Source organism: Corvus hawaiiensis, chromosome 5 (assembly GCF_020740725.1).
Source record: "Corvus hawaiiensis isolate bCorHaw1 chromosome 5, bCorHaw1.pri.cur, whole genome shotgun sequence".
Lineage (NCBI taxonomy): Eukaryota > Metazoa > Chordata > Aves > Passeriformes > Corvidae > Corvus > Corvus hawaiiensis.
The window spans coordinates 75,056,990-75,196,784 of record NC_063217.1 but is presented as its reverse complement, the minus strand read 5'-3'; the positions used below and the strand labels follow the sequence as shown (position 1 = coordinate 75,196,784).

The 139,795-nt window shown below is 47.5% G+C and overlaps 5 protein-coding genes and 1 long non-coding RNA gene across 13 annotated transcripts; 3 read left to right on the top strand and 3 right to left on the bottom strand.

The window, feature by feature from the left end:
- Window positions 1-36,001: 36,001 nt before the first annotated feature.
- USO1 (USO1 vesicle transport factor) lies at window positions 36,002-61,838 on the bottom strand. 6 transcript variants are annotated; one of them, XM_048303857.1, is made up of 26 exons: window positions 61,726-61,838; window positions 61,399-61,485; window positions 61,215-61,279; window positions 56,850-56,929; window positions 55,866-55,877; window positions 53,247-53,347; window positions 52,220-52,322; window positions 52,009-52,064; window positions 51,642-51,762; window positions 50,193-50,371; window positions 49,613-49,753; window positions 48,731-48,819; window positions 48,074-48,228; window positions 47,595-47,806; window positions 46,751-46,771; window positions 44,910-45,020; window positions 44,150-44,268; window positions 43,763-43,944; window positions 42,767-42,888; window positions 41,731-41,869; window positions 40,822-40,985; window positions 40,191-40,280; window positions 39,363-39,449; window positions 37,971-38,069; window positions 37,292-37,507; window positions 36,002-36,905 (listed from the first exon to the last, which is right to left on the bottom strand). In XM_048303857.1, exons 1-26 carry the CDS (start codon window positions 61,789-61,791, stop codon window positions 36,828-36,830), a joined length of 2,895 nt encoding a protein of 964 aa, XP_048159814.1. In that variant the 5' UTR covers window positions 61,792-61,838; the 3' UTR covers window positions 36,002-36,827. The 6 variants fall into 6 exon arrangements, with proteins under 6 accessions (XP_048159814.1, XP_048159815.1, XP_048159817.1 ...); XM_048303858.1 differs by having other exon boundaries at window positions 47,595-47,800; XM_048303860.1 differs by lacking the exon at window positions 46,751-46,771.
- Window positions 48,205-63,707, top strand: LOC125326070. Of its 2 annotated transcripts, none has more exons than XR_007203672.1 (3): window positions 48,205-48,286; window positions 51,186-51,317; window positions 63,506-63,707. It is a non-coding gene; the product is annotated as an uncharacterized LOC125326070 (long non-coding RNA). The 2 variants fall into 2 exon arrangements; XR_007203673.1 differs by lacking the exon at window positions 63,506-63,707 and adding an exon at window positions 61,053-61,405.
- Window positions 63,708-64,077: 370 nt separating this feature from the next.
- G3BP2 (G3BP stress granule assembly factor 2) lies at window positions 64,078-85,571 on the top strand. 2 transcript variants are annotated; one of them, XM_048303727.1, is made up of 12 exons: window positions 64,079-64,197; window positions 71,345-71,463; window positions 73,616-73,697; window positions 74,745-74,918; window positions 75,799-75,889; window positions 76,787-76,889; window positions 78,416-78,596; window positions 79,566-79,664; window positions 83,480-83,582; window positions 83,846-83,974; window positions 84,165-84,283; window positions 85,044-85,571. In XM_048303727.1, exons 2-12 carry the CDS (start codon window positions 71,369-71,371, stop codon window positions 85,314-85,316), a joined length of 1,449 nt encoding a protein of 482 aa, XP_048159684.1. In that variant the 5' UTR covers window positions 64,079-64,197; window positions 71,345-71,368; the 3' UTR covers window positions 85,317-85,571. The 2 variants fall into 2 exon arrangements, with proteins under 2 accessions (XP_048159685.1, XP_048159684.1); XM_048303728.1 differs by lacking the exon at window positions 79,566-79,664 and having other exon boundaries at window positions 64,078-64,197.
- A 5,619-nt stretch (window positions 85,572-91,190) lies between these two features.
- LOC125326001 (elastin-like) lies at window positions 91,191-94,203 on the top strand. Its single transcript, XM_048303729.1, has 5 exons — window positions 91,191-91,496; window positions 91,685-91,832; window positions 92,343-92,514; window positions 93,554-93,794; window positions 93,958-94,203. The coding sequence occupies exons 1-5, from the start codon at window positions 91,206-91,208 to the stop codon at window positions 93,979-93,981; spliced, it is 876 nt and encodes a 291-aa protein (XP_048159686.1). The 5' UTR covers window positions 91,191-91,205; the 3' UTR covers window positions 93,982-94,203.
- A 4,111-nt stretch (window positions 94,204-98,314) lies between these two features.
- Window positions 98,315-101,337, bottom strand: LOC125326204 (elastin-like). Its single transcript, XM_048304227.1, has 5 exons — window positions 101,032-101,337; window positions 100,696-100,843; window positions 100,014-100,185; window positions 98,734-98,974; window positions 98,315-98,560 (listed from the first exon to the last, which is right to left on the bottom strand). The coding sequence occupies exons 1-5, from the start codon at window positions 101,320-101,322 to the stop codon at window positions 98,537-98,539; spliced, it is 876 nt and encodes a 291-aa protein (XP_048160184.1). The 5' UTR covers window positions 101,323-101,337; the 3' UTR covers window positions 98,315-98,536.
- Window positions 101,338-111,384: 10,047 nt separating this feature from the next.
- Window positions 111,385-122,172, bottom strand: ALB (albumin). The gene is made up of 15 exons (XM_048304226.1): window positions 122,027-122,172; window positions 121,226-121,286; window positions 120,275-120,407; window positions 119,204-119,418; window positions 118,470-118,602; window positions 118,200-118,297; window positions 117,325-117,454; window positions 116,213-116,427; window positions 115,955-116,087; window positions 114,604-114,701; window positions 114,306-114,444; window positions 113,429-113,652; window positions 112,775-112,907; window positions 111,801-111,857; window positions 111,385-111,570 (listed from the first exon to the last, which is right to left on the bottom strand). Exons 1-14 carry the CDS (start codon window positions 122,109-122,111, stop codon window positions 111,807-111,809), a joined length of 1,848 nt encoding a protein of 615 aa, XP_048160183.1. The 5' UTR covers window positions 122,112-122,172; the 3' UTR covers window positions 111,385-111,570; window positions 111,801-111,806.
- Between the last annotated feature and the right edge of the window lie 17,623 nt (window positions 122,173-139,795).

The window sequence follows — 139,795 nt, the reverse complement described above, 5'->3', positions numbered from 1 at the left end:
CTGTTTCTCTTTCTGCTGTGGTAAAGAACAGCATTGGTTTCCAGCACTGCCTCAGACAAAATGCTTGAGGGTCTTAAAAGGTTTTCTTGGTTTTGGCATGCTACTTCCTTCTGTCTGGAGGATTTAGTTTTGCCCTGGGGCAAGCAATCTCCCTGTGCTCTTTCCTCCCTCTCTTACCACTTCCTAAAGCCAGGCCCATCTCTGCAAACCCATGGGACAGTGATGGAATGGAGAAGAGTTAATGTCACTGACGTAAAACCAACGTGTATTTCAGTGTTTGTTTAGTACTTCACAAACTATAAACCACTCTGGGGGGGTGCTGTAAATAGAGATAAATTAGTAACTTCACGGAGATCCTTGTTGGTTTTGGTGGGTCTGTGAGAACCCTCTTCCTCACAGGAAGCCATGTTGCCACACAGCAGATAGCAGCTCTCCCCTGGACTAGACATGGTGTTTTGTGTACCGTGGATCATTTCTGGTAATGACCACTTCAGTGCAGAGACAGTGGTCAAATGTTTATTAGTTTGTGGATCCAGAACCAAGCACATTCAGATGACATGGTCACATGCCTTTCTGGCGATCTGCAGTACTTGAAATCCAAGATACAGTGATGCACTAAATTGAAAAATAAAGAAGGATCCAGTGAACAAAAACTTGCAACCCCTAGGAAACACTTCGGGGGCTGAGCCCATCTATTTGGGACAATATATTCTCTCTATTTGCTGTAAATCCATAGTCCTGCCAAGCTTTCTGGTACCTTGAAATCTGTTTTCTGGAGAAAAACATCACATCCTAGACCTCATTGTTGACTCTTAACTGTAGTGAAATATAGTTGCACCCACCCTATGGCTGAAAGGCAAAGAAAAGGAACCATCTCTTCAAGCCCAGGACTAATGCAGAAAACTTCTGTGTCCCAGAAGATGGTATATAGGTTAAAGAAAGGAAAATGGGAAGGCAGGAAAAGAATTAGGAAAAAAGAGAAAACAGAAACAATAGCATTGCATTCACACCAGTATGTCCACTAGACTTTGATGATCCGTCTTGGAATTCTTTCAGGTAGTTTTGGAACCAGTTTATACTTTTGACTTTCACTTTGGGTGGTGGCAGTGAGTTCCACAGGCAAACAGTGCACAAAAAAGGTGAAAAGGAGTGCTGGCTCCAGTGAGCTCATTCAGGCAACAGCCCCGGAACACATCACTGGGTGAAAAGGCTCTTCCATTTCACACCTGCAGTCTCATAAACACAATTATTTTTTGCCTACTTCTTGTGTTACAGGACAAACTGAAAAATCATTCCCTGTTCACATTGTTTGCTTCACTGCAGATCTCCAGCATGTTCCCCTTCAGTTGTCTTCTTTTCAAGTGAGAAGGCCTCATCTGTTCTTCTCTCTTGCTACTACAGCCATTTTAAATGTGTCACCTTAGAGTTCCGTAGTTCTGAAGGGAAAAAAGAGCTGTGGGATGAGTAAGACTGAGAGTTCAAGACAGTACCACATTATTAAAGTACACTGTGGCACAACTGTGTTTTCTTAATACCTTTTATTATCCTCCTGGCCTTTTTGGCCTCTGCAGGACACTGTGTAGGAGGAGGGAGACTTATGCTGCATCCAGGCTGGGCAGTTCTAGGAAGGTCTTTGGGGTTTGCTGCCACAGTCTGATGAAACTATAAAGGAAGAATAGGCAAAGCTTTGGCAGCTTGGACAGCAGCAATGTCTAAGGGTGGAGAGAATTCTGTCCTAGGAAGACATTTGGGTGAGACTCACAAAGGGAAGGAGTTAAAAACGAAATGAAGCCTTTTTGGTTTGGGCTAAGGTAGGGGCTGAACACAAGAACTTGAATGGGAATCAAAAGCTCAAGGGAATCTCAGGCTCCTCCAGAGGCCTTGAGTAAAAGCTGCCATCCCAAATTGTCCTATCTAGACTAGTGCTGCCAGAACGAGGCTTGGGCCAAAGAGAAGGAGTCAGGAGTCTCAAAGCACAAGTTACATTTGCATTTCTTTGCTTGTAAATGTAGTCTATTTGATAGGGAATTTCTAGGACAATAAGCATGGCTGTCTTACAGCACAGTGTAACTAAACCCTCATCCGCAGAAGTCACAAGTAGAGCCCTCAAAAAACCCTTAGGTTTGGTGTAAACTTGATATAACATGGTATCTTAGACTAAATATTTTGAACTGCATTTATTTGCTAATCATCCTTCAGAATTCAGGGGTCAAGCAGTTTAATATCTTTCTGAAACCCTGTGGGCTACCAAGGTATTTCCTTTTTCTTTCTTTCTTTAAAATGAAAAGTGGGAGTCTCATATAAGTGCAGGATTTGCAGCTGTAAAAGGTAAGGATTGCTCTAAGAGCACTGTCACCATAGCCACTACAGACTACAGACTGTTTTCTGGGAAGTGCTGGACTAGGCCCTTCCTTAGCCTTCTGGGAAACACAAGTTGTTGATTCCTCTTTTGGTTTTGTTTCACAAGACTTTTCTTTTGTGTCTGAAGCCTGTGTTTTCCATCCTGGAAACTGGTGACAATGTTAACCTGAGATCTGTGGAGCAGCAATAGGCTCCAAGCAGGTAAACAGACACCCCAATCTATGTTCATTAGCTCTGTCTTCTCTGGCACAACGATGGATTTTTTCCTAAGGGCCAGCATCCCTTTCAGCTGCAACATTGACGTACTTTAAACAAGTATCATTCCTGTCATTATGATATGACCCTTCAGCTCAATACCCAGGTCAAGCATGCATCTGTCTAGGGCTCCTTCTCTGGAGCAAAGGAAGCTGTGGCTCCATCTCCATCCCAGGGAGATGTCACCCTCTGGGAAGAACAGCTGAAGCTTCCCTAGTCATTCAGACAGCTTTCATACCGTCCCTTACCCCTCCCCAGCCCCACAGGACGAGGAGTTTGTTTCCAGTTCATCTCCGTAGCAGACAGATTTTGGGGAGCACGAGATGGGATGAATTCTGTTGTCACACATGCTCAGCGCCGTCTACAAATGCGTGAGTGAGAAACTCAGAACAAAACAAAGGGCCTGTAGCTGGTCTCTCTGCAGACAGACAGACCTGCAGTCTTGCAGAACAAAACTCTTCTCCCTGTTCTCTCAGTCAAACCCGAGCTTCCTCACTCAGCTCAAACTTTCCTTTGTACAGTCAGAGTGACCTCTCACCCGGGGCTTGCCTGCCCAATTTGTAAGCCCTTTAATAATGGTAATCCATTATCCTGCTTTGCACATCAAAACACACACAGGCTCCTCCCAAACAAGAGAACTTGGCAGATGAGCCGTGGGTAAAAAGTACAGTAATTTATACAAATTATGCTGTTCAAAGGTGTCATTTCTCTTTCTCCTTAGCAGAAGGAAAACATTTCTTCCCATCCAACTGTTACAGAAGCAGTGTTTATAATTAATCACTGGAGTAGTAGGTTTATCCAGGCACAAGACCACTCTGCTGTGGATGTATCATGTGCTAAGGGTGCAGCTGGCAAAGTCTCAGTGTGTCCCAGTGCCTCTGCAAGGCCAGGGCCGGGATGGGGGGGGGCTGGGTCAACATTCCCAGTGGTTGTCTGCACTGTATCATAGCCCTTTGTCAGTGCTGCGTTCTGTTGCTCTCCAAAGGGAGCTTGTGCTTCCTGTGATTACGGAGCATCTCACACAAGAAGTCTCTAATTTGAGCTGAGGATTGTCTAAGTGTCTGTGGCAAATTCTTCATGGAGAAAATGAAATAATTGTAATGTGTTCCAGCTTCTCTTAGAGATGATGACTTCTGGTATCATTGTGGAGGGGGCCAGTGAGTTTGTATGCTTTGCAGTCCCTCATGAGCCACAAATAATGTTTATGAGAGCTCCTTCACTCCTGGGAGTGGAGGAGATGCAGACAGAGCACACAGTGGATGTGCTGTACCCTGCCCGGGAGTGGGAAGGATTGTCACTGCAAACACATGGGCCCTGCTGCACCGTCCCTCTTCACGGCAGCTGGCCACTTCCACTGACAGCTCGTCATTGCCACAGAGAACCTGTTGGCATCTTTTAGATCTATGTAAATTCTGGTGTTAATGAACTCAGCAGGTTCCTCTTGAAAACCCTTATTGGGTGACTTTCACACTGCCCCCACAGAGCCCTGTTCCTTGAAGTCAATGGGAGATCTGGGTGTGGTGAAAAGTCAAGATCAGACCTGTAAATCAGATGATAAAGAGAAGTGAATCAGTAGGAAATGCTTATGGAGAGCAACATATTTCTCTCTTGTCAATTAAAAGCACAGGGAATGGCCCAAAAAGAGCTTCCCTCTGGCATGTAAGGGACTGTATTTCAACAGCATAATGATCTAATAGAGCTTTCTGTTTGGTTGAGGACATAAAAGCACACTTGTGCTAAATACATTGTTCAGGCCACCTAATAAAATCAATTTCTGAAGAAGGATATGCAAATCTGTGTGGTTCTTCCAAGGATTTACCGAGACCACTTGTGCGGTATTCACATTTCCTGTGGCAGAGCCCAGTCCCCAGCAAACTGATGTGCCGTGTGCTATGGCCCAGAAATGTTTGCTGTGGCTATTCAGGCTCAGCCCTAGGGAACATATTCTGGTGTGTCCAAATCTCCTAGGTACTCTGAAAGCCTCCCTTATTCACTGGCTCCTCCTGAAACATCTGTGAAATTATGTGCCACTTCTGTCCTTTTGGTTGCTGAGTTTATTTAATTAATGTTATTCCAACTTTCTTCCTGACTTTCTTCTTCCTTCATTGTTTCATAAGCCAGTGGTACCTAGCCTTCTGTGGGTCATAAGTCATCAAAAGGTTGCCTCTGACATCATTGCAAATAAAATAAAAATGCATGGAAACAGGCCCGTGCACGTGGAGAGCCCAAGTGGAGAGACAGAAAGGGCAAACGAGTGTGCCAGTTTTCACTGCTGGCAGCTGCAGTGCTCCTGGTGCCGCGCTCAGGTGAGCTGCCCTGGCACAAGGTGCATCTCCAGCTTTGTCCACAGAGGATGAGGTGGGCTTCCGTAAAAACACAGATTGGGAAATGCAGTTGCCAGCGCTGGACTCACCACTCCCATTGTCTGTGCTCACAGCTTTTCCTGTGGTACTCCCTTGCCCCTGTATCGTGGCTCTGCTTCTGCCACCACCCCATCCTGGGACTTTCTGTGCTTCTGGGGCAGTGTTTGGGAGCTGAGTGCCTTTTTGTGAGCTGTTCCATCTTGTTGCTTCAAACACGAACAACAGCGGAGCTAATAAAAGAACTTTTGAGTGCTCTGCAGATGGAAGATGTCATACTGGGAAAATCAATCCACAGATCTGCTCTTTGATGGAATCTAGCTGCAGGCAGATGCTTTCATGTGAAGCAGCATCTTCCCAGACAGATTATTTCCCTGCTCACATTGTGTACAGACGTGCAACTCCTGGCATAAGCAGCTTGGCGCTGCAGCACTTTTCTAAACGCGACTAGAGTTCCTTTCTCATGCAGCCCCCTTCCCTTTAGGGGTGTTTTGGGTGGACGAAAGAGAAAACAGACTGGCAGTGACCATCTGACTGGGTAAATGTAGTCCCAGGAATAACAAGTGGCAAAGCCCCAGGGGATTACAGGAGAGCTACAGTCACTCCTCCAGCCGGCCCCAGCACAGCGCACAATAAGGTAAAGGAGATGAGAGAGCAAATATCTGGCATGTCCAGTTGCTCAGAAGAAAAGGCAGGAAGTTGGTCTGTCAGCATTTCCATCTCATTTCCTCAATATTTTTAAAGTGGGAAAAAAAAGTACAGCCACCTGCATTGCAAGGAGCAAAATGATAAGGATCAGCTGGGATCTCTGTTCAGACAGCTGCGCAGAAATGGTCTGGAGTTCTCAGCAGACAACAAGACACATCGGAACATGTTGTGATACTTTGTTCTATTACTCAGTATTGCATATGTACCTAGAAACAGCATAAAACTCCCAACAGGCCAAGTGTCCCACATGCCAAACTCCAAAGAACATCCATAAACAGAGAAAAGGCTCCCTTTATCCATACGCTTCTCATATCGCACAGTGAAACCACGATAAGCCCAGCCTGTGAACTTGTTACATTTTTATGAGCCTACATTTGGGGCAGGTGTTTCTTTTTAGTGAGATTTTGTTCAGTATCCAGCAGCTAAAACTAAAAATAGTAAATTGCCACCTAATCTAACCTTGCGTGACTCAGCTACTTTCTCCCAGGTCTATTTGGTTTTTATCTCAATGTCAGTTATTGATTATTAACAGCCTTCTACAAGACAACTTCTAGCCCGGTCCAGGGCGAGCACGGGAAAATGCAGTGGAGTGTGAGGGCTTGTGAACTTTGAGACCTGAGCTGACACGACCTCCTGGAGCACCTCCCCACCCCTTCTGCTTTTGTAACCCCCTCTCTTCCACCCATAGTTGCCCTAAACACACCTTGTGGCAATACAAGAAATCATTTACTTACATGGCAAGGCAACACTGGAATAGTGCCAGCGTGTTCTGCCTTTGGTAGGAAAAGCAAGTGGGTTTTGTCCTTTAAAAAAAAAAGTTATTTCTTGCTTTTTTTTTTTTTTTTTTTTGGCTTTTCTATCTTATTTTACAACTCATCACATGTTTTTTCTGCCTCCTTTTTAGCCCACGGCCCTGGAAGCTGGTTTCTACCAGGAGGGGCCACTGTGCATTTCCCGTCGCCTGAGCTCTGGCTCTGCTACACATCATGCGCTAGAGGGATGGCTAAAGAAGGACAGAGAGAGTGAAATTTCACTCAAAGCAGTTTCATTCAGCCACCCCCAGATTTCCCTGTAAGTCTTGCTAAAATTTACTATTTGGCAGCTCTGGTTGTGGGGCACAGCACTGTCTATCTATCTAATTGTCAGATAGTCTGTCCATTTTTTCTACACAGCACTTTGGTGACTTCCTCATAACAGTTTGGTCTCTTAATTGTTCTGCTGTTCATTCTTCCAAAGTGCAGAAAGGTTATTCCGCTTCAGATCTCAGAGTTAATGGCAGACAAAAGGAAGTGGGTGTGAAGTAGCTTATATGTGCACTGTGAAAACCTGGTGCCCTTTCTATTTATAGCCCTGCTTGAACTTTCATTCATTTAGTTGCTATTTTGGTATGACAAACATTCCGTCTCCTGGGGAAAGTGCATTAGCAGTGCAGGTGAGCAGGAGGGAAAACACATCGGTCATGCAGGCAAATGCTGAATGGCCTAGAAACCACTGCCGTTCCCAGAAAGCATATAGAACCAAAGTGATACTGAAGGGAAGCTCACTTATTCAGCTAAGAGGCGCAGCAGTGCTTTGAGGTAAACCCAAACCTTTTATTGACTTTGTATCTTTTTTTCCATTTTAAATCAAATGAATGGTTAATGTATCTGTTCTCAGTGGCATAGGTTTGATGAAATGAACACCCTCGGTCACTTATCCCATGCTGTGCTTTCTGGGTAGAGAGCCGGCTGACAAGTGCTAAAAAACCTCAGGGGGTCTTTCTGGTGCTGGCCAAGGGGCTTTCCTTAGCTGGTCAGTGTCTCACATCTGTCTGTTACGGAAATTGTTTGTTCTCACCTCCTTTTCTCTTTGCTATCTAATACGAGTTGTACCCACCAATATAGATCTTGTGCACTCTCAAATGAACCCCTTTGTGGATTTCACTGAAGTTAACCTGCTGAACAGGTAAAGAGCCTGGCCATTGGCTTCAATCAAAGCAAATTGATGAAGGAAAGTTCTGGACATGGCTGGGTATAGTCTATACTTCAAGGTCTTCCATGAGGCACATGTGCAGGGAGGCAGAAGGAAGGTTCATTATGAATTGTGAGTGTGTGGTGTGACAACTTCAATAATACTGCAGAGCAAGCTGGGAGAGGGACGTGTGATCTCACCGGAGCTTAAGGCGAGCATTTCCAGAGAACCATTTGCTAGCCCGAACCCCACGGAATTAATGAGAAACCAAGAGACTTGGCATGAGTCACTTACTGTGTGACAAGTTACAGATAGAGGTATTTAGAATGAGGGCATTCGGCAAACAGATCCAGATACCTGAAGATCCTTTTCTTCCAGCAAGAATTAAGGGTCTTGCTATCTTTGAGGACTGGGCTCTTCTCCCACAATTGGGAGACAACCAGACATGTTCTAATGTAACTTCATGCCTCAAGTCACATGAAGCTCCCATATATTTTTTGCGTGACAGTTGTTGTGGAGCTGTTAGAAGTGCTAAAAAAGAAAAGACTAAAAAAAAAGAAATAGAAGACTGCTTTCCTAATTTGTTACATTTACTGTCTCTCTCTTGGAGAACAGAGAAGTCAGTAGGAAAACATATGCCTTAGGAACTTCCTGGATGGGAATGAAGGGTTTGATTCATTGCTGATAAAGAAAAGCAGAAGTCGTCAGCCAGTTCACCCATCGAGGGACTTCTTAGGGCTTTTGGGATAGGTACCGGCATCTGTTGTAAGCATCTTCCCTTCCTATGGGAGAGGCACCACGTGCTGTGTTTTTCCCTCACCTAGTCCTACCTACTCATACTCATGGGTCTTTGTTTACCAATACTGCCTCTACAGGGTTGGATCGACCACTTTAGCCAATGCTGTAGCCAGTGCTGCAGGTCTCCCTCCAGCTCGGGGGAAGTATTTACCTGAAATGTGAGCCCCCGCTCTGCAACCAGATACCTCTGGTCTTTATTTCAGTCAGGGATTTGCAGGACACGTGCTGGGCCTGTTGTATCAGCACCAGGCTGCTTGGCTTTGGAGTCTCTCCAGAACTTCTCTGGGTGTCACTGGCATGAGGATTTAGGTGCCCTTTCACCCAGCACTTATCCCCAACTCCTACTCACCATCCGTTTCCTTTCATCTCACTCCTGCCAACTGGTCTCTGCATCTCAGCTGGGCCAAGGAAGAATCCACATCAAGAAACTCCCCTCACCCCTCCTACCTTACCCCAAGGTTTGGGATACAGCTGCCAAAATTTTCTACTCAGTGAACTAAATAACTGTTATTGATAACACATATTTTCTTCCTGTTAGGGAGGCAAACTGCGAATTCTTGGCCTAGTCCTGATAGGTACTGAGGACACAGATGGAAGTGGTATTTACTTCAAGCTGTTAGGTATTTAATAAAAAAAGAAGTTGAATACACTCAGTGATTTTGACCCAGAGGAGCTGCTTTCTATTTAGTACAGAGAAGATATCCCAGTCATTCCACGGGACAGAATGGATGTGCTCAGTTCCCATGACCACTGGAAACAGTGGAGCCACGAGTCTCATTTTGAAGAAAACAGAGAACCCGTTACTTTGACCTCCCTCTAATTGCTCGTGAGTTTATCTGAAGAGGTGGAAGGTTTTCCACTAGATGGAATAACAGAAAAGACTTTCCTTAATCCTTCTCTGCATTTGGTTTGCAGAAGCAAAGAACTTTGCAAGCTGGTTGTTCAACAGGCATGGTGCTTTCCCTCCATTCTGGGGTTAAGATCTGAGGGCAGCAGCAAGCGTTGAGGAGAGTCCTGTGACTGTGAAGGAAGATGTGTGTATTGATACTGACATCTCCTCTGGCTTGAGCAATCCTGGACGTGGGGCGAGGTCATTCACACTTTCATGTGCTAGCCAGCAAGTTGAATTTTCACACCCTTATCTATTATACTGGCTAAGGCGTAGCTCTGTTTTCTCTTCTATCTGCATAACCAGGTGTTGAGCAACTGGAATGTCATTCCAGAAATTCTGACTGGCTTGGGTGTGTGCTCCTTGCAGGAATTACTTCTGGGAATCACTTTGGAGGGCCAAACAATATGGTTTTCAAAAATTATGTTACTGTACCATGTGCATTTAAATGAATTACATAATTCAGCCAAGCACGATCCCTCTATTGCAGAGCAGCAGACTCCTCTGCCTGCTATTTCAGAGGGTGATCCAGCTCCTGGGAGCTGTGTGCTATTTACATAGTTATAATGTTTATTTATATTGCCTATATGTGGCAGCAGGGAACTAAGATTTATTTCTGTTGTTTCAAAGTTGTGGCAGCACTCTTCATCCTCTCACAGACCCACATTTTCATGATTCAGCCCCATCATTCATTTCACTCCGCTACAATCAAGACACATTCCCAAATGGAAGTGACACTCCAGCAGGCACAGAAGTTGGGAGGAAGTAACCTTCAACACAGCTAAACGTAATTTTCTATGTCTCTGGGCAAAACCCTGGCCCTCCAGAGCAAAAAGATGATCAGAGTGAGAACGGGAAGGCTTGGCGGGGAGGGAGCCACCTCCTGATGAGCCCTGGTCTCAGGGGGACACGTGTGGGGAAAACCCCTGCCAAGGACCACAGTCAGGGCAGGCTCTGGCCAGAGTGGAGGGCAGGATAGACCACACATCCCTCTGGGCACCACAGTGGCAGACAGGGGGAAGGTAGGGAGCATCCTTGAGCAGGGTGCTCAACAGCAGGGTGCTCAACAGCAGCCAAGTCTGTGTTGTGTGTTGTTGCTGCATCAAGTGAAGTTGGCACTGACAGCTCAAGGGTCAGGACACAGAGAAGTGTCTCCTGAGGGAATTACCTGCCACACTTTTGCTGGCAGGGAGCAGGCAGTAGAAAGCTGTTTGCTGTAGAAACTAAGGGCTAAGTCCTGCTTGTACCTACAGAGCTCCATTGGCTGTTACCTGATGGCCCTAGGATACAGCTGGCCTTGGATTTTAGATATGGTCCGAAGGTTGTTTATCTAAAGACAGTCAAGGGCATTTAAGTGAGGCTATGGCAGAAGAAGAGAAACAGGGCCTTAAGAAGGCACAGTTAATATTCTCATAGCAAGCCAGCTACGGATGAGACAGCTGCTCTGAGTCATGGGAATTGACCAGAGCTGCAGATTATGAGTGAAGTCAATTCTGCACCTGTGTGCAGCACACCAGGCTGTAGCAGTTTTTGTAAAGGCCGAGATTTCCATTGTATCTCGGTGCTTCAGGGCTCCCTGAGGGTTCGAAGACATCGCGCCATCCCTGATGCTTGATCTCCCTTTCTGTTAGGTGCAGTGACTGACCAGGGCCCTTCTGGACATCTCCTGAGGTTTTGCAGAGAGAGCAATGACAAGGAGCTCACACCTCCTTCCAGACCGTGGCCACTCACACAGCATTTAAGCAGGAATTGTGCTAGAATTGGTGACACGACTTTTTGATATCTGGAAATTTTTCCTCTCCAGAGCATTTATAATCAAAGATAAATTCAGCTGTGATGGTAAGGAAAGCTGCCCATTAGAAACTTTGCCTGGCAATTGTACTTCATGTAGCTGGGCTTTGTTCTTAGCTCACTGTACAACCACATTTCAGCTGTGCGTTATGCAACTGCTATTAGCATTAATGAGTTACAAGGCTCATATACTGATACTGTTCCTAGAAACAGGCTACCCGGGGATGCACTCCTTTGGATTCGTTTGGGTAGTTACATGGAGCAGAGGGGCCCTTTGTACTTTGGTCCTCTATTGGATACCTGGATCCAAACCCAGACATGAGTCTTGTCTTCAGCTCTGCATTTCAAAAAGGAAAAAAAAAAGCTGCCTCTGGGGTCAAATTTGGATTCCAGTTAGGAATAATGTCTCCCAAATGCTTGTGAGTTTGATATCAAGCCTGATATAAGGATTGAGGGGACAAGTTAACGAGCGACTATTTAAAACATACTAACTAAAAATCAAAATAGAATTCACCCCCAGACCATGAAGATAACCTACCATGGAAATCTCATTAAATTCTTATTTCGAGTAAGATGAAAATAACTGTTGAATGCTAACATTTCTGGTACTGGTGTATAGAAAATACACTTAGAAGAAGGCAGGAAGATCTGCAAGGACTGTGAGTGCAGCTTTACCCATCTCTAATAGATCACTGAAGTCAAGAAATTGGCATTGGTTTCTAGTGAGTGAATTTCTTACTTGTTTTTGGGGTAGCAAAGTAAACGCCAGTTTTCTGGGGCTGACAGGAATGAAGTTTGGGTCTCAGGTTTGTGTTGTCTCTCCAAAGGCTGTGCTTGCTCTTACCAGGAGCTATTTGCATGTCCAGACTAGGCGGTGGTGCAGCCATGGACTTAGTGCACAAATTGGTACTGACTTTGCTGGTGCAAAATGCAAGCACCCTCAATTACCTGTCAAAAATCCTGGCCAAGGCTTGAGATTTGTGATCTGCTTGGATGTGGCACTTCCTATCATGTTCCCTGGCAGCTATACAGGGCTTCCTTGGGAGCCTGGAGGAAGACAGGGAGAAGATGGTAGGTGCAGTTGAAAGGCAGCCGGATCAAAGGCAGGTGATTAGCATCAGGACAGGGTGTCTGAGTGCAGCCTTCCCCTGGGTCGCACCCAGAGCTGGGTCACTCCTTTGTTTGCACGAAGCCTCGCGGGTAAGGGGCAGCCTGTGCATGGGGCACGCATCAAACAGGCACAGGCGGGAGCCCAGGCCAGCCACGTGGCTGGGACCAGCAAGATGCCACTGGAGATTCCCAGGATGCTCTTGGCCACACACGAGACCTGAACGACTGGCGGGAGGTGGGCAGGTAACCAGGGAATAAAAGCCGGGGTTCTCAAGCACGTAAACAGTAGAAACCACAGAACAGCCATGCTTGCTCTGGGAAATGGCACCGCACTTTTGGGACCAACAGCTGGCCAGATGCTCGGGCTTGAAAGGCAGTGACTCAAAGCCATTAACAGCCTCGGATTCATCATCTTGCACCGAAAAGCCACGACATCCTCAAAGCTGTCAGAGAGAGGTGTTGAGGAGAAAATCGCCCTGTTGTATCTCTGTTGTCTGTGTGCCAGGCTGCAGTGCTGAGCCTAATGCTGATCTGTGGATATGGATCAGGAAGTAAAGTAAAGTAAACTATTATTCCAGAGTAAACTGGGAACAAGGAAGAAGTCTGCAGACTTCATTCATGCGTTCTCACGGTGTTTTGCAAGCCTGAGCATTCCTGTTCTGTAGCCAGGTGGCAGAAGCACATTTAGCTGTGTACACATAACTTGGTCTGTGCCACCCTGTGCTGTTTTGGGATGTCTGTAGAGATTTAAGGACGAGGGAATGGCCAGGGAAGTCTTTCAAGCACCACAGCAGGTTAGGCACTCAGGGGTTCACAAAGGGCTGTCTGCCACATTACGCTGTAGGGGGTGGTGCTTAGAGGAGACTCCCTGAGTACATCCACTGCTTCTTGCCTGTTCCCCTTGGGCTAGGAGAAACATCTTCCAAAAGCCATGCTGTAAATATGGCCCCCCAGGTCTGCCTTTCTCCAATTACCTGCTTTAGGCCCTGCAGTGAAGGTAGTCTTTTCCAGGTAGATATTTAGCTGTTACTATAAACGGGTTGTCAGCCTTAGCCACATTCTGTTGCTATTGGTGTCACCGACTGCTCCACTTTAGGGGGGCCAGGGCTGGACCACTGCAAGGATGGAGGGAACTCTACCCACCTCTGCCAAAGCTTATCACCAAAGCATTTAGTGGACACCCAACGATCTCCATACCTGACACTCACTGTGAGGAGCCTATTCTGAGTTGCAGCTTTGAGTTTTTCAACCTGTGGTGGCAATATGGGGATCCCAGGAAAGTCCCACCACCCCTGTTAACTTCAGGCAGCTCTTCACAGAAGTCTCTTCCCTAAACCTTGCCCACTGCTTGAATTTATAGTCCAGCAGTATCACCACTTTGGGGCCCGAGCAAAGGCCCTCACTTAAATAGCAAATGCCCTATGACTAAGCAATCAGCTGCAATTTTGGAGTGAAGGTGTTTTAAAGATTAGGACGTGTTTGACTACACGGAACAAAGACAAATGTCTCCTCACTCCTGGACTTAGCACTTACAGAGCTGCATGTGGCAAATTCTTTTGCTTTGTGTCTCTTGTTTTCTCTTTCACGGTAATAACTGGTCATGGGCTTGTGGGTTTCCTTGTTTGTTTTTAAAGGCAGTGGATAGAGTTGGCAAAGGTTTTCAGTTTAGGAGGTGTGAGCCTATTGGTTTAGCTCTGAATAAGGGGATTATAGAGTCAGAAACATGGGGAAACCCTATTCTGGTAGATCTTGTACACATTCCTTCAGACTTGTTTTGGCATCTCTCCAAAACCAATGGTAATTTATGTAAGATGCTGTGAGAGAATGGCAGGAGTGTGAGTATACATCTGCCTTTGGGTAAGAGGGGAAAATATGCTTGCTGTTTCATTGAAGCTTGCTCAGGGGGAGAAAAAAGGGCAGGCAGGCGTAATGCCAGATACTAAGGCAGGTGTTGTCAGGATCCACTGAGGAAACCAGGATGCTTTCTCGTATTAGCAGTGGCTCCGTCTCTCATTTTCAGGTGAACAGTTCAAAGAAATTCAGCTTGACAGTGCCTGAAACTGTAAGAGCTTTGGGAAAGCGGTCCAGTATCATGGCTGAAATGTTCCTACAATGCTTAGGAACACTTTTGGTTGCAGGGATGCAAAGGCCGAGGCTAGGAGCAGCTAGGCCATTCCAGCTGTACCACACGAAGAGGCTTCTGCTCCTATCACTCAGCCCTGTCCCACTCAGGTGGAGGATGCTGGTCCTCACCAAGCTGTCCCCTTGGGGCTGGTCCCGGCTCTTGGCTCTAGGAGGAGGCAGGCTGAAATCAGCAATTTCATTCACGGTCAGGAGCCTGTCTCACCTCTTCTGTGGCCAGATTCCACTCCCCTAGTTTCTCCTTCCACCTTCCTCGAGGAGCGAATGTTGACTTGCATAGTGAAAGTGTTCCCCTCTTTGTGGGCTTGTTAGTTATATCCCACATAAAGCTCTGCTAGGTTCTGTTTACTGCCCAAACTGTCCCTGTCCCAAAACACAGCTCTCATGGGTTCCATCTGCATCCCTGTACCAAATTTCCCCCCTAAAAAATAGGGAAAGACTAAAGACTATACTGCTCCCTCTTCTTGCTTACCCTATGAATGAGCAGTGATTCTGCTGATCCAAACCTCTTCCAAATTGCCAAACCCATTCATTTTGTCTTTTTAATTGCATTGTTTGTGCATAAAGATCCTTTGGAGCACACTGGAGTCAGAGATGCTGGCAGTACCTCCTGGGCTGTGAACTGCAGCCAGCCCACCTCTTGTTGTCCAGGAGGTGTGTGTTCTCTGTGCCCAGAGATCCCCCAGCACCTTCCACAGGGTGACAGATCTCTGCAAAGCCAAAGTGAAGAGTGCCACCTATTGAGTCCCCAGAGCTGGCTCTGGGGACACCTGACTGTGCCTTTGAGGTTTCCTAGCTGGCACACTGCTGGAGGGAAGGATCTTAGTCAGGATCCCTGAAGTTTTCACAAGCAGCATCAATTTCTTGCACTGTATTTATATTTAGATGCATTGAGTTTGGATAGCAGGACTTCGGGATGAGTTTGCTCCATGCAGTGTTTTCTTTTAAGGAAGAATCACCTTCCAAAGCACCCCAAGGATGTTCCTCTATATTACCTGTTCATAGCACGGGGCTCCCCCAGGAGCTATTGAAAACTGCTGCTGCCGGGAACAGCTAAATTAAGTTTGGTGCCTGTCCATTCAGTGGGAAAATATGGGGTGGGTGAACACAGTGTTAATTTCTACAGATAATTCAACACTTCGGAGTCCACTGAAATAAAAAAGACCTCAAGGGCTGGACTGACTGTGTTTAGCAGCAGAAATTTAGCAACAGAAGTCTCTAATAGGAGTGGTACTAGAGGCCAGATTTACTAGAATCACATTCTTAAAGCAATTAAGATCCGATTGTATAATGAATGAATTGGAGATCACCACAAAGCTGCGAGTTTCCCACCCTTGATTCAAGTTGCAAAGACCTGGGATCATCTCGTTTAGGCATCTGTTGCAAGTACAATTTATCGTGCTGTTGCTGGGAGGATTATGATAAGGGAACAAAGCTTCAGAGTTAATTCATTAGTGGAAGTCGGCAGTGGGTGGGGAGGTTCGGAGGCCACAGGGTTCTCCGTCTACCTTTTGCAGGGATCTTGTTGCCCTGGAATGTGCTCGTGGCTGCTGCTGTGAGGTGGGATCAGCTTTGATGTGCAGTCACAGGCCTGCTCACAGCCAGTGGGTGTGTTAGCACTCCCCTGTCAGGCTTGATGGCAGGAGCAATTAAACCCCATTTCTGTAGGAGAGAGCCTCGAAACAAGAGAAGCCAACACCCCAAAAACCACATGACATGGCCTGCGCTGGGCTTGTGGGGTGGCTGGAAGGGTCTTATTCTGCAGCTCACATTCACTGGGGGACAACACAGCATTGCTCTTTGTATTAAGGTAATGCGTTCAGAAAAAGATTGTTTTCCTTATTTTATCCAGTGCCTGTTTTTAATCAATAATTGAGTAAGCCCAGATGGGTTTTAGATTTAGATGAATGGGAAGTTTAGTCTGACTGCCTGCTGACACAGGCGAGACTGCAGAGCTCTGAGTGCCAGCACTGAATGGGAATGATAGCGAGGTACTGCCTTCAAAAACTTCAAACACATCCCTTTATCACAGTGTGATTCAAGGCATCACTCTGCAAGTTGCTACAGGTGCAAGTTATCATCTGAATACCAAGCACATTCCAATAATTGCCTCTGAAACCAGGAGAATACATTTCTCAATATTGGTCACTATTACATCCTTCCCCTTTTGAAAAGATGTGAGAACTTCTTTTCTTAGCAGAGATGATAGTCCTGGGATCCTCTGCAAGCTCAGGGAACTAGCAGCAGTGTCCAGCAAGAAGAGCTGAGCAGTTAAATATGTGCCTAGTTTTTTAGAAGAAGAAACATGGAGTATTCGCAAAAGCTCCAGCAGTCCAGTGAGGAGTCTGGAGTTCCAGAGGCAGAGGGGACCCACGGGAGCTGCTTCCTCATGCGTGCATATGGACTGGTTTGCTCCCTGCTCCCTTCCAGGATGGTCTCCTTGGATTCAAACCTGAACTGACCAGAGAGGGAACTATGTTGGATGGAACTGCAAGAAGACTGCAAGCTCACCTCAGAGAGCCTGCAGGCTCCAGCTCTAGACACCAATCCAGAGGAAACCTGGGATCGTGAGTTCCTGGGGAGCAAGTCCTTTAAACAGGCAGTGAGGGGACAGACAGACAGACAGAGGAGAGCAGATAAGAAAACTGTAGGATGAAGCCTTTCTAAAGCTCAAGCCCATCCTTCCTTCATTCTTGCTCTGATCCCAGTGTTTATGCAAACAGTCTGATAAGCCTCAAGAAGCTGAACTGGTTGGCTGTTGCCATAAGCAGCTGTCAGCGCGCTGTCTGAGGGCACCACTGCTCCGGCAGCGGGGAAGGTCAGCGTGAAGCCACGGGCTGCTGTCACACTCCCGGCCTGTGTCAGCAGCACAAACCAGAGTTAAAGCCAGTGGAACTTTTCTGGTCACCTGTTTTATTTACAAGGCTCAGGCAGCTCATCTCAGCTGCAAAGCAGTGCTGAAAGAGGTCAAGAGAGCATTTAGCTACAGCTTTATGTTATGGACCACATCAGGCATGTAAAAAATGAGTGACTCAAAATATTGCCAAACTAGCAAGACCTGGGAATTCTTAGTTTAATATGCTGGAAAAGTTTGCATGGATTGTGAATCTGTATAGTTAATGCAATGCCAAATATTTTTATCTCCTGACCCACTTAAAATTTAGTGATGCCTGGAATAAAGCTGCCTGCTCATCTCAGCAAAGCTGCTTCAAACATGGCCAACGAGTCCTGGGCATCCAAGGCCTGCGAAGCCCTGGCCAGCATCCTCCGGCTCTAGAAGTAGACTGATGTGAGGCACTTCACCAAGCAGCATTAGCTCTCCGGTTCTTGTCTGCGGGATGTACTGGAGCCTTGCTTATTCCCTGTAACATACGTGGAAAACCTTGAATTCCTTGAGCTTGCCACTAGAGGCAAATTTTCTGCATCAAGGCTCTGTCTGTTCTCCTTCTCCTTCCGATTTATGAATAGCAGAAATCAGCAGCATTCAAACTATGCATTTGGTGGGCGTAGAAGAATGACTCATTAGCTTAATGGAGAGTTATCTGGGCAATAAATGCATGAATAAGGATTGTGACAATGAGTCACTGTTTGATTGTATGCCTCGGTGGAACAGATGCAGGTACCATTTTGCTAGGGATTGGTGTAGGGCAGAGTTCAAGATAGGTTCAGGGGAGGTAGGATGCTTTTTTCAGAGCTTAACTAAGCACCTTTAGCTGTGAGAAAGTTGCTAAGCTTCACTGGATTCACACTTCTCAAACAGGGTCAATCTCACTGGATGGAAAGGTCTTGGAGCTACTTAGCTAGGTGTGCCCTGCAGTGACTATCTGCAGGATCTCACAAAGAAAGCCCAACCTTGTCCAAAGCATGTCCAAAACAACCAACTTCCATCAGACGCTCAGTGTTCAACCCTGCCCTGTGTCCATGTCCCCCTCACACGTTGCCAGCTTGTAGTGATGCCGTGAAGATTTTTTTCCTTTTCTTTTATACCCGTTACGCATTTTTTGCAGCTTCTGTATTCTTAACATTCTTGGACTTGTTTGTCAAGCTGAGAGACTACACATTTTAGAAGCTTCGTAGCCAGGGATCAGTGTGCCCCAGACCCCAAGGTCCTCTCCAGAACACATTCTGTAAACCAAGATAGAACCATCCAGGGGAAGGCTCCTTGGGGAGGGGAGCTCACTCGAGCCTCTCACTGGGGAATCTTTGATAGATATGCTAATTAGTAAAACCTATAATGTTATACCAGATCTTTTGGGGTGTGCATTCTGCGGGGTGCATTTCAGTGCATATGACCTGGACGTGTGCACCTAAGGATCCTTAAAATAAAGGTAAAATCCCTTTCCCCCTTCTAACTGTGTTTGATTCTTGATTTTAAGACCAGGAAAAGGCATCAGTAGTGTGAGCTTCAAAGTCTGGCACGAGGCTGAGAGTGGTCATGTTTTGGTGTTGCCATAAGCCTGTCAGCACTGCCAGGACTTGTAGCCTCTGCCACAGGTGCCCTCGTGCGTTCCTAGGCTGTGCCCCTCCTGCCTGTCGCACCGCTGCACCTAAAGCTTGTATGTGGTCCCAGAGCTTAGGGAACGGTGCATGTGCTCCCTGAAGGGATCCTGGGAAGGGATCTTCATCTGGGAGTTAGAGCTGACATTTGGTTCAGGAGGACCTTTTGTGACTCACCTTGAACAGCTGTTAACTCCACATCACAGCCTGGGTAGGGCTTTTGGAGCGACCCACAGTTTTGATGTCTGTTCTGAGGAAGAGGTCTGGGGAGGAGGACTGTGCATGCCTGCCAAGGTACCTCAGTTGAAATGTTTAGCAGTCATAAGATCCTAAGTCATTAGTTGCTCTTTAAAGCTCTGGCCTGGAATTTCTGATGGATGGTAGATGCCAGAAAGTGAAATTGCTCTTATGATCAAATGAATCCTCCCAGTGTGTGAGTGAGTTACAAAACTTCGTTGGCACCATTACACAACAAACAATTGCAGCTGGTTTGGGGAGAAGAGTCTCCACCCTGAAGTATGGTCTGTACCACTGCTCTGCTCACGTTTTCCTAGGGACTGAACGGGATTTGCAGATGCTTCTCTATGTGAGGCTGTGCAGTAGTAGGGGCTGCAGCTGACCTGGCTGAGTTCACGGGCCTCCTGAAAAGAGGGCAACCAGACCTGGTGATGCAGATGTGGACGTAGCACTTCACTCCTGTAAGGTTACGGTATTTCTTCCCTCAAGCTTATAGCATGACTATAACCCATGTGTGGCCAGTACCAGGGGGGCTGGGGTGTCTCCTACACTGGTAGAGTTATCCAGGATCACTGTGCTCCCCGCATTAACCCCGTATCATTTATGGAGATCCTTCCCATCATTCTCATCGGAGCAGCGACGTCATCTTGGAGGATGATCTTCCCCCAAAGCTCCGACCTACTTCAATCCCAGCAAGGAATAAACAGGCAGCACAATCCCCATGCGACTCTGAGCACAGGTGTTTGATGTGGCTCGCTTCCTCAGGGCCAGCCAGATTCCCACCCGCCACAGCATTGGAGTAACAGGACAAACAAGCAGTACCTACATGGCAGCCCTGCCAGGTGTTTTGACACCAGGGAGTCGGGGGAGTTCGCAGTGGAAAAACAAACAGCACTGATCAAAAAATATACTCTTCCCCTCTGTCTAACAGCTCTGGAAAAGGCAACGGACTGTCAGCCCAGAGGGCCACGAGAGTATTAGGCCTTGGTAATTGCATGAAATCATATGGCCTCCTCATGACAGGACACAGAAGTCTAAGGGCACATTGCTCAACCCTCTTGGCGTCTTTCTAGATCTGCCTCCTTTTCTAGGGCAGACCTGCCAAGGAAATGGCCAGGCTAATATGGCCTGTTGGAGTGAATGCCTTCAATCCAACCTCGAAATGCAGGTCAGCATCTACATACAGCAGTGCTGTAAGTTGTGGTGTTAGTGTAAATATCTAATGAGTAAACTCTGCATACAGACAGTCTGATTTTTCCCCTCTGTGCCACATCCATGCAACACCCAGTGAGATCAGGAAACACTTTTATTTAGAGGACTTAGTATTTTAAGCTTTGTGTGGGAATACAAGACAGGAAAGTAATTCAGTGCATCAAGTCCAGGCACTGGCATGGCAAACACCTTATACAATCCAGTTAATTCATTTATGATGCTCCAGTTTAAACCCACTTCGTTTTTCTGCCCCTTCAGCTTCCCTGGCTGAAGGATCACAGCAGGATGTCTGTGTGCGTTCCTGCTGAGTGCCTGCGCACCTCTTACTCTCCATTGGACTGGGTTTGGACACAAGTTTGGTCCTTAACACATTTCACATCACCTTCCTGGTTTATTAGGGACTCAGAAGCTCAGAAGATTTGAGCTTAAGAGTTTGGAAATCCCTTCTGAAAAAAAACAAACAAATGAAACAAAACTATTCAGGCCACAACAACCTGTAAAATTTGACACTCCTGCTTATGAGAGATTCCATTCCAGTTTTTCATTCTGGTTTTGTATTAGCCTTACACTTCAAAAAATTAAAAAATACTCATAGCAAAAAATGAAAATCCTTAATTTCTACCAAGCCAATTGTTGGTGAAGGTGAAACAGTTTCTGGCTGTTGTGGTGCTTTCCCATGAGGCAGTGACAGAAACTAAAAAGCATTTCGTCTCTGGGTGTCAGCAGCCACCAGCAAGAACCTGTGAAGTAATATATCAATTAATGTAAAATGAGTTTTTCCTTGTTCCCTGGAATTGTGAGCCTGAAAGCTCAGTAAATGTGGTTCTGATTTACAGTTTTGCATATAAGAGTAATGATTCCCCTGTAATAGTCCTGTTCTCCTCTCCCAGATTTTATTTTCTAGCTGCTTTATGTCTGTCTTTCGTGATGGTCCCTTGTCCCTTTTGTTTGGCAGAGCATGATCATTGTCTGTAAAGTGCTTGGTCCAGAAAAACACGAAGGACTTGAAGCGCTCTTTTTTTTTTTTTTTTTTTTGCAATTATTTGGGAAGGTTTCTTTCTTTTTGTTTTTTTTTGGTGGTGGTGGTTTTTTACCTGTCTTTATGTACCACAAGAGAAGTTGTGGTTTGTCATTGTAGGATCTTGTTGTTTCTCACTCCTCAAAGAAACAGTGATAAGATCAGGAGACTGCTAGGGAACAACAGCATTTGATGTCTGCCACAGGGCTGGTTGAGTGTCAGGGTACAGCTCTCCTGAAGTCCGTACAGAGGTCCCCACTCCTCTCCATGAGGATCAGGCCAAGTTTTTTGTTCTTTTCTAAAACACCGGGACCAAGGAGTGTTTAATGTGAGGAACAAGCAGTGCATGGACAAGTCATTTGTTTGTGCACACAGCTGCAAGTCAGACACATGATGGCAGAGGTAATTACGGGTTCAGATCCAGTTGCCATTCAAGTGGGCATTTTCCACTCAGGTTAAGACTTCCTGTGTGATCCAGTGTGAGTCCAGCAGACAGAATCCCATCCACAAGCCCATTTCATTCACTCCTCTGCCCTTTCTCATGTGCCAGGAGAGAGGCCAGGAGAAGGAGTGGGAGAGGGAGAGCCACTGCTTGTGCTGCGAGCATGTCCCAAAATCTGTAGCCAACCCCACCAACTTCAGGCTTCTCTTGGCGTCAGTCAGGCCCCTCTCCACTGAGGTTGGTGCGCACACATCAGCCCTACAGTAGCAGATGTAAAACAAAAGTCAGGGCCCGAGTTTGAGGATCAGGGCCCTTCCCAGAGAAAAAAAAAAGAAAGAGCTCTCCCAGTGCTACGCCCTTCCTTTCCAACCTCTCCCCTAAATCCAGGTTACCCAATTCCAGTATGATTTACTTCACAGCTGCCACTTTGAAATGCTTTCCTCCTGTCATACTTGTCTACCCCTCACTATTAACCACTCTGTCACATGCCTTGCGTTGCATGACTTAATCATTTGAGACTTTGGACTCGATTTACATATATAAACAAATAAAAAAATACACACCTGCAGTTGCTGTGGCCAGCTGGCAACTGCCTGAGCACTAGCTGCATTCCTGGATCATGACATTGAGCAGGGACACAGATGGGACTTGCATGAAGTGCTCCTCGCAGAGAGCCACTGGCAGCAACCAGTGCCTTTTCTCCCTGTGGGCCTGCTCCCACAAAGATCCAAATCCAGCCAGGTCTGCTCCTTCTTGTGCAAGAAGCTTGCATCTGCTCCAGCACATGGCTGAGGAAATCCAGCCAGTAGTGAGGGAGTGGTTGGGAGTCTCCATGCAGGAACTGAGATGCAGCTGTATCCCGGTCGTACACACAGGTAGCACACAGGGCCTGGTCCTGAAACCTCTCTCTCTCCATCTGATAGCTTGCAATGGGAAAGGAGAATTGGAAGGGTGGGATGAGGGAACAAGCCCATTTATGTCAAACCCTGACTTTCTTTAAATAATTAGCAAACCTCCCTTTGTATTCTGCATGTGAGCAAAAGCCTTGGCTCTGTTGTCTTTATAGTGTGAGCCAGGTGCAGTCGTGGCCCTAGCATAGGCTTTGTCCCTAGCATGTAACTTGCTGGAGCGTGGCACCCCAGCTGCAGGCTCACATACAGCTTGTTACCACCATGGGCACTGTCAAACATCGTGATAGTTTAGTTTCATGTGAAAATGTCAAAGCTTGGCTCCTGTCTTGAAAATTTTGGCAGAAGTAGTTCCTGATATTACAGACCTCAGCTGAAGGTGGCTCAGAGAAACCCAAAAATCTCCGGATAGCTATTGCCCTGACAGAATCCAGACATTTCTTCCTTTAAGACCTAAGGGAAAGAAAAACGTAGTTAAAGCCCTGCTGTGTCTAAAGGGCACATTAAACACTCAGCCCTTTCTGTTGAGGGATTTTGGGTAGGACATGTGAGGAATTAAGGTTAATAAATGATCAAACATAGTTTTAACAGTTAGCATTTCTTGGCATTGTGTGAAAAGCGTTGGTAGCTCCTGTGGCAGGAATGAGAGTGCCCATATGTTTTAAGTCAGGCATGTGTTTAAATACTTGAGTCAGTTAAAACTCCAGGGCAGCACAAGTTTCATTAATAGTAATCCAGTGTTTCCCCACAGGATACTCTAATTGTTCCTCAGCAGGATCTCAGGGACAGAAGATTAACCTTTTAAGAAGCTCAAATGATAACATTCAAAGCACTGCCCAAAATGATAATGAATTGCCTGTCTCTTGTAGACTTTGATGATAGCAACCGAAACACATGCATGTTGGGTAGCTGGTTTGGGGGGCAGACTTCCTCTGGATTACAAGAAATTTTTGGATAACAATTTATCACGGTTCAGTACGTCATGACACCTCGCTTTTCCAATTGAATATTCATAAGACCCTTGGGAACTTTGAAACCCAATAATTAAGCTTCTCTGCTCTATTGGGAAATAAGCAGGTAGGAGCAGCACAGCATCTCAGCATAAGCAAGGAAAAACCCAGATGATTGATTTGATTTGGGAAATCCCGTGTTTAGATGGCCTTGGTGCCTAGTCCCAGGAGGCAGCTCGAAACTTTATCCAGCGTGGGCCTCCTTGCCACGTGATAATCGTGCAGGAGTCACTGCCTGTGGAATTAAAGCAGCAAATTAAAGCGACAGAGATCACCCAGAGAGATCAAGACTGTCTCAGAGACACCTGAGGAACACTTGATAAGTCAGGATTTGTTCTCTTCAGCTAACCCATGGCCACCCTGGCCTTCTCTCCACACTCTGCCACTTGTGACTCAAACACCTTTAGCCAGGAACCATGCAGGAAAGACGTCTGGAGCCAGTGTGCAACCACACAAGAGACCAGTGTGTGGAATCAATGGAGCACTCACTGATCAATGGCACCAAGAGAACACCTGGTGTGGTAACAGCTGGAGCTTAGCATCTTAGCAAAGTAATTAACTCTTTCCAAAATTCAGGATAAACACATGATGGAAGCTGATAGGAGCATACGTGACAGAAAGCAGATGAGGAGACTGATGCAGCCTAGGTGAAGGGTGATTGTGGGATATACTCAGAGGGGTTGGCAAACGGTACCCTTTATGGGTGGGCAAGGCCAGGAGCAGTTGAATCAGAAGCCCGTCTCTGGAGCACCTGGGCTGCATCCAACGGAGGAGCAGCTGCCTGCTGGGGTGCTCATAATGGGAGGGGCAGCCCCTGGAAGCAGCACCAGCAGCACCTCGGCATGTTAGCACAAAGCACCCGGGCACCTGGCTCTGTTGACTCACTGTGACAGCAAACGTGCCCTTCTGCGATGAGAACCCCTGTGGGGATCGGGCCCCAAAGCCCAGTGGCTGCTGTCCCCACGGCCACCCTGCCGGCTCCCATCCCTGCCAGGCAGGAGGCAGGAGCCTGGAGGGAGCCGGGCGCTGCACGGGGCTTTGCCTGGGCCAGTGCCACAGCACTGGGAGCAGAGATGTTATCCCAGGGCGGGTTAAAGCCGGACAGAAGTCAGCATTAAAGACAGATCCAAAGATAAAAAAGCTTAGATTTCCATTGAGTTACCTCGCCACATCATTCGCAAAGACACTTTGATCTTGAGTCATCTGTTGCTATAATTACTGAGTGATGGTTGATGCAAACACACTTCCCACTGCGGCTGGGTCACTACAGTGAGGACTCTCCTGCTTGAGCACTGACCCAGTCCCGTGTTGCCATTCCCTTCTCTGCTCAGAGGGCTTCACACTGAGGATTTCCTTTTCTTTGGAGATCGGAACTTGTTGCCTGGCAGTCACTTAGCTCTCTGGCATGTGTATGGAGCAGTCACCACGGAAAGAGGCCCCGGTACAAGATCAGGCTGTAGAGAGAGCTCATCATCGGCAGACAAGCTGCTGAGCCATGCCTGGGGGTAGCTGAGGATCAGACAGTTGGGGTGCTTATCTGTGGGTGATCGCTGCACCGTTTGATGTTCCCTGGCTGCTGTTTGAACAAGCCCATTCGGGAGCTGTTCCAGAAAAGCCACTCCACTTTACGGTTTTAGCAGAGTAAGGCAGGATCTGATCCTTGATGTAAACACGCCTTCAATAAAACAGGTGCATTTTATCTCCCGCAGTTCCCTGCCTCCAGCAGCCAGGTCAGTCCTGTGTCCTTCCCGCTTCTCCCTCTGCTCCCTCTGCCTGTGCATGGCATTGCTAGGGACAGGCCAGAGCTTGCCATAGGTTCCTTTGATGCTGCCTGTGCAGGCTGCAGAGGATGAGTCGATGCTGGGGACAAAATACTGCTTCATGGAAAAGGGAGAAGGAAAATCAGTGGGAGCAGGGATGACAACAGAAGAAGCTGCTAACCTCTTGGGGACAAGAGAGAAAGGAGTGACTTTAAAGATGGTGTATCCCCTGAACTTTCTTGCAGACATTATTCCAGGGGCAGCTGGATGCTGCTGACTCCCTCCAGTCTGGTGGGTGACGTCCCACCCATTTTAAGTTAGAAGCTGCCTTGGTCCTACGTGAGCTTGCTACCCTTTCTTTCTTTTCACGCCAGTAGCAGGAATGACCTCAGAGGCCCTGAGTCACAGACAGCCACATTAGCCCAAACCTGTGCCCTCTGGTCTTTAAAAAGCCCTTCCTAGAGCAGGTCTCTCACCCATATTTAAAGGCCAGTTTAACCAAGTAAGCTGTTGCCAGTTGGAAAGGACTTTTTATTGTTTTACCAGTTTGCACTTTGCCATATCAGTGATTTCCATTTTCATTTACTTCTCATCCGTGGAGTTTCACTTCCTTGGGGCAGTTACAGTTAGCTTCCATATCTTAGCAATTTCCACACAGTGATTTGACATAAACAAACAACGTAACAAGTAGCACACAGGAAATGAGAGGAGAAAATATTTATGGGAAATGGAATTTCTGAGGAACAGGCCACTTAGTGAAGTTTGTCTCAGATGCTCTGCTTGGCGCTTCTTTTGCTTATATGTCACATCACTTCTTAGGCAGGAGATGGGGCAATTTCCCTGGATATGTAACTGTAAGTTCTTTATAAGAGAACTACAGAAGGGGGTCAAATGGGAATGCTGACTTTGAAAGGCCAGATTTCAGAAGGTGAAGATCCAAGTGGGAAATTCCAAGTTAAGCTTTGCTGTTGCAGTGCTGATACAGTTTTTAAGAAGGGGAGCCTTTTCCGGGTCTCTTTTGCAATGGATCAAAATCGGACTAGCTCGTTTCAGTAGGTCATGGTCCACCTGCAGCTTGTCCCAGGCTTCCAGACATCCTTGACATCCTCAGCCCTGAGCACGAGTGGTGCCCAGGCCAGGTGCATCTGCTCATCAGCCAGCCTTTTGGCTTCCCAACCACGCTCTTGTGCGGGGGGTATTCTCCCTCTTTCTTCCCTTCAGGTTTCCTTTCCATAGGGACTGCTCCCCTTCCCTTATCCTACCTCCAAAGGATACCTATAATTTTCATTAATTTCTTCGTGTTGAAATTTGCTTTCACAGTTATGTTTATTACCGTCTCATATCTTATATGCAATACATCATTACTGCCTTTTGACAAAAAAAGTATTGTCACCATTGTCAAGTGGAAACACACTAATGTTATGACAACAAAGCAATTGCATTGTTGAAACAGCAAGTTCATGTTCCTTAGGATTCCTGTTCCGTGGGAAATTTCCAGCTCTGGAGTTTTGCTCCTACCCAACCATGGAAAAAGCTACAAAGTACTGCTGATTGAAAAGAGGCTCAAGTGACTATTAATACAAATCATTCCCTAGATAATGGGAGGTGCTTTCTGGAAGAAAGAAACACCTGAGACCTTTCATACCTGAGAAAAACTCAGCATTAGCATCACTGAACTACTGAGGGACTCCAAGCCACATCTGACCTCTGTCCCAACAGCCTGGTTGCCTGCTCCTGGGTAGGAAAGCAAGTGGAAAAGTACTGCCAAGGTGGACTTCCCTCACCTCCTCTTCAAGAGCCAATGACACAGCATAGCATGCCTGGTATCCTGCATTTCCCAAGCATCCTCTGTGCTAGGGAGGGACCTCTGCGATGTCTGCAATAGATGGAGCTGATAACGTCTGCCCACAGCACCTACCAGGAGTAGGTCACATGAGGCATGGCTCAAGATGGCAGCACCAGGAATTCTGTCACGTCTCGTTGATCCGCCTCAATTGCAGAAAGGATCAAAGCATCTATAAATAGTTTAAGTAACCTGTCCCCTTGTGAAGGACTGGAAGGAATACTGGGTTTTAGGTCACAAAATAAGCAATTATGTGCCAAGAGGAAATTGCCCAAATATTTGCAACGCGTTGTTGCTTTTCTTAAATTCACCTTCATGGTCTGTCAGTTTCAAAGGGTCAGTCATGTTGCCAAAAGACACATGTTTCTGAATGACACTGTGTGTCCAGTTAAACCAGGACGTGCCCTGCAGTCTGAGCCTGACGCTGGGGAATGTGGTGGGTGTGGGGACAGCAGGCCAGGAGCCCCTGAGCGTCCTCCCCTAACGCCTGACTTTCCTTGCATGTAGTTGCTGCTCTGCTCTGAGAAGCAGCACAGCTTTCTCAGGCTGCCGAGGAGCCAAGCCTTGTGCTGCTTGTAGTAGTGCTGCTTCTGAAACGAGTAATACTGACTGGGAGAGAGGTGATAAGCAGCCCACTCTGAGCCCCCTCCCCGGAGCCTTCTTGTATTTCACGAGGCTTTTCTGGTAGGAAGCAAAGGCAAGAGAAGCCCACCCGTGGGGAGAGTCCTGATGGCAGGAAGGAAGTGATTAGCCGGCGACATTCAGAGCTCCCACTCGTAGCCAGCCCTTCCCTACCAAAAGGAAGTGCTCCTGCTTTGAAGTTTATTTGGAAAGCTTTAAAAATACTTACTAATTGAGGAACACTTTGCAATGTAAATATGCTCCCTTGGTACACTAAGAATTAGATAACAAGCTCATACCTCTTTTAGGAACACAGCTTGTCACTGCCACAGCCTCCCTCAGAGGCTTTGGATTCTCCCTTTCCCTATATTCACAGTGACTGGTTTCTGTGCCGAAAAAATGCCATGTGGAAGTGTGTATGCTGGGTGTGTCTCTGACCAGTTTAATGTCCCATCTCTAGCAATAGTTAAAGAACTCCAAAATTCACCCAGCACAGTCCATCTTTGCGAGCAGACAATTAAAATGACTTCCCATTTCTCAATAACAGCATACCTGTGAATCCAAAGGAGTTACTGGCCAGTGTGGAGACATGGTCCTTCCATGTTGTGTTGGAGGGCCTAACCCAAGGGTCTTGGTACTGATCTGGAGCTGGGAGCCGTGGCAGTGCCTCCATGAGGACACGGAGGTCAAGTAATACAGCAAACTGTAGTGGAGCCAGGTGCCAGGTGGGAGAAGGTCAGTAAACCACAAAATGTAACTGATGGATTGTTTCTGCGCGATAAATATGTGTAGAGTTGGCTGGAGCCAGTGTGAGCTAACGAGGGCATGTTGGGGCAGGGGAGGGGTGGGAATAGGGAAATGAAAAATTGACTACCTGAAGGGGTGAGTGGAGGTTCAGAAAAGGTGTGCTGCTCAAGCAGAGATTCAGGCCTGGTGAAATGGCATGCCAGGGAGAAAAGTATGGGACTGTTGTCCCAGCCAGCATCCTCCTTGTGAGTATTGTCCATATTTAGGACTGTTTTGTCTTATCCATAAAATACACTCCTCTAGGTGCTGCCCTGTAATCTTTTCAGCTTTTGGATTGCTGTGCAGGAATAGTAAAGGTGGGAGCAAACACATTTTATGTAAGCAGCAATCCTTGAGGCATCCCGGTCTGATTCTACCAATAAATTTAGCCTTCCTTGCAGCTCGTGGACTTAATTCCCTTTCCACATCCCTCAGCCAGACCCGACTGCCCTGAGACTGTGACCCAGCTGTATAGAGAGAGACTGACTGGCAGGAGTGCACCTTTGACACTTGCGTCATGATGAAGTGACTCAAGGAGGTCAGGAGCAGGTCTTCAGCACTCAGAGAACCTTCTCTTCGGAGGAAACCGGTCGCAGGAGATAGCGAGGGCTGGTTTTTCACTCATTTGATAATGCCACTGTAGAACTAAGAATGAACGTCATTCACATTCAGTCATTTGCAAATAATCGATCTAAAGTAAATCATCCAGTTACTTTTCCTTCAGGTGTAGACAACTTCCAGCTCCCAGCTGGGTGGGGGATTTCCTGTCTGCGTTTGGTTTGTACCTTTTCCAAGGCCTGCGGTTTGCCAGCTGGTTCGTGCCTCCCATTAACACCTGCTGCATGTTTAACTCATTTCTAATTTTACGACCGGGGGAGCGAGGCCTGCCACTGGCAGAATCCATCCTGGCAGCTGAGTCTGTGCCTTCTTCTGCCTGCTGTGAGCCAGAGGGTTTGCTCAGTTTTGTTTTGCCAAAACTTACCTTGAGAGTATAGAAAGGGAAACCAAATAGAAAGAAAGGGAGCAACACGGAAGCACAGCTTCCAAGTTATCTCTGTTCATCTGCCAACGGGCTGTGCGGAGCCGTGCATTCCTCCATGGAGTCGTCTTGGCCCCTTGGTCTCTTTGTCTGACACCTTTTGAGAGAGAAGCCATTGGAAATGGGGGTTTCCATCGCTCTCTATCTTTCCTGAGAAGTCTAGGACTTGGGGGGTTCTTTGGGGACCTAGATAGGTGCAAGATGTACACGCGCACCCCCCTGGAATTCTGCCCGGAAAACCACAGAGATGCAGGGAGAACCTGAGCGTGGGCTCCTCTCGCAGATCCAGGTTACAGGCACCAGATGTGAGCAGACAGTTGAGGCAGCTGCAGGGCTTCAGCCAGCTCACACACATTGCTGAATGCCGGGCACAGCAGGCACTTGGAAGCACGTCTTTGCCAGCATCCTCCAAGGAAAGCAGTACTGCTTTCCACTGCTGGCAGAGGGGACTGCACGTGAGGAGGGGCTTTGGGAAAAAGCTGCTTTCAATCCTGTAATCTTCTCAGAGATGGACAGATGTGCTACATTGTCTGTCCTGTTATCCTGACACTCATTTGGGACATTCTTCAGGGAAATACAGAAAAAAAAAAAAAATCTGCAAGTAACAGATATTTGTAGACAGGTTAAACAGCATGTAACTGAGAGGAAAATATTTTGGCTAATGTCCTGTTGCATTCCCAAGCAACAGGGAAGAAGGAATAACAGTCACATTATCTGCTGAATCAGGAGTCTGCTCCTCTGATGAGGAGCTGGGAGTGCCACCAGGAACGTTCAAATAGGAGTTGAAGGTTGAAGAAAATTTCTGCATAGCCACTGCGTTGTAAAAGCTGCATTGCAAGGGTAAGAGCAGAAATGGGGGGGAAATTTCTCACTTGTTCTTTTCTGCTCTCTGTTGAGGTCAAAGCAGGAGATTTCTAGGGCAAAGGGCAGAGTGACTCAAGTGTACATGCAACTTTGCCAGGAAACTGTCTCAAGTCCCACAGTACTGACATCAGAGCGCTTCACCCCAAGCGCCAGGCCCAGCTCAGGCCCCCACACGCTCTGTGCGCAGAGCAGGGGCACTCGACTTCAGGTGTCCAGGTCAGGGATTGTCGGGATGATGCAACAAGCCTCTGAGTGCACAACCAGTACTCAGCTTTGGGTAAAGGGCATCTGACACAGCTGCACTAAGTCCAGGCACTGCTGTGGACTTGCGGAGCACCCGGTAAACAAGGGCAAGTGGCAGCCCCTGTGGCTGCCTGTTTCCCTCACACGGGAAGGGGAACGTCTTGCTGGATGCTGCCAGCAAGAGCAGGGAGTAATGGGGTACCTGCAGTTGAGGCTGCTCAGAGTAGAAGCCTTGTATCACTTGCCCAACAATTGCCCCCTTCGTTCCCAGTGAAGCACATAGCATGTAAGATAACATCAGCTGCAGACAGCTGATGACAAGGTAAGTGTAGGTGCCTAAGAGGTTTTTAGAAAAACAACAGAGAAAGTTTGTTCTTAACCAAGCGGATTTCCTGGAGCGATGAGTGAGCCTGGCATGTTTCCACTCTACCTTTGGTGTATGCCTGTACATCTGGGCAGGCTGACACAACCTCATTCATTTCTAGTGAGAAAGGAGCAGTTGCCCGTGGAAGTACTGTGTTAGAGCCTGCTCCGTCCCTGCCTCTGCTGCACCAGCCCCAGCCCTTGTGCCCCCTCTGGGGCAGCTCAGCGGGAGGGAACAGGGGAGAACTAACCTCCATGGAGAGCATTTTGCTGCTGCCACCTTGGCATGCCGTGCCTACTGTCTTTGCTTGCTGCTCTGGGCTGAAACTGTCTCCTACCACAAGCAGATTCAGTAAGTCAGACCCTTGGTAGCCTCCCATATTCCTGTACTCATTTGTGGCTGTGACGGGCCACACGAGCCCTCTTGCTAATCACCAGGCATCCTAATGGAACCTCTTTGCTTTAGCCGCCTCGGAAAAAGATTTTTCCCTTGTTTTAAATAAACTTATGTCCTGACACTGAGCCAGCTGCTAGAACTGTTTTAAGTTGAGAATTACCAGAATTACGTAGCAGGAGAGTAAGTTATATCATAACTGTTTGCTGATAGCTCTGTTTAAAACTAAAAGCAGCCATCTAGTTAGCTTCGAAACCATTCCACTCGCGTAACCTCCACATCCTAAAGGCTTATAGTCCAGCCTGCAGCAGGCTGGGTTTGGTCCATCCGTGGGTAAACCATGACATCTGGTGGCCAAATTCGAGCTTAGCAAGCGCTAGGACCCCTGGTAGCAAAACATTCCCCAGGATCACTGTGGCTGGCCCTGATGGATACAGAACCATGCCAGAGGATAAATAATCACGTCGGCAGCTTTCTCCATCCCAACTGCACACATGTCCCCGAGCCACTGGGAGAAGAATGCAGCCTCGGGAAAACCCACTGGCACGATCTTGATTTAGCCTGAATGTCACTGTGAGCGTTCAGTGGCGAGAATCTGTCCCCAGCTGAGGGCCAGGAAGGCTTGTATTGATAAACCTGTGCATGTCAGGACTTGCCTGATTAATGTGGAAGCCCCATTTCTCCTTTTCCTTTGAACCATATGTGTACCTGGGGGATAAGCTCTTTACCCAGTGCCTTGTCTGGATGCATGATGGATTTACAGGTGTAAACACTCCCCACAGAAGGAACCTGTATAGTGAGAGATGTGAGCGTGCAGCAACCTGGCCCCACTGTGCACCTGCTTTGTGTCTTAAGCTGCATATAGCAAATCTGTAGACCCTTTGTTCCAAGAGAGAAGGTAGGAACAGGCAGGGCAGGCTGAAACTTGGACTAATGATACAGAATAAGTGAGGTCTTTCAGGTAGCATCCATAGAAGTACGTTGAAGTACGTTAAAATACAGTCAATAAGTCTGTCTGCAGAGGAGGAGCAGGTGATTTGGGAGTTCAAGAAGCAAATTTAGAGTCATGCAAGTGCTAACAAAAGTTCTCCTTAGACTTGTGTGCTCCCATGAGTTGGATCCTGTTTTGTTGGAAACCTGGGATCGGCGTGATTGAGAAGGGCATAAGTACCAGCTCTGTCTTTGGCCCCAGTGTGGCTCCAATGTAGAGCCAAGAAGCCCAAGAGCAAGCTGGTTTCCTGTTGCGAGTGCAGAACTTGCCTTCCTTGGGCTCACCACATGGCTCCCTGGTATAAGACAGGGTGTTTAGAATTTCCTGCTTTGCCAAGAGCCCTGGGTGCAGCTGACAACTCAGAAGCTGTCAGGGAAGCTCTGGGAATCCCTCTTTGGTGGTGAAACTCAGATGAGAGCCTTCTCACTCAGTGGAGTGTAGTCCTCTTGTGTTGCCTTAGATGCCCTCATGCATCCCTTAGACGCAGGGACCGCAGAGCCAGGCACATACCCACACTGCCCTGTTCATGTTCATGGTGACATTTCCAGACACAGCCAGGGACTTGCATAGAATCCAGGCTGTTCTTCCCTGGTCTAAGTGGAGGCACAGCAAGAGAGGAGTCAGAAACAGCTCGTGCCTGTAGCGTGGGCTGGATGTTGTGACCGGTATGCTCAGCGCCAGCACTGGGAGCTGGGAAGCACCTCTCTGCCCCGTCTGTCACGTAGCCTGGACACCTCGGGTCAGACAGAGATAGGATCTGGCTGCGGGGGCTGCACCTGCTGACACGGCTGAGGGGTCCCAGCTGTGCCGTGCCTCAGGTCCCGCCAGCAATCGGGGCTAATTCATTTTTCTTGGTGCTGAGCTCATCTGTCACTTGCTGTCCCGAGGCTGGTCTGAGGCCGCTCTGTAACACTAACCCTTGAGCACGTGCTTTCTCAAGGACCTTCCCGTGTGTAGAGGCACCAGCCTGAAGGGCCACATCCCTTCTTGACTGGCACTCGTATTTCCCTGCAATCAGGTGGGCTGTCTGCCCTGGGGACTGTTACAGTGCTTCTGGTACAACACGTGCTGCCTGCCAGCAGCGTTAATGACCCCTGACTGTCCTCTCTTTGCCCAGCAGTGACACTTTCAGCCTCAAGGCACAACACTGCACCAATGGCCTTGGCCTGACCTTCACATCAGCCTCAGGGTTCAAAGCCATTGCATCACCATTCACCATTTGCTCCCAGTAGGATGTCCTTTATCAAGAACAGTGTCATAAGGTTATTGGTTTCTTACAGAAGTGATAGGACAAGTTTGTCCAGACCCAGTTCTTGTTTCTGAAATGTCTTTTCCAATAAATGTCATGTTCTAGCACCTGCTTCATGGAGAAAAGGAGCTGGATATGTACAGTAAAACGCAGAGTCTGCACAATGGAGCTATAAAATTAGCGAAGAGCAGCTTGTAAGTGCCACAACTACCTATCTAGTGACAGATTCACCACCTGCCTCCATAGAGAGCGCCTGTGGGTTCTCAAAAGTCTTTTTAGCTGGATCAGCATACCAGGTGAGCCTGGGGACTCGAGCTTCCCCACAGCCATTTCTGCAAAGGGACACTTTGAGGCTGCTGTTCCATGCACAGCGGTGCTATGCAGGTGTGAGGCCAAGTGGCATGACAGTCACACCTTCAGAAGCAACTGAGAGGGGCAGTGAGCAAATAAGCAATCTGTTGCACTTCTCTTTCCACAGCAGAGTTTGGCTGTAAAAGCAAAGTGCAAACACGGCCCCCCACAGGGGCTCTGCTCTTTTTTGATGGCAGTTGTCCTTCTGCAGCTGCTGTCCTCTGCACATAAATGCGCAAAGCTGGGGTAACCCAGTCAGCATTGTATTTAAAGGAGATGCTGCTTGCTGAACACTTGGGCACTCATGAGGAACGGGAGAAAAGGTCATGATTCTCCTCCAGGTCTCTTAGGGGCTAAGGGAAGAAGCCTCCTGTGGGACAATGGCAAATGACACTGCAGGTGGTACAGGGGCCCCTCACCTATCCCAAGAGGTGTTTGCCAGCATTAAATCCCCCTCACCCACCGGCCACTCACGGTACTGACAGCCGTCCCAAGGGCTGTAGCGAGTAGCTGTGTTCCACAGACCCCCATACCTGCCTCACCTGAGTGCCACACAGGCCAGGGGCTGATTGCTTTGGCAACCAGTTTCCCCCTCAATTAGTCTCCAGTCTCTCCCCCTTCAAACTTCCCCCATTCCTATAGTTTAGAGAAAGGGAGACAATCTTTGTAGTAAAGTATTCACAAAAAGAAATATCTCTTAGGCTTGTATGCACTGCTGAACCCTTTGTTGAAAATAAATTCTAGGAGAAACGTCACACAAATGAAGAGGGTTTGGCAGTTTTCGAGCTTGCAGGAGACCAGCATCTGCCAGAGGCTGGTAACACAGGTCAGACTGCTTTTGCTTCCCTGAAATCCATATTTTACAAACAGCTGGTCCAGAAAAGAGTGTAGCATCTGTCTTAAAGAAATGACAAAGCCTTCCCACATGTTCAGCCTGGGAAGCACGTGACCATTCCTGGAACCCCATCATGGAAAGGGTGTTCATGAAAGGTCCTGCCCGGTCTGGACAAGGTGTGTAAGGCCCCAGCTCTGCACTCCCACCGGGTTTTGGTGCACTGATGTCAGCACACCCTCATCAGAATTACTTGCTCTTCCCTCCAGTGCTCTCTGCCGCTCTGCACCTGTTCGGGTTCCTCTGTATCAATGGGAGCACATGCAATAAGCCAACGAGCAATGTGTGATGGATTTACCTTCTTGCTGGCAGCAGCTGCTTGCTTTGACAAAGAGACCCTGTGCAAGGGATGCAAATGGTGTGCAGTGAGGAAAACCACCCTGTGTTCGTGATGTCCCAGTCACAATGGGACCAAGGAAATATTCCAAAGAATTAAGAATAAATCTAATTTGCATGACACAGCCAAGGATGCAGAAAAGTGAATACTCCCATTTGACAGTAATGCAGTTTTCACCAGACGTCTGCTACCAGCAACAAGACAGAGCACTAGGATGGTGCAAAAAAATAATCCATAAAACAGGTTTTCTGATTGGGAAAGGCAGTTTGAACAGGCTTTTTTTACAATCTCCTGTACTCCCTACCCCCATTTGGTTTAACGTTCCTGGAGCATTTTTCAAAATAAACTGTCACTGCAGGCTGTAGTGTTCCAATAGCAAAAACTGAACCCCCACCCCTCTCTACTCATGTTGTGAGAGTCTCAGGATGTGCTGTATTATTACCTTAATCTGCCAGGGTAGACTGAGCATAGATGCTCTCATGAGTATTAAAATGTATGTTTTTAAACAGGACAAGAGAATTAAATGAGGACTAAGTAGAGGTATTCTCTTTATTACCAAAAAAAAAAAGAATTTGATGCATTTACCATTCTCAATTCCTTTAAAATTTTATTTTATTTACTCATAAAGAGCCAATAAGTTATATAAATCAGAGTAGTTTTCATTTCCTTACTGAAGTAGTCAATAAGATTTTAACTTAGATTGATGCTGACTCAGTAGCACATTAGATCTGAGAGTGTACTGGTCATTGTTGTCCACAGCAATTCTTCACCCCAAGGCTACATTTCTTGCACAGCTTTCAATGAAAACTCTTCCATGCCATCAGCAGAATGCTGTGGTTCCCCAGGACGTTCCAAGTGCAGCCAGGGCAGGTGTCCAGGCACACATCTGTGTGCAGGTCCCCTAGCACCCCCAGAACCAGCCCCCAGGCTGGCAGAGGCCACCCCCAACCCTTCTGCCTGCCACTGCTCTTGAGAGGAAGCCACAAACTACACTGAAGCTCCATGCTGAAGGCAGGGGGAATGACTCCATGTGACAGATGTTAAACCAAATACTTTTGCATTTAATTATGTTAAGAGCTCAGGAAAGTTAAAACCATAGACAAATGCACAGAACTGTCAATGACAATGAACCAAGGCAGCAACATTGTCATCCCCTGCTTTAAACAGTGTCTGAAGCAACTTCTAAACAAGTACAACTTGGGATATTCATGTAGAACTGAAACTGGTTTTTGTTTGCTTTACCTAATACAAAGAGTTTTCCAACACTTGAGTAACTTGTAACTAGGCCCATGGTTGTCATTTCCCCATCTGCTTCCTATAAGCAGACATTTTCCTTTGTACACCAGTAATAGATTTTTCCCCAACAGCAATGCTATCTAGTTTTCATGGTAACACACAACAGCATTCTAGTCTTGCTCCTCTTCATCCCCATCCTCATCTTCATCCCCTTGATCTCCAGATTCAGTATCATCTTCATCTTCAACCTGAAATTAATACAAGAGCTGTTGAGAGCAGTCATACCCCTTATTTGATGCAACCTTTTGAAGGCAAGACAAATGCCGAGTGCAAATAAGCTTAAAGATAACCTAAAGCTACTATGACAGATCAATTAATGCTTATCAAATGCAACTGTCGTCTTGTAATGGCCATGGTTCTTTACTTCTCTGCTAAAGATGGCTGGCCACTGGGGACAACAGGCAGTGGTCATCTTTCATTGATGGCTGCCAAAAGAAGTTGAAAAAGTAACTCTGGTAGATTTAACTTGCCTCTACTTACAGAAAGGGGCCTCACCAGACTTTTTGGATCAAGTATTACCATGCCCAGACCTGCCTCAGACCCAAGAACTCACTGAATCCATTCCTTTGCTTACCGGTACACCAAGATCCTTCAATTTGATCTTCAGTGCAGATATTTTCTGATCCTGATCAGCCAAAAGCACCAGGAGATCATCCTGTTCTTTCTTGGATTCCGCAACTTCACGCTGCAATTTACTTTTCTCATCTTGCAATATAGCAACCGTACTACTGGATGAGTCCAGGTGCTGCTTTAGTGATTCCTTCTCCTCAGAAAGAGCTTTGACTTGACTCTGACAACAGGGAAAATCCTCATCAAGTTACAATACAAGCATAGGAAAAGCTGAAGCCCTGTATCCTACAAACACATTCTACGTACAACCTCCTGCAGCTCCGTCCCGCCATTGGTTCCTGTAGCCTTGCTCCCACACACACTTACACATCCTTACCCAAACTATTACAGCTTGGATAAAGTAGGAACAATATTAACAGTGGTTACCTTCCTCCAGTCAAACTGGACTGTCTGTGTCAGAGTAAAGCTACACCCTAGACTGTCCTTACCAACTCCTTAAAGGCAGACAAGGTTTCATTTCCCAAGTGAAAAATAAAGGAGACATGCAGTTTCCCCTCCAGAGCCTGAAAACACTGAGGATGCTGAAGAAACAAGCCACTTCCACCAGCTTTGGCTACTGTAGAAGCCTTCCAATTGAAGGCCCAGTATCCAGTGGCTTGGTCTCATGCTCATCCACTACCCACCTTCAATTCTTTTATTTCTTGCTCCAGTCGTCCCTCCAATTCCGAGCCGGTTGCTGCTGTTGCACCACTGTCTCCTAACATGGGATCTGCAGTTGTAGTCTGTGGACAAGGAATTCGCTCTCAGTGCTGCACATACTAAGACAGCAAGCTGAGCCATTACACCGTCATTTCTTTAAAAGCATATTATCTTTTTACAGCATAGCCAAAGTACTGTGATTACGTACACCCCATGCTGCAAGGCATCAGCAAACACATCTGAGCTTCCTCGGGTCTCAGACTCACACACACATACCACACCAAGGAGAACACAAGGCAAAACCTTTATTTCATAGCAGCTGCACTTGAAAGGCTTTTAGGGGTTTTTCTAGGCAGACCCTATTACAGGCAATCCACCTTTGCTCTTATACTTCTGAACTGCCACAGAAGTCTATTTATTAGGCTAAAGATCCAATTCTTTGCATAAGACTACTAAAAATAACAGGAGTTTCATCTCAGCCCTACACAAAGTTATTTCCAAAACGTGGCAGCTGCCTGTCAGCTACAACTGCCACATGGCACAAATTTGAGACCAATGCCTCTCCAGCTGGAGAACACTTAAGCCAGTACTCCAAGCAAGGGAGGCAGTAGGATGTGGGACAGCCTTGAGGTGGTCTGACAGCTGGTGGGACACCAGGACACACCTCTGCCTCACGGGCACATGTGGCCACCAGCACCTGTGCAACGGCATCTTCCCGCAGAGCAGCTGAGCCTGCATCCCTCGGACCATGGGTACACTAAACACTTGTCTGTCAACTGCTCATGGGGCCCATGTTCCCACAGCTTGATCTGTTAGCTCTGCTGCTGAAGTGTCTGGAACATTTTCGGACAACTTCCTCGGGCTCTGTATTAGTTTTGAAGACAGTCACATTTATTTAGCCACAAGGCTTTACTGCCTCATCAGTGCAGTATACAGCCAAAAAACTGCTGCAGCATTTGGAGGCCTGCACAGACAGATGCCCCTATCATTTGCCCTTCAGCTGTACATCAACTTGGAAATTAGTATCGTCAGCTGTTTGTAAGAATAACAATCTGTCTCCTGTGTAAGATACCACAGTTGTGCCTCAAAAAGGCTATTTCCTTTAATTAGAGTATAAGCTTGGAACAGCCAGTAGTTGATAATAGCTTAAAAATACTGAGGACCAGTGCCATCAGAGAGCACTAACTTGACTAAAAGTCCCCTCCACAGTCATGAAAGATTTGTCTGGTAACTCATTACTTAATTTGAAACACTGATGGAATCTGTGTGCACTTAAAGCAAGCTTGGTTTAGGAAAGTAGTTACAGACAGCAGCAGGAAAGCAAGTCTTGAAGATTTAGTTCCCATGGGTAAAAGAAACAACTTATTCACCAGTACCATTACTTGTAGCTTTTGATTCTCCATCTGAAGCTTAGAGATTTCCACAGACTGTAGTTGTATCTGACTCCTGAGCATTTCTAACTCCTTTGGGAAACAGAGACAAAACTTTTCAGTTAATTTGGATAAAACAAGATATTCACATGAAATCTTCCTGAGCCTACTGCTTCATACTAGCAAAATGTAACAGGAAAGCTGCCTCCTAACGGGACCACAACAGCTCTTTCCCTAAATGGAAGGGCTAGACAGCAATGTGCCCCATTGTCCACCCTGCTCTTACCAACTCTTTTCTGTGCAATGCCCAACCAAGGCACCTGTATGAGCCTCAGTGACTTTTACAAAAGTGTTTCATACCACTTGCACTCCCATCGGTGGCCTCTGTGCATTGCCCTTCTTGGTGCAGAAACCCATGACGACTTACTAATCCAGGCACCATTAGTTCTCCAACGAGAGGAACTCTGCCAGGTATTTCTTGAGCAACAGCTACCTTAAAGAACTGAATCTCCAGTTCAGACACTTATTCTGTGCTGTACATCTAATAGCTGGAAACTTTCATAACATTTAAACATCCTTTTTGCACTGGATAAACACATTTTGCCAGTCAGTTCAAGTGCCTTCTGCTGGCTCAAACCTGCTTAGTGAAAACAACCTATTCATTTTTAGATGCATAACCTTGATGCTCCAAGATTAGGACCGTCATCACAAAGATACCTGATCAAAACCAGTAACACATTCAAGAATCAGCGTGCCTCCCTGAAGGGTAAAGCTCCCTTCCCATCCCAAGCTACCCCTGTTCACCCCAGCTTTCCTGAAATACCACAAGTTCACCTTCTGTAGCTCATTATTGTGCTCCAAGCCACCAAATTTGCTGGTCTGTGAAGACTGCTCTGTAGTTCCCATTTCCAGCTGGGAAGAATTCTGTAAGAACAACAGAAAATCAGCTTTAGTACTAGAACTCTAAATGTAGTCATGTCAAAACAGCCCTAGCTGTTCTTGCATTATCACAACTCCCAGCAGCAAAGCCGCAAGCGGGCTGAGCAATGCACATCAAAGCTCTCTGATAAAGTGAGAGCAGCTGGATTGTCCTTTAAGGTGGGTGCAGAAGGACCTGCCACCAGTGCAAATGCAGGAGACATGCACCAAATAAACACAGCACACACTGCCCTGCATTGTGACAAAGCACTAAGCTCCTAGCACATCCCTACCATTTTTTCCCCACCCTCTTTTGAAAACAGGCTATAAAGCACTGATTCTACAGCTGCACCGATTCTGCTTGGCAGCAGTTTGAGGCAGACAAGGCTCTGCTCAAGCCATCTCCCACCATATTCCCTATTTGCAGCACAAAATCCGGCAGGATGGCTTGGCTGCCACCACAATGAGGACATGCACAGCCTAAGGCAAGTTATCCTTGAAACCAGGAATTGGCAGCTGGATCAAGTCCCACTGAGACAGTACTTACCAATTTTTCTATCACAGAATCCTTTTCTTTTAACTGCCCTTGCAGCAGCTCATGTTTGTTTTTCCACTCTTCCAATTCCTCTTTCAATTTGCTCACTTCCTCTGTCTGAATGCCATTCATCTGAAATGTCTCACCATGGGAATTATGATGCTGGGTGTCCTTTCCTAAACAGCAAGAGTTTACAACAAAGGTCAAACAAGCAATTCTAGAACTTAGCTTCCAGCACACCAGTCGAAGTACTTGTTACCCATCCTGCTCCTGCCCCACAAGGCAATACAAGCCCTTCTCATTCCAACTAAAGGAGCAAAGCACAGTACTTAACACTTCTCTACATATAAAAAAGAATTAACTATGAAGAGCTCTCATTTGCCATTCCTTCAGGTATGTATGCTACCTGCTGCTTCAGCCATTCAGTTCATCCAAAGTAACAGCATGGGCAAATTCTGAAGATAATTGTTTCCTTAGGTGTTTTTAATCATAAGCAATCATGCAGGGAGTTGGGTTTTTTTTAAATCATGTCATGTACAGCTTATCCAGCATTTTGACCTTGGGATAAGAAGAACATACTGCCCTGATTTACATATGAAATTAACAATTCCTCTAGTGACAGTAACAGGCTTCATCTTGCACATTGGCCATACCATCTTCCCCAACTCACACTTCCGTTCCAGACCCAAACTTCAGCACATTTCAGGGCCCATCAGGTCATGTTCTGAACCCGGACAGGCAGCAACCAATTTGGATTAACTTTACCCAAGGCAGAGGCAGCCTCTCCCAGCAGCTCCCACAGGAAGTGTGAGCTCTTACACCTACAAGGCTGTCTCTGCTGGAGCTCTGCTGCAGCTTGCCAGAAATCACAACATCTTTGCACAAGCAAGATGATTTTATATTGTTACTCATGAAGCCTACCTAGCTGTACTTTCAGGAGATTATACTGGTCCTTATGCTGCTGGATCTGAGACACTTGCTGTGTGACTGTAGCCTGGAGCTGTTCATTTTGAGATGTTAAAGCGTTGATTCGTTGTTTTAGTTCTTCAAGTTCCTGGTCCTGTGAGAGAAAAAAAGGCACAATATATATATATAGTTATACTACTAACTCTCAAATACAATCCTGTCAGGAAGGTGAAGGAAAGCAGCAAAACCTGAGCTCCACCACTTGGTGCTACATGGGACAGATGAGCAGGAAAGCCACCTGCAAACCTAGATAGCTATGCCTAGGAAAAACACCCAGGAAATACAGCTGCCTGTCACACCAACAGCAGGAGGAGAAAGGGAAAGGTGGGAAATTTGCCAATTGTCATTTTTATCTAGCATACTAAAGCCTGCATTTGTTTAGTCTACTACCTCAGGAGTCTTTTAAGAAATCATGTTAACTACAGATATCACATGTTCAGTAAAGCCTCTGATAGTTCTCAAGTGCCCCTAATGCCTTATGTACCCCACGCTCTGATCTCAAAACACCTGCTTCAGCTTCCCATTAGCAGTTTCAGTTAATTAGCTTTGCTCCTCTACATCTCCACCTAAGCTGCAGCAACCACACAAGTTAACTATCCCTGGAAAAAGGTTTTGAGTCCAATCCCAGCAGGTATACCCAAACTTCACCAACAAACCATTTCTTCACATAGCCCCATTTCATCAGTCATCAAAGTGAGAGCACAGAACTAAGAATTGCATCTCTGAAGAGCCGCAAGTTCTCTGAGTTCTCATTTGAAAAGAAAAGCTCCAACACTGGTACGAGCATGTACCCCAAGAAAAAAAAAATTAACTGGTGTTCCAAACACTGACATTTCAGTTGAACCTTGACATCAGTGCTGTTAGAAGCATTTCTGCATTGCTAGATTCCTTGTTTGTTTTGGAACAAGGGGGATCTAAGTGCATCGCAACACCTCCAAAAGACAAAACCAACAGCTTTTAGAGGCACATGTATGGTCCAGCTCCCTCTTACCTGCTCTCTAATGACTTTTTTGTAGTGAGTCACAATGTTGTCATGCTGTTCCAATGTCTTCTTGACCTCCTCTTCCTTTTTATCTTCCTCACTGGACTTGTAAATTGCTTTACTTATGACACCTGTCAGAAACAGTTTCTGTCAACTAGAGCCCAGTTCACATCTTTGTCCTCAAAAAAGTCTCACTGCCTCACAGTTTGAGTTCATAGCATTAGAAACTCCACCCACACATTAAAAAAGGGATTGTCACAAAGGTTTAATAGAAATGGTGATTTTATTGCAGTTTGCACATTTACTGCTTTACTCTGTTTCAGACAAGTAAATGGGTGTTTTGAGTATTTCCTATCAAAAAAGCTGTGTTTTACTGGCAGTATAGCCCCACTACAGCTGCAGCCCAAATAATTTCGCAAATAAGTGAAAGACTTGGGACTGCAAGAGCAACATGCAGATGAAACTGCTTGGGCAAATCCATGTTTACAACTGCTGTTTTAAGGTTTTTTTTTCCTTTCTCTAGACTGATTTAAGTTTAGAGCAATATTAATAAACAGGACACCAGTCAGATGTTAGGGATGATGACAATCTGTGAAGCACTGACTAAATCAAGTGTCCATTTCCTAACAAGACAAGAATTTCAGCATTTATCTTTTTTAATTTATCAAATACAAACAGCAAATATCTGGATTACGTACTTCAGCAAATGAAGCTTCTACGACCAGCGTATGTGCTCAATACTTGAGTTTCTATGTGAGCACAGGTCAACACCTCTTGGCCAGTGTGATAACTCCCAGAATCTATTGATAATCATTTCACCCAAGAACATCAGGTAATCCAGTCAGAGTGTTTTTACTGAACACTTAAACTGCATCTTGGGTATATGATTACTTAGAGCTATTACCATAACCTTTAGTGTCATCACACTAAAGAGTAACACAGGATGTTTGGTAGATCATCCATCAGTTCATGACAAAACCTAGAGAAATGAGTGTAACATCTCACCTTCCAATTCCTTTACCAGCTTTGTAAATTCATGGTCAAACATCATGTGGTCTGGGCTAGAGAAACTAGGCTGTGGTTTCTGAGCAGCTCTGGAATAAAGTTCATGTTTGCTAATGAAGCCAAGCTTCTCAATGAAGTTCTCCCTGCCAATCCTCTTCTCAATCAGCTGCTTCAGTTTCTCTCTACAAGGAAGAGACAAATCATTGACAGGGCAACAACTGGACAAGAAGTGAACCCATCATTCCCTCAAGGTGGGTTCTGCAGATAGAACTCTTATCTGTCTCAAGTCTTAACCCTACTGCTGTGCCACTTAAAAGCCTCTTGAACCACCATCTGCCTTTGACAGAACCTTTCCCTACCATCCTGTTATTTCTCTGTCATACTTACTTCCTGTAATTCTCAAGGGAATTGTCATTGTAGTAGATGGAAATGCCAAGCAAAAGTGCACACAGGCCTTGGACGAGCTGCTCCTCTTCTCCAAGGTTTTCAGCTATCTGCCCTGTGAGCTAGAACTCTTGATAAGGATATTGGAGGTATTTCATAATCACAACACATGTAACACTTCTCCTTGTATACATTTCCTTTTATTTACACACAAACCCAAGCTTTGTTAGGAAGTAAGACAAAAGAGCTGACAAAACCCTTGCAAAGTTAAATCCTGTTTTGAAGAACTTGGGTAATCAGTGGTTTCCCATAAATTTGTGAGTAGCTGTTTAACCTGAGAGATTTACTTGTTCCAAAACACTCCTGCAGTGTAGATAAGGTGCCAGTTTAGCTTTATGTGCTCAAGTACCTGATTATTTTTTTCCTGAAAAACAAGCACAGAAATTACAGAAGTACAAAGCACTCTTCCTGCCTCTTCAGTGTAAGTTTAGTTCACACTAAAAATACCAACAAGCTTGATGCACTAAAAACACACTTGGCTGGCAGACAAACAGTTTTCAACTACTTTGGTATGTGCATCTTACACACAGCTCAGTGTACACAGAGCACTGGCAACAAAAGGCTCATTTTCTCTCTTGGCCCAGTGCAGTTTCTGTTTTGCAGAATCCCCATAAACTGATCTAGAGAAACATTTAACTTGAACGTGAGTAACCCAAGTAATGTCTAAGCAAGGGGTTCTACTCTCTAAGCAAGTCAAGGATACAAAAGGAACATTGGCTGGATTGTGAAGGAAGTGGGTGACAGCAATGGAGCAGTTGCTCAGCCAAGTACAAAGCAACATCAGTAGTCCAACTCTGGTCTGTACTTTGCTGCCCTGGGAAGAATAAACACCCCCATCATTACCTTTCCACAGAGAGGACTAAAATACAAACCCAAGCTGTATTGGATCAGAACTCACCTTCTTCCACCTTATCATTTTATGAACTACAAGTCATGTCTTTCCAAACACCCATTTGTTAGTTATACTGAACAGCTTTAATGCTGGATAAAACAAGGATCAAACCGTTCATGTTGAACTGTTTTCAGAGCAAACCAGCAAGCAACACAGATGTGAAACATGACTCAATGCAAATCAGCACCAATATAAAATCGTAACATGTTAGTTCTGCATTTTTAATACAAGGGTGACATGAAGGAACACACACAAAACCCCTGTAAAAGAAGGAACAAGGTGTACATTTAGTCAGGTAAGGATTCCCTGGGAAAGACGCATCACCAAGACCTCCCCTGCTGACTAAAAACTGCCAGGTGTTCCTAGTATTATTTTCTAGGTAAAAGAACAATAATCTTGTCACGGCCTTTGGTTCCGACAATACGCACATTAAGCCAGCAAGGCAAATGTTAACTGCAGCATTTTATTTTTGTTAGACAGACAAAATTAATTTTATCTCCAAATTGACTGTCTGATCAATTTTGTCTCCGCTGCAGGTATTTGGGCCCAGCTGAGCTAAGACAAGCATCCATCTCATCCAACATTCAGATGGCAACCAAGAAAAGTGTTCCCTCCCCCATTTACAAATACTGGCTCTAATCGTCCCAGAAGGATTTGCCATCCCATGCACACTAGGAATAACCCCTGTAACTGGCACTGGGCTTAGAGCACATGGCCACAGCTCAACTTTCCCCAGCACTGGTACCAGTGTCCCTTCCCTCCTGAGAAACATGGAGTTAATTCTGCTTGTGCAGCCCAGCACTTCAGCACACACATATGCTGGAAGCAGCTGCAAACCATACTTGCTGTCAAGCACTGCTTTTTGTGCTGAGGTCAAATCGGTGCCTTCTGCCTAAGGATTTTCACACAGCCCAAAACAGCCTCTCTAAAACAGAGCTATTTTCTAGACATACCGTGGTAATAACACCTACTCTGACAGATTACAGCTCCCCATGGCTGCTGTTCCACAGTTCAGTGCTGGTAACAACCCAGCCCTACCACCCCCCAGGACGGCTGTGATCAACAGGGTAAAACACAACACAGTTCTACAACAGAAACACCTCTTTTTGTGCCACCAATAACCAACTCAGCTGTGTTTTAAGTAACAGCCTGGAAATGAAACAACTCTTCAGGGGTCACATGCTCATAACGAGATCCCTGCTATTCCCAGTTAGGAAGGCAGGCAGGCTGGAAGGCAGGTTAGACAGTTTTTCTTTTAGCAGTCAGGACATCAGCAGCATATCCCCACTTCTGATGGTACCAACTGTTTGCTACAGGCCATTCAGAAAACACTATTTCTAACAGTTTTAGTTTTCCTTACAAGAAAGCACACCTATTATGTGAACAGATGGTCAATTAGTCTGCCCCCTAGAAAGAAAGCACCCGTGCTGCCCAAGGTACGGATCCCATAGTTTTGGGGAGCACTCCCAGAGATTCCACTGGAGGCACCAAGAGTTTGTTACACCCGGGAAAACCCAAACCACTGCAACACAAAGCCGTAAGTGGAAACACATCAAAAAGCAGTTAAAGAAATCCTCCCCAGCAGACCCCAGACAAGAGGAAAGGCCTGCATTTGGCAGGAAAATGCACAAGCTGTGCCAAAAAATACATACCCGTCTGTCGATCTTATCACCCTGCAAGTTACACACATATTACTTGAGAACCTTCAAGTGGAACATTTCAGAAACATCCCCCCATATCTGAGTCCCTTTTATCAGGTAGTGCTGAAGAAGCACAAGCACTTTTACTGACTCAAATTTACCTTACACAGAAATGCCAGGAATAGGATAAAAATGAATACTGGCTATTTTTAGCTAAAGCAGGTGAAAAGTCATAGGAAAAAATTCAGGATTCCAGCCATTATTTTCACTTGCAGGAAAGTCTAAGTGCCACCAGAGTTAACCAACTCTTTACTACTACACAGGCTTTTTTCCCTGAATGGTTCTAACAGAGTTGAGTGTCACAAGGAGGCATGGGCCAGGAAGTGAACTTCACTCACTTGACATTTGCAAAAGCAGGTATTAACATGTTGAACAAGCTCAAAAAAAGCGTTTATTTTTGCACAAAGCCAACCATCAGTACATGACAGCCTGTTTTTTTCATGATGTTTCCAGCTAGCAGGTTCAGGTTAAGTACCAAACAGGCACTTCTTCAGCAAAAAAACCCCAACATGACCAGGGATTCTGCCAGTTGACTTTATCCTTTAAACCACATTTAGGGCCTGGATGCTTTGGGGCCAACTGAGAATAGGCAGCATCAAGCAGCAATCTGATGGAAAAGCAAGATTTGCTGCTGTTCTCCTCCCCTTGAAGGAGCTTTAAGCAAAGCTTAAAAAACAGCCTGCAAAAGAGAATCCTCCTCCTCATCAAGGCAGCACTCGTGTCCCCACGATGCCCCTGCCCAGGAGGGGCACTGCCCCAGGACACCCATGCTGTAGCAGGGCAAGCAGCACTGTACCTGTGAGAGGATGTTGGTGCACTGCTGCAGCAGCGACACGGGCGGGTTGCCAATGCTGGTGGCCAGCTGGACCCGCAGCAGCTGCTCCTTGAGCGTGGCATTCTCCTGCAGGGCGTGGGCCAGGGCCACGGCAGCACACCAGTTGGACAGAGAGTCCGTGGAGAAGAGGCCCCCGCAGAGCAGCTGACCCGCCGAGACAGAGTTACCTGTAGCTACCAGAGAGGCCAAGAGGTACAAGGGAGATTAAAACAAGCCACATAATTGGCAAAATATTTAAGACAACACAGCTAGAACACAGGAAAAAAAAAAAAAAAAAAAAAAAAAAATCAAACTAATGAGGTTTTAGACAAATCTAAGCCAAATCGCCCTGCCTGGGTCAGTCACTTAGCAGAAGGTAAGTAACTTTTCATGAGACACCAGCTGGTGCACTAAACAGGTGCTAGTTCAGAACTCACTGCAGAGATGGTGCCCTGGCCTACCGTCAATAGTGGATGGCAGAAGCGTTGAGACAATTTCTCCTTGTCCTTTTTGGTTTTTGTACAGAAAGCACTGGAAACAGTAGAGAACAGCACAGCGTAGCACAAATGGCTGCCTCTCGTTTACCATGGACATGAGCAGCACTACAATTGCAGGCCTGTTGGGAAAGCAAGGAAGAGCCTTCAGAACTAAGCTGGGAATGAAAACAACTGCAGGTACATAATACAGGTGTATTCCACGGGTAAGGAAAGATACCATGGCCTACCACTGCATCTATTACTACTTCAAACAAGGGTATTAAAACCCAAGGTGTTAAAAGTTTTTCCATTATTTATACACAGAACAAGAGATTGATTATCCGTCTCTCTTGCCTCCAAATCCTCTTGGGACTGTCCTCTGGCTGACAGTGGCAGCACATCCTGATCTAAGACTTCTAAGCCATTGCTCATTTGCTTTTCAGGTGCCACGTAATACCAGTTCTAGGCCTCATCTCTCTGCAAACACACTTGACACCTTAATGCTGTATCCAATACACCCCACATGAACTTGAAGTTGTTACTCTGGATCGTAATTCCAAGTGTGAAATTTATAAAAGCCTTACAATTGCCCATACCAATACATTATCACCTAACAGAGTTGAAACACTTTCCTTCCTCTACCTTGGTGGGTTAGAAGGTGCATTTACAGAGGCAAAGTAGTCTTGGTTTGTCTGGCATCCTCGGATGACCTCCGATACAGTGTTAATGGTCTAGGGAAAGGGCAGAGAAAAAAGTTAAATCCATGTTTAAATCTGAGTCATGGGCTACCACCCAGATGCCTCAAAATTATTCCAGATTACCCTGACAGTTCAGTATTGAAAAGACGAGCATTCCAAGTCTCAGCTCAGAGACTTAAGTAAAACCAGTGTGCATGAAATCAAGGCATTTAACAGCTGTTAAAGATGCTGAGCAAACATTAAGGGACAGAGAGCTCAGTCACCTCCAGCTTCATTTTGTATGCCAGATCAGTTTTGCTATGACAGCTAAATAACAGCTAAACTGGACATTTTTAAAAAGTGAAACGGTGAAACCTTGTAAGAAATTAAGAACTGGAATAAAGGAACCAGTCCACACTCCATCCAAGCACAAGGCTTTATCAAGGGAAAAACCCCTCATCCTACATTGCTGGCAGGGCTTTTCTAGAATCTAAAACCCCTCATCATTGGAAGCCTACCAAATTAGACTATTTGTAGACTCTCAAAAAATAAAAACACAAGAAACCCACCCCCAAACCAGGGAAAGTCATGAATGAATTCAGCTGGTCTGGGATATGTTGAAATCAAAAGCAAAGAAATGGGCAAATCCAAACCCTTTCTGGTTGCAGAACACAATGTAAATAACTCCTCTCTTTATGCTGCCCATGCAGGAAGCTGAAATCTCCAGCATCTGAAATAGTTGCTTAGCAAATATTCAGTTAGTCTCTGCAGCAGCTGGTTATCCCTGCAGACTGCTGTTATCACCCATTTGAACATTCCCACCCCTCCATCCATTGGCCCCTCTTACTTCTGTGAGGATATCAGCAGGAACCCCGGTGGCCATGAGGATAGTGCAGAGCTGCTGTAGGAGCCCACAGTGGAACATGGCCTTCTGACAGCTGCTGGTGGCACCAGGAGGGTTTGTGGGGGACACAAGGACCCGCACAAGCTACAGAGAAGGAAACACTGCTGTGTGAGCAGAGCTGGGGACCTTCGAACACAAAGCCAAGCTCAGTTGAGGTTTCACTGAAATAGAACTGCTTCCTAAAATGGAGCCTGGAGACAACGAACAGAATGCTGATCTCATTGCTACGTACAGCTGCTTGATTTTCAGTTTCATACTGGGGGATTCTTTACATAGAACACCCCTAATTCTGTTTTTAGTTTAAATCACTGTTACATCTCAGGTGACATCAAGTTATGCAATATGCCAGCCATCACAGATTCACCTCTGACATGGTTTGTGCTGAAAGCAGCACAGCTCATGAGCACTGGTAGCTAATTCAGAGCTAACAAATGGATTTCACAGTTGTGACATTACACTTCTCACTGCACAAGAGCTGACAAAGAGATGGCATCGGTAACAAGGAGTTGTAACAGCGTTTTACCTGCAGCATCAGGTGAAGGTTAGTCACTTTCTGTGCAGACCACCCACAGTTGTCATCTCCAACCTCAAACCAAGGCTTCATACGCTGAATGTATGAACCTTCCTTGAAGAAATTCTGATTCGAATTATTATTCTTCAACAAGTTTTGCAACAGGAGGAGACAGTCTTCCACCACTATTCCTGATGAGACAAAATCACAAGGTGAATCAAAACATGCCACACAAACAAATTAGCTTGTCCATACACTGAGGATGTTCTAGATGGAACAGAGCACACATTTCTGAGCTCTTCATTCTTAACGCACATTAGGCTTGGATCAGTAACTATGAAACTTGTGAAACCATAGTTTTTCTTCCACAAGTCCAAAGCAAATTTCCAAAGCATGTACAGCTCATATCAGTTAAGTGGGTAAATGGGAAAAGCCACCAACAAAACCTCACCATCACTTGGTGTCCTCAAGTTCACCTGTTCCAGAGCCAGACCACACTGTCCCTATCAAATGCACTCAAATGAAGTTCCTCCTGAACTGTGTCATGATTCTGAGGCAGCAGCTCTTCCTGGCTCTCATTCATTCTCTTCAATCACTGCCTACCATCTTCAAACCTCAAAGCTACTCTTTAGTTTTTGGATTACACTCAGATACAGGCTCCTCCTATCAGAGGAACAGATAAGTAGCTGGGGGGAAGCAGAGAAGTCTTAGCACCTAGGAATTTACATAACAAGTCTCCCAAAATTATTAGCTGCCTAAAAATAGCAGCTTTAAATCAAAGGTTTGCTGAATATTTCCATGCCAACATACCTGGAGTAATACAGCTGGGAGAGAAGCATTAACTGCTCCTGCAGCCCACAGAAAGGTCATGGAACAGCAACCTGCCATGCCACTGAAACAGACTGTAGTAAACTCATCATGTATTGCTAGTAAAAAACAAAAAAAGCCCTCAAGTGCTGCATTTGTTTTTTGCTCATGTTTAAAATTCTTCTCCCCTCCCAACAGGTGACTGACTTGTCAAGGAGCTGAGCAGAAAACTGAAGTTATTAGTGCAGCTGAAGTAACTCAGCAAGCTGTTACTTCCAGCCACTCCAAGCATCCAAGGATCTCACGGGAAGAACGCAGATGCTTAACTCAGTAAGTGACAAACGCAGCATACACATCTGACACTGCCATTCCAAGCAGATACATGCACAGGCCTAGGTCAAGCAAGAGCACACTAACTCATTCACACACGCTCAGAGGAGTGACCTGATGTTTTAACTAAGTACGCCAACTTTTCAAAAGACACTGAAACACAGCTACCTGGTCAACCTGGTTTTGCTTCTCTTGTTCCAACCACTCTATAAATTGTGATCCTTTTTCCCACTGACCAAGCTCCAACCACCCCCTAAGGTAAGCCTGGAAACATCAGCTCATAGTTGCAGAAGCACAAGGCTAAGTCTTATGACTCCACTGTACCTCCATCACTGTTTCCTTCCTCTGTTATGATATCCAGAAGTCTCTCAAAGGCATTTTCAAAGGCAACAATCTTCTGTATGGCTGCATTGCTTTTGGTCAATTGCTGTAACAACAGGACTCCCTTGACAGGTGGAGGAGAGGAGAAATCAAACTTGCGTTTTGTTAGAGCTCCATTGCTTTTCACAAGTCACAGCTCCTGGAAGGATGCTGAATCAGCAGCATAATCCTCAGCCAGGGTCACAGGCACACCCTCACGCCCCACAGCTGAGCACGTCTACAGCCCCCACAGACAGCAGGCATTGGCTCCTTGAGCCTCAATACACGGATAGAGAGGATGGAAGGGGCCCTTCAGAACCTCTGTACTTACATCATTGCGGATAACTTCCCTGGAGTCTGCTAGCAAGTCCATGAGGCGGGAAACACCTGCGAGAAACAGTTAAAAAAAACCAAACATGAAAAGGTACAGCCTTTTCATACTGGAGGTCTTTAAAACATCTTGCTCAAGACTCCTCTAGGCCTCTGCCATGTCTGCTGAGCATCAAGCTCCAAGTGTACCAGCAATGGATTCAAGCACTTACCCATGGGGCTGACCAGAATGATCTGCTGCACCTGAGGCCCTTGCTGCTTTAAGAGAGATGTCAGTAGCTTCACTCCAGGCCAACGAACATGAAAATCAAATTCCTGAAAGGATGGAAAGGAGTAAGTTAAGTAACGAACTCCTCAGTATTTAACTCAGATACACTGACAGATGCCTAATACTGCTCAAAGCACAGCATAGGTTCCACACGGGAAAAGTGGAATATCATGTTTTTTACTGAAGTTGGACTAAAAAGGAAAGGAAAAAAAGAAGAGAGTACTTGTATTGTTCACTCTCAAGGACAATCATACTCTTAGTTTGGGAACAAAAATTTTAACAGCTCTAAGTAAAAAGGCAGGACATGAGGACAAAACCATTGGAAAGTGAGTTAAATATCATGCTGCTGGAAAGCAGTCACCCTTTCCACTTGAACTGCATCTCATTACTGTCTCATGATGATTTAATGATCATCTGAAAAAGAATCCTTGCACAAGGGACAACCACTGCTGTTTGGGGAGCAATAATTTTTATTGTTTCTAATTAAGTAACTAAACCCCTTTCTCAAGGAACTGGATGAGAGAAAATGGCCACAGGGTGCACCAGGGGAAGTTTAGGTTAGCTATTCGGGGAAATTTCTTCACTGGAAAGGTGGTTGGGCATTCAATAGACTGCCCATGGCAGTGGTGGAATCACCCCTGGAAGTGTTCAGGAAACGTCGAAGTGGCACTTTGGGACATAGTTTAGCAGTGAACGTGGTGGTGCCGTGTTAACAGCTGGACTCTATGATCCTGGAGGCGTTTTCCAACCTAAACAGTTCTGTGATTCTCTTCCATGTTCCCCGGCTTTAAAAGCTGCGCCAAAGGTGTTCATGCACGTCAGTCCTGACTCACCTCCAGCCCCGCCTTCACTGGATCCTGGCACACGTCACCCCTCACACCAACTTCACTAGGAGGACAAAACCATGGCTCTCTCCATTAGATAAAGCACCACCCATCTCTCAGCAGCCTAAACATGACACAGTTACTCACCTCCACCAGAGTCAACAGCAGAGTGACATTTTCTTGCTGTTTAATGAAAATCTCTGTGAACTGACTCCCCAGATCATCAACTTGTTTTGCTGAGTTTTCTTCTGCAACAGTGAAAACCAACATATTACAACACAACTGGAACAACTTCAGCAGCTGTGATTTTTATTCTGACTAAAATAAGGCCATGGGTGACCAAAAGACTGAGTCACTGTTATAAATGTTAATTGAATTATTTTCAAAACAAACACCAAAACGAGCTTTTCACAACAAGAAGCCTACATTATTCTAAATGTAACTTTGGAATCTCAGCAGCTACATCCCCACATAGCTCCGCTAACCCAAGAGAGCAGCCCCTCATAAGTACCCTACACCAATGGGCAAAGTACACTTCGCACCAAGAGCCTTGAAGCATGAGGAATATAAATCATCTGAAGCTAAATGGCCCAAATACCTTAATTATTCTGCTGGGTTTAGCAATAGGAAAAAGACTTAAACATCAGGAAGGGAGAAGAGTCTCACAGATAAGCATCAAAACCTCTCACTCTTGGAATGTGAAGTGATTTCAAATGTGCCAGACTTGAGTGCCACTCCATTCTTCGCTCTACAGTTACGCAGAACTGGCCTAGCACATGAATTGTCTCACATAATTATTTCATGCATCACTGTTGCCTGAACACAATGCAAACACAAATGCAAAAGTATCCCACAAAATGACAAAACCCCATGCAAGCACCATCTCTGCACCAGTGCTATTTTTCTAGGCTGAGTGACCATTTACGTAACTGTCCCACAGAACAGTGGCATGTAGGTACCACTGGCTGACATAATTAAGGAATGTCAGCTGAAAAACTGAGCAAGAGCAATTCTAAGTCAAAGGGAAAGGGATTGTTTTAGTAGAAATAAACAGAAAATAAACAGTAAAGCAAAATAATTTCTGACCAAATCCAAAAGTCTTCAGATTTTTTCCTCCTACTTGAAATACAGGATTTATAGCCTTATCAAGGAAACACTAATGAACCACTGAGCAGCTACCAAAAGGGTCAAAGACCACATACCATCTCCACACTCTGCACCTTCCTGGGCTACAGCAAAACAGAGAAACCAAAAGACTACTAGGAAAGTCTGGTGTCAAGGATACAATTTTAATTCACTGCAAGGTATCACTCTGTAAGGTCTACTTGTGACAGATTTCCAGTGCAGCAAAAGATGTTTGGCCTCCCAGACACCAGAGTAGCTGATCATTTCTCATGTCATAGAGCTGTATTTCCCCCTTGAAGCAGCCTTAGCAGTACATCGCTTACCACAGGGGCAGAGGAGCAGCAACACAGCTCTAAATTTCTAGCTGCAGAAAGGATGAAATACTACAAAAAAAATTAAAAGGGAAGACAGACTGTGCAAAATAACTCTAGCCCAGGCACGTAGCCCCTAGCAGGACTTAAGTCCAACAGTGACCTCTCTGAAGCTGAGGGTCTTAGCAAGTCTGCGCCCTTCCTGAACTGACATATATTCATTTACATAAACGAAGATAAACACTCCACACAAGTTCAGCTTCTGCGCTTGCTGCTAAAGAATAAGAGGCAACTCAGCTGGGAATCACTCACACATGGATTGCACATCCTGTAGCTAGCTGCATGCCAAGGATAGAGAGCCCAAAAAACCTAAACATTTTACTTGCAAAATTAAGTTAAATATTTTAACTTGGACTTTTCCATGAGCTGTGACTGAACATCATGTCCCACCCTCAGCTGCAAATAGCAAGTGGTTGAACTCTCAATGCCAAGTGTTGCCCTTGCACAAGTTACAGGTGCTAAGGCAAAACCTGAGCAGTGTACACAGCCTCTCAGGCTGTAGTTGGTTTTTCTTACTCTAGCTCAGTATTCTTCTATGAAAGGGCCAAATCGCCTTTTTCTTTTCAAGTATTTCTTCTACTATGTTTAAAAAAAAACAAACAGGCAAAGGCAAACTATTTCCCAGTTACACCAGAAATCTTGCAACCAGCCTTCTATCCATAATTGTTCCTTAAATCTACGCATTCCCAGGGCTACCTCAATTCAAGCCAACAGCTTCCATCTATTAAGATGAGCTCTCAGCAATTCACTAGAAAGCAGCACTGCAAACTAGAAATTAGTTTTAAAAGATAAAATCAGTTTCAAAAGGAGAACATGCAAAGCATTAGTGGTAACCTAGGGTAGAAGTGAACACCGTATTTTAACATGCATTGCTTAAAAGAGACACTGTGAAGGATGCTCATGTGCAGCTCACACATTGTTGTCCAGCCTCAGAGCTTCTTGCGAACAGAAACTCTGTTCACAAAATTTGGCCCCTTAAAATCCTACCAGTTTGGGGCTGCACATCTTTGACATCCTTATCAAGAATTTACCATTACTGCAGTCTCTGGGGATCTGGTGGCATTCAACATGCCAAGTCACAGGAGCAATCAAATTGGAAACACACTTGAGCTCCAAAGAGTAAGGATAAAGCAGAAGGCAAAATGCCTTCCCTGAGCTCCAGCACAAGTTTTTACAGTGTCCTTTTTAAATGGCAGCAAGTGTTACTGGCAGGAGTAGCAACTAGGGCTAAAACAAAGTGCCATATTTACGTAAGTAAAGGTTCTTTTACCTTCAGAGTCATCTGTCAGTGCAGATAAAATAAAAAGAAACAAGAGACAGGTTTACAAGTTGAACAGTTTTCCACACAGCACAACAAATTACGGCATAAGCTCAGGTTTCCAAAGCAGCCATCCCAGCTTCCTACAGCAGCCAGAAGTTCTCCTGCAGGAAGTTCTTACAGCAGGGGTTAAAGTGAAGCACTCCATAACCCTTACAACCCTGCTCATCTCTCACACACAACTCCAGCCGGACTATTCTTTGCTCTTCAGAAAAACCTGCCAACACTTTTGTCCAGTCCATAATCACGGCCTTGACCACAAACATGAATTCACCAGCACTATGAAACTTTGATCTTGTTCTAAACCTTTTTAATCAAGATGGGGAACTGGAGGAACATGGAAAAGAAAGCCAAGCACAATTTGAAACATGGTTTAGAATAACATTCATTGGCCTTTGAGACTGGTTTAATGCCCTTCAAAAATGAAGGGGTGGCATGGATTCTCACAGCCCAGCCGTACAAAGACAAGTAGAATCTTTCTAAATATCTTTCTCCACTGCTGCAGCAGGGTTGAAAAAGGTTCTCACACTTGTATGTGGCACCTTATCACAGGTACCTGAGATTTTAGATCTCAACATCCTTGTTAAATCGTGAGATGGTGAAGTCTCATTTGACAGTAACAGCCAGAACTACCCTTGCCCAACAGCAAAGAAGGACTTGATTCTGGACTTACAAACTAGAAAAAAAAGTTATCCCATTCCAACCTGACTCCTGTTCACAGAACAAAAAGTTTTTAAAATTAGTAAGCAAGAGATCGAGTGTTACTTTAATGCAAGTTGCATAAAAGATCTTTAGCATTGTCCTAAGAGCTATACACAGTAACAAAGCAAGTCTAGGTAAGCATTAGTAAATCACAGTATTACAGCTGATAATTTGAACAAAGCACCAAGGAAAGCAACCCCACAGTTAATACAACTATTACTACCAAGTGCTTACCTTGCTCCTCCTCTTCTAGGTCATTCGATATTACATTGTAGAGTGTGTCCAAAGCATAGCCAATTATTTCAGAATCTGAACTGCAAATGAAAGAACCACTTTTCTTTAATAACTTATTTCCAACTACTCTTACAACATTGCTCTTCCGCCCAGGCAGTTCCCTTTGCAGCACTAGGCCAAGTAAGAAGCACAGATTTATTGCAGCACCACATAACCATGAGCTGTCTGCTCCCTGAACATAGTCAAGCTCCTTTTCCCAGTTCCACTCCCTCCAGTGAGCCTCAGGAAGTCTGTCGACACCAGGTGACCACAGAAAGCTTCACTGTAGGTGTGGCTTAAACTTTCTGACTCACTCCCTCCAGCCTGCTCCTATTCCAGGAGAAATCTCTGGGAATGCTTCAGACTTGCCAGAAGATCACCCAAGGAAGCTGCAGACAAAGCTTCCGCACCTTCCCAGGTGGGACCTTCCCTGCTACACTGTCAGGCAGAACCAGAGCCAAACCTCAGAGCTCCAGGGGAATGTAGCAACAGCTGTGGATTCTCACAAACAGGCAGCATCCATGTCACCAAACCCACTAAACCTAATTATTAAAGGGTTTTGAACTCCAGCACCCCCAGGAAGCTGCAGGGAAGCCTTGCTAACCCCAAAGCATTAGTTCACCTGCTCACACCCAGACTCTCCTCTCAAGCCCTGCTTCAGGAGGGACCTGTTTGTTCTGTATTACCAAGGTTGAACCACCTGTAAGCCCTACACTACAAACAAGACACAGCACAAGAGTTTATGGGGCAGCATATAACCATTTCTGCTACTTGCTTTATTGCTCTTAAACCAAAAAAGAATGAAAGCACAGTCCATCAAAAAAAAAAAAAAACCAAACCAAAAAAAACCTCTAAAATCACAGAGAAAGGTGAATCCAAGTGCAGAAGGACACACCTCACAGCATTTCCATGACTCTATCAAGCATCTGAAAAGAAGATAGTCAAAAAAAGCTCTCTCACTCCAGCTTCTCAGTATTTACTCTCACTGATCTCCAGGGCATTCCAAGTAAGGCCTCCACACTAAAGATAAATTTGCATTCCATGAGGCTGCTAGGCTGGTTCAGAGCAGAGGCCTGAACAACCACCTAACCTTATAGTCCATGAAAACAGTCTCATCTAGCAGGTATGATCACATCTCCAGCCTGCTGATGTCATCTTAGTTCTTCAACACACTACTACAAAGTCTATGCTTTCCTTTTCATAGAAATGAAGCAATTCCACATCTAAAAACACACAGAAATTATTTCTTGGAAATCTGAAAAGCAAGGCTGCAGCTTGGTGGGTTTTCTAACTTGCCCTGTTAGGGAAATTACAGCAGTTCCAAAAGGATAAGCAAATTTAATGTACACATGATTAAAAGCAGGCCTTGTTTCTCTGGTTGAAAGATAAGACATCACAAAATGAGGACAGCAGCATCCCACCTCTGCTGTTCACTGCCTTGCCACCATCTGCTGTTCAGCACATCCCACATCTCATTGATTATTCTGTTCAGGCTGAAGCTGCCCAGCTTTTACTCTGTAGTAAAAACCAGTCAAGAAACAGGACTTCTCAGGCATCCATAAGAGGCAGCCTTTGTGCAGTGCACCAGTTCAGCACAAGCCACCTCAACCAACCTGCCTCTGCTAGTGGTGATTTTCCACAGCATTCAAACGAGACACCAGGGCCCCACCAAGTTCACAAACAACAGCAGAGCAGAACCTGTGGAAATGAAAGCACCTGTGCATCGACTGTCCTGCACATGGATAACTGACACTTGAGCCTCAGGGGAAAAGAAGGGCCCTCTCTTAGGTCCACATATTAGGCTCCAAACTCTTTCAGCTCTTTCAGTCATCACACTGAAATTCAAAAACCTTTTAATATAGGTACAAACAAAGCAGTTAAGGATCAAGTCAACTTCTCACTCCAGCGCCTTCTCTCACACCAACAGTTAAATGGTATTGCCCTGTTCTACAGTCAAACAGCAAATTTTTTTCAAAATAATCCCTCATGGGATGTAGCAACATCTCAACAAGAAGTCAGCAGAAGTCCTCTACCACATCACTACTTCATATTACAAAATAAACACGTGGCATAAGAATTCTAGTGTATGTAAGTCTGGAACATGTAGAAGCTGACTCAGGCTCTAGGATGTCCAATTCACAGAACTGGCAAACTTAGATTAAAGAAATCAGTTTTCTATAGAACAAGTTTTAAGCACTTGAGCAGGAGACCATTTCCCACAACCTACAAGTAAGCTGTCTAACAAGTGGAACAATATCTTCCACTTAAGGAGGAGTACATTGCTGTTTCAGAGTAAAGGCTGTAACCAATTCAGAGGAAGACCCCAGCATTCAAGGAACTGAGAACTGGACACAGTTACATTTTTCTAATCAAATTAAACCTGCTGTCATCTTAAACTTCACAGCAACACAGCCAATGGGCTACAGGCCAGCACATGTACATGATTTACATGAACACAGTGACATGTGAGAAGATAACTTCAGTCAGCCATTGACTTCTCTTCTTAAGCAGCTGCAGTGCAAAAAAAATAAACAGGTGGAAAAGAGCATTTTCCACTTCTGCAGAAAGCTTCAGGGCACTTCAGATGGATGCTGGAAAGGTCCAAAGATCAGACCTGTGGGCACCCACCAAAAGAGCAGCCTCCCAGTTCAATATACCCATCACAATGGGCTTTGGGGACAGGTGAGCCTGTGACTCCCTTATCAACCACCTCATCAGTTCAACTGGCTTTGATTTCCATTGAAAGAGTCCCCAAAGCCTCACCTCTACCATTACTGACACCAAACAGTAACACAAACCCCAACACACGTTAACACCTGCGCTGATCATACACAGGGACTACAACTCTCCCTTCAAGAAGCCACAGCACCAAACACCTGGCCCAGATGATGTGCTGGCCCATGCAATAGCAAATGACTCCAGCAACATCTCAAAGCCCACATTTCTTCAGCTGAAAACCCAGAAAACCCCCATGAACTTATTACTTCTTTCAACTGCAGCCTGAGTCACACGAGACACATGTGCAGAATCGCAGCACACACAAATTCCAAAGGATCGACTGGACCCCAAAAAGCACCAAAAAGCCTCATATCCCTGCCCTGAAGGGTTCAGGCTGCCTTCTCAACTCGATCAGTAGAGCCCCACCTCCCTTCTCAAAGTTCAAATCTGCCCTCAGAGCAGATAAGTGGATGAAAGTCAGCTCCTTACCCTAGTTTTTTAAAGGGCTTCCCCTTCACATCTGTGACAGTTACTCCTATAACCTTCCCTTTCACTGTTGGCACCAGGTCAGACATTGAATTTTAACTACCCAGCCTGCACAATAGGAATAACATCGACTTGCCTAGACAGCAGCCTCACACCTTCTTACCAGCTGGCATAACTGGCCAGGCAAGAAAGGCCTCAACCAGCAGCCTTGGGTTGAGCTCTGAAGGGTTTCACATCCTGTATCCGTAACTAGAGCAGGAGGCCTCCTTCCAGACACTGAACTGCAGCTTCCCTAATTCTCCTTGGTATTGGCATCAAAGGACCTGCTCCTCCTTCCAGTGTATGTACATCTAGGTATTCCACAGCCTTCTAACTGCGTCATAAAAATTTACGAGCTTGATGTTCAAATCCAGACTGAATGACTATCCCCATGCATTTGCCTACCTAAATACCAAGTATGTGCAGTATTTGAAGCTTAAATCCAAGGACTGCAAACAGGTTCCACATTACAACATGTGGGCACTATCAGGTATAGCAGTGGCTGCAAGGATGGATAATCAAGATATTCCAAACACTGGAGTGCATAAGTATTACATTCTAGTCCCCACAGAGCACTCAGACTCATGCATCTGTCTTAACAGCAGCCTTGGAGTCCCGATCTCCTGCTTACCTGAACCCAACTTGTTTTTCAACACACACCAGCAAAAACACATACCTGCTGACTTCATTCTTTTCCTCTTAATTCTGTCTGGCTCACCTTTGCCCAGTAACAGGTTGATCTGGGTTATTTAAGATCGTGTATTTAGTTAATGTGATCTGTTTGGACTCACCTTCCCACAGCAGTGGAAAGAGGCCCCTGAGAAGCACTAAGACACACTTTGGTAGTACCTTCACTCTAGAGCTTGTCTTTCTGTCCCTCATTCTGGTTCCTGGAATTCTGTTCTTTTGACTCCCGAATAGGCTCTGAGGACATTTACCAGCACAAAAAGCCAAGGTGACAGAGGAGTTCCAAGAAGCCCAGCTGCCCTCCCAGCTGTCAGTACAGGGCATCAGGTCTGCATTTGTTGTGTCAGCAGCAGAGAAGGGTCGGGCAGCAGCCCAAAGTGGCTGCAGGATGCTTACCGGTCCGTCTGGAGAACATGGATGAGGTGTTCCATGGCTTGTATGCCGACCTCCAACCGGTACTTCTGTTCGGAGGAGAGAAAAAAGATAAATGGTCGAGCCCAAACCCAAACAAAGCCTTTTTAACAGTACCTGGCAAAGCTACTTGAAATTCACGCCGCTACTCAGGAAGTTGGCTACTTACCTTGGATAATGACTTGAGAGCACGTACGGCATCCCTCCGGTCATCCAGCAACGTAGACGAAGCCACCCGGTCACACAGCTTCTGGATCTGGAAGGGGACGTACAACACAGGGGATAAGCCAGCACGCCGGGGCTGCAGGGGACACTCCCGACACACAGCCTAAGGGCAGGCACCGCAGGGGAGAGCTGCTCCTTTCCCGTTCCAGCCAGCAGCTCACGGCCCCGAGCAGGACCGGGCACCACCGGGGCCTGTCGGAGGCACCGGCGCGGCCAGCGACAGGGCGGCCTCAGCCGGGGCTGTCCCGGCCCCCCCGCGCTCCCTGCTCACCGTGTCCGCTCCCGAGGGCTGCGGGCCGGCGCTGGGGCCGCCCATGACGCCCCGCAAGAAGTTCATGGCGGCTCGGCCCGGCCCGGCGCTCCCGCTCCCCCCGCGGAAGCGGCCGCCGCGCCTGCGCTGCCACGTGGCACCGCCGCGGTCGCGGGCGGGGCTCCCGGAGCCGCGCAGCCCCGCCGGGGGCCAGCTGCGAGTGCTCTGCCCCGTAGTGCTCGGGACCCGCAGCGCGGCCTGCCTTTCCACCAGGAACGGGCCCCCGAACAGGCCTGAATGGCGGGGCAGCTCACAGAACGTCCTGCTGCGCGTTTGCTCACAATGAACAGCGGGGGCTGGGGACATGAACTTGTCTGAAAAGTAAAACAGCACACCCCTGTAACACAGTTCCCCCGCGACTCGGGGTCTGTGCACCCAGAACAATCCCTAGGCAAACGCTACGGATTGGCATTCAGACATTGCATTCACTTCTAATGAGAAGCAGAAAGGTGATAGCCACTCTTAAACTACAAGTAAAAAATGTCCAAATTCTTTTGAAACTTAGTCACCTCAGTGAGAACCAGAAGCTTACCTAGATAACACTGATGGTTGAAGTCCAAGAGAAGAGCACGACGTACTTGGTTACTTTCAGATGCTGAATATCCTCACTGAATGCTACTGCAACATATTCTGGATTCCTGGTGAGGACCAACAGCCAAGAACTAGAACTTCAAACCCTTGAAACACTGCACCCACAAACCAGCTCCCAGCCTAAGGCTGCCTTCCTGATGGTTACTGGTAGGGTTTGGCAGTGTTTGGCTTATTCTACATAACCAATTAAAGTAATTTTAATTGCAACTACAGCAAATGGGCACAGAAAGTGTCAAGATCACCCATTCCAAAAACTAGTTTATTTCATTCCAGGGAGACAATGCCTCTCACATCACAGTTTAAATCAAGAGCTTTGGGGATTTGATTTTCCTTATCAACTAAAGAAGAAAAGTAACCACGCAGCACATGGCCCAGAGAGTTTTTACTTTGTTGGGCAACAAAGAACCCTTCAGCCAGGTTCCGTCACCAAATAACCAGGTGGTTACAGCAACCATAGCCATAAGCAGTTCCCTGATCCACAGGAGGACAGCCTCAGCCTGCAGTCACCACACACCCCCAGCTTTGCTCCAGCCTTGCCAAGCACAGCCATGCACACCAGGGCTTTGCATCCATGACTCTGCTTCTCCCCTCAGCCTGCCCAGCAGCATGCTGGTGCTACAAAACTGAGCTGGAGCTCACCCACAACTGCCCTAGATAGTAAATGTGCAAATCCTCTTACACCTCATTGCCCGTGAGCAACAAAACAAGTCTGAGAAAAGAAAAGAGTCCTTCTTGTAAATCAAAGGTGTTTAGATATTCAAAGGTTAAGAAAGGTTCCCCCCCTTCCCAACAGTGATGATTCAAGGCCCATTCGGGGCCACTGCAGACACACACCTGAACTCACCTGATATGTTCAAGCTGGGCATAAAGAGACTCTGGTCCTTAGCAAGAAAAAATGAAACAACCAACACCAGGTTCTTCCACAAACCAAAATTTATTTCAGTATTTCCATCCTTATATATACGACCCCTGAGAAAGAAGGTGAGTTGCTTCCCAAAGAGATGTCTGACACACCCCAGCTGTCCTCTTGGAAACACAAAACACCCCAAGAGGCAAATTCTGTCACCCTGGAAAGGCGTTATTTAGTGTTTGAACTGCAACCATAGATTGCTTTTTGTTTCAGCATAACTCAAAATTGTTTCTATTACAGTGAAAAGCCGTAAACTTCCAACTGAGCAATGGGTGGGGCCACAGCTCTCCGCAGACCCCTACTGTATCCCAGTACTGACCGCACCCTGGCTCTACAGGCTGGAGACCGCCGTCCAAGCGAAACAGCTCCGGTGGGCATCACCAAGGGGGTCAGGAACCAAACTCATCCGGCCAAGCTCCGCGAGGGACACCGATGCCTTGAGGCCAAGGTAAGGGCGGGGCACACCTAGAGAAGAACGGGACCAGTTAAAGCAGGCGCAAAGCGCGGGGCCCGCTCGGCCCGCGCCCGTGTTCCCGCTCCCGTCACTCCACGAGCAGCTCCCCCCCCCCCGCTCCTCGCCGGCGGGAAATAGCGCGCGCGCACCTGACGTCACTGCACCAGCCCGGTGGTGATTGGCGGAGAGCTCCCGGGGGCGCCCCGCCCTTCCCCTGGCTGCCCCGCCCTTCTGCCCGCTGTACGCAGGCGCGCGCGCGCACGCACGCAGGCACGCACGGGAGCCGCGGTCGCCCGCCCTCCCCCGCCCGCCCGGCTGTGACACCGCCGCCGCCGCCGCGCCCCGCTCACCCTGTGCCGCCCGCGCCGCGGGACGCGCCGCCCGAGGGACACGCTCGCCGCGCCCGGCTCCGCGCAGCTCCCGGCGGCGTGGGCGAAAACGCGCCCCGGCCCCGCGCACCGAGACTTTTGTCCCTTAGGTGAGCGGCGTGGGGGGCGGGGGGCAGGGTAGGCCCCGGCGCGGGCTCTGTTTGTGTGCGGGGGGGGCGGCTGTTCAACGGTCGCTGAGGGCAGCGGCGGGAACGGCGCGCGCGGGGCTGAGGGCAGCGGCGGGAAGGGCGCTGCGGTGCTGAGCGGGGCAGCGCCCTGAGTCCCGGCTTTGCCCTTCGCCGCCCGCCTCGGCCGCTGGCTCCCGGCTCGGCTCGGCTCGGCTCGGCTCGGCTCGGCTCGGCTCGGCTCGGCTCGGAGCGGGGGGGCGGCGGCTTTTGTTCGCCGTCACCTTGGCGGCTCTTCCGCCTCGCCCCGGGCGGCGCGAGGAGGCCGGGGAAAAGCGCCCCCAAGCCCCGCGTTACTCGGTGCTGGCTGTGGTGTTGGGCCCTGTGGTCGCCGCTTCCCATCTCACCTCATGGATCGATCGCTGTGCAGGGGCCTCCAGAGGTACGTGGGCTTTGGCATGTGCAGGGTGCTGCTCCGGCGGCCTCGCTCCTCCTCCTGAAGCGCTTTTAGCTCCCCATCCTCGGCTCAGCGAGCCCTTTTGCTCTTCTACAAGTTAGTACTGCCATGGCATCCTGGCTCTAAGGACTGTCCCAGCTCTGCAGCCCTCACTTTTCTGCGCTTCCCCTTTCCCCAATCATAACCTGGGTGCTCTCGTTGCACACGGAGTGAGATCGCAGAAGTTGTTGTGAGGCACATTTTATTCTGCATAGCTGGATGCCGTGAGTAGATCTTTTCTGAGCTGCTCTTATTTTTCACCTGAGTTGGGCTCATTGTGTTCTCAGGCTTCTGCCTTCCTTCACCTCGGAGGTCACCGCCGTTCCGGTATGGGTGCCCAGGAGCATCTCTGCAACAAATCTTTTAAATCCCTTGGGTAGCTTGGTGAGCCTGGATCTTGAGCTTGGTGCCAGGTACTACTGCCCGAAAGAACGGTCACAGGAGAGAACAAGACGATACGAGATTATTGTTTAATTTCAACCAAAAGGTCTTAGTCAGTCATGCAGATTTTGTTATTGTGGCCTTCCATGATGGTTTGAAAATTTCCAAGCCCTCTGTATGTTCTAGACACATCAGGTTCAGTGTGCAAATGTTCTGCTTTCATACAGAAAGAAGTGTAAAGAAGTGTAAAAGCCCAAGGTACTTTTGAACAATTGAGAAATAGGGGAAGTTATATTAATCCATACCCAAATTTCTGAATGTAATATGGCTGCATTACTGTAGCACTGCGAGTTAGCATAGGATTTGTCAACTTGGATTCTGAGCTGAGAAGTTGTGGTTGCTGACAAACTGGTGTTGCTTTACTTCTGGAGTTGATATATCGTTCAGGAGGCATTCTGTGTCCATTGTGATTGTGGGTGTGTGTACAGGGCCATGCCTCCCCTAGGAAAGCTTGTCATTCTTAAAGATTCCTTCTTGTGAACCCTGGTTGCTTGGACATCAGAAACATAATCTTGGTTAGCCATTGCAACTGTTCTTGGAATAGTCTGCTTGGCAGATGCGGGGCTTGCTGTGTGAAATTATGATCTGCGGCTGATGATTTTTGCATTAGGAGAGTAAAATCTTTTCTGTGAAAACTAGCTTAAACTGAAGAGAAAAAAAAAACTGCTTAGCTGCCGATGTCCATATGAATGTTTTCCTTTATGGAACTGAGGTTTCCAATTAAACATCGATTCTCGCGCTTGAGATTATTTCACAGCACTGAAAATGCAGTGAGGAACCACTGTACCTTAAGGCACAGTGCTGGATTTGAGTCTTCTGCTGTAGTAGTTATGGCACAGGATGTCACTGCTTTTGAGAGCATTTAACAAATAAAGAACTGTGTGGCGACTCAAGTGACATGAAAGGATGAATATGTCAGACTAATGGACGTATGTGATGAGACACTTAAGAGAAAGGTGCTGAACCTGGACTTGGATGATGACACAGAGGTGGAATGGCTTCCCCAGAGCAGGTTACTGTTGTTATTGCTCTTTGGGTGGGTGTTGGCCCTTTCGGACTGCACAGCTTATTTGCCCAGAGGATGGTCCCCTATGGCAGCCGTGTGCCTAAGATACAGGGTGCTGTTAAGCTCCTCCCAAAAACCGCAAACCAAAAACCAAACCAACCTCTCGGGAGAGCTTGATTTGAGAGAACTGCGTGCTGTGCCTTCGAGCTCGGCCGGGTCAGAATGTAGCACATAGGTAAAGGAGATCATAAAGGGATTCTGGTAGATGATGCCCGGTTGTTGCTCCTTGCTCCACGTGAAGGATGCTCTGAGTGCTGACCTTGCACAGGATGAGGGGAGGTAGTGTCAATACTGGAATGTTGTTTGGGACTTTCGATTGCCCTTTCAGGATTTTTTTCCCTGCAGTCACTGCTACTTTACTTTCCATGGGGTACGCGCCAGCCTTTGCAGGGCTGTGCTCCAGATGCCCTACCTTGGGCAAGCTGGGCTATCAGTTTGGATTTTTAGCTTTATTCATGATGTGTGGCAGTGATGGCATCTCAGAGTCGCGCTTATGGACTGCAGGAGCAACCATGCTTGTCTAAAGTAAGAAGCACAGTTAAAAAGTGATTTCTGGGTTCAGGAGAAACCTGCCCAAGACTGTGAAAACTGCTTTCCCCTTCCCTTCTGTTTTCCTTCAGCTCCAGTGGTGTGGGAAGTGACACTGTGTCCCTTGAGGCTTTGCTTAGTGTGCCCGCTGCGTGGGGAACGTCTTCCTGATTTGCCAGAACATTTTTCTCAAATTTATTTTCATTTTAAGCGGTGTATTTAAATCTGGTTAGTGACTTGGACAAGAGTTGCAAACTTGTGGATGTACAAACAAGCCATACTGTTGCTGATTTGTATAAAATGATAGCTTGATGTCTGTGTGCCTTTAGTTACGGACAAATTGTTCTATGGGTGAATTTTCAGAGGATGAAATTTGCTTCTCAAGAAAACAAAATTTTATTTGCTTATAGTTTATTATTAAAACAACTGGTGAGGCCCACAGCTCCCTTGCAAAGCTCAGAAGTTTCTCTTGATGGAGGCTATGTTCAAGTTCAGGTGACACTTTCTTCAGCTGCTGTCAGAATTCAGTTCAGCCTTTTTTTTTTTTTCCCCCCCCAAGTTGAATTGACGAAACATCCGGACAACATCACTACTGTTGCTCTGTCTTGAAAGAGGATGAAGGACTCTTTGAAATACCTCTTTAGGCACAAGCAAAGGCTTTGTGCCAAAGTTTATTCTCTGGATATCTAAATTTGAGCACGTAGGCTACCATTCTGTAGCTCAGTCATGGCCTTGGGTAACAGTGCTTTGCCACAGATGACGACTCACATTTCTGTTTTCTACAGGGCAAGGGAAATAATAATAATAATAATAAAGAATGCTTATATATATTATAGGGAAAAAAGGCTTTGCTAGTGTCAGAGCTGCTTATTGAGCAAAATGCATACCAGGGAACATTTCACTACTCAGCAGGTAGTGGTCTTCGCTACTTCTTCAGAAACAAATTGCTGCTGCCTTCTTGTGCAAACTGATTGATGATGATTTGGGGCTTGGTTTCTCGTTGGTTTTTTTTTCATTTGGTTGAAGAAGGGACAAACACAGCTTAATAAAGTTTTATGTGTGAAGATGATTACAGGTTGAATGAATTTGCATGCTCTTGAGTGTGGACTTGAGAAGTGATTGTAGTTGATTCTCACATACTTCAGCACAACTGTCTCCATGTGGGCTGTATTTCATCCCGTTTGCCCTCAGCAGTTTCACCTCGTTGCAAAGGCTGACTTCTTGCTTTATTTGTTATGGCCATCAGAAGGTGTTGGGTGAATTTCTGTACTATGCAGTTGCTCTTCAGAGGAAATTATCTTTTCTGCTTTTGTTTGTTTGCTTATTTTTGCCTGCAAATAACAAATAATTTCTGCACCAGTTTTCTCATTGTTTTTGTTCTCTTGAAAGAAATCCTGCCTGTAGGCTGCAGTTATTGTTATAAACTTGAGTTGCAGCAGTTGAAGTTGGAAGAAGTATTGCACTGGCACATGTGCATGTTCTTCAGTTTTGGAATCGGGTTCCTCACCTCTGAGTCTTGTCTTGGGAAGAAAGAGATTCCATGTTGCATTTTGCCTTTCAGCTTGCGAGTATGCTGCAAAATATTTTGTGTGGCTCCTGATTCTCCTTGGTTGAGGAAAGCACTGGAAATCCAGGGTGCCTTCCTGGTAACAGAGGAATCGGAAGTAGTGGATAAGGTGGCTATTGAATCTTGTCAATGAGTTGTGTCAGCTGGATGTAAGTAGGACTGCCTGTGGATGAGCAGCAGCTGCATGGGAGTTCCTGTTACCCTGTGCATTGTGCATGGTGAAGGGATTTTTTTAACGGTACAGTTGCACCGTAAAGAAGCCAGCAGATAAGTGTATTTGATTTCTGGTGATTGCCACCTCAGTGCTGGGATCTCAGACTTGCAGCAGTGTTTTGTTTCTGGCTAGTGTGTACACAAGTGCCTCAAGCCATAAGTTCTCATTAAGACCTTTCTCAATGGCTGTTCAGGCTGATCTAAGAATGTGGCTTATTTCATTCAGCTGAGAAGAACGCTCAGATTCTTCTTTCTTAGTTTGTTATTCACTGACTCTTGAGAAAATGGAAATAGAGCTTTTATAGAGTATGGATATCCATGGGACTTCCCCTGGTGCCTGGTAAGCCATGGAGATACCGTTCTTTGTAAATTTGGCCCGTTTAAATTGTTGATGCTCATGCCCTGACTTTTGGCTTAAATTTCACTGGGGTCTTTACCGCCAAACCCCTTGGGCCTCCTAAGGCTCGGGTCCTTGACTTTAGGGAGGTACTATACTAATTGGGACACGTGGAGACTAATCTTTTGAAGACCTGGTTTCATGGCATCCATGTTGCTAGTGGGGAGTACCTCTGGTTTTACTTTACTGCCTTTTAATGACGTGGAAGACCTGAACAGTTCATTAAGCTGCTCCTATTCCTATTGAGATCTTTCAAGAAATAATGAAAGGAAGTAGTACTAAGACAGGTGAAGAATTGTACTGAGACATCCTGTGAAATTATGTGATCATGTGATGTAAATCAATGGTGCTGTCACTTGAAATATGGAAGAGGTGCACGGTGCTCCTCTCTGTGAGGAAATAGGACAGCTTCCAATGAAGTAAAGATGTAGTGTGATACAGATCTCCTGTAGTGTAATGACTTGTCACAGATCATTATGTTTTGTACCCAGAGGCATCTTCAGCATTCATTGAGGTATGCCAGCAATTTGTTAACAAGTATACTTTGCTTATTGCTATATTCATAAGAATGCGTGATGGCTATCATCTGCTTTTTAACACGTTCTTTAAAAAATCCTGATGAGGCTCTATCCTTGTGTAGTCTCCCAAGTGCTCGTGGTGAAGATCCTTTCACCAATTTTGTGTTCGTCATCTGCTTGTGAGGCAGGGGAACAAAAAAAAATAGTCTCACCTGTAGGAACTGAGATGTCCTTCTTCCCCTAAGGCTGGTTTCTAAGTAAAATTTCCATGTGCATGCCATTGCTGTAGTATGACTTGTGTTGGGAAGATCCTCAAATTGGTCATATTTTGTTGTCTTTCCTTTGCTTCCACTTTGAACATGCACAGGGCTCAAACCTTTGGTGTCCCTTAGTATTTTGACATTTGGTTTTGTGTCTCATTAGCACAATTGCTTCTTCTAGGGCTTCCTGTGAGGCAAAAGTAATACTGTGTTCCAGAGTCTTGGTTATATTAAAGGGTTTATTTGAAAACCCTATATTATGATAGGGTTTTGGATAACCCTATCATAAGTTTGCTGATTTCTTATCTCCAGGTTCAAGGCTTGTGTTTCAGGCTTTGCCTTCTGCCTTACCTGCACATTTTTGAGACTCTTGTTTCAGGTGTGATTCCTGACTAACTGCATTTAGGAACATACCTTGGTATTGTCTTGTGGCTTGGATTGCTGGCTTAAGATAATTTTGGTTGTCTATGAAGTGTAAACTATTTGACCCAGATATGTGGGCTTTTTTCTTCAGAGTTCCGTTATGATGCAGGATCTGACACGTTCGTGGGATTGTTCCTGTGTGTGTTCTTCCTTTATTACAGCCCCTTCTTAAGCTGAGGTTAATCTCCCAATTTCACTTCATATGCTTTATGTGCTGCCTGGCTGTAATTGTAAAGAGCCTTTTGTTTGGCCCTTGGTTTAGATGGATGGGTCAAGGTTATTTTGGTAAAAAACCAAAAATCTTACTTTAGGATTATCTCCCAAATTGGAAGCTTGGATTTTTGACTCGGTCTTCTTTGCCTGTTGCCTTGCCTACACATTAATTTTTGGAGAGAGAAAGTGGATGAAGCATCTGTGTGAGAGCTGTAGGGAATTTCATGATCGCAGACAGTGGTAGTCTTAGGTGAGCTGGCAAAAACAACATGTTGGGTGCTGGCAAGCCATCGAAAAGTCTTTTAGAGTACTGAGAATTATTTTTTGACATGGATGATCTGCAGGACAGCATGGCTAGGTAGGAGCATAGCAGGTTGAACCAGGTGACCCCTGGAAGTCCTTTCCAATTTAGATGATTGTATGACAAAAGCGAAATGCAGTTAGGTTGGACAACATGTACCTAAGGCTCTGGTCACCTGTGAGGCACTAAGGTTTCCCTTCCCAGTCTTCATGGAGTGTGAATCCAGCCCACATGGTTACTTCACATTGGTGCTCCCGTTTTCATCTTACAGATGTGACAGTAACCTTTTGAAGCAGAGGTACCGGCTGCCTTAAGAAAGTGTATTCCGTTTGCTTTGCAGGGCATTTGTACTGGGTTTTTTAAATATTTGTTGGCCAAAGGGATAAATAAATGGTGCAAGAGATTTTTAACAGGGTTTTTGTTTGTTTGTTTCAGAGTGTATTTTGTGTTTTTCAAAGCACTTGTTCTGTAAGGGACTTTGTATCCACTGTTCCCTTTTCATCAAAGTAATAGATGAATTGACTGAAATTTTCTCATTTACTCAAAAGAGGTGGGAGAGGGTGTCCTGAATTGGTTGAGTGTTTTCTAGTGAATTAAGTCCTCGTATGCATACTTGTTTCGATTCTAATATCACAGTGTTAATCTTTCTATGGGGAAGTTGTGATACATAGGGGTGCCTTCAAACTAACATGACTATTTTCAATTACAGCGTTTGACACTGAGTACCAAAGAAATGGTGATGGAGAAGCCAAGTCCCCTGCTCGTAGGGCGGGAGTTCGTGAGACAGTACTACACTCTGCTAAACAAAGCTCCTGACTTCTTGCACAGGTAACACTTGTACTCACCAAGTGATAATGGTTTTGAAGAAAAGTGTGTCCTGTTGGTTGTAAATCAGACATTGGTTTCTGACTGTGGGAGAAAATGGACCTGGCTAACTTTTGGGCTCTTGGAAAAACTCTTGCAAACTCCCTAGGCTCTAGAGCCAAGTCAGATCATGTGGATGTATGGCATGTTATCAAGATATTTCCTCTGTGGAAAAGTGTGCTGCTTCTACAGTGATGAAATGGTAATGTGGACAGGTTGCAGAAATACCTGCTGATGTTGGGAAGACTGGATAAATACTCATGAGCAAGCTCCCCTGGTGCAGGTGATAGTCTGTGCTCAGGAATATTCTCTGTCCACTTGAAAGGTGTCACCAGTGTCGCTAACAGCAGCGTTTGTGGAATTTCTCTTAAATACCTCTGCGCAGAAGAGTCCAAGAGGTTTTGGTCTGGGTTGCTTTAATCTTACCCAGTTCTGGAGTTGCTTGTATGAAATGTTTTCTAGCCACTTGCAGTCTCTGCCACCACTGCCCCTTTCCTCTGGTCAGGCTCAGATGTGGACGACATTTATCTTTGTGTTCTTTGGCTGCATCTTGTTTGTGAGTGATGTTCTTCAGAGCGGCCATCTCATACTCCCTCTTTCTCTTTTTGTTAGTCTGAACAGCAGCTTGCTCTCTGCCACAGAAAGATTCGGGTTTCCTGGTGCTTGATGGGCTCTTTGCAGCAGTGAGGGAGTTCGAACAGCAAGGGTTAAAGTTACTGTTTCATCCTACTAAGAGCCTGAGAAGAGCACAGAGGATCCTGTCATTGGTCATTATCCAAAGCTTCCCCAGGCCTTAGGAGCAGCAGAGATCAGTTTGCCCTCTAAATGGGTATTACTCGGTGTAGCTGGATACCTGTTGCATTTCAGTTAATTTGTGAGGCTTTTCTGGCCCCTTAACCAAAAATCTTTAATTCCATTTAGTTGGGGACTCTGCCACCCAGTGACTTTGAGCAGTTCCTTAAAAGCATGTTAAAATTCTTGGTCCCCTGTGAAGGCCCTTAGTAAGAACTGCTGACTTTCAGAGAGATTGCTTTGGAATTTAGAGAGAAGTGTTTTAGAGAAAAGATGTTTTCCTATCTGCTTGTGCACTGCTTTAGCTAAGTGTCTGTATTTCCTTGCTGTTAGGAAGTGCTGGACCCTGCTCAAAATCATGATTATGTGGTTAGTACCAAAGAAAACAATCTAATGTTTCCCAGACTTTTTTCTGGACACAGTCAAGGGAGTAAAAGTCTTGGGCTTGTATTTTCACAAAAGTAGGACTGAAAAGAGTTTCTTAGTTCAGTGGAATAAACCAGATGGCAGACGTGGAAGTTTTAGGGTTTAATTCTGTACACTGACCCTCTGCACTGGCTTGTTTAAGTAGAGAGAAATATTCAGTATTCTTGCCACTCTGTGTGACAACAAGTTTATAGAAGTACTTCATGACAAGTTTATTTCATATATACCATACAAGGGTGGATAATAAAGGTACATATTAGCATCTGGACCTCATGGCAATCACCCCCAAGGCAAAGCATGCTCCTAAATAAAAACACAGAGTGATACGATGGTGTTTTGTCTCATCTATTAATATAAATGTACTGAAAATACCAAGCATTTCTCATGTGCTTTATAAGCTGACAATAACAATCCAAGTCAAAACAGACTATTCTAGGCTCAAAATGTGGAAATGGAATGAAAGTGCCAAAGAATCTCTGAAATGTAGGAAAAGTATTGGAAGTGAGTGTGCATATTTAAATATCAAAACCACGAGCTCAGTGCTGGCCAAGACTGTGAAAAGAACGAGGTTCGGAGGAGTGGCAAGAGGGTCGTATCTTGCTGGGCTGATGCCACTCTGAGAGGCAGCGGATTGTGAGGGTGAGGAACCTTCCAGCCAAAATGACCACCTTCCTTAAAGGAAGCAAGTGAAAGGTTGAGGTTCATTTTGGAGTTTGCTATGCCAAACTCCTCGGGCAAATTGCAGTGCTGAATTTTAAGTTTCTTCCTGTATTCTTGGAGCCTCTTTAATCTGGTGAAATTTCTGATGCATTGAGCTCTACAACTTTTGGCTAAAATACTTTCTGGATTTGGTTCTATTTTTTTCACTTCTGTGACTTTTGCATCTCTTTGCTTGCAGGTTTTATGGCAGGAATTCTTCTTATGTCCATGGAGGACTGGATGCCAGTGGGAAACCACAAGAAGCAGTGTACGGTCAAGCTGTGAGTATTAAAATTAGTCCTGTAATCCTCATTAATGTTTGGAATAAATTACGGTTTTTTCTTTACCAGTGCCTTAGACTTTCTTACCTGGTGAGTAATGGATTGTGACACTGCTTCCGTTCAGATACAGATAGGAACTTGGTAGCTTGAGGGTTTTTGTTTGCTTATTTCTGCTTTCATTGATAGTTATGTTTGGTTCTTCAGCTTTGCATCTGGGCTGCAGAAAATGCCTTCAGGATGGGAAACAAAATCCAGAGGACCTGATAGATTTGTGCTATAAATGTACCTTATTTCAGTTAGAAGTAGTTCCTCAAGAAAGGACTGATTTGTGTGAGTTTCATGAAATTCTTGTGTGAGTGGAGTTTTGTTAACGTGAAACATAACTATCTGAAGAAGTGGATGAAGTGAATTGAGAGTTGCTTTGGTTGTACTGCATTATCAGAATTGTCTGTCACCTAAGGACATCTCTTCTCGTGACAGCCACATCTTTGAGCAGTGTGGCTTTTAGTCCAGGGCAGGTTTGGTTTCTTCTCCTTTCACCAGCAAAATCTCATTTGGCGCACAAAAATCTTGGCACTGCAGATGTTCCCCGCTCCTGTGATGTTTGCTACTTCCGACAACATATAAAGGGTTGGTTTGGGGATGTTTTTTTGTTGTTTTGGGGCTGGCGTTTTTTGTTGTTGGGTATTTTTGGAGGTTTTCTTTATTTTTATAACACAAGCTAAATCCTGTTCCTTTCACAGGCCCTTAAAAAATTAAAGTCTTAAAATAGGTCATAGATTTTAAAACAGCTGGAAAAATTGGATAGCAAGTTGTATGCTGTTTGACTGCTCTGAGAAATACTTGAATCCTAGTGCAAAACTTCAGATTAAAAATTAGGTGAGCTCAGGAATACTGTTCTCAGTGAAAGACACTTTTTGGTTCCTGTATTTATCTTTTGAGCTTCAGGGGAGTGTTCTTTTGGGGTTAGTTGAGACTCAGGTAGGTAAAAGGTGTAAAGTTCTGTACAGAATACACTGCAGCTAAAATGTGTCTGTCTCTTTCTAGGAGATACACAAGAAGGTGATGTCACTGCAGTTCAGTGAGTGCCACACCAAGATCCGTCATGTGGATGCTCATGCCACTCTGAGTGATGGGGTGGTTGTGCAAGTCATGGGAGAGCTGTCAAACAATGGGCAGCCAATGAGGAAGTTCATGCAGACGTTTGTGCTTGCTCCAGAAGTAAGTATGTGTAAGACTATGGCAAACTTCAAATAACGATGGAAAAAACCTGACCTCACCTGTAGCTACAATTTGTCATATTGGGACTAAAAATAGGATCTGGCTTTAAAACTTGGTCTGGAGGCAGTCGTTAAATGTGTCACAGTGTGTGAGTGCAGAGAAACTGGTGTATTGGACCCATCCTGAGCCATTTTATTTCCTTGGACTTGAAGTGTTGGAGCAGTAATACAAAGAAAATTGAAGCTTGCATTTGGGAGATAATTTTTTTAAAAGATAAGGTTCAGCTCTGTAGATCAAATCTCTGCTGTAGTTGTGTACTTTCAAGTCTAATGGCAAATGTGAGTATGGGTTGCACAAATTACTGCTCAAATTTAGCTCTTGGTGAGAGCAAAGCTGTGTACAGGTAGAAGGTGCCTTGTGTTCTTTCTACTGCTTTCCTCCCACTTCATCACAAACTGTGTGGTTGGTTGGAGATGAATGTTTTAGGTTCATGTTGTATTTCTTCATTGTTTCCCTGCACAGTGCTGTAAGCATACAGCCACCCTGTGAAAGTTCAGGGCTTTTATTGTAAAGTTTTTGTAATAGGGAAAATTGAAATTCCTCAATGAAACTGAGGGGCTGTATGCTTAGTTAGAACCTATGATTGATGTGACTTAGCAAAATTAGCAGATTTTATTCTGCTTGAAACTTCCTTTTCAGTTGGGCAGAAGCTACTGTTAATTGCTTGCTTAGAGAAAAAAAAAAACCTCAGAAAATAACTTCAGTGACATAGTCCTATTGCAGAGTGTCCGTGTGTACCGCAAAACACGTCTGTAGTCCATCCTTTTGCTGCCTGCTGGCATTCCATAGATACTAAGCACCGCATGTTCCTCTTTTACAGGGATCTGTTCCAAACAAGTTCTATGTCCATAATGATATCTTCAGATACGAAGATGAAGTATTTGGGGATTCAGAAGGAGAACTTGATGAAGGTGAGAAGGATTGTACATGTAGGGTTTGTGTGGTTCTTGTTCCTTTCTCCTTTGTGCAGAGCTGCCAGAAGTGTCTTGTGGAGATGCTGGGATGCAAAACTGTCTTGCCTTCTCGTGGGCATGGAGCTGTCGTTACTGCAGCTCTGCTCATTCAAAACATTCTGGAAAAGGAAGGTCCTGTAGTAGTGCCGTGTTCGCTGAAAGGCTGAACTGGCTCACGGAGGGTGAGGCTTGACAGAGAATGGAAGCAGTGAGCAACAGGACTTCTGCTGCCATAGCTGCATCAGGCACACTTGTGTTCAGTGATCAGTCAAATTTGTATGGGATTTGAAGAAAAAAATCTAAGTGTTTTTCAAATATGACACATTGCTACTTGGGGGCTGAATTGGACCTGAGTGGGTTTTATCCCCTCTGTTCAGTGAGGCAGAGCAAATCAGAGTGTAGCCAGAACATATATACATGCACTCACTGGGCGGTTTTTCTGGAATTTGTTCATCTGGATTCTGTGGAACAACGCATTTTAGGCAATCATCCTTGTATTTGAGGTTCATCTTCTTAGTCTGAGGCACTGAGATTTATGAGCTAATAGTGCAATCTTTCTCTTTTACTGCCACCATATGAAAAGCACCTGCTGCTTTAAAAGATCCTCAAAACCTCCTCCCGGAACTTCCTAGCAGCACCAATATGTCTCTGGCTTCCTCTTTTTGTGAAAATTGTAAACAGCCAGGCCTCTTGACTGAGAGGCAGGCTCTTCCATCTTTTTTTGCAGCTAATTTTACCATGTTTTGTTGAAGCTTTATTTTGATTGCTACTAATTTAATATGCTTTTATTATAACTGTAGCTCGTGTACACTTGCGAGATGTGTAAGAGTTGACAAGTTTTTGTTTTTGTGTCAGAGTCTGAGGAAGAGGTGGAAGAAGAGCAGGAGGAAAGACAACCATCACCTGAACCTGTGCAAGAGAATGCAAGCGGTACTTACTATGAAAACCATCCTGTAACGTAAGAAGTCCTTTGTATTACATGAAGTTGCTTTTTTAGTGAAAACGACAGACAATTGTTTTGGCTTTAGGTTCTGGATGTTATTTAATAGGTAGTTTAGGAGGATACACTTAGCCTGATAGGGATCTGTTAAGTTAACATTACATTATTTTGAGACATTGCTTCTTTATTGAAGAGAGGAAATGGGGTATTTTTCTATGTTTGTTAGTTATTTTCACTTCTGGACTCAGAAGTGAGGTGAAAAGGGAGCGACCGACGTGTATGTACACACTTAATGGAATCTTTGTAATTCTGACTTCAAACAGTACATTGATATGATGTAATTTATGTCTCAGGTGTGTTAACAAAGGGATGGTTGATCACAGAATAGTTTGAGTTGGAAGGGGCCTTTTAAAGCTCATCTAGTCCAACCCCCTGCACTCAGCAGGGACTTCTTGATATGTTACTCAGATTTGGATATCACTTGGAACTGAGAGAAGTATCTACTTTTTGAGAGGCTGCTGTACAGCTGTATTGGAAGAATAGGTCTCTGTCCTGCGTGTCTGCTAATCTCAGCGAGATTAAAGAAAAAAGATATTTATGATTTTGTAAGAAAAATACAAAAACCAGCCAAATAATCCCCCGCAAACACAAAGAAACAAACATCACCAAACCCCTGTGCTTTTTTTGAAACAGGAATGGCGTAATGAGGGCCAGAACCGACTTTGTGGTTCCCTTCTTAAAAAAAAAACATATATGGCATCACTAGACAATACATGCTGAGTGCATCAGTGATAATGCTAAGCACAAGTCACTTAATGCTTTTCATGAGAAATCTGATGGAAAAGTGGAATCTGCTGGAATTCTGGCAGTGGCTTGCTCAAGATAATGCAGGAAGTTTTGGATGCCTGAAAGCATGAAGTCAGGTCTTGCTTTGGGGTTACTGTGTCATTTGGAAAGAGGCATTGTTCTTCATAGAGTCACTTGGGCATGTGGTGATCTGTGGCAGGAGCTATATTGACAGAGGTGTCTGGAGGTTGGTAGGATTTTGGGGTGGCTGAAGAGAGAAGAAACTCAAATCCCTTACCTTTTAACCACACAGAGCAGAGAAGAAGTTGCATGTGATTTTCTGTAAATGGCACTCACAGCTGCTTTGGTAAGGAAGCTGTATAGTACTTTGGTAAAGAAACAGTAGGTTTCATTCCAAAATGGGCTTTGTTTCTGTGTGTAGCTTAATAATCCATTGTGTTTGTATTCTTCTAGAAGCAGCAGTTCTTTAGTTGAGCACCTCTTCTCCAGGGTTAAATGGCTAGGTGATTGTCTGCAGAGAACTGTAGAACATGTCTTTGCTTCAGCGGAAGTAAACTCTGGTTTTGTACCCAGTATGGGAGTACGGCTTCACTTCTCACTGTATTGTATACGTACAAACCACGTTGTAGCAATTGAAGACACAACGATCTTTACCATAGCAGAGCTGTTACAGCTTACAGAATGTGGTAAAATGCAAAGTAATTGATAAGCTCATAAAATGCATTTGACTTTTGTAGCAATGGGATAGAGGAGGCACTTGAAGAATCTTCTCATGAACCTGAGCCAGAATTGGAATCTGAAACAAAAGCTGAGGAGCTGAAAGCTGAAGTAGAAGAAAAGACCCTTGAGGAACTAGAAGAGAAATCTCCATCTCCACCTCCTGTAGAACCTGTTTCGCTACCGCAAGAACCACCAAAGGTTAGTTACAAGTCATATCTGTGCTACTAAGTGCAGATGGAAACTGGATTGGCCTTTGAACTTTGCCTTTTTGGGTGGCTAAACTGGTACCTCTCTTTGGTGTCGTGCTGTATGAACAGCTAGGCTTGACCTTTGAGCTTGTAAAAATGCAAAGTTTCAGTAAAAAAAGGAAAAAAATGTTATTTTTAAGTGCTGCTCATCACGTACTGTAGATTTTATGCTCTGTTCGTAAAGTGTGTGTGTGGGTATATGCATGTGTAGACATTTTTAGATGTGGAGTTAACATATGTTAAGAAAACACCTGGAGCTACCACCACCAAAAATCTCATACAATGGGAACCACTGCTCTTTCCCTGAAAAGAAATGGAACACACTGACGCTTGCAAAATTGCTGCAGCATAGGTTCAAAATCAATGTGGGGGCACTGACTGTCTCCTTAGAGGCGGGATGGGTAATCTTAAAAACCACAGTGCTCACCGTGTGTCCTCTGGTGTGGTTACACCTGCGGGCTTGCAAAGTGCTGGGAGCAGCCAGGGAGAGCTGGAGCGAGGTCATTTTCTACCTCCAGTATGTCTCCTGTATTTTTTTTCCCAATCCTTTTTCTCTTCTCCATTTTTGGTTGTAACTTCAGGCATCCGCTTCCTTTCTTTGTGCAAAAGACACTTAACACTACAGGGTTTTTAGTCCTAGGTTTGGTTACCTGATGGAAAGCAGTGATCTGGGAATGCTGAGGGCACTGGGCTCACTCAAGTAGTGGTAGTGGGCACGGTACACGGCTCATTCCATGCCGTTGGAATCCACAGACAGCTGGAACTGCAAACCCTTCTGTACCTCCATTGTAATGCTTGCACAGCCATTTTTTAACAGTCAGATATGAACCAAAAGTATATTTTTAGCAGACGAGTTTCCCTGTAGGAATGTCAGTGGTTTGCCATGATTAGTAGCCTAGGTCTGTTGCATTTCCTGCAGGCTTTCTCTTGGGCTTCAGTGACCAGTAAAAACCTGCCTCCTAGTGGTACTGTTTCTTCCTCTGGAATTCCACCCCATGTTAAAGCACCAGTCTCACAGGTAACCCATCTGTGAACACCTTGGATTGTCTCATTACTGCTGCAAACTGCTTCAGTTTTTTAAATTAACAGATCAACTTGTTTGACTTAAATTGCACAAATTAATTGTGTCTTTAATGTTAATGCACTCACCTTCTTGTCGCAAGCAAAGGCACGAACACGTAACAGGTGTAACTTTGGGTGATGGTAATGTTAAAATCTGTTCTTGTGGAATCAGGAAATCACTGCTGGTATTTTTACCTAACTTGATGGCATATGGTTTGGTTTAAAGGGGAAACACCAATTCCCCACAAAATGTTACTTTTCTCAAGCGTGTTTGAAAAGGGCATTGGTGGAAGTAGCCCAGCAGTAAAAAGAGATTGCACCATTTCTGAGGTGCAAGATTGCCTTGTAAGGCTAACATCCACAGAACTATGCTGGATTTCATTATCCATGGATAATTAGCTTGTCACTGAACCCTGTACCAACTTATGACTGTGTGAGGAATGGAAGGATTCACATTTCCTTGCCAGGACAATGCTATCTTCCCATTCCTAGGTTGACTGGGTGAGGAGGGAAAAGAGGAGAGCAAGTTTGACCTGGTAACAGCTCATGTCCTGCACATGCCGAGGTGGTGTGAGACATTCTGAGACTCTCAATTCAGCTTCCTCCATTTGTATAAAAAGTGCTCAGGCCAAAAAATGTGTCCTTTACCCCAGCATATTGACACGGTGTGCCAGAGCGCTGTATCTTGAGTTGTTCCTGTCCAACCTTTTTGCAAGACTGCGATATTCAGTAGAATAGTTGGGTTGCTGCAGCTGTTGTTTTTGCACTGGTTTCTTCTCAATTTTGTGCTAACAGAGAGAACCCTGTCTAGGATGGCCTGCAGCCAAATGCATGTTAAAAAAGGAACAGGGAAGAAAAAGAGAAAAATGAAAGAAAACTAATCAAACAAACGCCAGCACCTTACATGGTGTTGCTTCTAGTCTACTGGGACTGTCATGGACATCAGATAAAGGCTGGGTAATGAGTTGGGAAGTCTGTCTTTGATCACCTTAAACAGGGTTTTGAACCCTTAGGTGGTAATCAACCTGTGAAAACTGTGGGTTTTCTAGTGCAGAATAGATTTTCCTTAAGCAAACCAAAATTGGTTTTAATTTATTTGCCACAGACAGGGTGGATGGTTGTAATGTGGCAAAAATCATTTCAAATGGTCTGTCCAGGAGAGCAAGAGATACCTTATAGATGTCCCCTTAAACTCTTCTGTGTTGCCTCTGCTGTTTGTCGTGCTTTGTGCCTTTTGATTACTTTTGCTTTGACTTTATGTTTAAGTTATGTTGTGTGGAAGTTTCTGAACAATACTGACATGGCAAGAATTTCAACGCTCAGCTCTTCTGTAGCCAGAATTAGTCAGTTCTGAGCTCCGGTTCTTGAACACATTTTAGACACGGTGTGTAGAAATCTGGTAGAAGAGGCACCTAAACAAGGAGCTGCAGTTCAGTAGCAGCTTTTTCCTGTTCTCATGAATCCATTAGATCCAGACACTGTGCACGTAAACGAGGACAGAAGATGCCCTGGTGGGTGGATGGGTGGCTCCTTTGGGATGCTGTTCTAGCTGGTGTCGGTGATGTTACAAAGAAATAACTGCCCTGCTCATTCCTTTCTCTGCATCACTCTAGTTTTCCCTTCCTCTTCTGTCAAGTTAAAAATACAGCCCCTGTAGCGTTAACTCCTCAAAGGACTGCACATGTACTGTTCTGGATATAAACTAGTTCAGGGCTGTTTTCCTTACAGCTGTGGAGTGGAACAGGTCAGCATTTCTTGCTCTTTTTCTAATTGTAGATGATTAGACATCAACCCGCCTACATTGATAAACTGGGACTTTTCCTTATAGCATTTTCAGTTATTTTTATCTCCCATTTTTTTTACTGCATTGTTTGTCGTAGGGCTGCAGAGGGGCAGGGACAGGCAGGGCCTGACTCTTGTCTCTTGGGGTGAGTCCCTTTCCCTCCCTATGTGAGCTCCTGAAGAGAAGAGACAATGCCACCTTTTCCTTAATGGTTGTCAAAGCTCCACCAGGCTGAGGTTTGTGGCATACTTGGCTCCTGTAGAAGTTGTCTCTTGAACTCCTTACTCAGTGTCTTTCCGTCTACTCTGTGCTTGCTGGGAAATGCTGGGAGATGTGAGTTGCAATGAGCTGCTTTGGCTGTAAATGGCAGCCCTGATCTGGAGTCTTGTGGTGCTGCTAATAGTGGCAGTGTTTTGGGGAGCACAGTTCTGCACAAGGGCTTTCCTCTTGTGGCACTGAGGCAGACTTTCTCTCTACAAAAGGATGGTACTCCTTAGAAAACGACCAGAGAGATCAGCTGTCTGTGCGCTGGGTGAGAAGTTCAGTGAAACACAAGGCGGCAAGCAGGTACAAGTTCACTGTTACTTGGGTTCTAAGAGCAGGACATCAGTGACTTAGCAGGTCTTGTCTGGGGCTGACAGAAGGACTGAGTTTAAGCCCGATAGCCATGAGTATCTATGAAACGAGAGTCTGAAGGTATCGAGTTCTGCTTTTGAGGTGTAATTTATGATGCATTCAAGATGTGTGAGTAAGAGATGGCAGAGGAGCTACAATGACTCACAAGGGAATACAATGGAACAAGATTTAACAGGAAGGCTGATTTTCTGAGCTTGTTCTTGGAATTGAAAAAGTGATCCTAGAAGTGTTGTACGGACAGACTAATGCCTAGCTTCATAGAGCACAAGTGATAGGAGGGCTGAGACATCAGTTTGGTCTGTAATACTTGCATGTTGCATACAGTCTTTGTCCCCTGGGACATACTCTGTCTGGAACTGCCAGTTGTCCTGAGTCCTTAAAGGAAAATAAGGGAGATGTTTAACATAAACTACTTCTCCCCAGCAGACTGGGCCTGTAGCTGTTCACCTTGTGTTTAATCTTACTTGCAGGCTACTTGTGTATTTTTATGCTCCTAAGGATAATTTTGTTTTTCTAAGATAAGAACCCAGCGCACCAGCAGCTGCTTAACTGTTGTACAGAAAATGGAATTTAAAACATACTGGGAATTGCTTCAGTGACCAGCAGTCTGCATAGAAACATTTTTAGAGTTTCATCTATCTCACATAAAGCAGATTTTTTGCTTGCGAAAAATGGGAATGAGTGTTCTAGTACCTGAATACAAAGGGTGTACTTTGAGCATCGTGGTCTTGACATCAGGAAAGTTGAAGCATATCCTAAGAGGTAGTCTGTAGAAATTCATTTCAGGAAACACTTACTACACTTCTGAAGGCTTTTGTTCTCCTCTTTCTTTTCGGTAGTTTTCATATAGTTGTTCTTCACTGGAGGAAAATAATTCCTTGGGGACTTGGGCAGAACATGTGATTTGTCCATCTCTTTGTGTTCATCTTGGACTGCCTCCTAATCCAGGAAGTTTGAGCTTGGCATGAGGAAGCTTTATACCCTCTACGATTTAAGTCAGGCTGAGGGATTGGTGAATAACGGAATGTTGGGGTCTCAATGCCTGGTCAAACATGGAAAATTCACATTAGCTGTGCTTTGGGGAGATGCTCTGATTGAGAGACGTTTGCTTTGCACCTTTTAACACTGATAACTGAACACTGCAGTCCTGGATTGGTACAGAGGAATTTAGACAGGTGAAAAAACCACTCCCAAACACATTGACATTGATGTCTATTTTCCAGAGTTTGTTTTGTGCATGCCGCTTACCCATGTCTTGTGTTGTGGGGGTTTTTGTTTTGGTGAGTTTGGGGGTTTGGGTTTTTTTTTTTTGACTGGGCCAGTGTTAAACAATGCATGTTCTCCTGTTTTAGCCAAGAGTGGAAACTAAACCTGAAGCTCAGTCTCAGCCTCCTCGTGTTCGTGAGCAGCGTCCCAGGGAAAGACCGGGTTTTCCACCACGAGGACCTCGGCCAGGTAACGTGGATCAGCTTGTGTGTCTGCCAGGGATGGGTTAATGAGAGGTGTGTGCTGGACAGGCTTTGTCTGTACCTGTGTCATGTTTGGCTGATCATTAACTGCCTGTGCCTGCTGCCTTCAACTAGAAATGAGGGAATATGATTTGGAGGCCAAGCTGGCTGGAGTGAATGTGCTTGGTGCTGCCCCTAGATGTGTTCATCCAAGTTTACATGCATCTTCTGACCTCAGTAGTTCTACCTTCCTCTTTGTGTTGACGGTAGGGAGGGGAGACATGGAGCAGAATGAGTCGGATAATCGTCGGATAATTCGCTATCCAGACAGCCACCAGCTCTTTGTTGGGAACTTGCCACATGATATTGATGAGAGTGAACTGAAAGAGTTCTTCATGAGTAAGTAGTGATTCCAGCTGCAGGGGCTAAGATGGAAAAAACTGTGTTAAAAAATCACCTAACGCTGATTCGGACTACACGGGTAAGCTTTTATATGGTGCCACACTACTGACGTCTGGAACGAGCAGAGGGGTGGTAGAGCTGGCACTGCGGCTTTGGATAAAGTGTCTCTTCCCTTGTGTTTCTCTAGGCTTTGGAAATGTGGTAGAACTTCGCATAAATACTAAGGGAGTGGGAGGAAAACTGCCTAATTTTGGTTTCGTGGTATTTGATGATTCTGAGCCGGTCCAGCGAATTTTAGTTGCAAAAGTAAGTATTGGCATTGGGTACTGAGTATCCCCTTCCAGGGTGGACCGAAAGCCCTAAACCACGAGTAATGTGGGCCATCCTAGTTTGCATTGCCATTGGCTTTGGCATTCAAAAAACAGCTGAAAGAAAAAGAGAGATTTGGCATACCCCTTCGGTCAGGAGTGCTGTGTAGCTTCAAAAACTGTACCAGCATTCTTCAAACCGCATCATATGGAATTTGGATTTGCTACCTCTACACAAATATTTCACACAGAGCTTAGCACTTACTTTTAGAGATCCTTTAGCTGCAAGTGGAGCAGGTAACCTTTTGAAGGGCATCACATGGATCTCTGAATTCCGCACCCTGGGGTCAAGAGAAGGGAGCAGGGTTATTTGCAGTTTTGCTTTGAGGAACTGGAGGGGAGAAAGCAGCAGTTTTCATTTCTGCGATGTGGGAGTGAGACCTAGTAGAGCAATTCTTTGGGAACCTCAACCCTGAAGCGAAAAGGCTAAAGGTGGCAGTGAAGAGGCTAAAGACAACACTGCTTTTGCTTGAGACAAACACTTTAATTCCTTGCATGCCCAAGTGAATGTAAAAATGGTGTTCTATAGGGCTACGGTCGCGTGCTGCAGGGAACCCTTAACAGGTCACGTTTGTTTTGGGCGTGTACGTGAAGGAAGGCTGGGGCCTGCAGCCAGTGCAGAATTTTCGTGTGCCTTGTATGGAATGGACTTTGTGCTGTGGTGACTAACGTGTGCCTTGACCGCTTTTCCCCATAAGCCCATAATGTTCCGGGGTGAGGTGCGCCTGAACGTGGAAGAGAAAAAAACCAGAGCCGCTCGTGAGAGAGAGACACGCGGCGGCGGCGACGAGCGCAGGGATATTCGCCGCAATGACAGAGGCCCGGGGGGGCCCCGTGGAATAGTGGGTGGTGGCATGATGCGGGACCGTGATGGAAGAGGACCTCCTCCACGAGGTGGCATGGCACAAAAACTTGGCTCTGGACGAGGAACCGGGCAGATGGAAGGCCGTTTCACTGGACAGCGTCGCTGAAATCTCCACTGTGGGCAGACAGTCTTGGCAGTGGTACATTATCCATCGTGTTTGCATTCTTGTTAATTTTTTTTTTGGCTTTGGAATGTGACACAGCCCTTCTGATCGTTTCTTTGATGTGAAAACATCCTTTGGTTTCCAGTTTAAATTGAGGTGGACATTCTTTCCCCAGTTTCACAACAGGAGTCACACTCTTAATTTATAAATGTAGACTTGGAGAATTGAGGACTAAAAATAAGAAAAAAGAAAAAGAAATAAAAAAAAAAAGACCAGTTAACTATCTGCAACAGAAGTGAACTAAAGGACATGCCCAATAGAATTCAGGTCCTTTCAGTCAAAAACCCTCTGCTGCACATTTTGTGTAAGTGTTACCGTTTCTGCCTACTACTGTTGGAAACACAAAGAGTGCAATTTGTGCAATTGGAGAAGCTTGCCTTTTTTTTTTCCTTCTTAGAACACTTGGCTCCAAACAAACTCGTGTTTACGCACTCATCAAAATGCACTAATGGGTCCTCTGAACTCATTTATACTGACAGCTGCAGGAGGCATCGGAGGGAAAACCTTCATCCTCTTACTCAGACAGAATAGCTTGGGGAACGATGCGGGCATCTGCTCTGCTTGCTGTGACCAACCTCTGTACACACACAAACCTTAATAAGACTACACCTTTGTTCCAGAAGGAATCCAGTTAGCTGTAAACTAACCAGAACCCAGAGTTTCCAAGTTGTAGCCCTGAGTACGCAACAAGTCTGATAGCTCACGTCAGATTTTTCTATCTGCCCCTCTTCAGTGCAGGGATGGCTGCTCAACACACTCCTCCTTCCCCTTCCCCCTTCGAGAAGCGTTGTACAGTGAAACTTGTCTTGACTGTATTTGAGTTCTCTGGTAATGTAATAAGCATGATGGTGCCTTCTATGAATACATCATTCCAGTCTTGCTGGTGATTTTGTACAGTATAGTGTATTAAGTACTGTGCTGCAAAGCCAAGCGGCTGCAAAGCATTTAAAGGAAATAATTGGAAAATTGTATTAAAAAAATTGCAGTATCTTTCAATGAGTAAACGTTGCTAAAACGATCATCAACCTTGCTCTTCAATTAACAAGTTCGCCTGGTTTTTCTGCAGTGGTGGGGAAGGGAGGATGAAGGCATCCAAGTAGTCTCCAGGTTGTCTCTTCTCTTTAATCGGTGTCAGAGTTAAAAAAAGTGGAGTTCCAATCTCTCTTGGACATGAATTTCAGAAGTCAGTCCAGAATGGTGGACGCTTCTGGCCAGCGCGTAATGGGTAGACCTAAGTATCCTTTGTGAAGGTGAGCTTATCAAACGGGGATACTGCAATTTTCAGAGAACTAAACAGCAGCTCTTAAGTTCTTGCATTTTCCAGTTGCACTTTTTTAAAAACTTGTACTCATTTTGCACATAACTCTCAGCTGAAGTTGACACCGATGTGGCTCTGGCCCAACGGATAGAAAGGAGGCGTCCTCTTCTGAAGTTTGACTGGTGGGTTCTCCGTGGAGAGCTGTGTTTCTGGATGTGCATTCCCGTAAACCGCAGCTGCAGCAGGCAGTACAGGCAGGCCCGGTGCCAGGCCCTGTGGCGAGCTCTGGCTCGGGAGCAAAGGGGGTGTTTGTGCGTGCGTTCTTGCAAAAGTGTGACCGCCTGCAGCTGCTTGTGAACAGCGAAGACCTCAAATTAAACAATGGCAATTTCAAGCAAAAGCAGGGAGGGCATCCTGACAGTCTGTCTCTGGATTATGCAATTATTTTCTGGGTTCAAGTAAGGTGGAAGATTTTGCACATCTTTTCTGATACACTAGGCAAGGTGAAGTGGCATCTGTCTGTTCTCTCCCAGACTTGAGGTCTTCTGTGTTCCATGGTAAGTCTTGCACTATTTTCATACCCTTTTTTTTCTGGGACACATTTCTACCAGTTGGCATTTTCATATTTCAGGTTTTTTGTTGAAGGTCTTGCAATTTCAGCTGTTACCTGGAAATCTGTAGTACTTGAACTGCTTGCCACACAACTCCACTCGTTAGGTTTGAAGCCCTCGGACAAATTGCTGTCATCAGTTAGCAGTTTGCCACCAGTGTGGTTTGTGTAGCCTGGAGGTTTTTTTTCCTTCTGTAGTACTGTGGTTTGCTGCCACCTAATTCGTTTGTATGGCAAATGGCACTGGAAATAATTGACAACATAAGTGGAGTAGTAAAAAGAGCTCCTGAGCCATTCTGCTTTTTGGCTTGCTTCTTGTTTAAGTGACACGAACCCTTGGAACATCATCCAGAGAAGTTTACATGGTGATAGCTCACCTGCTGTACTGTGGACTCTTATGTGTTCTTGACCCTCTCAATAGTAAATGTACCTCTTAGAGCAAAGGAAGGGATTCACTGACCATTACTGTTAGTCGCTGATTTGTGAATGGTGGGAGTATTTTGTCATTACAGTTCTATTTCAACAAACTTGGCTGACCATCTTGGCTTTAGTAGGTATTCGAGACAGTGGATTACCATCTTTATTGCTGTAACGTGTCAAGCATTATATGCTAGTAGATTCTAGTTTAATTGTTGCAGGTGGAAAGTATTTTTACTTTTAAGTTTCCATTCTGAATGTGTTTTGACTAAACATACCAATAAACTACTGATGTCTGCAGCATTTATCCATGTCCCTAATTCTCTTGCATGCAGGTGGCTGTATGCCCTGGCACCCCTCGCTAACAGAAAAGCTTTTAAGAACATCGTTGCTGACCTGGCCAGTGACAGTGACAAGCTGCAGCAGCACAGCATCGTGTGCTTTGAAGTGTTTGACTTTGGTGGCTTCTCTCACCCTGGGGTGTGCATGGCCCAGGGAGGACGTGAGCTCTTCTGAGATGTGTCCCAGCTGGGATTCCTCCACACCCTGCCAGGCTGCAGCATCTGGCTGCAGGATACAGCTTAAATGGATATTGCAGTGGTGCTGGGAGGAATGTGAGCTGAGCTGTCTTTAAAAAAACAGACTGGAGTTGCTTGCTCTCCACTTCGGTGCCACTGAGTCTTGATGGTGCAGAAGTGATTTCCCCCCTTTTGTTACTTCTTGTGTTCGTCGGCAGCTACCCAAAAGGTTGGTAAAAGGGTTATTCTTGCACTGCTCATAGCTAAGGCGTGGCTGAGTCATGGAATCTCTGAAGTTCCTGTTAGCTGCTGTTGGCTATGTCTTGTTGAGGGCATGTCTTGGCTGTAATATTTCCTGATAAAAGGCAGTTAGGAAGCGACTGAAAAGTAATGCAGTTGTGCGAGTTGAAATACTGGAATGAAAAAACTGGATCCTGTAGAAGTCCCAAAGCCAGAGTTGCCAGAAACTCCTCAGAGGAGCAGCCTTGACAGCTACAAGATCTGCTCATCTCCAAAGATCTCCAGAGAAACACAATCCTCTGTGCCTCCGGTGGGGGCCTGCAGCATTCAGACCTCGGTGCCTTGAGTTGTGAGGTAAATTGTGCAGGTTCACATTATCTGGGGCTGAGGGGAAGGGCAGGAGATAATGGTGTCTGAAACCACACAGGGCCAGACAGGATCTGGTATTGGTTATGCCATGAAGTCTTGCATATTTCAAATTGTACAAGAGCACCTTTTATCAGCATTGGAGCTGACGTGACAGCTTGTAGTGGAGGTAAAAAAGGAAATGCTAGGACAGCTGAGGGATGTCACAAAGCAGCGACCTGCGTGCTGCAGAGGCCTTGCCTGTTCCTCTGGCAGTGCCCATGCTCTGGTACCGTTACAAAGTCTGGTGGTTTTACAGAAGCCTTTGCAGTACAGCGTTTGCTGGGGTTTTGCATTTCATGTGGAGAAATACAGCGTGGAACGGTGATTTACTGGACATGGTGGAAGAAGATAGCAGGCTGCCTGATAATCCTTGGGAAAGCCGTTGCTGTCTGTGGTTAAAGCTTGGCTTCTTGCAAGGGGAAGAAAAGCAGCTTAGGAAGTCAGTGTCCCTTTGGCTTGTGCTCTGCCTCATGTTCCCTGGGCCTGGGCTGAAAGGAGACGTCTTGGTAATGGTGTTGCAGCACTTGCTGTTTCCTCGGAAGGGGAGGAAACAGGGGGAAGTGCAGTGTGTGTGTGTAGGAATTAAAGCTGAGAGCAGATTTTGCAAATACTGACATATGGTCCTCTTGGCTGCCTTGTTGCAGTGCAGGCTTCATTGCAGACCTGTCCCTACCTTTGGAGTCCCTGAGTATCCTGAGAGGTGACATGTAGGAGTTAAACCAGAAGTGGTACAATGGGGCAAAAGGACCTGGAGGTTCCCTGCCCACAGCAGCCCTTTGGGCCCTGCAGCCCTCACGGCCAGCAAGTCCCAAAGAACAGCTACACAAGTGCTGCTCTGGGCAACGTGTGCTCACCACATTTGTCCTAAGGGACCAAGGACACAAACTTGGCTCTTGTGTCACCTCCTGGCCACCGTGCCCTGCCAGCAGCCGGCAAGGAGGGGGTGTGCTCTGCCTGGAGCGCACATGAGGGAAATCTGTCTGCGATGGAGCGGGTCATTGTTTGCCTGACCAGGACCAAGTAGCCTCTGTGGCTCAGATCCCCTCCTGAGCAAAGAGAAGAAACATGAGCCTGTCAGGGCAGGCGCAGAGCACGGCAGCTCTGCCAAAGCCGCTCCTGGAGCATCGCGGGGCTGGGGGCGGGACACTCAGTGTCCCTCACAGCAGGTGCAGCAAGAGCTGCTGCTATTTCCCCGAGAAGGAAGGAGCACTTGGATTTTCCCTGGCATGTCGGCCTCTGCTGATCTGCTCCCGCAGTCTGCACAGGGGCATTGCTGTGCTGGGGGCAGAGGAGGGGTGGTCTGTGCAAAGCTGGCTCAGTCCCTCCATGCTGCAGCAGGCCTCTGAATCCATTGAACTGCTTATGGGAAAGAAAGAAAGAAAGACTCTGGATGTCAAAGACTGTACACTAGGGTTCGTGTTCCTCTGTAATAAAACACGCTGCAGAAATGGTCCTCTTTATCCCGGGGCCCTGCAGTGTGTGAGACCCACGTGTTGCTGCTGGGCTGCAGGCCCACGGAGGGCAGTTCCACACAGGAACTGTCTCATGTGAAATGTGACTCGGGCACCCCCTCTCCAAGCCGGGCCTCTCTGACAGCAGCGGCCGTTCCGGAGCGGGGAGAGCTGGGATCGCTTCTCACCGAGAACGATCAGGGACCGAGCCTGGGTGCCGCTGTGGGGTGCCGCACGGACCATGGTGGGAGCCCTACAGGACACGGGGCCGGGGACGGGAGGGGCTGTTCCCCTCGGCCGCCGCGCTGGGCCCCGCCGCGGGCAGCGGCTGAGAAGGGCCGCGGGTGCGGCACCTCAGCCCTGGCCCGGCCGCGCTCGGCAGGCGGGTGCGGGCCCGGCCGCGTCCGGCGTTCGAACCGCGCAGCGAGTGCCGGGCGAGCTCAGCGCCGCTCTAACTCAGAAAGCGCCGCCGTGGGGCCCGCAGCAGCGGCTGTGATTCGGCAGAATGCGCTATAGGGCTGCTCTAGGGGCGCTTTCCACAGTACCGGGTTGGCTTTGGCGGGATGCGCCGTAGGGGCGCTGCCTGCAGCACCGATCTGATCTCGGCAGGATTCGCTCCAGGGGCACTCTAGGGACACTATAGGGGCGCTCCAGGGGCACTATAGGGGCGCTCCAGGGGCACTACAGGGACGCTCTAGGGACACTATAGGGACGCTCCAGGGGCACTATAGGGGCACTCCAGGGGCGCTCCAGGGACACTATAGGGACGCTCTAGGGGCGCTATAGGGACGCTATAGGGGTGCTCCAGGGGCACTCCAGCGGCGCTCCAGGGCGCTCCCCGCAGTAGCGGTGCCAGTCCCGCAGGGGCCGCAGCTGCGCTCGGGGCGCCGGGCGGGGGCGGAGCGGCGGCACCGAGGCCCCGCCCGGGGCATGCGCAGTGCGCGCCGCGCGGCCTTTTCCCGGCGGGACGGCGGGGCCCTGACGGGAGCTGCGGTTCCCGCGGTTCCCGGGGCGGGGTCCGGGCTGTGGCGAGGAGCCGGACGCTGCCCGGGCGGGTGGTCGGGGCTGCCGCTCGGGGCAGGGGAGCCGCCGCTGGCGAAGGGGCCGGGCTGGGGCTCCTGTGCCGGGAGCCGGTTTGCGCCCCCCGGCAGCGCCGTGCGCGCGGAGAGACCTCGGGACGTGTGCGGGGATGGACGAGGCGTTCCGGAGCTCGGGCCCGGCGTGAGTACGAGCTCTCCCACCTCGGGGCTGTGCCGGCCTGCGGCTCCCGGCCGGGATGGCAGGAGCGGCCGTGCCGGGGCCGTGCCGGGAGCTCGGGGCTGCCCCGGGCCGGGGCCTGTCCCGCAGGAAAGCGTGACGTGGTAGAGAAGGGAGCCAGGCGGTGCTCTGGAACTTGGAACCCGCACCAGTGTTTTCCAGATGTACTCGCAGAGATTCGGCCGTGGGGAAGCTGCAGAGAAGGCTGCCCGGCACAGCTCCCCCGAAAGGGCCTTCCCCGACTGAGCTCTCCCGGAGGACGGGGCACTTGCAGCCGCCTGGTCCTTCCTGTGAAATTCGGTAAGTCTGGGGAAGGGCTTCCTGACGGTCCCGGTGTCCCAGCAAGCTGTGCCTCGTTGTCCAGGGGCCCTGCCCGGGCAGCCCGGCTCGGCACAGCTCGGTTCCTGCTGCCGGGCTCACCGGGGGGAGGCAGAGGCACCAAACTGCGCGTCAGGCTGGGAAGGGGCAGGCGGGGGGAAGGAGAGGAGGCAAAGCCTCTCCACCGGCCCCGGGCCCAGCCTGCCCGGGACAGGCTTCTGAGAGGCCCCGGCGGCTCTTGTTCGCCCGGAAAGCCGCGGCCGTCGGGGGCTCGGGGGGGTGACCCGGGCCCTGCAGCACCGCAGGGAAAAGGGGGGAGCACGGGGCGGGTGGTGACCCACGGGGGGCGGCTGCAGTCCTTACAAGCGGGGTCTGCGCTCAGCGCTGCGTTTTGCTGCCTGCAGGGAGGGACCTGTGGTGTGGGTTGGGAGCTCCTGCTGGGGCAAGAGCTTCATCTTCCAAGAGGCAAAGCTGCAGCCTCTTCCTCACCGGGGACTGTCTCCATGCAGGACACAGCACAGGGGACGGGCCGAGGGGCTCAGCCTGGGACGCGGCCCCAGCAGGAGCGGCCCTGGGCACCCTGGCGCGGGAGGATGAGCCCAGGTGAGGAGCGCGGCCCCAGCGCGGCCCCGGCAGAGGCTGGCACCGGAGGAGGGAATGTCCGGTGAGTGCTCTGACCCGGGCAGCTCTGCCGTGCCCCTGGGGAAGGCGGCAGGATCGGGCGGGAAGGAAGGAATGCCCCAAATGCACAGGAGCTGAGGAAGTTGTGCCGTGCCGGCGGCTTCTGGCGCCGGCCCTGCCAGGCTGCAGCAGGTCAGGGCGGTGGCTGTGCCCCGCTCCTCCCTTGTGCCTGGCTGTTCCTCGGGAAGAAAAGGGTTGTGCTTGTGGTTTCTGGCTGCGCGGCACGTCCCGCCGCGCTGCGGTTTGGGGCCGCCCTGGCAGTGCTCCTGGACGGGGCCCTGGCCGCAGGGGGAGCGGGACAGGCGTTGGGATTCGGCTGTGCCCGGCGATTCTGGGAGCCGGGAGAAGGAGCTGCCCCGGAGCTGCCCACGGGCGGCTTCTGCCCGCGCCCTCAGCAGCCGCCGCTTTGGCTTCTGGGCACGGACGGGCTGGGGACGATCCTGTCCCGCTCCCCCTCCCGGGGCGCTTCTGGTTGTTGTGGGCCCTCCGTGGCCGGTTTCACTGGGTGTTTAGCGTGGGCTCGGCTCAGCTGCGTTTGGTGTTTGGCCCTGTGGCGTGCTCAGGCTGGGCTCGATCGGGGTTTGTGCTGTGCCTGGCTCAGCGATGGGTATCAGGATGTGCAGCACGCTCCGTGGCTCCCCAGACCTGCTGCGGGGCGGGGCGAGGGTGGCCGGGGGAAGGTGCTGGGCCGGGCCAGGCACAGCCCGCCCTCGGCCCCAGGATTGTTTGGTGGCTCGTTCCCGAAACGCCCCTCACTGAGCGCAGGGGTTGCAGCAATCTGCGCCTCCTCCTCCTCCGCTCTTCTGGGCAGAAACGCGCATTTTTTGGGCTGAGCCCTGAGCTCTCCCGTTGTCATTTCTCCCTCCCCTCCCCATCGTCGGCGGGCAGCGCCGGACAGCCCGTGCCGACAGCGAGGGGCAGCAGGGAGGGAAGGGTTGCCCCTGCGTGGGAGGGGGACGGGCATCTCCTCTGGGTTACGTGGGGCTCTGCTGGGCGCCCTGACTGCTGAGCCCTTTTTGCAGAGACACAGGAGACGCTGCCGCAGCTGTCCCCAGGAGAGCTGGCGGCCCCGCCTCACGTCCGCTGCCGGGAATGGGACTGGGAGAGGCCTCCACGCGGAGACTGGCGCGGCTCCGGTCCCCGATGGAAGAGGCTGGGCTCCCTGCTGCTCGGAGCTCCTCATCGGGACGTCCGCGCCCGCCTCGGACTCCGGGCTGCCGTAGTCGCGGCTCCGGCCACGAGACGTTCCTGCCGCAGCTGCAGGTAAGCTCAGCTCTCCCTCTCTCGGGCACGCCTGGTACAGCTCCGGACAAGAGCTGTTCCTGGTTCTCACAGCTCCTGCTGAGGGACCCCCTGCTGCCTTCCTGCTCTCAGGATATTTGAGGACCCAGGCGATTTCTATTCCTTCTGTTTGTTTCACTTGCAGGTGATAGCCGGTCCAGCTTGCTGAAGCTCCGAGATGCTCCAGATCCGGCTTCATAAGCGCTGCTGCTTTTTGTTACAAGCCAGTTTAAAGCTCCAGCTACTTGCAGTTAGCTGGGCTTTTGGCCAAGTTGTAAATCACTCACTGTCATCAACTGCATATAACTATTAACTGTCATCGAGTTATTGTTCAAATAGAAGTCATAACTGTTTTGGTGCTTGTACACAATAAACACTTGGACGTGGAAAAGGGGCTGGAAAGTGCTTTTCGCTCCTGAGACTATCTCGAACCCTTGAAACGGCCTGGTGCATGCCGGCGTCCCTGAGCTTGGGGACCAAGGCGACCGGACCCCTCCTCCGGAGAGGGTCCTCACCCCCAGCCCTCCCACCCAAAGTCCCAGCCCCGAACCCAAAGTTCCACCCCCCCCGGCCTCTGTTTTTGGGGCTGAAAACGGCCAGCGGGGCTGCTGTTTCCAAGGCTCCAAAAAGTGGCACTTAGTCATTTTTTTCTGAGTCCCAGAAACACTGGACTGGACCTGCGTTTTCAAGAAAAGAAAATGCAGGACTTAGTTTTTTTTCTGAGCTTCAGAAAGGCATTGCCCACCCTCTGCTTCTGAGCCCCAAAAGCACAACACAGAGGTAGCTTCTTTCTCTGAACTGGCAAAACGCAGCAGCCAGCCTGCAGCTTCAAGAGAAGAAAATGCAGGACTGGGGGGGTTTTTGAGCTTCACAAACACAGGGCTGTGCTTTTGGGACCCAAAATCATCGCCCCGAGCTTGGTTTCAAGGCCCAAAAATGCAGCACTCAGTCTCTGTTCTCAAAAGGTGAAAACACAAGACTTAGTTTTTGCTTTTAGAGCCAAACCCACAGGACTTAGTCCCGTTCTGAGCTCCAAGCCCAACCCCCTCAGCACGTTCCAAGCACCCAAAACACGGCACTTGCGAGTTAAGAGCCAGCACCGCAACGCTGCTCGGGACCCCGTGTGTGATGTAGCGGTGGGGAGCTGGAAGGGAGCGTTGCCCACCCACCACCCCGTGTCCAGTTGACGGGAAGTGCTTGGGAACTGGGATGGAGGCACCCTCCCCGCACGGAGGGTGCCGTCCTGTGTCTCTGTGGGGCAGCGCTGGCAGACGTGGGGGGGAATCGCTTTATTCAAGTTTCTTTCACGCGCGCACAGAACAACAGCTGCAACTCCTCCCGCCCAGCCCGCCCGGGAACACGGCCCAGCCGGGGACACCCGTTTCCGGGGCAGCATCCCGCGCTCACACCCCAACCTCCTCCAGGGGCACCGTGCCCCTGAGCCCCCAAACACCTCCGCCACGGGAACCCCCCTCAGCCGCCCCCGAACCTTCCTCCGGGAAAGCCTCCTCCGGGAAAAGCCCCGGGCGGCCGCCGCAGCGGCCGCCGCCGCCCGCCCCAGCCCGTGCGGCCTCCGCGCCTCGCCCGGAGCCGCAGGAACCCCCGCGGCCGCCGCTGCCCGACCCGCGCCGGGAGCGGCAGGGCCCGCCGGCCCGAGCGGCGGGATGGGACCGTCCCCGCTTCCCCTCGGCCCCGGAACTCCCTGCCCGGCCCGCGGCAGCTCCTATGCCCACCGGCCCGGGGAGGCCCGGCCCGGGAACTGCCCCGGCCCCGGCCAAGGCTCCCGGCCCCCGGTCCCGGCAAAGCTCCCGGCCCCGGCGAGGCTCGCAGCCCCGCCACCCCTCACCTGCTCCGGGCTGCAGCTGCCGCTGCCCCCGCGCCCAGCGCGGAACTGGAAAAACACGCGAGGCCGCTGCCGCCGCTGCTGCTTTTGTGGCCCCGCGCAGGCGCCACCGCCCCGGCCCCGCCCGCCCCGGTACCGATCCAGCCCCAGCCCGGCCCCGCCCCGGAGCTCCCGGAACAGCTGTGCGGGTGCCCCGCCTTCACCGTCCGGGGCTCTGGGCGAGAATCCGAGCCCGCTGCTGCCCCGGGAGAGGCGGGGGCCGCGCTCCCGCCGCTCAGCGCCCCGAAAGCGGCGGCGCCGCCCCCGCTGCCGGAGCCTCCCCGGGGAAGCCGCCAGGCCGCGGCCCCGGCGATCGCTTCGTTCGGCAGCCGCGGGGAGCCCGGCCGGAGGCAGCGAGCGGCGCCGAGTTGGGCCGAACCGAGCCGAACCGAGCCGAGCTCGGCCGAAGGCAGCGGTTCGGCTGAACTCGGTGCCATTCGGTGCTGCTCGCTGCCTTCGGCCGAACTCGGCTCGTTTCGGCTGAGCTCAGCGCCGCTCGGCTCGGTTCGGCCGAACTCGGCTCGGTTCGGCTCGGTTCGGCTGAACTCGGTGCCGCTCGCTGCCTTCGGCCGCACTCGGCTCGTTTCGGCTGAACTCGGCGCCGCTCGCTGCCTTCGGCCGAGCTCGGCTCGGTTCGGCTCGGTTCGGCTCGGTTCGGCGCCGCTCGCTGCCTTCGGCCGAGCTCGGCTCGGTTCGGCTGAGCTCAGCGCCGCTCGGCTCGGTTCGGCCGAACTCGGCTCGGTTCGGCTCGGTTCGGCTGAACTCGGCGCCGCTCGCTGCCTCCGGCCGGGCTCCCCGCGGCTGCCGAACGAAGCGATCGCCGGGGCCGCGGCCTGGCGGCTTCCCCGGGGAGGCTCCGGCAGCGGGGGCGGCGCCGCCGCTTTCGGGGCGCTGAGCGGCGGGAGCGCGGCCCCCGCCTCTCCCGGGGCAGCAGCGGGCTCGGATTCTCGCCCAGAGCCCCGGACGGTGAAGGCGGGGCACCCGCACAGCTGTTCCGGGAGCTCCGGGGCGGGGCCGGGCTGGGGCTGGATCGGTACCGGGGCGGGCGGGGCCGGGGCGGTGGCGCCTGCGCGGGGCCACAAAAGCAGCAGCGGCGGCAGCGGCCTCGCGTGTTTTTCCAGTTCCGCGTTGGGCGTGGGGGCAGCGGCAGCTGCAGCCCGGAGCAGGTGAGGGGTGGCGGGGCTGCGAGCCTCGCCGGGGCCGGGAGCTTTGCCGGGACCGGGGGCCGGGAGCCTTGGCCGGGGCCGGGGCAGTTCCCGGGCCGGGCCTCCCCGGGCCGGTGGGCATAGGAGCTGCCGCGGGCCGGGCAGGGAGTTCCGGGGCCGAGGGGAAGCGGGGACGGTCCCATCCCGCCGCTCGGGCCGGCGGGCCCTGCCGCTCCCGGCGCGGGTCGGGCAGCGGCGGCCGCGGGGGTTCCTGCGGCTCCGGGCGAGGCGCGGAGGCCGCACGGGCTGGGGCGGGCGGCGGCGGCCGCTGCGGCGGCCGCCCGGGGCTTTTCCCGGAGGAGGCTTTCCCGGAGGAAGGTTCGGGGGCGGCTGAGGGGGGTTCCCGTGGCGGAGGTGTTTGGGGGCTCGGGGGCACGGTGCCCCTGGAGGAGGTTGGGGTGTGAGCGCGGGATGCTGCCCCGGAAACGGGTGTCCCCGGCTGGGCCGTGTTCCCGGGCGGGCTGGGCGGGAGGAGTTGCAGCTGTTGTTCTGTGCGCGCGTGAAAGAAACTTGAATAAAGCGATTCCCCCCCACGTCTGCCAGCGCTGCCCCACAGAGACACAGGACGGCACCCTCCGTGCGGGGAGGGTGCCTCCATCCCAGTTCCCAAGCACTTCCCGTCAACTGGACACGGGGTGGTGGGTGGGCAACGCTCCCTTCCAGCTCCCCACCGCTACATCACACACGGGGTCCCGAGCAGCGTTGCGGTGCTGGCTCTTAACTCGCAAGTGCCGTGTTTTGGGTGCTTGGAACGTGCTGAGGGGGTTGGGCTTGGAGCTCAGAACGGGACTAAGTCCTGTGGGTTTGGCTCTAAAAGCAAAAACTAAGTCTTGTGTTTTCACCTTTTGAGAACAGAGACTGAGTGCTGCATTTTTGGGCCTTGAAACCAAGCTCGGGGCGATGATTTTGGGTCCCAAAAGCACAGCCCTGTGTTTGTGAAGCTCAAAAACCCCCCCAGTCCTGCATTTTCTTCTCTTGAAGCTGCAGGCTGGCTGCTGCGTTTTGCCAGTTCAGAGAAAGAAACTACCTCTGTGTTGTGCTTTTGGGGCTCAGAAGCAGAGGGTGGGCAATGCCTTTCTGAAGCTCAGAAAAAAAACTAAGTCCTGCATTTTCTTTTCTTGAAAACGCAGGTCCAGTCCAGTGTTTCTGGGACTCAGAAAAAAATGACTAAGTGCCACTTTTTGGAGCCTTGGAAACAGCAGCCCCGCTGGCCGTTTTCAGCCCCAAAAACAGAGGCCGGGGGGGTGGAACTTTGGGTTCGGGGCTGGGACTTTGGGTGGGAGGGCTGGGGGTGAGGACCCTCTCCAGAGGAGGGGTCCGGTCGCCTTGGTCCCCAAGCTCAGGGACGCCGGCATGCACCAGGCCGTTTCAAGGGTTCGAGATAGTCTCAGGAGCGAAAAGCACTTTCCAGCCCCTTTTCCACGTCCAAGTGTTTATTGTGTACAAGCACCAAAACAGTTATGACTTCTATTTGAACAATAACTCGATGACAGTTAATAGTTATATGCAGTTGATGACAGTGAGTGATTTACAACTTGGCCAAAAGCCCAGCTAACTGCAAGTAGCTGGAGCTTTAAACTGGCTTGTAACAAAAAGCAGCAGCGCTTATGAAGCCGGATCTGGAGCATCTCGGAGCTTCAGCAAGCTGGACCGGCTATCACCTGCAAGTGAAACAAACAGAAGGAATAGAAATCGCCTGGGTCCTCAAATATCCTGAGAGCAGGAAGGCAGCAGGGGGTCCCTCAGCAGGAGCTGTGAGAACCAGGAACAGCTCTTGTCCAGAGCGTGCTGGAGCTGTACCAGGCGTGCCCGAGAGAGGGAGAGCTGAGCTTACCTGCAGCTGCGGCAGGAACGTCTCGTGGCCGGAGCCGCGATTACGGCAGCCCGGATTCCGAGGCGGGCGCGGACGTCCCGATGAGGAGCTCCGAGCAGCAGGGAGCCCAGCCTCTTCCATCGGGGACCGGAGCCGCGCCAGTCTCCGCGTGGAGGCCTCTCCCAGTCCCATTCCCGGCAGCGGACGTGAGGCGGGGCCGCCAGCTCTCCTGGGGACAGCTGCGGCAGCGTCTCCTGTGTCTCTGCAAAAAGGGCTCAGCAGTCAGGGCGCCCAGCAGAGCCCCACGTAACCCAGAGGAGATGCCCGTCCCCCTCCCACGCAGGGGCAACCCTTCCCTCCCTGCTGCCCCTCGCTGTCGGCACGGGCTGTCCGGCGCTGCCCGCCGACGATGGGGAGGGGAGGGAGAAATGACAACGGGAGAGCTCAGGGCTCAGCCCAAAAAATGCGCGTTTCTGCCCAGAAGAGCGGAGGAGGAGGAGGCGCAGATTGCTGCAACCCCTGCGCTCAGTGAGGGGCGTTTCGGGAACGAGCCACCAAACAATCCTGGGGCCGAGGGCGGGCTGTGCCTGGCCCGGCCCAGCACCTTCCCCCGGCCACCCTCGCCCCGCCCCGCAGCAGGTCTGGGGAGCCACGGAGCGTGCTGCACATCCTGATACCCATCGCTGAGCCAGGCACAGCACAAACCCCGATCGAGCCCAGCCTGAGCACGCCACAGGGCCAAACACCAAACGCAGCTGAGCCGAGCCCACGCTAAACACCCAGTGAAACCGGCCACGGAGGGCCCACAACAACCAGAAGCGCCCCGGGAGGGGGAGCGGGACAGGATCGTCCCCAGCCCGTCCGTGCCCAGAAGCCAAAGCGGCGGCTGCTGAGGGCGCGGGCAGAAGCCGCCCGTGGGCAGCTCCGGGGCAGCTCCTTCTCCCGGCTCCCAGAATCGCCGGGCACAGCCGAATCCCAACGCCTGTCCCGCTCCCCCTGCGGCCAGGGCCCCGTCCAGGAGCACTGCCAGGGCGGCCCCAAACCGCAGCGCGGCGGGACGTGCCGCGCAGCCAGAAACCACAAGCACAACCCTTTTCTTCCCGAGGAACAGCCAGGCACAAGGGAGGAGCGGGGCACAGCCACCGCCCTGACCTGCTGCAGCCTGGCAGGGCCGGCGCCAGAAGCCGCCGGCACGGCACAACTTCCTCAGCTCCTGTGCATTTGGGGCATTCCTTCCTTCCCGCCCGATCCTGCCGCCTTCCCCAGGGGCACGGCAGAGCTGCCCGGGTCAGAGCACTCACCGGACATTCCCTCCTCCGGTGCCAGCCTCTGCCGGGGCCGCGCTGGGGCCGCGCTCCTCACCTGGGCTCATCCTCCCGCGCCAGGGTGCCCAGGGCCGCTCCTGCTGGGGCCGCGTCCCAGGCTGAGCCCCTCGGCCCGTCCCCTGTGCTGTGTCCTGCATGGAGACAGTCCCCGGTGAGGAAGAGGCTGCAGCTTTGCCTCTTGGAAGATGAAGCTCTTGCCCCAGCAGGAGCTCCCAACCCACACCACAGGTCCCTCCCTGCAGGCAGCAAAACGCAGCGCTGAGCGCAGACCCCGCTTGTAAGGACTGCAGCCGCCCCCCGTGGGTCACCACCCGCCCCGTGCTCCCCCCTTTTCCCTGCGGTGCTGCAGGGCCCGGGTCACCCCCCCGAGCCCCCGACGGCCGCGGCTTTCCGGGCGAACAAGAGCCGCCGGGGCCTCTCAGAAGCCTGTCCCGGGCAGGCTGGGCCCGGGGCCGGTGGAGAGGCTTTGCCTCCTCTCCTTCCCCCCGCCTGCCCCTTCCCAGCCTGACGCGCAGTTTGGTGCCTCTGCCTCCCCCCGGTGAGCCCGGCAGCAGGAACCGAGCTGTGCCGAGCCGGGCTGCCCGGGCAGGGCCCCTGGACAACGAGGCACAGCTTGCTGGGACACCGGGACCGTCAGGAAGCCCTTCCCCAGACTTACCGAATTTCACAGGAAGGACCAGGCGGCTGCAAGTGCCCCGTCCTCCGGGAGAGCTCAGTCGGGGAAGGCCCTTTCGGGGGAGCTGTGCCGGGCAGCCTTCTCTGCAGCTTCCCCACGGCCGAATCTCTGCGAGTACATCTGGAAAACACTGGTGCGGGTTCCAAGTTCCAGAGCACCGCCTGGCTCCCTTCTCTACCACGTCACGCTTTCCTGCGGGACAGGCCCCGGCCCGGGGCAGCCCCGAGCTCCCGGCACGGCCCCGGCACGGCCGCTCCTGCCATCCCGGCCGGGAGCCGCAGGCCGGCACAGCCCCGAGGTGGGAGAGCTCGTACTCACGCCGGGCCCGAGCTCCGGAACGCCTCGTCCATCCCCGCACACGTCCCGAGGTCTCTCCGCGCGCACGGCGCTGCCGGGGGGCGCAAACCGGCTCCCGGCACAGGAGCCCCAGCCCGGCCCCTTCGCCAGCGGCGGCTCCCCTGCCCCGAGCGGCAGCCCCGACCACCCGCCCGGGCAGCGTCCGGCTCCTCGCCACAGCCCGGACCCCGCCCCGGGAACCGCGGGAACCGCAGCTCCCGTCAGGGCCCCGCCGTCCCGCCGGGAAAAGGCCGCGCGGCGCGCACTGCGCATGCCCCGGGCGGGGCCTCGGTGCCGCCGCTCCGCCCCCGCCCGGCGCCCCGAGCGCAGCTGCGGCCCCTGCGGGACTGGCACCGCTACTGCGGGGAGCGCCCTGGAGCGCCCCTGGAGCGCCCCTGGAGCACCCCTATAGCGTCCCTATAGCGCCCCTAGAGCGTCCCTATAGTGTCCCTGGAGCGCCCCTGGAGTGCCCCTATAGTGCCCCTGGAGCGTCCCTATAGTGTCCCTAGAGCGTCCCTGTAGTGCCCCTGGAGCGCCCCTATAGTGCCCCTGGAGCGCCCCTATAGTGTCCCTAGAGTGCCCCTGGAGCGAATCCTGCCGAGATCAGATCGGTGCTGCAGGCAGCGCCCCTACGGCGCATCCCGCCAAAGCCAACCCGGTACTGTGGAAAGCGCCCCTAGAGCAGCCCTATAGCGCATTCTGCCGAATCACAGCCGCTGCTGCGGGCCCCACGGCGGCGCTTTCTGAGTTAGAGCGGCGCTGAGCTCGCCCGGCACTCGCTGCGCGGTTCGAACGCCGGACGCGGCCGGGCCCGCACCCGCCTGCCGAGCGCGGCCGGGCCAGGGCTGAGGTGCCGCACCCGCGGCCCTTCTCAGCCGCTGCCCGCGGCGGGGCCCAGCGCGGCAGCCGAGGGGAACAGCCCCTCCCGTCCCCGGCCCCGTGTCCTGTAGGGCTCCCACCATGGTCCGTGCGGCACCCCACAGCGGCACCCAGGCTCGGTCCCTGATCGTTCTCGGTGAGAAGCGATCCCAGCTCTCCCCGCTCCGGAACGGCCGCTGCTGTCAGAGAGGCCCGGCTTGGAGAGGGGGTGCCCGAGTCACATTTCACATGAGACCAGTCCTTGGTGCGAAGCCGAGCCGAACCGAGCCCTGTTCAGCCGAACCGAGCCGCGCTCGGCCCAACCGAGGCGAACCGAACTCCACCGAACCCACTCTCCTGCTCTCGTGACCAATAATTAGCGCGAGGGATGGCCTTTTAGAGCAAAGCATTTTCCCTGTTTATCCTCTTGCCTCTGTTTCCCTCTTGCCTTGCCCCCGCTGTTTCAGCCCGCTGAACTTCATACCCCAAAACTGCTTTGGTTCCTCTTTAGCCTGCAGGAAATCCGCTTTTCCCTACTTCTCTCATGTCCCTCCCTTTACTGTATTCCTTAATGGAGCTTTAACAAACCATCCCTGACCCGTAAGCTTTGTTTTCGGCTAGACTCGGCTCGGTTCGGCCGAGCTCGGTGCCGCTCGCTGCCTTCGGCCGAGCTCGGCTCGGCTCCCTGCGGGCGGCGCGGGCCGGGCCGAGGCGCTGCGCGGGGAAGCGGCGGCCGCCCGGCGTTGAACACCCAAAGCTCGGGGTTTTCCCGCTGCCGAGTCCCGCGGGCGGCCCGGCCATCGCACGGATACGAACGGGAGCGCGGCGTCGGGCCGGAGTTCATTAGGCGGGGACTGCACTCGCGCTAATTAATGGTCAGGAGAGCCGGAGGCTGCGTTCGGCGGAGCTCGGCTCGGTTCGGCCGAGCTCGGCTCACTCACGATTCCTCATGAGAGGCATCGCTGCTCCCCGGGGAGTGGAGCATCAGCAGGGCACAAGCCTTGGAAAAAGCCTCATGAGCAAGTGTCCCCCTGAGGTGGACATCGGGTGCCGGGAGCAAGAACCACCACGCCGGGGTGGTTCAGTCTTGTGGGGCAAGAATTACCCCAGGCAAAGCCTCCCTGTCACACCTCGGGGGTGAGGGAGCTTGACCACAGCACGTCTGGGGGCACAGGGATGGACCTCATCCCCTAAACTCCCGAAATGGGGATCCCCCGGAGACCTGCCCTGCAGAAACTGCAACAGAAACCAAAGCTATCATCAAGATAACACTAACAAACCTAGAATACAATAAATGGACAAACCCAACCCAAAATATAAAAGGCCGGAGGAAAACCGAAGTCTCCTGGCAGGGACAGACCAAACTGACAAGTCAGAGTTTTTCCCCGGGCTGCACCAGCTCCCCCAGCCTCACGGGGAGCGCGGCGTGCCAGGGCTGCCTGCAAGGGGCTGCCTTCTGCAGCGGGCACCAGGAGAGGAAGGGCCGGCGGGGCAGCTGGCATCGCGCGGATGGGAAGCCAGGCCCCGGCAGGCAACACTTATGAGCTGGGCAGAACCTTCCTCCTGGAGGATCAAAGTTTCTCTGGAAAAAATGGAACTAAAACTATCCAGAGCCATCTGTTCCTCCAGGAGATAAGGAGGAGTGGGCACCCACACGGGAAATGGGGAGCAACTTGGAAGTCTGGGTGTCTCAGCTCCTGCCTCGGTCACGGGAGGGAGCGGGGTTTGTCCTGGCAGTGCCGGTGTCACAGACAGAGGCCCGAACGCGGCTGCCTGTACTCGGATGGGACAAAGCCCTGCTGTCCACGCCCCGTGTGATCCTTTAGCCCGCACCCGCTGCCCACGGTGCACTGCAACAACTGGGAGGAGAAGCTCAGAGCCGAAGGGAAAAAGTCTCCTTTACCTCTGTGAAGGACTGTGTGCCCTGCACGTCTCCAGGAAGGCCACAGCCACTCACCAGCTGTCTGAGTGGCTCTGTCGGACAGCTTCCCAGCCAGCGCAGCAGAAAGGAGCTCGGCGTGGCTGTGCCAGGGGTTGTATGTGCATCTCCACGGCCTGGAAAGAAGTCAGAAACAGGAGAGAAACCTATCACAATTCCGGCCCTTCAAAGAGAGAGGAAACTCAGTCACGTAATTGAGGGACAGCCAGTTAGTCCTAGAGGGTGCAAGTGCTTTAATTCCAGCTGTGCACACAAGGCTTTAGTATTCCATGTAGCTTAAACCAGGGTGTTTCTCCCTGGCTCAGCCCCAGAGTCCAGCTGGAAGCAGGAAGCACGGCCACGTTAGCAAGCACCTGCCACATCCCTGCCACGGGGAACGAGGGCTGGGCCTGGGCACCAGCCGGAGCATGGGCCTCCTGACCGCTCACCGCGGGGCACTACAAAGCAGAAATCCACCCTTCTGCTGACAGCTGCAGCTGTGGAGCAGTTTGGGCTGATGGATATGGTGCTTAGGGATGTGATGAACCTGTTGGCAAAAAGCTGCCATTGATGTGAAAAAGCCTGAATCACGGTGACCTGAAACCGAGGTGATTTTACTGTCTTGCCAAAGTGGTATGTTGCACCCAGCCACAGGAAACCTGTTTCTCTGAGCATGCTCTGGGACAGGCAGTCCCTATAATCTCTGGCAATCAGAAAGCACAGGCTGGGAAGGAGCTGCCAGGGCCCTGTGGCCGTGCGTGGTGTCTGTGTTTCCCCCTCTCCCGGCGTGCCGGAGAGCTGAAAAGCATCTTCTGGCCGGGCGTGACGGGAGCTGTCAGCCAGGTCTGCACCAGCTCCCCCAGGCTCTGCAAACACAGAGGTGCCTGCGACCGAGAGCTCCCTGACTGACGCGAGCCTGAGCTTTATTCCAGTCCGCGGAGCGCGGCCCCGCCGGCCACGCGAGCCCCGCGCACGCCGCGGCCGGGGAGTCGCTGTCCCGAGCGGTCCCTGTCCCGGGCAGCCCCGCTTCGCCGCCCAAGGACGCGTGTCCGCTCCCGGCTGGCCGCCGGCTCCCTGCCTTCGCTGCCGGCTCCCTTCCTTCGCCGCCGGCTCCCTTCCTTCGCCGCCGGCTCCCTTCCTTCGCCGCCGGCTCCCTTCCTTCGCTGCCGGCTCCCTTCCTTCGCCGCCGGCTCCCTGCCTTCGCCGCCGGCTCCCTTCCTTCGCTCCCGGCTCCCTTCCTTCGTTGCCGGCTCCCTTCCTTCGTTGCCGGCTCCCTTCCTTCGTTGCCGGCTCCCTTCCTTCGCTGCCGGCTCCCTTCCTTCGCCGCCGGCTCCCTTCCTTCGCCGCCGGCTCCCTTCCTTCGTTGCCGGCTCCCTGCCTTCGCCCCCGGCTCCCTGCCTTCGCCGCCGGCTCCCTTCCTTCGCTCCCGGCTCCCTGCCTTCGCCGCCGGCTCCCTTCCTTCGTTGCCGGCTCCCTTCCTTCGCTCCCGGCTCCCTTCCTTCGCTCCCGGCTCCCTTCCTTCGCTCCCGGCTCCCTTCCTTCGTTGCCGGCTCCCTTCCTTCGCTCCCGGCTCCCTTCCTTCGCTGCCGGCTCCCTTCCTTGCTGTCGAACACCTGCGCCGGGTGGGAGGGGCCCGGCCGGCCCCGGTGCCCTCCTGCCCGAGCTGCCACCGCTCCGAGACGCCCCGGCTCGGGCGGGTTTTGCTGCTATGAACACAAGTTTTCCTGCCTCTTCATCGCGGTGCTGTTAAGTTTCGGTGATTCAGGTCGGGTTGCCACATACGAGACGGCAACAACTTCCCCCCTCCAAACTCTCTGCAGCCTCCGCAGTGTCAGGAGTGTTGGCTTTGTTGCCCCATTCGACAGCCCAGCAAAGCCACCGTCCCCCGTTTCTGTGCTCCTCTGCAGCGTCTGCCGAGGGAGACCCGAACGAAACAGGCCTCAAGATTAAATGTCCGTGCCCGTACGCAAAGAATCGGGCTCTGCACCAGGACCCCGGTGCAGCCAAGGGAGGGAAAGCAGCACTGCTGGCTGCACCTCCCCTGCGACTGAGCAGAGACTTGAGATAGCCAAAGCTGTCAGACAGCAATAAAAGTCTCACTGCGTGTGCTAGAAATCTTTCAGTGCTAAATGCACATTGAACCAGCCTACTCGTCACGTTTCTTCTAATGAAGCATTAGCATTAGTGTCAAAACTCGTTAATGCGATACAGAAATTACCCAGTGAATATATATGTTCCAAGCTCCGTTTGGGTGTGCTGCTACACTGAATAACGGGGGAGGGAACGGTGGCTGTCGGTTCTCCTTATGCTGCCGCTAAACACAATCACTGCAGGGCCTGGGCTGGCCTGCCTTCCTAGGAGAACTCTGGGGGGAGAGACAGAATGTTTAAAGTAATGCAACATTGGCATTGCAGTTATTATTTCTATTTCTGATACATTTGTTGGGGTAATTACTCTGGATAGTATTTTTTACCTCAGGCAGTAAGTTAGGGGTATCAGCTTCGTCCTGAGCGGGTATCAGCACGTTCCCAGAAGGAATGTTAGCTTCTGTCCAACACACCACGGAGGCCAGCAGGAGTGGTGCTGGTGCCCTGACCCTGGAGCACGGTGCTCTGCTGAGCCGTGCTCATGGCATGCCAAATGCAGCTACACAAACCTGCAGCTGGTTTGTACCTTCAAGTACCTTCATATCTGACATGGTTCATTTCAGCACTGGGATGCCATGTTTAAGAGACATGTTGGAACTTTACAAACTGCTTTTTAAGGAAAACATGGTTCATGTTTGTGTTTTTACATGGAAATGTAATGAGAGAAAGATGGCTGGACTTTATCTGAACACGTGTTTTGGAATATGTCTTGTTTTAGTGCTCTTTTATGGCCCTGTGAAACCAACATCCCTGGCTGAGTGCTTGGTTTAAATTTACAGAAGCGATCTCTTGGAAAATGAGGAGTAATTCCCTGCTAAGGAAGACCAACAAGTTGCAATGCAGGGATTTGAAAATCAAAGGAGATAAGTATTGTTTTCCATGCTAAAAAGGCTACAAAGAAAGTCTGGTTCATTTTTGCAGGTTTGCTTTGTTCAGCTTCCATTGCAAACCCTGATTCCTGTCCTCCTCATCTTCCAGGAATTGCTTTGTGGTTGAATATGTGAATTTTCCATGGAAAGCCAAAACCATTTCAGCTTTTCCATGTGATTCAAATAGGTAATTGCAGATTGCCTAAGAAAACTCACTTTCATACAACACATTTGAGCCTTTTCTGCAAATATTTAGCTCAAAAATCAACACCAGTTCTCTGCCTTCCTGTACAGGTGTGAATGGGATTCCATGTGCTCTGAGCTGGAACAGTGCTCAGCTCCTCCTGCTGGAATACAGGGAATTTACTGTGCATTCTGTGGCAGTTTGGCTCAGATCCAGCCTAATCCACTCCTTCGGCTGGAGTGTAACAGCTCGAGGCTCACTGAGACAAGCAGGGGTTTCTGCTTGGCTTCCAGCGTCTCCTTGGGAGCTTCTGGAGAGAGGGAAGGTTTTCCCTTCAGATCACTCGGGGCAGCGTGACACTCGCAGAATCTGTGCCTCAAAACCCAAGGTGTGGCAGGGATGTGGTGGATGAAAGCTCATTACCTGTCTACTCAACAAATCCTTTCTGGAGTGTGAGGCCTGGAGGCAATGCAGGAAGGAAATCCAAGTTGTCCACTTCATTGCTGCTGCTGATTCTGTGATTCCTTGGCTGTGCTGGGGAGTCTGATGGCAGGAATTGCTCCTTTCAGCCCCTGCCAGCAACCAGTTGTATCAGAATCGCTTAGGAACTTCTGTTGGACCTGGAGATGATTTCCTGAGTGGATGTATTTTGCCAAAAGTGCATCTCTCAACCTTTTTTCTGACTCTACCTGTAGTCCAGAGCCTGATGGTTTTAAAAGGCTTTATAAATGTATGGACTATCCACACAGAGTGTGACTTGTCTCATGCAAACCAGGCAATTTTTGGCAATTCTCTTGTTCCCCAGCCATCCTTTGGCTGGGGGACGTTGAAAAGCTGCACAGGGTGTAATCCAGACCATAATTATCTCGCTCAAAAGAATCCCACTCCAATTCTTTTCACCTCGGGGAACAAAAAAGTCCGTCCATGTCTGTTTTCTCCCTTGTTTTCAGTCACTCTGAGGTGCTCTGTGTGGTCTGTCGTTCTGCTGGAACGTGACGGCTTTTCCTGGAGTCCTTGTCCTGGGATTGTCCCCTGAGGTGGTGTGAGCGTGCTGGCACGGGGGACAGGATAACCTCTGGCAGTACCACGGCAGCGCGCCCAGGCCCCCGCAGCTCCGCGCTGCCGTACAGCCGGCAGCAAATCCCGCCGTCCCGCGGCTCCTCCGAGCCACGGGGCTGGGAACGAAACACCTTTCCTTCCTCACTGCTTTTCCGGCAGCGCTTCCCTCCATCCCGGCTGCCTCCGGGCTCGCGAGGACGTGCTGGATACGCGTTGCGTGCCAGTGGCACGTGGGGGGGAAGTGCAGCGGGTGCTTGGCGTGGTCCCAGTGTTGGGAATCACCTGCCAAGTGTCCCAGGAGGACTCGTCTGTGTGGGATGTCCAGGTTCTCTCTGAAGTGCAATTTGGTCACCCCTGAGACATGAGGACAGAGTTGTACCCTGTGAGTTTCCCTACTCACATTTCCACCCTGCCCTACTCCTTCTCTGCCTTTTAATTCCAGAGCCACGGCAAAAGCAAAACACACTTATCCCACGGAGTAGAAGAGAAGCATTCCAGTAACTCTAGGACCTATGGGCTGCCTCAGAGGCCACCTCTTCTGTAACAAACATTTTTGATAGTACAAAAAATAGAGAAAATTGATCCCTGCTTTGGACTTGGAGGACTGACCCCTCTGTTTGGGAGCTGAAGCCCCAGTCTAGTTCAGAGAGTGGTGTTGGTGCCAGCAGGCCTCGAGCAAGAGAACTGGGTGTCTGCTTCTGTGCTGTAGGATGCTTCCCTTCACACCACAGTGAAACGGTTTCCTTGAATACAGCCTTGTCCTGCCTCAGGTGAGGAGAGGCTCTTCCGCTTTCTGTGCTCGTGCAATGAATGTCTTTCTGGAGAGTCTGGAACGACGTCGTTACTACCCTCTAAGAAGGAGGAAGGAATTAATAATTGATCCTGGGGGGCTCTGGCTATTGGGAGGGGAATCTGCAGCCCAGTTTCGAATGTGAAAGCTTTAAAGGAGTGATGCCTGTAGAGGCTGCTGCGTATGTGCTTGTTACCGACACCGCGTGCCCTTTTTTGGGAAGCAAACCCTATCTGCCAGATCATTTAAGAGCATGAAATGAACCTACAACACCTGGGATGGAAGAAGAAAGAAATTCCTCAAGTTTAAACGCTCTCTGACTTGCCATCCCCTTAGCCTCCTAAGCAGGGCACTCCTGCTTTTTATCTCTGTTCCAAATCCCACCGCAGGCCGATTGCAACTGAACTGGACATGACAGAGTACAAAGGGTGACATTTACAACCTGTCCTCGGCTTATCTGGCCCCCGGAGGCGTGGTGGCCTGGCCAAGTGAACCCCTGGGGCTGCCTGTCCAAACGCGTTATCTCAGCACGAGGCAAGCCTGGGTTGCAGTGACCTGCTTGCTCAGCACCTGTGGGCAAGGCAGGGAACTGGCTCTCTCTGCCCATGGGCAGCAGAGATTAAACAAGCTCCAGGGAACCAGGCAGAGGCTTCCCTACCTCTTCAGGGAACGCTGAAGTGGTTCAAGAACACTTTGTGCCAGTCTTGGGTACGGCTGCAGATGGTGCTTGGTCCTTGTCCTTCTCAACGCAGACTCTACAAGAGAAAAAGGACGTTCAGTTCATTAGAAACTAACCCAGGTGGGCAACAAATATCAGCCGTGGAAAGCCCCAGCCCAAAAGAGAGCCCTGGGAATAGAAGCAATGTTGATCAGCATGGGACCGAGAGCTCTTGGGAAGTGATTTTCAAAACTGTGTCAACACTAAGGCTTGAGATGCTGCTTTAAGGGCTGCGGCTTGACTGCACAGGTCTGTCTTTATGCCAACTGAAAGACACTGTGACGTGCAAGGGAAACACATGAGTGCCTATGGATTGTAGCAATGGGAGTGGGATCCAGCAAAATCAATTGTTTTCACAAATTTTTGGTATATTGGCATTTGACTCAATTTTATTCTCTTGACACATTCCTCTTTTCTGCATCAATAAATGATAAATGCAGCCTGGAAATAATTTCTCTATTAATTCTGTCTCTCTCTGGAGACAGCAAAATGACAGCCACAAGAATTATAAACACATTTTCAATTACTAAAGCTTAATGGATGGAATCCTTAACCTGCTTTGCATTTGGATTTGGTCAATTGAAAAGCCACACCAGTTGTGACAGGAAAGGAACAGGCACATGTAAAAACTGTGATGTGGAATGCTGTGGGGATCAGCTGGAAATCTAATGAGAAAACCTACAGACAGATTTGTGGGCCCAAATTCTGTGCCTCAGAATCTTCCCCGAAACCCTTCCAATAGGCTTAACTTGTACTAATTAGCTACGGCCTCACTGCTCCAAGAGCAGGTTGGTTTTAGCTGCAGGGAATGACTGTCAGACTTTTGCATGAATTAGATATGGGAATGGTCTTTATAAGAAGTTTGTGTTCCTTTAAACTAAGGGAAAAAGTTCAACTGTAACTGCCAAGTATTGCTCCTCAAATTCACAAAACTTGGAATCTTGATGTTTGTGAGTGCCTCTTGGCCACATCAACTCTCTAAACCAATATGTAGCCGTGACTTATAGTGGCTGAATGTTCAAATCTTTCAAGTGTAACAAGATTGGTGAGTCTTTCTGTTCAAGTTTCGACCCAGTATCTCTGAATATTTCATCCCACAGCCTGTAGAGTACTCCCGGTTCAGGAACCACAGGCACAAAGCTTCTTAAGGCCAAGAAACCTGCCCTTGTGAAATGCCTCGTTACACAAGGGCCCTTCTAACAGTGCAAGGGGCTCTGTTGAAGTCAAGAATGGGGGGGTTTGTGTAATGAAATGAAGTATGTCCTAGAAAATAGCACTGCTTTGGTGGCATAGGACCGGGAAATATCTCTCTGGGGAGTTACCTGGAGTGAAGGGCATGATTTAGGTGGTGAGCTTTTCAGAAGAAAATTTAAAACATTTTTTAAAAAACTAATTAAGACATGAAAAGTGTCTTAAAGCAGGGCTATTTGCAACTCTTTGCAAATGAAGAGATGCTTGATTTGTGGCTGGTGTAAAAATAATCTTTTTTTGTAGAAGAGTGCCTTGCTAGTCATCTTACTGAGATCGAACAGTACTTTTGAAACCTTTCTTAATATGTAATTACAATGGCTGAAGTAAAGCCTAAAATCAACCTAAAATCAAGGGTGTTAAAGTCTAGATAAATGTTTCACCATCTTTCATATTCTTTCATACAAACTTTCCAAGAGCAATAAACAGGAAAAAAATCTGAAATATAGACTCTTTGCCCATATATTCTACTTAGAGTAGCCATTTGGTGTAGGGAGCACTACAGAGCTTTGCCTTATGGTAGTGACTAGCAGACAAGGACAGGTGCAATTTTATAAAGCCTTTATTTATTATTCTTTTTTTTTTTTTAAGTAAAGGAATTGAAAAGCACATAGTTTGACAAAACACAGAAGATTCATGAAATATTCATTCAGTACCAAAGGAAAAGGGGTAAGGGGTGGGAGAAGTTACATGGAAGGGTTTTTTTCTTCATATTTTTCCCAGTGGCAACCTAGATTGGAGAGACAAAAGGGAGTATTCTGTAAAATGGCAGCATACTGGTAGTACTTCAACTTTTTGTGCCCTGTGCAGTGGCAGATGATAAAATATTACGGAAAGCAGAGGTGGTGGTTAAAGGGAAGCTGGATGCTTTTCGGGGATGAAGAAGTTAAGTGGATGGAAGGGTGGGCAGGGAGGGGCAGACAGACTGACGGACAAATGTGCATTACTGCAGTAACCTACCTTAGGTTAAGCACCAATTCCCAATGTGGCTCTGCTCTGGACTATTAGGGCCGCACCCTAGGAAAAGGAACACAGACAGTTGTGAGAGAGCAACTAAGGAGCAAAGTAGCTTGTGCTTGAGAAGGAACTGTTAGAAACTTAAACTCGTGCCTGAATTATGGTTCAAATGATAATTCTAATGGTACTTCCTGACCCTAGAACCCATGTGCCCCTGGATGTTGGGTATCTTTCAATTTTGCCAAAGTAGAAAAGAAACTTTTGGAATGGATTAGAGACAAAATAATTCTTTCCTAAGTTTTCTCAATATATTTACCTATGCAATACTTCAGATATAAATAAAAAATAATTCAATTAATAAGCAGTTTAAGATATTAGTAATAGTTCTACTACATTATAATGAGGTTGCTACTGGAAACCTGGCAATGCAATATGGCTCTAGATAAACTTTTTCTGTGACATGATCAGCTGAACTCTCAATATATCTAATTGCTAGGCAGTTCTGAGAATTGATCCAGATGCACATTTTACTGGTAATCCAAGAGTTCTGTAAGGATCTGTAGCACAAAAAGAAGTTTATGTATGCTAGAGAAAAAGTTTAAATTCTGCACATGGGTATTTTTCAACTGTGGCTTGTAGATACTTGGCTCTTCTGACAAGGCCCTAAAGAACTTAATCTAATCTAGGATTTAGATGCGCTTTGAGCATGTGGTTTGCCTAAATTACCTCCAGAACAACCTCTCTACGTGAAATTGTTCAGTGACTATCATCTGTGCAGCCAAGATGTACATTAAGCTCTGCACATTTATTTTAAGGGCACACAGACAAGTGACCATAGCAGTTTGCAGAACCACTTTCTAGTGCACAGTTTCCAGGTTCCTGTATACGTGGTTTGGTTTTTTTTTTGGTTTGGGTTTTTTTTGTGTGTGTGTGTGGTTTTTTGTTTTGTTTCTTTTAAAAAAGGAGATAGAAAGTACCTCTTCCCCAAGGCACGCATCAATATCTGACTGCTTGCAGCACTTTTCCATCATGGCAGTGAAACCCCCAGCAATTGTCTTTAGTTGTTCTTCTGTCATCTGGGGCTTGCGCTTGATGAGGTTGACGAGCAATCTGAAAACAAAGCCACAAGACACAGTTAACGTTGCCTGCTGTAGTTGGATTCCCCAGTTTACAAGACACCATTCCCCCCCAGGCACAGCTCATTTATGAGGGTTTTTTTTGTCATGCCTAGATGAGCCTGTGCCTGTTGGTGACTCCTAACTTCCAGTCTAACACAACCATCTGTTTGCTTTGTGTTAACTCAGTTACAGGTGGGGAAAAACTTAGGGAAATGATCTGTATGTTGTCTTAATTAAGTACATCTCAAGACTTGCACAGGCAGCGGGCCTACATGAAACTGGTCAGTTAAGAGAGTGATTTTACGTGAAGAAAAAAATCCTATTTTTCCTCTTCCAAACTACATGATGTTATATGCTGACCAGGTCAGTGCAAACACATAGTTCCATCTGGTTTTCTCTGCCACTAGTGAAGCCCCAGTCAGATGACAAAACAGAGTGTCTGTAGCTTCCTTCTGCACTCCCATAAGTGCTACATTTCAAAAGCTTTCCTACAAGGTATTTCTTGGAGCTTACTTCAGCTGCCCTTCTTCGCGCTCAGCAGGAGGAGCACTGCACATTTTCTCATCAAAATTGAACATCATGGGGTCAAATGGTGGAGGCACATATTTGGTATCTACACCCATGGCAGTGAAACATGGTCTCCTGTAAGAGTAGAGTTCGTTGCAGCACTGTGAAACCTGGTCATTGATAGGGGTGCTCTCCTGCCTCTTGCACATATCTTCAATGATGATGCTCAGCTGAAAAGAAAAGGGCAAAGGTGAGTTACATCTTCCCAAAACCACAGGAACTAGGTGATGTTTGTGTTACGAGAGCACAGCTGGAAGTGGGAGCTATTGGATCTAACACCTGCTGGGAAATGGCATATGTTTGAAATTTAAAATAAATAGGTTTTCCTGGACTAAGGCATTTCTTCACCTGCAAACAGTCTGGGCATTGGGCTACAATCAGTAGGTTTGAAGGTTTCAAGACACTGCTTAGCTTTTCCAAATGCTACCTGCCACAGTCTCAATCATGGAGTTCTGGGCAACCTGGTCCAGTGGAAGGTGTCCCTGCCCACGGCAGGCTGTTGGCACTGGATGATCTTTAAGGTTCCTTCCAACCCAGGCCATTCTATGGTTCTATGATTCCTGATTCTATGATTCTATGAACTTACTTTTGCTTTCTGAGGGAAAGCAAAGTTTAACTAAAATTTTCACAAGCTACCATCAGATAGCTATTTAGGCTCCCACATCCATTAAAAAACGAACAGACTGGGAATTCTGTTAGGCAGATGTTTACCATGGTGTTTATGAAAAATCACTGTGTTTGCTATCTCGCCAGAATTCAGTATTTTTGCAAACGGGAAAAATCTCAAAGAGAAGAAGGGAGAAGAATAAATCTGTGTACTCACATAGTGCTCAGAACAAGACATGCGTTTCTCCTCAGGAAGACTGCAGCACTTGTTGCCAACGGCTGTCATTTTCTTCCCAATTTCAAGCAAGGTGTCAGTTGATACCTGAGGCATTTTCTTAGTGTAGCGGACCAGAATTCTGACAAAGACAAATTAAAATGACTGTTAGTAGAGCATTCTTCAAATGTGAGCACATCTGGCCCACTGAAGGGAAAACAGAAGTGAAGATCAAATCAATCTGCCCAAAGCAGCCAGTGTAATTCATTACACTCCAGAATATTTATCATGAGTTGCTCACCCTTTAAGGAAGTCTGCCTCGCCATGGGTATTGAACAGCTCACAGTTTGTCTTCACAACATCCTCAGTTTCCTTGATATGCTTGTTCAGGTCCTCTTGCTGCAAACAAGTACAAACTTATTAGTAATATTAGAGCAGGACTTGCTGTTAACGATGCCTTAGGTTTTAACTTTTATATTTTTCAAATCCTGTACTGCTTAGTATGTAACTCTGAAACTTCATACAGCCTGTCAGCTACTGTCCTCTCATGCTGGTTGGACATAAAAAACCCTCTCTAGGTTTGCACTTCAAGGACACCTTGCTGTCCCAGGCCCCAAAATATGTAAACTAAAGCCTCTGACAGGGGGAGCAAACTGGGGATAATGACATCACTACCTGAAATTATAATTGGAGAATTAACCCTGATATGCAAATGGACCAAACTTATAAAAGTGTGAAAAACCTGCAACCCAGCGTCCATCTTGGGTGGAGCCCCTCGGAGGCTTTTGACTCCCAAGGTGTACCTTTGAAGGCCCATCAAATAAATACCTGCTTTTATTCTCATAATCTTGTCTAGCCTCTGTTTCCAGGTAGCCACTCCAAGGCATCAGTTACAGTCATACAAATGTAACTTTTGATCTCTTCTAAACCTCTTAACTACAAAATGCTCATTTTGCAAAGTTGATCACTTCCGTATAGCCAGGATGGTGTAGGCAGGATTTGACTCCCTTGTGGGTCTTAAGTTCTAACAGAAATTTCCTTGAAAAAGGCAGCCACATTTTAAAAATTTAATTTAAATTAATTACCTGTTGGACTTACTTTCTAAACAGTGGGGGTTTATGTTTATTTGTTTAAATCAAGTAAATATTTCAAATTACTATCATCCATGAGGGGAACATCTCTTGGCCAAAGCTTTCAGGGACTCAACTTATGCTGTGCCTTGTGTGTGACTGAGTTGCAGATCAGACTTAAGTTGAGGGGTCTCTTATGTGCTGGCCATGCACATTCCCATCACAATCCATGAGCAGCCATACTCAGTATAGGCAGTGAGCTCAGAGTATAACTGAGCTATTAATTGTCAGCCTCAGGACAAGCAGAACCACTTCTGAGATACAGAGGCATCAGACAGCTGAGTGAGACTAGTCTGAAATACTGTAATGTGACCAATGAAATTACTCTGATCTGAGATAACCCTGTATCCTTGCCATGGGCCATGGAGTGCTTCATCTTCCACCAGGATATTAACTTCCCTTGGGATTACTCTCTCCAAAAGCTTTCTGTCTGCTCTTCTGTAGGAGCTTCTCAACCCAATTCTTTCATGACAGGTACCAATCAAGCATTCTAGTCATCTGCAAACAAAGCTTTGCACCTACAGCGTTTCCGTAGCACTCAGCAGGGTTGTCTGTCTTGCAGCACTTATCCAGGAGTGTTTCATATCCCTTAGTAATCCTCATAATCAGCTGTGTGGAGAACTCGGGGTGTCTTCGTGAATATTCATAAACAAACCTGAAAGGCACGTGAGCAGACAGAGCTCCTGAATAATGTGCTGCTTTCATCAAGCACAGTGCAGTAATAACAAGGACATTTCCTCAGGTGGACAATGAGCTTGGAATGCTGTTGGTACTACTTACTCTGACAGGAATGCATCATGGTTTGGCTCATAGCTTTTACACACTTCCTTATCTTGAATGTATTTTTCAACTAGAGAGGGAAGATTGTCAGGTTTGTCATCAAAATCTGCCTCTATGATGCACCTGGTCCGTTCCACTACTGGCTTCTCGCAGCAAGGCTTGATTTTACTTGAGAAAATATCTTGTTTAGAGCACAAAGAGGTCACGAGCTCTGACTGTAAAATTAAAACATAGTATCAGACAAGCTATGAAATTATAATTTAAAGACAGATTAATTGATCTGCTCTCTCCGCTTCAGACTCTTTCCTTTTCACTCACGTCACCTATTTACTTAGCGCTTCGCGAAAAAAAATGCTGCCTTCATACAAAGAGAAATAACTGGGGCATGAGCATTCCCTGTGTGTGCTGAACACGGTGTGCAGGGTGAATGGTTCCCTCCCTGATCCTAGAAACTCTGAGAATACAAACTCTGGAAAGTCAGGGCACATCACTGAGTGCTCTGTCACAAGGATGTCTGATGGATCTTGTCAGTCCTGATAAGATGCCCAGCTCTGAAAGAGGACAAAACATGATAAAACCCCAGAGCACTGGAACCAGCTGGCTCAACAAGTGTGTCCAAGTTTCAGTCAGCCAGGCAATATTGAAATCATCTCACTATTGCAGAGGTTTGTTAATCTGTTCTCTAGCATTCATTGGCACTACAGGAAAGCTGGATTAATGGCAGTACACTCGACAGGACAGGAGAAAAAATTGCAGCCTTTTTGCCTCTCCTTTCTTTTGCTTTATTTATGATTGAGTTGAAGTGAATAAATACCATCAAACAACCTCCCTGCTAAGTGTTCTGATTTCAGCCAAACACACTTGGTAGACTGTAAGCAACAGCTCCTTGTCCTCATGATCAGACAGGGCTATATCCACAGCTGTGCCGAAACCTACTGCCAGTAACAGTCAGCTGTGCTGATCCTGAGCTTTTCAGTGCTTGAGGAACCTTCCAGCAGGGCTGAGTACAAGTTTAAGTTCCCTGGACTGTGAATGAGCAGCTGCACAAATTACTATCTCTCTAAACATTTTTCAAATACGCAAACATTGTTTAAAATAGTGAGTGAGCTTACCCAGTCATCCACACATTCTACCATGTCCCCTTCACAGCACTCTTTGTAGACATCCTTCACATCATGGACCATCTTAACAAGTTCTGCAAATGGAGCCTTGGGGTATTTCTGGCTCATACGAACAAGTTTACTGGGTAGAAAAGGAGAAAAAGACACTTGTTTTAAAGCACTGTAGGGAACAGAAACCTTGTAAGTCATTAACACATGATATGGTAGATCAGGATTGTTTCAAGAAAATACTCATTCTTCTCATCTTATTTCTGGTGGCTGAAAAAAAAGGGCATCAACATCTACACCAGTAAAGCCAGAAAGGAACAAATTTGTGGTTCTTCTGTTCTGCCTGAACTGTAAGACTCACACTCTAGAATTCCCGATCACTCTTGAGCGACTGGAAAGCACTCCAGATTACTTGGCACAGATAGATATAGTCCTGATTATACCTTTAAATCAAAGCTGACTACATCTATAAGATAATCCTAGTCAATGTTAGTGTATCAGACTGGCCACAGAACGAAAGCACCTCTCAGTGCCCAGACAGATGATCCACTTATTAATTGTTAAAGCTTTTCTTTATCTTACAAACAAATGTTTTAACAACTGTGATTCTGCCAAATCTGACTTTTTGGTTGGCTTAAGGTTCAAACTAGCACCTTACTTTGCTGATTGTTGATGTGTCCATCACTGAAAGCTGTTGGCATTGGAACACACTCTAATCTCTGGTTCCGAGTGACACTCCAACAGTTAATTCTACATCTTCTGGACTGGCTCCAGAGATGGTTTCATTGCTCTGCAACTCTCACAGCTGAGCTTTTTCCTAGGTCTCACTCACAGGTTGACAAGCCTACATTTCATCCAAAAACGTGATTGGAACTTACCTTGCTTGGAAAGTCCTCTCACCATACTTGTCGAGGATTCGACATCCATGCTGCTGCTTCACTCCTATAAGCTTGGCTCTTTCCTTGATGACAACTGCCTGCGGTAACAGGACACACATTATCACATTAAACTGATTACATCCAAGGGATACAATTAATTCTGACCTGTCTCTTCAAGTTCTTCATGCAAAGATTTGCATAGACAGGAGAATTCTGCCTGTTTCTCACTCAGTTGCTTAGTGTTCATCCACAGGGACAAATTTGCTGTACCTTTGCATCCAAGCAAGCACCAATATCACTCTCTGGGCAACAGCTTTTAAGTGCATTTTCATACTCAGCAGCCAGACCCAGGATCGCTGGGGCATGCAAGAAGGGGTTTCTTCTTGCAACAGTATAGATGAAACTAGAAGGAAAAGGAAAGCGTAAGTTCCATGTTCCAGTGACAATAGCAAATGGCCTTAAACCTCTTGCAGCTTCTCTAACTTTTTCCTAGTTTAGAAATCTACTTTAGAAATCTAATTTAGTAATCTACTTTCAAAACATAATGCCTACTGATAGGAGATGCTCTGCTAAATCTCACTCTTCCCAAGGCAGGACTCAGTAACTGTGAGTGAAGGGTGAGCTCCTGATGTTGTCAGCCATCTGGTTTGATGTATAGCTGGTTTTTTAAAACGTATTGTCCAATACTTGAAAATTCTGATTTTCAGAGTGAAAAATACATCTATGGCCCTTTTGCCAAGATTTTATTGCCAATTTTTATTCTTCTTACTGTTATCTTTCTTCATTCTTGCCAATTACACCTATGGTAGTGGGAAGCTGGAGCAAGTAGGTTATTAAATCAGTACTGGAGACACGGTGAGTTTTCAGCAGGTTTGGGGAAGAAAAGTCATCCAAGATTTATGACATGTGATCTTTAACCCCTGTTTCAAATGCAAAAACCTGCTCTTGCATGAAATGAGAAAATGTGATCAGGATAAGAAAGTAGAAGTGGCTGTTTTCCTTACTGTCCCAGGAGTGACACCCGTTCATCCTTGTACTTGTTGCATATCACATCAGCAGCTGGTCTCTGGTATGGTGGAATGAAGTCTGGTTGGTGAACTTTGAAGGACAGGAAGCACTGATTTCTTTCGGGATCAGCTTTACCACAGCAGTCAGCCATGTCACCATATGAGTCGCGGAGCTTGTCAACTTGGCAGATTTCATCCAGGAAAATGGAGGGCTGTAAGGGAGGTGCCGGGGGTCAGAATTAGTGTTTATAGACAGTGGAATGTATTGTCTATTTATCTGCAAAAGAAAACCCAGGCTGAATAGTAAATACATTTTTACTGAGCAAGATTTAGACCATAAATCAAAATAATCTACTGCTTTTCACATAATTTTATAAAGTTTTATTTTATGTAGTCCGATATCAAAATGGTTCCAATGCTTTACTGAAAAAAAATTTATAATTTGAAATACTCTCTGCAAGACAGAGATACTCTCCTTTTACTTATAATTTGACTAAACTGAATTTTCAGATTAATTGAAGTAGGATTTGGAATTCTACTTGATGAGCAGTTTGGGAAGTCTTTAGGGAGAACTAATGTCTAGCTGAACCTGTTAGACATTCAGGGATCCTAAATACCTGCAAACTTCTTTTGTTACCTGATTTTAGAAGAATTTTTTCAAACCCTCATAAACTAAGTGCCTTAAATTAGCACACACACCTTTTCAAGTCACCCCAGTGTGGAAATCCACACGCTTGGGTCACTTTAATACCTAGAATTAGGCCTCTACGTTACAGCTAGGGTTTTGTACAAAATGCTAACGTTTATTTTCAGGCAATGCTAACTAAGTTGAATGTGCCAAAGCGTGGTGTTTGGTCTCCAATATATGGCTCCATGGATCATCTAGGCATTTCTCAAAGGCACAGTTTTAGAACCTGACAAAAACAAGTTCTCTAAGCACTAAAATCTGAGCATTGGCCAGTGACAATAGCCACACCCGAAAGGTTCAGGTATAAGTCCTCAAGGAGGGTGATCCTGGCAGCTGCACAGAGCGAAGAGAAATACAATACTGAAGGATTCACTGCCTACCAGTGGTTTTGAGCACTCGGGAGCATCCTCATTGGCCACACACTTGTGTGCCAAATCAACAACATCCTTCACCAGCTTAGACAGCCCCTCGTAGGAACATCTCTGGAGGTACTGGGCAAACGTGATCATGGTACTGAAACACAAAGCACAGTTTGGAATATGAAAATGAGAAACATACCAGGCAATATTTTCAAACGTGCTTCTGAATTAAACTTGTTTGTTCAAATGACATGCACAAAGGCTAACTAGAACACCATGCAGAGCATAGTGCCAGATCCCACATCTGTCTTCTTCTCACCTCCTTTCTGAACATGTTTTTAACCTTCCCAATAACCTTTTTACCTTCCCAATAAAAGAAGCCTTGCATAATAAATTAGAAAAAAACCAGAAAAGACTGTGATTGGAGTTTTCTGTCACTTTTACGAGCAAACTCATAAATGCCGTAACCTAAGCTGGATTTGGTCACTGAGATCTTCAGGCTGCCTTCTCTCAGTACTTATGTGTCTGTCAGGGCCCTCTGTCTTTCCCAAAACCAGTTTCAAATGAAAACCACTGAATTGTCTCAGAAAACCTGTTGCAGGTTTGTTTTTTGAGGTTGGTAGTTTGTTTGTGTTTTTTTCTGGCAATGTCTCAATGCAGCATAATTTCATTCTAAGGATATCAAACCTGTATTCCTCATGCCTATTTTATTTTCAGAGAAGGAACCAGAGGCCTTTTCACAAGGCTTGCAAGGAATTTTTTTTTCCAGAGAGCAATAAAGTCATTGTGACATTTGCAGGCCTTAAAATATTTCTAGGTTTTGCACAGTAACAGTAAGGGGCTAACTCAATGTTTCAGTGAGACATACAGACTCCTTGTGAGCCCATACAGTGTGTCTTACTTTCCCTTTTCGGTACAATATCAAGAGAGACAGAAAAACAATCAGAAGCTGGAAGCTGAATGTTCACTTACACTGCCTTAAATGTCTCCTCCTTCAAGTCTTTGAAGCGGTGGGCAATCGGACTCTTGTGGTCTAGGAAGACAAACAAAGGGACAAGTGACGCTCACTGTCACACCGTCTGTGCTGGACCCCGAAAAATACATTCTGGGCACCAAGGGCCAGATTTTCACAAGGGTTCAGCATTCACCCAACTCTTATACTTAAGAGCGTAAGAATTTGAACTCTTTCTTGTTCATTTGTCTGCAGATACCCAACTCTTATGTTTGCTTGTCTTTTTGAAGGAACACAAGCATATGATTTTCATAATTCTAATACAATATTTAACTCTGTAAGCAGCTACTTAACTCAGATGTTCAAAAAGACTGCTGGGACTTACTATCCAGGGTTAGCAAATGTGTCCTTTGAGTAACCACCACCACCAAACACTGCAAATAAAGCAATGTGGCTGCTGCTTGATTAGAGCAAACATTCTTCTTGGGAACACTAAGTTACTAGCTTGTCAAAAGACAGAACTTCCAAAAGCACAGTGCATCTGCTTTTTCCATGTTGGAAAGGAACAGATCCTGAGTCATTAACATCTGTTCATGCACCACATAGACGTTGCAGAGGGATGGCACCACACTCACTCGCCCAGTTAAGCTGTCCTGAGCGTCCTACCCATCTCCCCATTGTCTCTTCATTTAGTTTCCTTTCAAGTCAATAATATTTTTCTGTTCAATATGGATCAGGCTCCCACAAATTGTGAAACTGTATTTAAAACGTTAAATTGATAGAACAAAGACTTCCAAGAGAACTAATTAGTCCTTTCTTACCTGCATCTCGTGCAGTTCTTTGCAGATTCCTGGATCTGGCAGAACTTAGGAGAAAAAGAAATGAAATTAATGCTAACCACTTCATGGTTTCAGGTTATGATGTGAGCAAAATTGCTCAAAAATGCTAGGAAGATTGAAAGAAGAGAATTTGCTTATATACCCTTCACTACCCATGCTTGTAAAATATTAACCCTCAAGCTGGCATTTGTAGATTTCCATTTGGCCTGAAGAAGATTACAAAACTTCAGCTGCCCTTGCCAAAAATTAATTTGATATTAGTTATTTATTCTGTGTTGTTACTCTGGGCCTTTTTGTCCTGAAGAGGTTGAACCTTCCAGCACCCAAAAAAGATAAAAGTTTTGCGTAAATTTCCTTATCAAATGACAAACAAGGAGTTCAAGGCATCAGACAAAAAAGTCATCAGGGCTAATTCTATAGCCTTTATTTTGCTAGTATTTGTTCAAAAGCAATGCATGTTGGTATTGTATAGTAACAACTCACTCAGATAGGACTCAGTCCACTTGACATTAGAGAATTTTAATTTTAAATCACTTTGTTAAGATGAGATGGCTAATCTAGACATCTAGGGCTGATTTGAGCACCTGAATTTGTTAGGTCCTGTTCTGGTTTTCTGTGGGTACTGCTGTTCACCAATATCCAGAAAACAGCCAAACACATGGGTAAACATGTGCAAGAGCTGTCATTTCAGACAATTTCTCATTTGTACTGACATCCTCCGAAGAGTAATGTCTTAATTAAGCATCGCTCTCCTCCCAGAAAAAGTTCCTATTGATTAGGCAGTAACTTAGGAGATCAGACACAGGAAGAAACGTGCAGTTTTCACAGAGGCCCAGGACATGGAATAAAAGTGAAATTACTTTTCTAGGATACCTAGAGAGATGCTTCAAAAAATCCCAAACAAGTATAAGGTTGAATCCTTGCTGAGTGCAAAGTGATGTAGCATCCCAGTGGGAAATACTATGATTTATTTTAATGAATTTATGTCCCCAGTGTCTGGATGTCAACCCACACAACTGCAGGTTGTGTGCTGCCTTGCAACTCTTTGCTTTGTGAGCACCCACGTGGTAGAGCTGAGTATGTGGTCTCCAAACACTTCCTTAGTCCTTAAGGTTCCCTTTTCTACTCTGTTTTTCTTCCTCAGGCGGGCAGTTTTGCCATAACTCTGTATTATTCCTAACGGGAATAGCAAGAACAATTCCATGATCGGTTTTCTGGAAATTTGCCTAAATAAATAAGTACATGCATAATACTTCCTTTTATTTCTGAGTGTGAGTTTTTAAAGACATTTGAAATAAAGCAAATGACATGTCTAAGCTCAAAATATTTGCAGGCAGTTTTCATTCAGGAAAATGCCAAGGCAATGCATCTTGTGTTTCAGAAAGGCTGTTCTGTTCTCCAGGAATAACCACATAAAACTGATATGAGTTCACAGAGTAGTGTGATACAATGAAATTTCTACTGGCTGCTGCTGTTGCAAAAAATTTTTGCATTTTCCTGAGTCTGCTCCTGGTATTTCTGTAGGTAAAAACCAGCATTCTGTTAGTGATTTAAATGAACAAGGTTCTATTTTGGGAATTAAAAGGTTATTTGGATAACTCTTACTGAAGGATGGTGCAGGAAAGCTAGGTTGGGAGAAAAGCAATGTTAGAAACGTCATAATGTTAGACATTGGGATTGTTTCCAGGTGGTTGTAGCAAAATCCCACATTTCTGGAGAATGATGGGAATTAGGATGAACAATCTGGACCTTTCAGACCTGTGCTGCTTTAGCCTAACAAAATCTGAGGAAAGATCCTGTTAATTCAGTCTGTAATTATTTTACTGACCATATCCCTCTGTCAGAGAAGATCCATGTCCTTTCAAATCTTAAGGGAGCATTCAGTGGGACAGAAACACGTGTTCAGGTATTTTGTGGATAACCACAAGGTAGGTAAACAACTGTGGTATTGGTGAATGATGTCTTAGAACAGCTCCTGAGATGCTCTCAGGCCATACCAAAGAAGTCTCCAGAAAACTACAGCTAAGGGATGGGAGGGCAAAGCTGAAATACAGCACAACGAATGCAATGTGGCACCTTGAAAGCTCTCTGGAATTTTCCCTTGTGGCATTGTGCAGTGTTAGCAAGAACACTCACTCCTGGTCCCCTGGAGTTAATATGTAAGTTTGGAATACAGGGTCCATGTTTATTTCTAGATATCTTCTGTTGTCTGTCCTGTACTTCATGCCAATGGTTCATATAACTGCTGAGAGCTGAACTCCAATGCTCATGTTTGTTTAACAATATTAAATATTATACTGAGCTTCCTGTTACTCAATGCTTTCATACTGTGTTGAGTTCACTCCAACAAAATTGTCCTGGTATTAGAGAAAGGAATTTATTAATGGCATTTTAAGATGATCCATTTTCACACTCATTTATGCCTAAAGTTACTGTTGATAACTAGTTTTATTCCAGGTGTGTGGAACCAAAGGACAGTAATTCCAAGAGTAATTGACCTGGAAATAAAAAGGATGCATAATTTAAAAATATTTCATCATACCAGCCTGTGCAAAGTGGAAGAGCAGAAACAAAGTGGAGCAAGATGTACTAATATGACATGAGGCTCTCGAGAAACAAATGTGATATATCATAAGAACAACTGTCAGAGCCCTTTTGGCAAGTAAGTCCTTTTCAAAGTAATCTCTCAAAACGCAAAGAACACAAGAAATCCTTTACTTTTGTGGCCCTCAATTTTATTTACTGCTGTTTCTGTTTTTTTCAAGACCTAAAGTTCTGTTTGTGGGACTGGACCATGAAACGCACCAAACCTAGAGACATTCCTGTGCCAGTAGCCACAGTGAGCAGCTATTTTTTTCAGTAACTGTAATGATCAGTATATTTCTAAATAAATGTCTGTAGCTCTAAATGTCTGTAGCCCTGGACATGTGGACAGGTATCAGGTATTACTTTTTTTTCCTGCTCTGGTGCATGATGTTTGCCTTTCTTATCACTGATGTTTGGCTCCTGTGCAGAACGAGTCAAACATCTCAGATATACGGCTTTTGTTTGAACAGAGATGGACTCATTGACATAAAACAAGCAAACATAAAGACAGAAAGGATTTGATCACTGTGGCAGAACAGGGAGAGACCTGCTCAGGTGCAGCTAACAGCATTCCATGTCAGATGTGTCTCCTGGGCATATCATCAATGAGTTCTGATACTTTACAGTTCATCTTCTGGCATCAGCCGCTCACCTGCAGTGTTAGTGAGTTCTCGATCATTTAAATAAGGATTTCTGAATCAACAAGAATGACTATTCCTGCTGATCCTGTGCATTTGATCCCTAGGCCATTCTACCATCCCTACCCCTTTGTCTCACAAGGCCACAATGTGGTGATGTAGCTGTTTTCCTCATTAACTACCATTTGCCAACATCATTCTTTGGCAGCAGGTACAAGAGCAACTTTGCTTTGCCTATTAAGTATTCAATTGCTTGAACATATCCAAATATACAGCCTCAGTGCTTTTTGAGGGTATCAATTCTGGGACTTCTCAGAACTTGTCTCTTTTTTCCATGTCCCTATGACTTTTTTTGCTGCCAGTTGAAGTAGGTAATCCACAAAATAGATGAGTATTGGCTTAATCTATTATCCATTTCTAAATCCCTCAAAAAAAATCAGTGTTATATCTTGGTATGGATGTATCTCAATTTTGTATCTAAATTATTATTGGGAAAGAAATACCCAAGGTGCAGCACTGCTCTCTTCAGGAAGTCTTCCTCATGAAGATTTTTTTCTTCAGGGTTTCTTATAATGCCTTTGATAATTGTCTCTGGAACTGAAATCGTTGCAGTGGTGTGATTGATGTTTGGCTCATGATAGAACTGTCGGTGGGGATCTTTCTTCTTCCTCTTACATAAGTCCCAGAGGCCTTTGGAATCCAGTGCATTCACTTGTGCCCTAGAAACTTTTTGGCACTCAGTTTCCAATTTCTATGCTGCTCTGCTATGCTACCTGATGGCCTTTGGCAGGAGAGAAGAGCCATTTAATGTGGTACAGTCAAGAGCCAAAGATGACAGCTTTTGTTTGGCAAGAGATTGTTAATATTTCTTCCCTAGGTTTGGAGTACTTCAGCTTTAGCAATAAAAGAAATACTGCAAACTTTTGAGGAACAGCAGGAAATGTTTGGAGGGTTTTTTTGTTTTGAATTTCTTTAGGCCATTGATCCGTAACCTCCAATATCTATAAAAAACGTGGCTACAAACTTCTTTTTTCTAAGTGTAAGCAGGTGTATTTGCTAAAATCAGAAACGAAGTATGCGTAAAATGAACTAACGATTCTGGGAGCCACTGGGTTTCTCTCTTTCTCTCTTGAAACACTTTAAGAGTCGAAAAAAATCCTGTCTAACTAGAGGGGCTTTAGGACTTGTGGAAAATTTTTGCCATTTTGCAGCTGCCCCCACAATGTTACTGCATCACTGGCAGTGCTGACACTCTTACTTTGCCTTATTTTTCATTTAGTTTCATTGTAAACTTATGGTTTTCCCATTCTGGACTAAAAACTGCCAAGCTGATAAATATTTTCTCTTTCATGTTCACCTCCATAGAAACAGAATCTGTTTTACTGCTATAATTGCTCTCTTGTGCTGTTTCTTCTGTTCGGGCCTTGGGGTTTTTTATGTTGGTTTCTTTCTTGGGAAGATCCCAGTTCATCCATTTAAGACAACTTGTAAATGTTTGAGCATTAAGGAGAAAAAGGGAGTGATTCTTTTCTCAGCCTTTCCCCTATTCCTGAGCAAACAATTCCTTAAGACAAAGCCCTCACTACTTTGAAAAAGGAAAAGATAGTAATTTTAAATGAAGTCCTGGAGTAAGAATAGAATTTTCCACCTCAAATATCCCCTACTGTCTTTGGAATTTCTTTAGCTGGGAGTCAGGGCCTCAGGTGGCACCTTAGCAGGAGAAGAAAAGTTTGTAGGCCATTTCTAGGTCCTTGTTACTGGAGCAGGCAGGACAAGATAATTTAAAATTTGGCACTGTCACTTACTTGGTGACATAAAAAGATAATCCGCTTCTGCATATTATGCTGCAATTATGAATTCTGAGGCCCCATGAATGAAATGTGAAGCATCCTGTCCCCACAAGTGAAATCCAAAGGCACAGTGAAATATTTCCACATTTCTGCCTTAGCCTATGAAGCAAAGTTCAGTTAGTCAAATCCAAGCACCTGTACTTTTCCATTGTAAAAATCAATGGTTTTTCAAGCAGCATTCAACCAGACCACATTTGTTAGGTGAGCTCTGGCTTGTAGTTCCAGGTTCAGTACTTCCTTCAATGTGAATCAGATTCCCAGTGATATTACCAGGATGTAATGATCTCTTAGAAGAGAACTGGATTTGCAGCAGCAGCAACAAAACATTGTCTTTCTTCAGGTTGCTGTTTTCCTTCCCATGTTCTCCTTTACCTGGATTTGTTACGCTATGACACGTAACACTGGGAACTGGGATTCCCATTGTTAAGGAAGTGACTAAAAATAATACAAAACTGAGGAAATGTTGCTTGGTTTATTTGTTTCTTTTTCTTTAGAGTAGTGCTTGTAAACTCTGATTTTTGAAGAAGACAAATGATTGGGTTTGAAATTCAATCTCTCTGAATTTGAGGGCCTTCAGGAAGACCTGATTTTAGAAGAAAGGTTCCTCAGTACATTCCCAGAATCAGAAAAATTACATCAGAGACCAAAAACTGCTATTGAGCTTAGCAAAGATCTGTATAGTTCTTGTGGATCTCTTACATAAGTTACCAAAAGATTGGTCCATACATCAGAGGAACTAAAGAGATCTATCAGGCGGATCTGTGGCTGTGCAAAGCCTGAATAGCTGCGAAGTTTGGTTTGTTTTTTTAAAATTTGAACACTAAACTGAGAATGCTTCTTAAGTCATAGTGCAAAGAAATATTAACAAACTCTTTGTACATGAAGCTTTTGGTGTTGTCTTTTGGATCAATTAGGCAGAGGCTACACTCGCGAGGCCATTCCTCTGTGGTGCCCTCCAACCCCATGCTGACTATCCTTGACATTTGCCTTCTGCCCAGAGGCCTTTACTGGTCATACCGACAGTGCTTCAATATTGCCAGTCAGGCACATCCACAGCTGATTCGCAGGTCTCAAAAATAACTCAGGAAATTAAATTATAACAATTAATGTAGCAGCACCCTTACCGGGCACTTTCAGCTTAGAGCGAACTTGGGTTTCTGACTTTCTTCCTTGACTGTGAGTGCGGGAAACACGGAGTGGGTATCTAGGCACTGGAGCTATTCCCAGTGGAAGGCTTCCCTTAAAGCCAGTGCAAATCTAGGAAGATTCCTGGCTCCCTGGACCGGGAAATTGGAAGCTGGGCAAATTATGCATTGAATCAAATTTCTCCCAGTTCCTATTGGCAGAGAAGAGAGCCTAGTGCTAAGTCAAGACTGAGAACACCGTTCCTGGTGAGCCCAGGAAGCTTGAAAATGCTGAGAGTCCAATACGAGCACAAGTCTCATGGTTTCCAAGGTCCTGCTGCACTGCTGGGCACCGCAGCCTCTTTGCTGTCAGCAAAATTAGGAGTTTTGGGATGGATCCTTTGACATCCTAGAATACAAATGTTCTTGCATCACTTGACAGAAATTTCTCAAGTACAGAGCATGCCTTCCCTGCAGGTTTGTCAGAGCCAATACGGAAATATAACTGGATTTTATAGAAGTCTATCAGTACTCTGATGTTTCCAGTGAAACACTTTGGATTCAGTTAACTTACATGCTTCGTTGGTGCCTTTCCCAGTGCTGGGTTAATGGTTGGATTTGATGATCATAAAGGGACCAGATTGGACAGGCACAATTTGCCCTTAGTGAAGCTGTGGTGGCTGCCCTGGATCTCTTCTCTGTCTTGCATGTGCCTCGACATTGCTTCCATGAAGATCTGCTCCAAGGTCTTCCCCAGCACAGAGGTAAGGCTCACTGGTCTATAGTTCCCTAGGTCTTCCTTCCTACTCCTTTCATAAAAAGTTTTCCTTTTTCAAGTCACCAGGGATTTCACCTGACAGCTGTGACTTTTCCAATATGACGGAGAGTGGCTTGGAGACCACATCAGCCGGTTTGCCCAGGACCTTGGGATGTGTGCCATCAGGCTCCAGAGACCCATGACTATAGAATGTTCCATGCCATTCCCACTATCCCGCTATCCCAAAACAGAAGCGCCACTCACATGGGCTTAGGTTCCACCCACAAGAAGAAAACTTCACACTCAATCTGGTCATAAAATTGAATCCAGAACAACGTAACATCATAATTAAAAATTATTGTGTGGAGAAGTCGAAATTGAGACTAGGCTCAGTTCTTTTTTGAGTGATCTCAAGCACACTTGTTTGGGACAATTTGCCAAGGAACTCCTGTGTGTTATTTATTTAGTTAGTTTTCAAAGAAAAGCAAGGTTATTTTATTTGATTCTTTCTTATCAGCTAGGCAATCTATCTGCTTCCACTTCTGAAAGGAAAATCAAGTTCTCCCTTCCTCCTTTTAGTACATAAATGCACTTTAGGCTGGGAAAGAACTGATTTAAAGTGAGACAAAGCAGAGACTCCTGTCTCTTGGGCACTGATATTGCTTAAGGAGCTCTTTGGCAACTCACTAAGGTTACCAGGTCCTCTATGCAGGATTTTGAAATATATTCAGCATTGGCCTAATTCTGGTCACATCAAGGTCAGCGCCAAAACTTGCCTGACTTCACTGGAAAACAAGCTTGATAAAAGGAAGATTGTATCTTGGATCTTTCCATGCAGATTTTCAACACTCCATACAATATTTTAAGGAAGTTATTTCATATCAAATCAGAGCAATGTTTTTAGACGGGTTAGTGGAAGAGTAGGAAATATACCTGCAAAAAGCAGGTGTAGCTCAGGTAATACCCAGATTACTCTAAAACTGATGTTCAAGCCTAATCTTTTCCTAAAAGAGAGCTCTGGTGGGGAAAGCTACGGTGTGTCCTGAATAAACAGCTATCAGCATTCCATGAGAACTAGCCCGATGAAGCATTTTCCAAGCTCTCAGGTGGGAGAAATCTGCCACCTACTGTTAACAAAACTATTTGCACAAAGAGGCCGGGGACCTCGAAACTGAGAAAAATTTAGTGTTCCTGTGGGCAAAGAAAGTGAGAATCTTAGAGAATTGCCATAATGATGTGTCTAAAAAAGAGATCAGGTCTCACTGGGGTTTGATTAATAACGGAGAGAAAACTCAGCCTGATGATTAGTAATGATGCGTGACTCATTCGGTGCCCTTATTGCAAAGTATTTGTGAAATGCTTATGCAAGTGCTTTTTCTGAAGAATGTTTTCATTGTCCTTACACGAGTCTTTTCAAATTAAAGAAACCTATCAGAAATACAGAATGTGAGAAGTTCCTTAATATATGAGCTAATGCTGATAAAGCACTCCAAAAATTCTGGACAGCTTTTCTGGCTTGTGACAGTCACTATCTAACAAAGAGATGCGCAGGATTTGGAATTAGGATACATAAATGTTACACACAAAGTGCTTTGCTGAATCCAGGTTTAAAACGGACTGAAATTAAGTGGCATTTGAGAGCTTTGGTGAACATGGAGAGACTGTAGTGATGTCTGAAGGTGAGCTTGGAATTTGTGTTCAAACTGAGTTCTGGAATACAATGTTAAGTATTGCATATTAATATATTGTCTATAATTGAAAATTACACACTTGAGAAGACTGAGCTGAGTCTGTGCATCAAAATTCATGAATGAGAATAAAAGATCCAGATTTACCTTTCAACACACTCATAGGCTCACTCACCAGACAGTTACAAGCTTGACATTTGAGATATTTTCTCATTTAAAAATATAAATGACCTCAGAGGCATGAAGAAGAAAATAAGAGAATGACAAGTGACACAAAGAAAATTCACTCACCAGCACCTTTTCTCCTTATTGAAAAGGTCACTAATTCAGGAACACAAAGCTGCTCAAGGCAGCTCCTAACTTTGTAATTAGCTAGCAATAAAGTCAATGGCATTGTAAATGTCACACACAGACAGAAAATCCTTGTTTAGTCTGCTGGAAATAAATTACACACAAAAAATCACTTTATATTTACTGTCAAATAAAAAAAACCCTTAAGACATACATACTAAGAATCAAATGCTTTAGTAAAAATTCATTTCCAAAGCATTGGAAAGAGTTAAAATCAGACTAGTTTTAGCTGCAGGTGAGTTGCCTGAGTGAGCTGTTTTAGCTCCACCTACTGAGTCCAACTATTGAGCTCTTCTCTGTTCTTAAAAACCCTACCCCAACGGCCCCCTGAAACAGAGCAGAACCTACAACGTGTAGCCAATAAGTGAAACAGCACACAGTAAACCAGTGAAGGCAGGTTCTGTTTGAAAACCAGAGGCTCCACGGGACCTTGGGGGTTAGGGAATTTTAGACTATCAAAAACTTAGACACAGTTTTTCTAGTTCTAATTTGAACTCTGAAAAAAACGTTATTCTTCCACTTTAAGCGCCTTTCTGAAATATCAAAGGCATTTCTTACACTGCCTTCACTGAATCCAAGGTCTTACCAAGTTTTATGTGGAGATTCCCACTCCCTTCCTTACCCAGAGATAAAACTACTCTGGAAGGATAAATATTTTCAAGGCACATTCTATATGAGGATAGAAAAAACAGCCTGAGCCTTGTTGTTCTGCATGCCAGCAGAAGGCTGCCTGCATTGAGATCTTCCAAGCTGCTCCAAGAGAAGCGGTTTCAAGGACTAATTTCAGAACTAATCAATTGTTTACTTAAAAAGTGGTTACTATAGAAATTATCATTATGGATTGGCTGAACTCAGGCAAAACACAAAGTGTAAGAAATGTTTAACCTTCTAGCTGACTCCTGTGCAGCCCACAGCTGATGCTGCCTTAAATGTCAGCAATAAAAAAAAAGCCCAAACAGCAAAACGTTAATTTGACATACAAACTTTGATATTCAAATACAGGTGATGCAGCTTTGGCTTGAGAGGTCTCATTTACAGTTTTGAATTACAAATCCATTATACACGAAATATACAAAAAAATTCACTTTATCTTATGATCGTATGATTTTATGTCTTGTTTTTGTTCTATTTTACCGTTGACTGCACTTGAAGAGAATGAGAAAGAATCCAAAATCTTGTCTAGATGCCCTTTGTCTCTATTTGCCATGGTGTTTTTCAGTTTTATACTCACAAAGGATAATCATTTTGAAAGCTTATCAAGCAAATTAGGAGCCTGAAACACACCTTCAGAATCATTTATGCATGTTAAAATGTAAGGCTCACATAGTACTAATGCATTTTAGCATTTCAAGTGCTTAAGCCATTGCTTAACTAAGACTCCCAAAGTACTAAATATATTACAGAACACATGTTTTGTTTTTTAACAGAGCACTTGCAGATTTCTTCATTGAATCAATTGTTGAAAGGTTTTGCTTTCTGGACTTGTTTTTCCTTTCACAGTTCTCCCTGTGAGGAAGTGGTCAAAGCTGGCATGATGTCTTAAGAGCAACTAACAGAACATGCAATATCAGTATCTGAGATAGAACACAAATGATTTGCAAGACACTTGAGCAGGATATAATGCGTATTTCCAACGACACTGATCGGGGCTAGGGACAGCCAAAGGCAAAATCACCTGATTTACCACACCAAACAGGCACAAGTCGATCCCAAAGGGGCTTTCAGACCGGAAAGGTTTGGGTGTTAACAGTAATGTAAATGCAGTTTGAGTGTTAATGGTAATGTAGATTTACCTTCTGCTGTAGCTCTAAGCACTTCTCCTGGGCTAGCGCTGATGCTCCTAAATTCTTGATCTGTCTGGGCTGCCTTTACTTCCTTTACTCACAAGGCCACACCACTTGAGATGCTCACAGGAAACTTGCTGTAATGAAGAAAGAGAGACAGTACAAAAATGTAATTTAAAGCAAATGCCATGGCTACATAAAATATGTTTTTAATCATTCTTTTGCATGTGCTATTTACAGGGATTAAATCTGAGTGGTTTAGACAAGGCTAAAAGTGTGTATCACAGAAAACTGTACTTCACTGAATGTACAAACATTTGTGTTCTTTTCCTTCTTTCTCCCTTTGCCTTGGACAACAGTAATTGCATAACTGCTGAACAACTTCAATTGTATTACTTCTGTTTAAAATAAGTCATGGTGGTCTAATTTTAGTTTACCTTGCCTCCCATTTCAGCTGGATCTTCCATGCTATGCACCAAGGAGGTCCAGTGAGGCAGTCCCTTTTGTATGTGTGTTGCAACAATACAATCTGGGGTTCACAGTTCCCTGAATGATACGAATAAAAACAATCCAGCACATATAGAAGCTGCAACAATGGCAAAACTGTACGTATCAAAGATAACCAAAGCATTCACCAGTGAGAATGGCAGGATTTGGGGTTTGGATTAATTTTAAAGTTTATTTGTATGATCAGCTTGGTAGCCTTGTGGAAGTTGTAGTAGTCCTGAGTTGGGGTTAAAAATTCAAGAAGTTATGAACGTTTTTCAGTCCCTGTATTAATTGCAAACTAAACTCACGCTCCCTCGCTCCCTACTTCCTGAGCTTGATGATGACACTGCTTCCAGCAGCTATAAATGAAACTGAAAGCAGATCCATGAGGATAATTATACCACAGCAGAGGTTTCAACACCTTGTTTGACCTGTAGAACTTTTTAAGGAATCTGGCACACAGGGGACAGGTCCTGAAAGTATTCACTGAATCCAGACATCAAGCTTTCCCACTACTCCTATGGAGTGCTCAGTGGAGTGATCAATAATCCAGAGGAAATTGAATAAATACAGAAGTCACAGATGAAAGAGATAACAAAGGGATTATTATTTTTCTCAAGATTTAGGACAGTAGTGAGGCCCCAGAACAGGTTGCCCAGAGAAGCTGTGACTGCCCCATCCCTGAAAGTGTCCAAGGCCAGCTTGGACAGGGCTTGGAGCAACCTGGGCTAGTGAAAGGTGTGCTTGCCCATGACAGGGAGCTGGAACTGGATGATCTTTAACATCCCTCCCAACCCAAACCAGTCTGTGATTCTATGATTCCATCATTTCCTACAGCTTTATGCTACCAACAAACTCAAGTGTCCAAAGTTAACCAACTCCACAGACTCACCAAAAGAAAGAAATGTGTTTTTTAGGTATTACTTCCCTAACTAGAGCTTACACTGACTTTTCAGTGGTATGCAATCCATTCCCTAAGAGCCCTATGAACAGGGAAACACAGCTATGGGTCATACACCCTTGTGGAAACTGGGACACACAAAAAAACCCCCTAATTAAAAAACAAATCTTGATTATTTACTCCTTCATTATGTCTTGATGATTATCATAGTATTCACAAGAATGTTTTAGTTTGGGTTTCTAAAATACAAAGTGCTGGAGAAGTTTCACACCTTCCCAAGGCATTGAAACCATCCCAAGATTAGGAGCAGACTCGTGTTAGCAGCTTTTGCCCACGACAAAAACAAACCTTATAAGGCCCATGGATCTAAAACCAAGTTTCTGTAAACAAACCAAGTTTGCTGTTGCACTCACAGAATCCCAGAGTCATTTAGGCTGGAAAAGACCTCCAAGACCATCAAGTCCAACCTGTGACCAATCTCCAGCTTGTCAACCAGACCAAAGCACTGAGTACCCCATCCAGTTGTCCCTTGAACACCTCCAAGGATGGCAACTCCACCACTTCCCTGAGAGTTCCAATGCTTGACAACCCTTTCTGTGAAGAAATTCTTCCTGATTTCCAACCTGAACCTCCCCTGGCACAACTTGAGGCTTGTTTCTTCTTGTTCTATTGCTTGTTACCTGGGAGCAGAGCCCAACCTGGCTGCACCCTCCTGTCAGGGAGTTTCAGAGAGCGAGAACATTCCCTGAGTCTCCTTTTCTCCCGGCTGACCCCCCCAGGTCCCTTGGCCACTCCTCACGATTTACTCTAGACCCTTCTCCAGCTCCATTGCCCTTCTTTGGAAGGGCAGGGAAAGCACGGGTAAACTGGATGCTATGAAATGGAGGAAAAGGACTTGCTCTGCAGCGCAAAATGAGGAGGCGCCACACTTTGATCAGAACAGAGGTCACCACCATAAAAGAAACGGAACAAACAGTCTCTGACAGGCCGCTCTGCCTGTGCCAACACAAGCGGTGCTGGTAACTGCTCCATCTGATCCGGGCTTTGGGAATACGACACACAGAGATAAAATACTACCGTTGCTTTCATTAATAAGAAACTGGACCCTTTCCAAGTCTAACAACCTGAATGGATACTTGGAATAAGGTGCAAATGTCCCCAGTATCAAAGGCAGATTTGTGATACGATGTAGCTGAGAGTAACCGCAGCCCCAGCTCTGCGGCAGAACCCTTCGAGGCCATTTCCCACCTTCCACCATCCTGGGAAGGGACAGAGAGAGGGCAGCAAACAGCTCAAAGGGCAAAATCCAGCTCTGCAACCACCCTTCCCGGACCCGGGCGGGTGAATGTGGTGCATTTGGACGACCTGTTCAGCTGCTTGTACAGCCAGAGCAATCACAGACGTGTTTTGTTTAAAGACAGTCACCTCTCGGATCAAATGATGAAGATTAGGTCACTTTTCCAGGCTTATCCACTGGAAAAGTGACATCCTTGTCACACCACACCACAAATCTCAGGTGGTAGGGCTGAGATTACCTAAATTCACTTACAGTTCTCTTTTCTGCCTCTTGTGATGACAACAAATTATATATTTAAAAAATGCTAAATAACATATATAATGTTATATGTAATAATAACAAGTAACAAATCTTTAATCCGTGCTTGCACCCCGATAGAAACCAGTAAAAATCTATGCATTTGCGTTAATTTTAATGCAAAAAAAAAAAAAAAAAAAAAAAAATTAAGAGGATAAAAGCATTATTGCCACTGATCTGCCATCACACATCTCGTGCTGGTGTGGCATAAGATTTCTGTGCAGTCACACCAGGAAGTAGGAGGTGAGTGGCTAGAACATGCAGTTTATTCCTCCTGTATCACACCAAACTATCATCTGCAGAGATATTTATAAAGGTATTGTTCAGTTTAGACCTTGTACCTGAAGATTAGAGGTTAATCTTCTGAACTAGAAGGTTAAGAGTCTGTGTCAGTAATTTCCAGATGACCTGGAAATAATGGAATTTAACAGTGGGGCTCTTACATTTTATTAAGAACATACAGAGGCACGTATCAGGATGTTTTGGTGGGATTTCGGCAACATGAAGATGTGCAGACTCCATGATGAGCACCGGTTGAGGATTTTTTTAAAAAGCAATGCAGAATTTCAGAGGAGCTGCAGACCTGACTGGTGCTCTCCAATGTCAGCCAAATAAGAGAAACAACACCCAAGTAGTCAAATAACAACAATCGCTTTTCATTTCTGTAAAATATAACTGGAATAGGCATTGTTGTTTTGAAACACCAATTCCAAAACATCCACAGTGTACCAGTGCATAGAGCCACTATGATCTTTACACTCATGTGTTTCTGTGCTTAAAATAATTTTTATTTCCAACAGGTCTAAAGAGTAAAACAGAAAAAGCCCATTTCTCCAATGAGAAAGCCACAATTTAAATATTTAACATATTTAACATATTTAACTTATATTTAACTTTGGTTACTGCAGGACTTGGCCTGCCCCCAATGGAGGCAACAGTATTAATATCCCACATACACTTTGGGGATGAAAATCTGGGTAGGAGGCCTGAGGGCTGAATCAGGGCACGATGACACATTTCAACGGTTTCATTAAAGAAATATGGTCGAATTGACATAGGCATCTTAATGTTTGTAATTTTTAGTGATATCGTAAGAAAATTGTTGTAAACCGGGGGTTTGGAGGTTACCTTTGAATGCAGAGCTCCTGGTGAGAATGAACTATGTGGAAGAACACAGAACCCCAGAAACACTTGAGCTGGAAAAGACCTCCAAGACCACCGACTTCAACCTTTGACTGATCACCACCTTGTCAACTTGACCAGAGCACTGACTACCATGTCCAGTCGTTCCTTGGACATCACTTTTAACTGGAATTCTGCACCCTGCGGTTTCACTGACCACGACTTTTAGTGATACTCTACCAATTTTTTTTTTTTTTTTTACCCTTTCAGCGAAGCCCCACCAATTTCTATTATAAGAGAGGTTTGGAGGTTGCTTTTTAATGCATATTGTCCGCACTGTGAGAGACCATCGCTTCTAAGTGGAATTCTGCGGGTTGTGGGGTTTCAACACGGGCCGTTCCCTCACGGGGGCTTCCCGCCCTCGGCGTGCTTCCTCACGCTCTGAGGGCAGCGCTGCCCTCACAGACCGCGGCGGCTCGCCGGGCCCTTGCGGGGTAACTCGGCACCTCCGTGCCCACGGGAGGCTCTGGCGGAAGGTCCCCGAGGGAGGCTAGGCCGGGGTACCCGGTGCCCTTACCGAGGCGGAGCGGGCTGAAGGCTGAGGGTGATGACGCGCGCGGCGGTTCCGGCGCCGGGGCGGTGACCGAGGCGGCGGCGCGGGCGGAAGGAAGGGAAGGAAGCGGAGGGGAGGGGGTGTTTCACCGCCGCCGCCGCCGCCGCCGCGGTCCCATTGCGGGGAACGGGGCAGGGACGCGAGGGGAGCGGGAGCGAGCGGCGTGAGGGGAGAGCGAGAGCGCGCGGCGCGAGGGGAGCGAGAGCGGCGCGAGCGGCGGCCACAGGAAGTATCGCGAGAGTTGGCGCGGCGGCGGCGCCGGCGCTAGAGGTGACCGAGGCAGCGGCGGCCGCGGGCGCCTCCTCCTCTTTTTCCTCCTCCTCCTTCTTCTTCTCCTCCTCCTCCTTTTCCTTCCTCTCCGGCCATGGAGAAGGCGGTCGGCGCGGCGGTAGCGGTGACGGCGGAGGAGGGAGGCGGTGAGGGCGGCGGCGGCGAGGCCGGCAGCGCCACAGCAGGGCCCGGTCCCCCGGAGGGGCCGAGCGGCCCCGCCGCGCCCCCATCGCCGTGCGGGCCCGGGGCCGCGGGGCTGGTGCGGGTGTGCGACCTCCTGCTGAAGAAGAAGGCGGTGCCGGGCAAGGCGAAGCGCGGCGGGCGGGCGGCCCGGCCGGCCAGCAGCAGCGAGAGCGGCGGCGGCGGCAGCGAGAGCAGCAACAACGGCAGCGACGAGGAGGAGGAGGAGGAGGAGGAGGAGGAGGAGGAAGACGAGGAGGAGGAGGAGGAGGAAGAGGAGGTCTCCGAGGTACGGCGCGGGGGAGGCCCCCGGGGTTTCCCTGCTGATCCGGTTTCATAATTCCAGCCCGCTCCCGGCTCCCCCCGCCCTCGGCCCTGCGGCAGAGCCGGGAAGGGACAGCACCTCGTGGTGGGGGCACGGCCGATCCCGGCCTCCGGTCAGCCCCCGCCTCGGTGAGCAGCCGCGGGTCCCCCCTGCTCGCCGGGGTACGGGGCCAGTGTCCCCCGGTTTTCCCCACGGGTCGGAGGCTCCCTGGGAGCCGCAGCCAGCGGCCGCCTTCATTCCTGATGTGACTTTATTCCGAAGGGAAAGGGCCAGGAGCTGCTGCAGGTGCTCTCTGCCGCCGTGCTGTGTGCCATGTGCTGTATCGCGGTGGATATGGGAGCCGGGAGAGGGAGAGGCTAGCGGTGGGAATGCTGCTGGCAAGGCCGGGATGAGGCTCCGGAGATAGGCCGGAGTACTGGCTGCGTGGCTGGAAAGGTGTTGGCGCGCCCAGTGGTGGGAATAGGTCGTCTTGGAGAGAGCGTGCAGCTAAAGCAGGTGAAGGTGCAGCTAAAGCAGGTGAAGGTGCAGCCAGGCAAAGGCTGCCAGAGTGCCCAGGGTGTTGAACTGCTGTATGATGCTTTCTCCGAACCTGACAGCCGCCCTGATTCCGTGCAATGCAGAAACAAGCCCAGGGAAGCAGTAATAACTCGATTTTGTCTAGTGTAAGGTTTTTCAGTTAGGTGTCACTGGAAAAGGCTGGTGAGGCTGGGAGCACCTTATTTGCATATGAAGTCACACAGGGTTGCTTTGCTGAATGGTTTTAATTCTGTAGCCTCCCCAGCTGAACATTCACTTCTGCTTTTTTTTTTCTGAGTAGTGTCCACAAAAAAAGCCCACTTGAAGTTTTTTAGATTTTCTTTGAACTTGCTTTCCAAGTGGTTTGGCTTTCAAGTGATATATCTACAGTTCTGTTAGAAATTGGGCAGGAAGGAAGAGTCTGATAGGTTCAAGGAAGGGCTGGGCTAGGATGGTGATAGGTTTTTCCTTGCTTAAGCAGCACCCTGCATTTTATTCCTGTTGAAGTTGATACAAGAAGCATTTTATCCAGCTGTTTGAGATAAATTGCACGCAGCGCGCATGTCTCAACAAGTCATTCTGCTGGGTATTTTGTTTCTGGGGTGTTGATTTTTAGGAAAGTCAGTATCATTGTGTAGGTAGAAGTTTTTGTGGTGTAAGACTTGTAGGATAACTGGTTTGCTGCTGAACTGTGTTGTCCAGCAGTCCTGCAGATGCTTGGAGATCTCTGCTGAGCACAGGTCTTTGAGTTTTGCAGTGATGTGTGGTGAAGGGATGGAGGCCCTTGAGTGACTTCGATGTATCAGTTGACAAGCCCTGAGATCAGTTGCGTGTGATGGAAACATTCAACAGAATTTGTGTCAAGCGAGACCTACTGGCAAGGTCACAGGCAGGTTTTATTTATTCATCCACAGCCATTCTTCCCGATGGCTTGTTGTACTGGGAACTTTCAGGTGAAATCGT

What these genes read in the sequence shown, in the direction of transcription:
- G3BP2 (XM_048303727.1), top strand. Translation starts at nt 71,369, where the DNA reads ATGGTGATGGAGAAGCCAAGTCCCCTGCTCGTAGGGCGGGAGTTCGTG. An exon ending in AGAAGGAGAACTTGATGAAG is followed by an intron (nt 75,890 to 76,786) that starts GTGAGAAGGATT and finishes TTTTTGTGTCAG; the next exon opens with AGTCTGAGGAAGAGGTGGAA. An exon ending in AGCGAATTTTAGTTGCAAAA is followed by an intron (nt 84,284 to 85,043) that starts GTAAGTATTGGC and finishes TTTCCCCATAAG; the next exon opens with CCCATAATGTTCCGGGGTGA.
- USO1 (XM_048303857.1), bottom strand. Translation starts at nt 61,791, where the DNA reads ATGAACTTCTTGCGGGGCGTCATGGGCGGCCCCAGCGCCGGCCCGCAG. An exon ending in GGGAAGTTATCCGCAATGAT is followed by an intron (nt 51,763 to 52,008) that starts GTAAGTACAGAG and finishes CCACCTGTCAAG; the next exon opens with GGAGTCCTGTTGTTACAGCA. An exon ending in CTGCTGATATCCTCACAGAA is followed by an intron (nt 48,820 to 49,612) that starts GTAAGAGGGGCC and finishes CCCTTTCCCTAG; the next exon opens with ACCATTAACACTGTATCGGA.
- ALB (XM_048304226.1), bottom strand. Translation starts at nt 122,111, where the DNA reads ATGAAGTGGTTAGCATTAATTTCATTTCTTTTTCTCCTAAGTTCTGCC. An exon ending in CGCGAAGAAGGGCAGCTGAA is followed by an intron (nt 112,908 to 113,428) that starts GTAAGCTCCAAG and finishes CTTTGTTTTCAG; the next exon opens with ATTGCTCGTCAACCTCATCA. An exon ending in ATGCGTGCCTTGGGGAAGAG is followed by an intron (nt 111,858 to 112,774) that starts GTACTTTCTATC and finishes TCCTTTTCCTAG; the next exon opens with GGTGCGGCCCTAATAGTCCA.
- LOC125326204 (XM_048304227.1), bottom strand. Translation starts at nt 101,322, where the DNA reads ATGCGCAGTGCGCGCCGCGCGGCCTTTTCCCGGCGGGACGGCGGGGCC. An exon ending in TTCCGGAGCTCGGGCCCGGC is followed by an intron (nt 100,844 to 101,031) that starts GTGAGTACGAGC and finishes AACCCGCACCAG; the next exon opens with TGTTTTCCAGATGTACTCGC. An exon ending in GGTCCTTCCTGTGAAATTCG is followed by an intron (nt 100,186 to 100,695) that starts GTAAGTCTGGGG and finishes CTTCCTCACCGG; the next exon opens with GGACTGTCTCCATGCAGGAC.
- LOC125326001 (XM_048303729.1), top strand. Translation starts at nt 91,206, where the DNA reads ATGCGCAGTGCGCGCCGCGCGGCCTTTTCCCGGCGGGACGGCGGGGCC. An exon ending in GGTCCTTCCTGTGAAATTCG is followed by an intron (nt 91,833 to 92,342) that starts GTAAGTCTGGGG and finishes CTTCCTCACCGG; the next exon opens with GGACTGTCTCCATGCAGGAC. An exon ending in CGTTCCTGCCGCAGCTGCAG is followed by an intron (nt 93,795 to 93,957) that starts GTAAGCTCAGCT and finishes TTTCACTTGCAG; the next exon opens with GTGATAGCCGGTCCAGCTTG.